The sequence below is a fragment of the Pholcus phalangioides genome, unplaced genomic scaffold (genome assembly GCF_987345545.1).
Source record: "Pholcus phalangioides strain wild (caught in Gottingen) unplaced genomic scaffold, Ppha-v1.0 ptg000004l_1, whole genome shotgun sequence".
In the NCBI taxonomy this organism is placed as follows: Eukaryota; Metazoa; Arthropoda; class Arachnida; order Araneae; family Pholcidae; genus Pholcus; species Pholcus phalangioides.
In genome coordinates, this window is record NW_028301597.1 from 23,992,307 (window position 1) to 24,136,485 (window position 144,179).

The 144,179-nt window shown below is 37.7% G+C and overlaps 4 protein-coding genes across 4 annotated transcripts; 1 reads left to right on the top strand and 3 right to left on the bottom strand.

Moving 5' to 3' along the window:
• Window positions 1-7,852: 7,852 nt before the first annotated feature.
• Window positions 7,853-13,287, bottom strand: Bx42 (Puff-specific protein Bx42). The gene is made up of 2 exons (XM_089231152.1): window positions 11,537-13,287; window positions 7,853-9,535 (listed from the first exon to the last, which is right to left on the bottom strand). The coding sequence occupies exon 1, from the start codon at window positions 13,172-13,174 to the stop codon at window positions 11,549-11,551; it is 1,626 nt and encodes a 541-aa protein (XP_089087278.1). The 5' UTR covers window positions 13,175-13,287; the 3' UTR covers window positions 7,853-9,535; window positions 11,537-11,548.
• Window positions 13,288-18,279: 4,992 nt separating this feature from the next.
• cold (coiled) lies at window positions 18,280-26,648 on the bottom strand. Its single transcript, XM_089231153.1, has 4 exons — window positions 26,345-26,648; window positions 24,183-24,305; window positions 21,863-22,041; window positions 18,280-18,798 (listed from the first exon to the last, which is right to left on the bottom strand). Exons 1-4 carry the CDS (start codon window positions 26,400-26,402, stop codon window positions 18,715-18,717), a joined length of 444 nt encoding a protein of 147 aa, XP_089087279.1. The 5' UTR covers window positions 26,403-26,648; the 3' UTR covers window positions 18,280-18,714.
• Window positions 26,649-27,124: 476 nt separating this feature from the next.
• On the top strand, window positions 27,125-44,166 carry LOC149086947 (putative acyl-CoA dehydrogenase 6). The gene is made up of 8 exons (XM_089231154.1): window positions 27,125-27,394; window positions 30,101-30,221; window positions 32,117-32,246; window positions 36,452-36,558; window positions 38,216-38,383; window positions 40,602-40,775; window positions 42,936-43,097; window positions 43,363-44,166. Exons 1-8 carry the CDS (start codon window positions 27,248-27,250, stop codon window positions 43,617-43,619), a joined length of 1,266 nt encoding a protein of 421 aa, XP_089087280.1. The 5' UTR covers window positions 27,125-27,247; the 3' UTR covers window positions 43,620-44,166.
• A 4,262-nt stretch (window positions 44,167-48,428) lies between these two features.
• On the bottom strand, window positions 48,429-119,118 carry LOC149086948 (uncharacterized). Its single transcript, XM_089231155.1, has 10 exons — window positions 118,884-119,118; window positions 78,377-78,645; window positions 75,635-75,864; window positions 69,993-72,501; window positions 62,654-62,845; window positions 62,446-62,539; window positions 59,728-59,996; window positions 56,470-56,712; window positions 51,365-51,523; window positions 48,429-50,050 (listed from the first exon to the last, which is right to left on the bottom strand). Exons 2-10 carry the CDS (start codon window positions 78,539-78,541, stop codon window positions 49,184-49,186), a joined length of 4,728 nt encoding a protein of 1,575 aa, XP_089087281.1. The 5' UTR covers window positions 78,542-78,645; window positions 118,884-119,118; the 3' UTR covers window positions 48,429-49,183.
• Window positions 119,119-144,179: the final 25,061 nt, after the last annotated feature.

Sequence of the window (144,179 nt, forward strand, 5' to 3'; positions counted from 1 at the left end):
ACATAAAAATGATGAGAACTATCCCGGGCTCCAGGGCTAGAGCCCTGTCAGCACCCCCCCCCCTTATGGGGGCCATGATTCCGGATCTAGAGCTCGCTGTTGAGAGGAGTGATTTTACAAATCACATAAAAATTAGTCTCATCATTGGGTGATCATATGTCCCGCATTTCCCGTGACAGTCTCATTTTCCATGGTTTTTTTTTTTCCATTTCGACTTTTTTTGCAAAATGTCCCGGTTTTACCCGTTTTTTCCTGTAGTGGAAGTTTTCTTGAATTTGTTGTTGCAATATTATCATGTAGAAGTTCTATATATTTCATGAATTATCGGATTTCACCCCCCCCCCCCCCCATCTGCAGATCAGCCCCTGAGAAAGCTTGACCGCGTGTGAAATAGCATCTGCCCTGCTTGGAGGCAAGTTGGGTTCTTGTATTCTGGAAATTTCGACGGCGATTGGTCAAAGTGTGTAAAAATGTGTGTGTGTGTGGGGGGGGGGGGAAACGAGATGCGTGTTCCAGGGTGAAAAAATAATAATTCCCCGGGAGAAAAAGAAAAATAATTCTGAAAACAAGAGAGCAACTTTTCTGCAACGTAGGCCCTACCATCCGTGATGGTAATCGTCAAGCAAACTTTCCCCCGAAAATTTTCCTTTTGACTAAATTTACCCCCCCCCCACAAATTACGAAATTTGTGCTGCCATCTATCGGTTGAAATATTTAGTCAATTACTTCAACTAGAAAAGCATTATTTTGTATTTATATATTTTTTTCAACAAAAATTCTTTTGTTTGCTGAACCTCTCAAAATTTCCCAAGAGAATTAATTTTGGGCAATTTTTCCCACGAGTTACCATCACTGCTTACCATGGCCCCCACAAGGGGTGGGCTGACAAGGCTCCAGCCCTGGGGCCCGTGAGGATTTTAATCATTTTTTTGTTTTTTCACGCTATAAATTCATCATAAAGGGGGCCGCGTGAAAGTCTGGTCGGGGGGGCCCGTAAAAGATCCCAGCCTAGGGGCCCTGCTTCAGGATGTGGGGGCCATGCTGCTTACCATGCATTAAGACCGCACTGCATGGTTCATGGAAAGTCTGGAAACTCCCACTCAGATATCGACTTGGTGCTGCCATCTATGTATGATTAATAGATGCAAACCAACCTTCATTTAAAAATTGAGTGGAATGTAGCACAACCAAGACCGTCTGAAAAGTATCATGGGCCAACGGGACAATTGATTTTTCTGAGGCCCTACCAAACAAATTCTCGAAAATTTTTACCGGATCTTATTTTGGTGAGGCCCCCGGTAGCAGGGCGGCAACTAGATGTTTGGTCACCCGGGGCAAGTGCGTATTTTGGCGCTCGTAATGTTGAAGGAGATTTGAGAATAAAATTTGCGCTCCCTCTGGTCCAGCATCCGGGGCACGAGACCCGCCTGCTCCCCCTAGTTGCGGTCCTGCCCGGGTGGGCGCATGCCGACGGCGCTGAGCACGACTTCTCATATTAAAGCTGCGACTTGCGCAGCTTAAACAAAATTTAATTTTATACAAATTTTTTTTTTTTAAGTTTATGAATGAAAAACGTTGGGAAACTATGGTTTGGAGCAGCGGTTCTGCACCGGTGCTCCGCGGAGCCCTTGGGGCTCTTTGTACACTTCCCAGGGGCTCCGAGGCCACTCGAGAATAATAAAATAAATAAATTTGATAAACAAAAAAAAGGACTAAAGGGTACCGCCATATAAATATACTAAAAAGGGCTCCTCCATAGAAATTATACACTGAAAAGGCGAGTCCGAAATGGGTGAGAACCGCTGATTTAGAGCAACGGTTATGGAACATTAACGTAAAAATTAATTCAATTTGACCTTTTCCATATGCTTATACGAATGAATCATGAAAAGACTGAAACAGCTGAGGTGAATAAAGTTAATGCGTTTGAGTTAATTTTCTCTGCTAGCAACTGAACGAATTTGACTAATTGCATGAAACCAATTAACTATAAACTATGTATGGAGACAAACAATTACTAAATTTGCTCACAAAATGATTAATTGTAGCACTTGCCTGCAATGCGCAGGCCAGTCCCAGCAAAGCATTACATCCAAGCAGAGCCGCCCTTAGGGCCCTCCGAACTCTACGGTAACAGAAGTGAAAAAATATACATATTGTATGAATATTATTGGGATATTTTCTCTCGGTACTTCTGAATTTTCATCAATTCTAGGATTTTTTCTCTGAATTTTTTCATCAATTTTTTCTTGGATTTCTCTCTTCTCTCATTGATTCTGAATTTCCACCAATTCTGGGATTTTTTTTCCTTTGATCAATTAGCAATTTTCATTGGTGAATAGATATTTCTCAGCATTTTTGTATATTCTGTTGTTCCTCTCCCCCAAAAAATATAGAAATATGGGCTAAGGAGTCCTGAAATTATTCTCATACCAGCCCCCCCCCCCGGTTTTTGATAAAGGCGGCCCTGCATCCAAGCTAATATTCAAGATAAGCATTTATAGAAAATTTTTACACTAACAAGCCTTTGGATAACACAAGAGGTCTTCAAACCTCTAGTCATAAGACAAGCACTCTATAATATGGGTTCTTGACCCAGGGGTCCCTGAAAAAGACTTTGGGTGTCCATGAGAAAACAATGGTGGTTTGCATGAGAAAACAATTAAGTCATTTTCACGCTATATTTCGAAAATTATTCTGTGAGAGGGTTGTCATTTGAATTACTCTGTAAAGGGCAGTTGATCATCTTTTCGGCACAAAGGACATATTGAAGGGAAAATTTGTTAAGAATCCCTGGCCTATGCTTACTATTACTACTACTTAACCGTATATGCATCCGTAAATATTCCTCTGTCAAATTTCTAACAAAGTGGTTATACGCAGAAATGTGTTGCGCGTGCATATCCATGGCCCTAATGAATAATGTTGCTGTAACGTGTATTATGTTGTCACAGTTGTGCTTGTTTCATGCTATGTTGGTGCTGCCACCTGGGTTTATGTCCACTACAGCAAAAGAGCCTTCATATGAAAAATCTTGGCATATGATAAAACTTGGATAACATAGACTACTACTAGACAAGAATACAACTTGAATGGTGTGTTTAAATTGGTTGTGGACCAGCCAGCTAATATAAATTCAAACATAAGTATCAAGCACTATTGGGTCCTAAAGAGAGCACTACTCATGAATAATGGATTGAATATGCCTGATTTAACCCCAGGAAAAATATTTTTTGAATTCACAGGCACACAATCGCATTGATTTTTTCTTACCTTGTCTAATTAACAATAAATTTAAAACGGCAGTGAAAACATAGCCATAATCCAATAACAGTTACTCACATACATACATATTAAAAACATTTGTGTTTCACATACGAGTCTATGAAGTACAGACGACTATCATCAAGTCCAGTGAAGAACAAGAGCTTACTAGGCTGTTTGGCATGGTGTTCTATCAGCTTTGGACATATCATCCCCCCCCCCCCCTTGTGATGGGATGACCTCCAGAAATTAATAGGCCACGGTCAACCGGCTTGACACATCCCAGATACTGTAGCAACTAAAAAAATTAATGTTGGTGGCTGAAATTTTCCATTTACCATGTCTAAATTGGAGTCTAAAAATAAGGCGAAAATTTCAGAATTTGTGGATTTCCACCAACATGGGAAAAGGTCACCAATGCCATAAAAGGCCCTGAAAAGAAATTATCTCGCATCTTTATTCATGGAAAGACTCGAAAACAATCCTCAGCTCCTGCGAAATCCGACAGGCACCTAATTTTCTTTCTGATTTGCCAAACAGCATGATAAGTTCTTGTTTTTCACTAGACACGAGCTTTGGATTATATGAAATTATATATTTATGATTATATCAAATTTATTTTCATGATACCAGTCAAAAAATATAGATATCTTGGTCGAAAAATCTTATACTTTCTCTTTTTTTGTTTACACGGATTAGAAATACAGTATATTAATCATAATTTTGAGCTTGAGAGAAATCAACATATAGATGATTACGCTGAGTAGCCATTTCATTATGGCCACCTGACAGTTTTAAGTAAATGAGCTATACGAAGGTTTTTAACAACTGGCTGTTGCGAAGATATATTTCGGAAAGAGAGAAAATTCAACTGCCCCTGCGGGGAATCGAACCAACGCCCTAGACCACTAGACTACAGAGGCACAGAATCTCTCAATCTTTCCTTGGAGCTCATGTACACTGAAAGGGACCGTACATGGATGGCCGGACCAGACTATGAAGGAGTCTTAGACCAGACTCAGGCCAAGCTCACAACTGCTGACGTTGCCACCAGATGCAACAGCCAGTTGTTGAAAACCTTCGTATGGTAGTGGAGAGTGACGTCATCCTTGTATAAGTCGCCATCTGGTGGCAACGTCAGCAGTTGTGAGCTTGGCCTGAGTCTGATCCAGCCGTCCATGTACAGTCCCTTTCAGTGTACACGAGCTCCCAGGAAAGATTGAGAGATTCTGTGCCTCTGTAGTCTAGTGCGTTCACCTGGAAAGTGAAAGGACGTGGGTTCGATTCCCAGCAGGGGCAGTTGAATTTTCTCTCTTTCCGAAATATATCTTCGCAACAGCCAGTTGTTAAAAACCTTCGTATGGTAGCGGAGAGTGACGTCATCCTTGTATAAATGAGCTATAGCATCATACTGTTCTGTAATTTTGAGCATAATACTCACCGCTGTAGCATGCCTTCTTGGGGCCCCTATGAAAAGGGTTATACTCAGAAAGAAGAGGTTTGCAGGCCCCCACCTTCATTTTGAAAGCGATTCTCTTGCAAATCATTTTAAAGAAGAAACTCAAAAATTTCAAGAAATCAACAAAATAAGTTTACTTTTTTTGTATGGGGTTCCCGGGACATCACCCTTAATTGTCCTAGCCTAGTTACGGCCCTGATAATACTTAAAACTCACACTTTGTACAGTGTAGATTCAGTAACGAATGTTCACGATTCAGTAACAAAATGTTCAGTATCACAAAAGTTCAAGCTTCTGTCATGTAGGGGGCCCCATACCCTTTTCACTTTTTATTGATGAACTTAGTCAGGGTATCGATAGGATTGTTAGCAAAAATTTGCAGAAGACTTGAAGCTGAGGGCATTCTGGAATCGAAGCGATAGAGAGATGCTCCAGACTAGTATGAATATGATTGAAGCATGGGATAATGAATGGACTGAAGTATGTTGGGAGGTTTTGGAGACATACCTAGAGGGACATGGACTTGGTTGAGGGGCTGCAGAGAAGAGCTACACATGCTCTTGCTGACACACAGGACTTGGGTTATGAAGAAAGACTTGATTTCTTGAGCCTGTTTACACTGGAGGAATGCAGATGTCAGGGGATATGATCAAAGTGTTTAAAATTTTCAATGGGGTGGATGGGATAGACCATGCATTATTAATACACCGCCAATCAGCTGCATCTTTAAGTAAGGGACGACTCCAAGTTGTAGTGTCATAAGGATTTTTTTTTATAATAGGGTTATCAGTATATGGAATAGAATTCGCAATCCCCAGAGGTAAACTAAGACAATTAACATGTTTAAAAACATATTGGGATGAATCGAAAAGCTATCCACAATTAGATAAGACTACCATAACCTTTTTCATGGGCAGTGTATTACATATTATTACTTTTCAGACATGCTTTTAGAATATAGGGTTATATTTTATAGTTATATCATCCATATTTTTTTTAGCCACCTCATTGGGCATTTTGCTTGTTGTGACCTTTGTATTTGCATTTGAATATTTTCAGGGGACCAACAAAAAAATTTAAAAAAAGAAAGGAAAAAAGTGTTTTTGATCAACCTTTGTATCATAAAAAGCAGAGAAATAATTTGTAACTTTCACCAGTTGAATGTCGCAAAAATTCAGAAAGATGTCAGTGATACAATGAGCTAGCTATGAGTTACTTGCTTAAAGTAACTTAAATTAGGAAATCCCTTATCATCTACTTGTAGCAAGTAACTTAAATTACAGACCACTATAGCGCCGCCATCTTTCTGAATTTTCATGACATTCAACTGGAGAATTTTTTTTTATATAAGTTGCCCCACATGTACATCTGGAAATCAAATTATGGAAAAATAAAATTTAAATTTCCTTCACATGAATAATAGAAAATAATTTACTCAACACTTAGACAACCGGCAAATTTCTATACCTTCCAGTACAGACGGGATCAAATGCACCCACACTAAATATTAATGCATTTTCCTCAATTTACTACAGCAGATATATGAAAATGATTTAAAAAGTATAATAAACTGAAGAGCAGTTGATGAGATTCATTTATTAATACAATGGGTTTTTTTAATTAATAAAATTTCAAAATGTTTCATACTCTTTATGACCCCCCACTTCATACAAAACCTCGGTTTTTCTGAAAAAAAAGGTTTATACAGTTTGAAACAAGTTTCAAACAATTTCAAGCAAGTTCCATTTGAATTACTTTTTTTTAGCAATATACAATGTAATATGCTCGGTACATATGTGAGATATTTCTTGCAACAAGTTCTTGTCTTGCGGCTCTTTTTGATGAACACATTCCACGTTTAAATTTTTTCTTAGGTGGCTCATCATCATGATGGCTGTCTAGATATAGATCTTCTTTGAAAACCTCCAATTGTTTTCCAAGTGAAATCAGAAAGCTTCTTTGTTTCTGACATTCAATTGTGCTACCTTCTTGAAATGACAGTCTAACAATGTATGCGTTGAGACCACTCTTATAGACTACGCTGTGAAATGTACCATTGGTCATATTTTTGTCTTTCTATAGCACAGAGTCATTTGATCCATGGTATCTACACCAGATTTTGTTTTATTGTATTGCAGGATTATATGTGGCTTTTCCTCAGGTGTTGAATTTTCCACCTCGGTTTCACAGTGCATTGTGCTGAGAAGAGTGACCGTTTTATTTTTCTCTGGACAGTTGACCGTCACATTGAACTAACCTACTAACTTTGAATTTTTTGGAACAGGAATCAAAAAAGATTGCTGTTTACTGTCCTGTGTGCATTGATCTACTTTTATAAAAACACAATTGGAAGTTCCAGATATTTTTTGATGATTATGACTTACGTGAGTTGCTGTTGCTTCAATTTACGAGCTAGAATAGGCCGTTATTGTTGAAATGTCAGATTTTTTCATTAGAAAGACCACCACATGTCTATCTGCAAAACTGAACAAAGTCTTGTTTCTATGTGCAGCTATTTTGAAAAACTTTGCTTTGAAGAAGCACCAAATGTAGCCTTGGCCATTGTATTATTTGACTTGCCTTGGTGGCACCACCTACATTTTTGCCATGCAATATTGGGGGAATAAGACTTTGAAGGACAGGGAGACGAAAAACCGTGCTATCTGTGTGGTGAAAAAACTACAAGTTTGAATACGTTCGGCTTAATTGAAAAAATTGGAAAGAGGAATAATGTGGTCATTTAAAAATGAAAATAATAAAAAAGTCAGCGAAGCTTGGCTCTCGGAAATGTAGTTTACTTACAAATTAAGTTTTAATGCAAGAGATGGGTCCAATGGACCCCATCGGTAGTCTAAGGGTTAAAATGGTCATATCTCATCCAAAACGATATTGTTACATTTTAAATTTCTTTACAGTGCATACAGTAACAAACTTTATGTACTTTTTGTCGAAATTGACAGAAGAAATGAATATATACGCTATCTTCACTGGAAAATGCATACAGGTATTATACAAAAGCAAGTAAAATATTCCGCAAAAATTACAAATCATTTGCATTTTTTTTTATGATACAAGGTTAATCAAAAACTTTTTCTTCTTTTCAATTTTTTTTGGTTCCCCCCTAAAAGCATTCTTGACCGAATCTGCACTGGAAAGTGTGAGTTCAACTATTATGTTTACATGAACAAAATTACAGAACATAGCTCATTTGCTTAAAACTGCCTGGTGGGCATAATAAAGCGGTCAGTTGTGACATATAATGCAAGTCATTTGCTACAAATTCTACAAGTACAACAATATGATTGCGATAACTGAACATTGGAATCGAAATAAATGCTTTATTATATAATAGGCATTTCTGTTAACATATTTAGTCTTACAAATGACAAAAACTTTTAATATATATTGGGGGGGGGGGGGGAGTTTACAAATTCCCTGGAAAATGAAATAATGTTTTTTTAGATGCATCTGCAATCAGTCAATCTTAGCTTGAGCGCAGCTTTACAGATGACTGACATGTATCATACACACACATAAACCACAATAAAACAAATGTGCAATGGTCAACAAAAACAAAAATTAAAGAAGCATATTTTTTTTTGCCTGCATGAAATATAATCAACAAAATCAAAACCTTCATGAAATATGTTCTCATGTAGAAACTACACATAGCCCATACCGTTATTTACCCGAAAAATATGATTTCACAAATAAGGCCCTATTTTTATGAGGCAAATTCTCTATAAAAACATTGTGAAGAACGAAGCTTGACAAATTGAGATGAAATTTAGGAGTCAATTTTCTTTGATACAAAGAGGTCTAAAATACTCTTTTTTTTATTCTGGATTCTGTGACTCTTTTCTATGTCAAAAAGTAGACATGCTTAGGTGAATCCCGAAAATTTGGTGCTATCCTTACACTCCAATTTAATCAAACTAGTTAAATCGAACAGAGAAATTTTGGGTTTTAGTTTCCATAGGCGCAAAAACCCCCAAAAGGCAAATGTATAAAAAAAACTGTGATGCACATCACAGAACCAATCGGTACCACCAGGGCTGCAACTAGAAACAAAAATTTACTATGTCGCCCCAGGGCCAGTACCAATTTTGGGTGATTCTGCTCTGGGGAAAAAGTGAACTTAAGTCTGGGGAAGCACCAGACCCCTTACACTTGCCCTCCTTTAGTTGTGGCCCTGGGTGCCACCACAGAATTTTAAGGAGGGAAAATACTCTTCCACATTTTCTAGATTATTATGGAAATTATAGAATATATATATATGCATGATACCAAAAGTGATTAAAATTTAAATAAGAGAGTGTATTAGGGATATTTCACCAAAGAAAATTTTTAGCCACCCGAGGACTTGTTGCAGAGAATTCTGCTCCAGGAGTGAAGACCATTATGGAGAGAATGATTAAAATAAAACCTGTGTTTATTCTCTGCAGTGAGCGATGGACATCACTTATCTGCTTCAAATATGGGTCACATTACAGAGCATAAGTATTTTTTGTTTAACATGTAAGATGACTTCATTTTGAAGAAAAACAAAACATGACAGACTAAAATTATTTACTTTTCCGTGAAACATTCACTTATTCTCATTCAGTAAATTGGTTACAAAATTGTGTTTCATATAATATATATATATGCAATTTGCATACACGGAGTCGTGCACTGTTCTTCGGGGAAAATATTGTTTTTCGTTTCTTCGAAAAGAAAGCCCAGTGCACCATATTACAATGTTCTATCATCTGTATCTTCCCAAACTGCTTAGATGAACATTCGCTTTAGCACTCATCGTGATCACTCTATCTAAAATGAAAAAATGCACACACATAAAGAGTGAAACTAAAAACAATAATGCTACATTCAAAAAGTTCTGGAATTTATTTTATAATGGAAGAAAGACATCAGACAGAACCTGCTTATTTGGTGTTTTCTTCAAAGTAACTGCCCTGTGCAATTATGTATTTTTACCACTATTCATACAAAGATGCAAACGTAAACTGCAAGCCTCTTTTTTGCCACATCCTCCAGTGCCTTTGTTGCTGCTCACAGTGCATCTTCGGAACCTGAGAATTGTTGCTGCCTCAAGTAAATTTTTTATCAGAGAAAAAAGGAAAAAGTCACATGGCGCAAGATCCGAGAAATAAGTTGGTTGTGGAAGTATCAGAATGTCAAAACATAACATTCCGATACATCCACAACCCGCTTATTCCCACTTGATCTCACGCCATGTGAATTTTTCCTCTGAAAAAAAAAGAATTTGCTTATGAGGGCAATGACTCTCAGGTTCTGAATAAATGCAGTGAAAATAATGAAGACAGGCTGAAGGAACGTGCCAGGGCTTTAGCCCTGTTAGTTCACCTATGATAAACCTGATTTCTTTAGTACAAAGCCACACACCATAGTTTATGAAACAAAATGTTTGTAAGTACATGTCCTGCTTTTAAAGTAACTGTCTTGCAATTAGGACAAGGATTATTTTATCGTTCTTAATAAAGCCAGATAACTTGATCCACATTATGTAATGAGCTGTACAGCTCTCATCGATGAGCCATCGTTACCAATCCCCCTACAATTTGCAGCAGGGCACTTAGGCTAAGACACTCTGTGAGCTCCCGCTGTAATGAATTTATAACATAAAAAAACAAAAAAATTATTTGAATCATCCCAGGCTAGAGCCCTGTCAATCTCGCCTGTGTACACTTATCCTGTAAACATGGGTGTCTAACGTATTTCGAACGTTTGGGTACTCCTCTATATTACTAAGCTTTATGTAGAAAATTTTGATTTCTCAACCAGTTGTTGGGGTACTCAGACCCGTGCCACAAATTCCTGTCACCCACAGCACCCCAGGCTTTAATGCCCCTGCCTGTAAAGAGGAAGTACAATGGAGCGACTTTTATCAAGAAATTGATTCAATTATTTTTCTGATGCTCCAGAGCCGCTCATGTAAGAAACAAATTTAGCCTTTGCCTTTATTTGACCGTTCCATGAAAATTACAGGGTGGGGGGTGGGGCAGGGTTTAAGCTACGGTTGCATTTTAAAATCTCGGAATGCAAAAGAATTGGTAGCCACTTTTGCAAAAATGCATACAGGCGGTACGGAACGAGTAGACATCCAACCATTAATCATTACATTAGTATTGTAGCATTTTGCTAAAGCTGTTCCCCTACCCCCATTTTCACTTTTTTGCAAAAGGAATTTTCTATCTATCTTAAACCCTAGGGTGGGGGAAGGGGCACACCAAAATGCACATTTGTCACACTTGTGAAAGGACCCCAAAGCACAGAATATGCCAAAACATGAGACGTACGTTGCAGAACAATCTAGAAGAATTTTAAGAAAAAGTGCACAAAAACACTATTACAGGTATGGGGATTTTCAGCCCCAGTCAGCCGAGTGCTCGTTACAGAACAATGCTGCTTTGGGGCGGAAGAGTAGGCTAAATTCTTGTTTCTGGTATTAGGGTCCCGCAGGTTCCGCTCAACATATTTGTTGCTAAAGTATGGTCCAAAAGCATGACATCATGTGGATTTTTAATGCTGGAATATTGACCAGAGACCCAACTTTTGAGGAACCCGCACTGGTCCAGCAGCTAGGGAGCCAACTTTAGCTTGGCTAGTTCACTTATCCTGTAGAAAGTAGATGGGAAGGGGGGGCCAACACCATTCTTTATTCAATCTGTGTTCGCTGGGTCCCAATCATGCAAGTTTCGACACGCATCCACTTGTATTAGACATTGTGAATACCTGCTTGACTGAAACTAATCAGAGGCATCACCAATTCCATTATTTCCAGATACATACTTAATTATCGATTCAATCTTTACGTCTCTTGCCCTTGTCCCTGTCGTCTTCCATGGGGCGTTTGCTAGCTCTCTTGGCTTCTGTCAAGAACTTATCCAAACCAAAAGGATCCTCTTCTTCCTCTGGCTTCTCAAATTGAACGGGACCATCCCTCCTAGCACTACGGTCGGTACCAGAAAACTCCTTATCTGGAACGAATCTTGATGTCTTCATCAATTTGTCTAGATCCTCTCCATAAATATCTTTGTCCTGGTTGCCACGCGGTCGATAAATGTTCTGAGAGAGGACCTGGTTCGATCTCCACGGCTTATCGTAAACGTTATAGTCCTCCTCTTCTCCGAAACCACTGTCCATGCCTTTGGTTGTATTGAAGAGACGTTGGTCGAACTGCAGTTCGTTCGAAGCTTTCGCGTTCGGTAAACCCAGAGCTATTTGCTCGCTGATGTCTCTCTCACGCTGTTTCTCGAGTTTCGACCTTTTATCGGGAGCTGCACGGGCGATATTCCTCTCTCTCTGACGATCTTTATGTCTTTCGTATCTCAAAGCCTCTCGTTCTTTCAACTCCTCATCAGTCTTCTCTGCAGTAGCTTGTGTGGTTCTTATACCAGCTCTTTCTTCGCGGGCCTTCTGAGCCAACATCCGCAGATGTTCTTCTTTCTTCTCTTTTTCTTTTTGTGCCAACTTCTTCTCCAGCTGCGATCTCATCTCGACGGCTTCCCTAGCTTTCCTATCAGCTACATACAAAGCTTCAGCCAGCTTCGCGAATTTCTCATTGATGTGCACTTGCTGTAAACCTCGTCCGTCAGCGGCCAGTCTCTTGTCCAACGGTATAGTATAACCTTTCGTATTCTTCCAATTTGAGATACAAGGAGGAATCCTCCACTCTTGTTGCTCCTTAACAGTGACTTTACGGGTCGGCGAATGCATGACAGGTGCCGGTGGTGAAGGGGGACCCCTGGGTATCTTCTTGTTGATCTTGAAATGAGGAGGCTCCATGGGATCTTTCTGAACTTCCACCATCCGAATAATTCGCTGCTTCGCCCCGGAATTGAAAGCGAATCCCTGCTGGGTCGGGGTGTACCTAATATACTGGGCAGGTCCAGTTTTCTCGGCTGCTCTCACAGGCATCGCCGCTGATATCTTAGTATGCGTGAGCTTCTCCAGAGCCAACCGAGTAGCTTCTGTGGTTTCTTTGACATCATCCTCGGTGGGCTTCTGCAGTTCAGGGTCATCCTCGTTGGTTATCTCCGACGGCAATAGGTCTTGGAACTTGTGGTAGACGACTTTATCCTTGCTGTGCCCCTGTCTAACGATGACGTCGTACTTGATCTTGCCCTGGGCATCCAGCTGCACGGGCAGGGCATTGCTGGTGCCCTTACCCGATTCCGACTTACTCCTGCCGAGGTCCAACGGGTACTGCGCGACGTGTATCTCGGGAAACGCCCCGCCGTCTCCGAAGTCTTCTGCCGTCCTCGGCGTCCAGTTCTTCCTCTGGCCGTATGGTGGTGCGGATCTCGACGCTGACACCAGCAGGGCTCCACTGCCGCCAGGAAATGGACGCCGTTTCATCCTGTCCAGGTCATCGCGATCCAGGACGACCTGCGTTGGCGCAGGCAGCACTGCCTTCAAGGAGGCCATTTTTTTTTTCAATTATAAGCAAACAAAATTTCGTTCAAAGTTAAATCGTCACACTAATTCATCACAAACCATTTCTGGTGCACATAGGACCAAAAAACATAACAACTTGAGATACTTTTACGCATTAGAGTTGTTTGCTTCTCAATTCTGGACATTCAATGACCATACGTCCCATACCAACTTTTTTTTAATTCCAAAAAATAATTATTTGATTCAAAAAATAAAGACATAATTCATATTAAAGTTACCAATAAAGATGAATTGCACAACTAATAAATTACATTACAGTAGTTATTGAGCAATTATGAATGTTCATCTCAAATCATCGGCCCATAGTTAAAACAGTTTCAATTTACTATAAGTTTGATATACCTCTTTAGCTTACGTGCATTGGTAATTTTTAAATAGTTTTAGTTCAGCAGTAGTAGGAAAATTAGATGATAATTAGTAACGTCCCGTATTTAATCTGACAAAATATGGTCAAATTTATCATTTCCCTGTGAAAATAAGAAACTAGTAAAAAATATAGTAGGTCTTGTGCTGTCATCTATTAAATTTAAATTCAACTAAAAGAAATGAATAATGGCTGGAGAACTTGTATTACTGTATTATTTTAAATTTTTTAAAAGCAAACTGATACAAACAAAATTTAAAATTCTAAATTTTTCAGAACACCACATATAAATCATTACTATGCCTATGTGGGACACTACTTGAGAACCAGTTTCAATTTTAAATGAATTTCATAAATTTTGAAATTTTTTCACAAGTTTTCATCAATTTTAAATGAATTTCATTTTCCATCGTTTTAATTACATCTCCTAGATGGCGGCACAAGTTATAGTGTTGAGGGGTTTTTTTTTCTATGGCCGAAATTATCGAATTTATGGTTACCATAGGGCCATCCCTACCAACCGTCCTCCTTTAAATGTCATTTCAAGTGTCCTCCAACATTTCGGAGAATTCGTTTTTTGTCCTCCCTATTCAAGTTTCTCGCATTATTTTTATAATTATTTCTTCTCCCATTTGAGACTTTCTTCATCGATATGAGTGTTTTGTGCTTTTTTCCCCCACACCAATTCACTAATTAGCCGTCGAAATTCCCAGAATCTTTCCGTTTCTCTTTTGTTAGTGGTTCTGTTTTAATTATAACGCTATATGAATCGTGATGATTGAAGTAGTAATTTGTATGCTTTGAACCCCAAAAAAATGAAATGTGAGTGAGATTACTTTTATATACATTAATAAGACTAATCACAGTCAAGCAGAGTGGCGCAGTGGAAGCGTGCTGGGCCCATAACCCAGAGGTCCGTGGATCGAAACCACGCTCTGCTAGAAATTTTTTTTTTTTTCCCTCCCACGCAATTTTTATACAAATACAACGCCACAACAGGTAACATGCCCAACGACGTGGATGAGAAAAGGATGCCCATAACAAATATGGATGTCATATATTTCAAAAATACAGCAACCCAATTACAAAAATTATAAACAATATATACACATGATGCAATGCCCATAAAGAATGTTGTCTTAGACTTTATCCGGCATTCAGGGGCCGTTCAAGTATTACATCAACAGATTTTTATCCATTTACGATCCCCCCACTCCTATCAACAAAATTTCGTCAGCTTTGCTCCCCCACCTAACACATATTGAGATCAGAGATGTACGCGGGGGCTGGGGGTGGAGTCAAGAACCCCTATTCCCCACCTTCCCCAGAGGAACACAAATTTATTTTTGTGATATCAAAAAATTTTTTTTTTTAATTTAAATTTCGGGGGAAAGAAAACCCTTTACATACTATATGTTGTTATAAACGATTTCTGTTAATTTTAATGCTATTTGAAGGCTAAAAACTCAAACTTCTCTTTCAAGAAATTCATTGCGACCCACCTTAAGCCATATATATGCTAAACCCACGATCCGCGGGCCAAATGTGGCCCTCTGGTTATGGGAAGTGGCCCACTACCTGAAACTTAATTTTGTTAAAATGAACTAAGTGGCACATTTTCGGATCATCAGATCCCACGGCACATTCGCAGATCACGTATTAAGTGACCAATAGCAAATTTACAGCCCACTTGGGTGACCTGCGGCACAGAGTTCCAGAACGTTTAAGAGGTCCGTGGCACATTTAGAGATCGCTTATTAACGCGCGGCACAGTTCCAGAGCATTTAAATGGCATACACCCATGGGCGGAGATACAGGGGGGGGGGGAGCCAGCGTCAAAGGTGGAGTCGACGGATCTAATGCATATATGAATTGACATCATCTCCACCTATGCCAGCAACACATTTCTGGAGCACTTGATCAGCCAGGACGCATTTCTGGAGCTATTGATCAAACTGGATACATTTCCAGATCACTTGAAGGATCCACGAAACATTGAGATAACCAAAGTGGCTCTGGGGGGGGGGGAAGAGGCTCGACGATAGATACAACGTTAGTTCAGGTGCCCACAAGCTAGGAAAAGGTTTCTCTCGTTCTCTTTTTTTTTTTGGCAAACCGACTAAGGTGCCATTAAGAATATTCCATATTTTTAATAAAGGTTGGCGTGTGACGTAAGCATAGGCAAACGCAGAATTTTGTCTGGAGGGGGGATTAAATTTTTACGTTTTTCCCGGCAAAATAACACTATAATTTCGGCTTGAGGGGGGGTCAGAACCCCAATCCCCACCCTTTGCGTACGCCAATAGGGGAGGGGGGGGGCACCCCAACGTCAAAGGTGGAGTCGACTAATGTAATGTGTATACAAATCGACATCATAGTCGTGCCTCCCCCCCCCCCAGACTTTCATGTTTATCTACGCCTATGCACGGACGTAAAAGACTGAACGGAAAATGGACCACAATGGACTATACGCAATATATGTAGTTATACTAGTGGTTTTCAATCTTTTTTCACCTTTTGTCACCAACAGTTCCCTTGCCCGATTTACGGTTTATCTGCAGCTCCAAATAATATTATTGCAGATAATTTCACTCATAAAAAAACATAAATGAGCCCACAAATCAATATCTCCACCTCGCCGCAATGCCCTAACCGCTTCCCCCACAAGCGATTGGCGAGAAATTTGGATCTCTGCTTGACAAATCGGTAAATACAATATAAGTTTTGATAACCTTGTTCTAACCTATAGCATGTTAGAAAACGGAAAGAAAAAAAAGTATGAAGTAAGAAAAAAAAGTGATGAATGAAAAAAAAACCCCAGTATATTACTATACTCTCTTCTTATCTATAATACTTAAATATACTTCATACCTACTATCTCTTATCTAATACTTATAGATAAGAGATAGAAGGTATGAAGTATGTTTATCTTCCCCTCTTTTGTTACATCTAAGCCCTGTTCACATGTGGAAAGACTAGCATTGGGAGTTTTAACACCCGCTTGACTTTTTTTTCCTTCATAAGGAAAGAAATGGAGAGCAGTCATTGGTGAAAATTCGTGAAGTGTGTTCTAAACTAGCTTTTTCTATTTCCTATGTGAGCAGGGTTTTTGCCTTCTGGAGCAAACATTATTTTGCCGCCTCCAAAACATTAAGTTTGTAATTCTATAACAATGTTCTTTTTTTCCACCTAAAACTACGCTCTCTAAATTTTGCTGCCCGGGTAGTTACCTTTCCCCTGGACCCCTCTAGTTTAGGCCCTGATTTAGCGAAACTGTGTTTTGGTTACTGCAGGATTTCCTTTCAGTGTAGAGATGGCCACCAGCAACAAGAAACACGTATTGAATTTGAACACAAAAATAGAGTTCGTAGAAGAGTAAAAAAGCAAGAATTAAGTGTTAGATGTGTAGAATCTTCCTTTCTTTCTTTAACAAATGTTATTGGTTGTTGATCTCGTCACTATTGTTTTATAAAAAGGTATTCAATTTCTCAATTTTTATTTTAAACACAGTGAAACCTCGCTACAACGATACTTGATATAAAGATATCCTTTACTACGATAAATCCCTCTATAATGATATTTTTAGATTTTTGAAACAACTATGAAACTACATATTTTGTTCAAAATCGTTTTGAATTTAATTTTAACTTTGTCACTTGTGTTCCTTCTTCTGAAGGCAGTGACATTGGAGCCAGGGGTGCTGTGGGTGCTCGAGCACCCACAGTAATTTGTGACATGGATCCAAGCACTCCCAGAATTGATACTGAAATTAAAATTTCCAATATAAAACTAAAGATGAGCACCCACAGTTTCAAAACACTTCCAATGCCCCTGTCTGAAGACATATGATAACATCAAGATTTTGCACTAAAAATCACTGAAAGCTAAAGTAAGTTATTGGTACTTTCTGTGTGAGATACGAAAGTGCAATGCGGTAAACTTCTTTACAGGGGGACAACATATCTCGGTGAATTTTTATAATAAATTAACCAAAATTAAAATTTTTTGCTGCGGATAAATACATAAAAGCGCATTTTCTGATGGTATTAACAATGTCGATGTAGAAAGATAACAACAGCATAAATTTGATCACACTTGAATTATCAAGGATAATTCTGCCTCTCGATATAACGATAATCCCTCTGACCACGAAAAAAATATCCAAGTAGAGTCTACAACAATATTTTTTCGTGGTTTGCACAATATTGTTAAGTATGGGGAGGGGGGAGAGGTGTTTCACTGTATTAAATAATTTTCGACAAAAGTAAGTGTTCATTCTATTGCTATTCAGGAGAACATTTTATATCTAAGTTTAACTATTAGTGCATTAAATATATTTCAAATGTATAGTTATTTGAAACAGCAAACATAAAAAAAAATTCAAAATAATAATATGCATGTCTGTATAACACTCGTTGGTTTATAGAAGTTAGGATGATGTTCTCAAAACAAGTTTTTTAAACGATTGAAATAAATTATTGCATATATTTTTATGTGCACCTCTATGAAACAGAAACCTGTTTGGAACGGAAAATAATTTCAGTCTCTTCACCTTCCGTTTTATACAGGTTTCACTGTATATTGGCCTTGGTGAAGGAAAGGATGAAATAGTTAAACATCATATTCAAGAAGAAACCCATTCACGCTGTTTCATTTTTTCAAACTCAATTTTGTAAAATGCTTTTATAAAACATTCAAACCACACACAGAATGAAAAAGTAAATATTGTTTTTTAATCACAACAAAGTTTGTACAAATTGTGAGACCCTTGATATTAAAATTCATTGCGTAAAATGCATAACTATGTGCTTACACTAAAAATGCATCGACACCGAATATTAAATGCATCAAACTACTTTACCCCACACAGACAGAACCCTTTCAAGTAAATGAGATTCTAATAAATGAATAAAAAAAAATTATGAACACATAAAATATATATATAATAGAAAAACAAAACTCATTACTATAATCAAGCAATTTCAGTCAATGGTTTTAAAACAAATTCTGAAATTACGAGAAGTCATCGTTCATTGTTTTCAAGAGATTGCTAGAAATTTCTGTTTCGGAAGTGAATCAAATATATACATATAAATGGACAATTTTTTTTGTTTGACTCAGAATAAATCTCTCCATCTGGCATATGTTAATGTATAATATACCTCCACAAAAGAAGTCCAAATCCAAGTGCATATGAAAAAAACTGAGGTTTCAGATCAGTTCCTGAAAGCTAGAATGAAGTAAAAACTAGTAAATAAATTTTGAAAAACCTTGAAATTATTGTAAAAACAAATTTGAAAATCAACAAGTTTTGTATAAAGTAAACTCAGTCAATTCAGCCACTCCCTACTACAGTTGACGCTCGTTATAACGACCTGACATTAATGCAGCCATTCCATTACAATGACCTGCAGGAAAAGTTCCAAATGTTTGCCATATAAGGACTGTGCTATACATTTCCCTTCCGATATAATGTCCTCCCAATATAACGTCCGTTCTTCGTGAAAAAATGGTGCGGGGGGGGGGGGGTCGTTATAAGAGCATCAAATGTATATAAAAGTCTATATTAGGATGGCTGGAGGTTCTAATTTACCCAGTTTAATCTATATAAACTTTATCCTACTGATAATAATCTACCAGCTTTTACTACAACTTTTTTTTTCAATCTTTCTTCTTTTTTTTTCTCCCCCTTTCAAACAATACACGACCTAAGCTATATTTGAAATCAATAGGCTTTCTGGATATTATTCTGAGGTGAACAGGAAAGAAAAAAGTGTTGTTTCTCTCCACTGTGAATCAAAACCAGGATCTTTTGCATACCGAGGAAAGTGCCCGGGCAAGAGGTCCTGGATTCCTGGTGAGGAGAAACAACATTTTTTTCCTGTTCACCTCGGCATAATATCCAGAAAGCCTATTGATTTTATGTATCTTAGTCGATCAGAAAAAAAAACTATTATCCATCTCTAAGCTATATTGTTTATTGAAAATTTTAGCCACTATCCTCTTTTAGGAGAACATGCCCTCTTTTTTTAAGTTATTTTAAGTGTCCTCCTACGTTTCAGAAAATTTGTCTTTTTGTCCTCCTTTTCCCCAGTTTTTGGAATTATTTTCCTTTTTTTAAAGAAAAATTTCTTTTCCACTCTGAAACATATCTCATCATTGATATATGTGGGTGTTTTTATGTTCTTCTTCACACACATTGACCAATAGACGTCAAAATTCCAAGAATTTATTCTGCTTTTGCTGTATTTTTATGGTTGTGCTTCAGTTGGGAAAAATTTTTGTTTATGGCTAGTATTATTGGTCAGTATACTGGCAACATTTCTTGCTAAAATTTGGAAGAACAATGCCATTAAGAGTGCATGCGTTATTAATAGTTAGAGTTTGACTTTTTTTAACTAGAAAGGACCTTTGGGTGAAACAAGCATTACAAGCTCCACTCCCCTTAACTACTGGGGTCAAAGATGGCATAATTAAGTAAATGTACGCTGTTTTAATTTTATTGGCTCTCATTTGACTGTGAATCCAGGCCCATTCTATATTACTTATACTTGAAGATTTTAATGCTTGTATGCTCAGAAAATACCCTTTATGATGCGTCCTCCTGTTTATTATTATTATTTATTTGTTGCCTCACTGTCATTTTCTGCAGACGAGGGCTAATTCGACCAGGACCTACTGCCAAATCCGAACAGCAGCATTTGACATTATTTTTTCATATATCTGGGAGATTGGTGCACTAACCTTTCAGGGAGGGGGGGACTTCTTGTGGTAGTGGCATGTTTTGCGGTCATATTAGTAGTAGGTGATATTATCACAGTTTCTGTTGCACCTATGTATCAGGATAGATTTTGGCAAGGGCAAATCAAGTGTCAAACACATGGCACCTCTATACATCCTTTGATACTGTAGGCAAGTATCTTATAAACAGGGGCAACAACCTTATACAATGCAGTAATCCTAACATCCTACATGCAATCCATGATTTCAATTATCCAACATATTCCCTGGTCCCCAGTGACTGTCAGATTAATTGGGAGTCTACTGCACACATGACCAGTGTAGATGCCCCGAATCCTATGAAAATCCTTGACTTTTATATGAAATATCTTAGACAAAGCACCATTTTGTGGTATAATGCACAATTTTCATGGGTGTGATTGCGCCAATTCCATTTATGCAATAACTGTAATTTCCTTACACTACTGTGAAATAACAGAGAATTATCTCATCCTGAAACTTAAATTCACTCACAGAAATATAACAGTTGAATAAATTCTAAATATAAGCAAACTTTCAATGTATGGTATAAAGTGAGTTAAAAATGCCAATGAGTGTGGTGATATATATATACTTTGTGCATAGCAAACAGGGGATATGGCATTTTACTGGAAAACTGTTGATTTTAGAGGTACACATCCAATTAGAAAAAGTTTCCAAATAATGTGTAGTACTCAGATATGTCAGTCATGTTTCAAGGGGGTTGTGACGTTATTAAAATTATGATAAAATAAAAATCCCTGTGTGCACCAAAACCCAATTAAGAAGTTGTTGCCCTACCTCTCTTGATGGCAATAAGAAAAATTGATGTTTCTAAATGCAATATTCATTTAAGATATTCAAATTTGAAAAACAGATGAAAGTCGGGGGAAAAATAGTTCTAACTACGGAAAACCCCATTTTATCTGCATCTAACGCTGTTTCCCCCCAATTTCCTCCGTTTTTTAAATTCAAATATATTAATGAATGCATTTAAAGAATGAAATTTTTTTAATTAGCATCAGGAAAGACAGGGCAACAAATTTCTAATTGGGAGCACACAGGGTCTGTATAAAAATTTGCTTTATTTTAATAACTATATGACCCCTTGAAACGTGAATGACATATCTGAGTACTACACGTTATTTGGAAACTTTCCCCAATTGGAAGTATACCTCTAAGATCAACGGCTCGCTAGTAAAATGTCATACCCCCTGTATGTATAGCAATAGCAATATGTAATTTGAAGGAATAATAGTAAAAGTTAAGTTACTAGAAATTTTTTCATAATTTTCATAAACACAAAAATAATCATATTCAACCACTAGAAAAGTGTTTCATAAAGACATGGTAACTTGGCAAAAATAACTTTTCAGAATCACACTATGAACAGAAATCACACTATAAATTTCCTTTTTATACTTCAAACAATGTAGGTATTATAAGGTAGAAAATTTTAATAATTAATGTATCATTTAAATCTGAGGGGGGGGGGGGGGAAGTAAAGGTTCTAAAGATAAAGATGCAGTTCTTACTGTAACAAAATAGTTGCAACGATCTCCATGACAACATTCAGCACATTCCCAATCATTATACCAAATACGGTCACACCGTCTGCTCACACCATCTATCGCTTTATTACACTGCTGTAGAGTAGCACAGGATTTTGATACGTAAAATTGCTTCTTTCCAGCTGAATCCCAGTATGGAGTGCCTGGAATTTACGCGAGAAGAAATTTTTCACATTTAAAATCAAATATAGAATTTTTTTTTCTTTCAAGGAACAAAACATAATGTTCAAAAGGATTTTGAATACTGAGAAATTAAAAATCAGAGTAAAGACTTCATTGAATTAGGAATGAAAAGCTAAATAAATTTTCCCATTTAATATAGGATTACACTATAAGAGAATGCGTGCGTTTTGTACAGAGATACAACTAAAGTAGGTCTGTATATGCATATAAAAAAAAATCATCAATCATATTGGGCCTCATTTGACTCGATGGACCAGGCCAACTATTAAAACATCACTGGAACAGTTGGTGTATCTCATAAAAAGTTTTTATTATATTTATGAATCACACTTTGGATCAGTGTTTCCCAAAGTGGGCGATAGAATGGTCCAAGGGGGCGATAGAACCTACTGATTTAACATAGGATCCTATGGGTTTACTCGAGTTGGGGGGTGATGAGAGGGAAAAATTTCTGATGAAGGGTGCGATAGAACAAAAAAGTTTGGGAGACTATGCTTTGGATTCCATTCACCTACCAAGAACTTCATGAAAAATAATTGTCCTGTACAGCAGGGGTGGCTTGTGAAGGCGTTTTTCAGGTCCAGAGTTTTGTAAAGGGTCTGCTTTTTTTTTATCCGGAATTTTGTGAAAGGTCTGGAAAATGAGCCCAAATTTTGGCTGGGTGGAGACCTGTGATATTGGAAGAGTAGGAATTTTCACACAATTTGCAAAAGCCATTGCCGATGGCAACTGCTAAACTTAAATGATGATATTCAATGTTGTCCAAGGCTTAAGCTCACTGAGCAAACTATTTATGTAAATGTTGCGTTGATAGAGCATTATTATTTTTGTACTGCATACACATAATGTGAAAAATAATTTGATAAACAAAAATAAAAGTTTTCATAACAGTACAATGTCTTACAAATTGTGAAGACTACATGTACTCAGGGCCAGACCTAGAGGGATCAGAGAGGGCAATTGCCCAGGCTTAAAAATGTAGGGGAGGGGGGGGGGGTGGTTTTTGGGGGAAACAAAGAACACATTTTATTAAATTAATAAATTTTAAATTGATGGCAGCGGCAAAAATCTTAGTTATGGCCCTGCATGTTCTTGACTACATATTATCGCTGATAGGTGGTGATATATTTTTGGAAATTTGCACCCCCCCCCAAAATATCAGACCATGCGTCGCCACTGTTGTACAGCTGGGAACTGCATATTAATGTTGTCCTAAATAGAAAGTTAGATCCACAGATGTCTAAAATCTCTGATTGTCTGAACAAAGCCACAGATTTCAGAGTAGAACAGGCCAAAGGCCAAAATAAAATAAAGAAGAAATACATAACCAGTCTTCTGTATAATGTCCACCTGGTGACCTTTAAGTTAGAAATTCCTTGGAATATGAACTGGGTCACCATTCGGTTAGGATGTATAATTTCACTCTGCTCATAACAGCAGTTTTCAAAGGGCACTGCCAACATAATCTGCAAAGTGAGTTTACTTGATATTAAGTCACTCCCATTTATAAAGTTTTTATTCAATTTTCAATGGTGATGCTACCAGACACGATTGGGATAGAGCCTGGGTCTTGCCTTTTGTCTGACGGGGGTGATGCTGTACGAAGGTCGGACTGTAGCCTATCTTGATACTATACTTCCCTCACCTCATAGGCACTGGAACATAAGAGCTGAGGCCATTTGAGCCCCCTCCCCCATAATAAATTTTGTAAAGAAACTGAGCCTTCAATAATTTCTGAAAAATACAATGCAATGCAACTTCCAGCTCCTGCGTACATGCTTGAGTCCCGTATATACGGGACGACCAGCAACTTTCAGCCCCCCTCCAATGTTTTCTTCACGTCTGCGCCTCTGACTTACTTTTACCTCAACCTTTCACTCCAATCTATCCATACCTTTTCCTCTCAAAATTTAACTTGTTTACATAGGTGCATTAAGAATTTGCGACAATATTATAAAAATATATATATATAGGTATTTTCATCCACATTCAGAAACATGTTAGATCTAAGTAAATATGGTGGAAATGATGCTGTATGATGAAATAATGGAATAGCTAACTTATAAATAATATATAATAGAATGAATGTTTTTATACATACTTCCCCACCGTATCTCAGACAGGCATCTGTCTTCTTCTATATCACAAGTCTTGATAGTATTTATACATTTATCGTTGTTATCTTCTTGTTGAGTACAAACGTAACACTCAAGAGCATCTGATACTAAATAGAGGGCAAAAAAGAAGAATTTTATGAACAATAAAAAAATTTTAAACAAAATTTAACATTTTGAATTGCAAATTTAATAATGCCAGGTGCTTAAAACCATGTAAAAAAATATTGAATGGAGTACGAGCTTGTCACAACAAAAACCTACAATAGTGGAAGAAATTGTAACCAGAGAATGATTAATCGTTTCGCCATCACAAGGCTATTGCCGCTCAACCAAACTTTTCGCCAAGAGTTATAGAATGCTTAGCCCCAAATTTTACATTATACATATACCTCTGATTATAAAAGACTTAAAAGCAATGCACATCTTCACTCTAGACCAGAGTTTTTCTCGATTTGAAAAGAAGAAAAGCATCTTCAACATTACCTTACTGATGATCATGATCGCCAGGGCTTGACGAATCGAGAAAAAAAAAATCTAGACCTCAACCAAATATTTTAAAAGCAAAGTGTATTTTTTTGCCTGAGTTATTAATGGCATATCAAGAAATTAAGAGAGTTATAATTTTTTTAGTCACATTGGTGACCAGGCGTCTGGGATTTGTCAAGCCCTCCTGCTGATCGTGTATTGCAAATCGCTCGTAACAGCGTTATTCTTGTGACACACTCATTATATTGATCTTTAACTGTATTTGTGCATCAACCCTTTAAGGGGCAATTAGAAATCACTAAAATCGCACTTCAAAATGTTATATATTTTTTAATTAGGTAGGTTGATTTTCAGCAGGTGAAGGGGTATAGGGAAAGGTTTTCTGTTAAGAAATTATTTCTACAAAATATCTGGGCTTGTCTAAAATAAGAAGCTTTTATAGAGAGGAGATATCTCGTTGTTGCTACTTGAACAGATAAAAAATTTCTAGGTTAAGATAGCGATTTTCCCATTTGAATTAAATTGTTCCTGGACAGAATAATCACCTAACGATTCATTCTGCCCAAGGCATGGTTATCTTTGCATTATCACTCAAGATATGACTTTGAACTACTACTACCAATTAACCAAACATGCACATTCCTCTGAGGAATTTTTAACGAACTGGTGCATGCCGAAGTTGTAGGCCTGTTGCTCTATATGGAAAGACTTTGTAACGAGGAGATCAGCTCGCATTTGTGCCTTGAAGTTGGGAACCACACAGGGCTGTAGCATGCCTTCTGGGGCCTCTAGGGCAGACCTCATACAGGCTTAGAGAGATGGCCTCTCTTGTAAGCGTTATTATTATGCAAAACTAGTGTACATTTTTGTGGGCCCCATTTTCGGCTCAGGGGCCCCAGTTGTCCTAACTTAGTTACGGGCCTGAAACCACCGAAAAATAACTTAAGCTGACCTACACTGTGGCGATGGTGGGGTTCGAACATTGGTCCTTGTGATGCAAGTCCATCATAATGACCACTCGACCAACACTGCGACCCATGACTTTGAACTGTAAGACCAGCATTACATTATAAAGGGTTTAGAAAATATTTTTTTACAAAACAAAAAATTCAACCAACAAGTGCATAGGTTACATTCAACCATCAGACTTATTGGTTGTTTTTTTTTTTCAAGTTTTATTCAAGATCTTTTACCAATCTTTTATAGTGTTATCTCAGCCTGAGTAAAAATCAAATTAACGTACTGGAATGAAAAAAAAAAAACCTCTGACATGACATAATCAGAGAAAAATCTCAAAGGGAAACAAAAACACTTATAGGTCAATCATTTTCAAGGACATGTAACATTCAATGATCAATCTAAATATGTTATAAATATTTCCTTTTTTATATATCATCTTTTTAAAGCTGATGTTATAATTATTTTGTGTCATTGAAGCTAATAAGCTATCACATAAAAACAAATATAACGGTTCTTTCGGAAATATGGGTGTGGCTACGTTAATTCAATACAAATTTTGTTTTTCATTAAATATAAAATTAGTAGCATACGTAAAATAACAAGGGTTATGGCTATTAATAAATTAATAACTTCATTAAATCTCAAAGAATGTACTTCGGGGGAAGAAAACAAATGTGTAAAAGAAATTATAATTTCTCACTGTATGGCAGGAAAAACAACACAAACAAAACGTTTTTCATCATATTGTCTTTCATCATAACAACAAGATGCTACGCATAATGATTACAAGTAAACAAACAAGCAAAAACCACGTGGCAAGCTAATTCGGTTCAGTTGACGTCAAAACTGAATCAATTGGTCGGAATGATGTTGGCAGTTGTTTTGAAATTTCAAAGTTCAAAAGACGTAAACAAATAAAATAAATAAACATTTATATCAACGAAGTGCTGTGCAATTATACTGGATATTGGATTTTTGGACTTTAGTTCTGTCATTTGATCAGCTCCATGGATATTTTTTAATATCAAAAAGTGAGTTTAAGGAAATATTTTGATTTTTGTAGCAAAAAAAAATTAATTTTTAGATTTTTTTTATCAACTTAAAAACTTTAAGGGGTCATTCAAGTATTACGTTAGCATCGAAGGGGGATTTCGGATTTGCTGACTTTTGATGACAGGAGAGAGAGGGGAGATTTGAAGGTTGCTTACGTCATCAACCCCCACTTTTTGAACGTATGAAATATTCTAAGCTGCTGACGAAATTATACTGACAGGGGGGAGCAGTGTTTGGCTGACTTTTGCTTACAAGGGGGGGAGGGGGGTCAATAATGGCTGAAAATCTGTTTAGGTAATACTTTAATGGCCCCTAATGACTCAACAGTTATATTTGTTATGTGACGTCATGTTCAGGTCATACGGACTTACTGACCAATCAGAAGCTATCAAATATTTGTGGTGATGGAAGTCCGTGGAATCGATTTGGATCAGCTGATTCCGAGGCGTTATTGTTTACGTCTGGTGACGGAAAACTTCTAAGGGGGGAAATCAATTAACAGCGAGGAAAGCAGAATTGAACGCGGTTTAAGCAGTTTTTAAACGCAAGTATGGCCCTCTCCGTATTGCGTTTGAGTAATTTGTTGAAGACAAATGGCGTTTCCGCTCGTTATATGCGGGCCGCAAGTCAACATATAGACATCAAGTGCAAATTCTTCACGCCGGAGCATGAAGAAATGAGGAAAACGGTGTCCAAGGTAAGTATTGTATGCTCATACTGAGTTGGCCTCTGACCTTGGCGCGCGAAGTAAAGGCTCATTTTCCAAGGAGGGGAACTCACTAAAATAGCGCAACAGACGCGAACGGTAAATACCAACCTGATCCTTTTCCCTGCGACCTTTTTACCGAAAGAAGATGAATGGAATCAACCCATCGTGACGTTGCATGAGGTAGCCAGAGGCCAACTCAGCGTGGGTATACAATATCATCATTATTTCGGGCTCCTTTTCCCCATGTGAGTTCTTAAAAAGCTGTTGGGCTATATTGGTCTTAAATTAACGCTATCAGCCAGGGTTTTGATCTGTCCTCCTAACCCCCAGGACAGACACCTTTCAGGCAGGCAATCCATCTTGAGAGTATTTACTTCCCCCCCCCCCCATCCACAATGCGCTTGGGCAGGGCCTTTCCTAGATACTGCACGTTATCAACCACACATTTTGCCCCTGCCCCCGTGTTTTATCGAAAGAACAATGAAAATTTGTGTCCCTCTAATCCAGTGCCCGGGGAACCAGACTCGCCTGCCACCTCTCCCCAGTTACGGCCCTGCACTTGAGCTCTCATAAGTTTGGCAGCATTAACCGTTAATATTAATTGCTATGCATGCCTCCCCTCCCTACAAGAAGGAGCTGACAGGGCTCTAGCCAACGGCGAAACGAAAGGGGGAATTAAGGGACTGGTACCCCCAGAAATATTTTAAAATAGTTGATATATAGGGGAATAGCCTGCTTAAAAATCCAGAATTTCCTAATCTGTGCTTCGTAAATACTGTGTAAGGCGGGGTCTGTGGGAATCATTTACTATTGCACGTGAATGGTATATTTTGTACTTTGAATGCGTAATTTACTCAACTTTTTATAATACTCAAATTTATAAAAAAATTAATGCATTTTGAATTTTATGCAAATCATGCATGTTCCCACAAGGGTGAAGCTGTTAGGGCTCCAATGAGGGGGGGGGGGCAGTTCTTATAATGCTTTTTCTCACACAATAAATTCCTGCCGAAGGGCCTGTGAAAAATCTGTCCAGGGGATCTACTACATGATGTAAGGATGCATGGCATGGCCTCCACAAGGGTAGTGGGGATGATTCTCATAGTTTTTTGTTTTTCACACCATGAATTCACTATAGAGGGGGCCCTCCACTAAAGACTCCATCCTAGAGGCTACTGCTCCAGGATGTGATTTTCTCCAACTCCCAGCTCGTCTGTAATCACCACAAAATATGTTAACCATGGCTGTACCCAATTGTCCTAGAAAAATATTTTGTAAAAATTTCAGATGGTTGTTTTTTTTTTTCTTTTTTGACTCAAAATAAAGTGTTCCGGACTCTGCCATGGAGCTCGGCTGGAATAGATCTTGGATAAGTCCGGTGGCAAAGTTCTGGCATTCATTCATTCATTGCTCCAGAAAGGGGGAAGTGGCTTGAAATTAATCTTCACTACAGGGAGTTTCACTGAACATTGATCTTCTCTACGGGGGGGGGGGGGGGGGGTGTCACAGTGCATTGCAGAGCCAACACTTGGGTCCACCAGGACCTCAAGAGAAGAGCAGCCTCACAAAAAAAAGAGATGTAGTTCAAATTTTTGAAGAGTATCCATGTATATTTGCCCCGTAGGTCCTCAGACAAATTACTTGGCCCATGGTGCTCTGTAGATGGCCCTGCGTTGCATGAACTGTGTATATTTCTACAGTGTAAATTTACTATTGTGTGGGGCCAGTGGAAAATCTAGTAAGGGCCCACAGAAGGTCATAGCCTAGGGCAGTGGTTCTCAACCTTTGGAAGCCTACGGAAGCCCAGGCCCAGCATTTTGGGGGGGGGGGGGCGTTGCCCCTCCTGGATTTTGAAAATACACTAAAAATGGTATATATATACACATACATTGAGTACATGTTCTTTGCCTTCCGGAAAAAGTTGAAATGACGGCCCTGCTACGGCCCAATTGATTTCTTTTTTAAGAGTGGATGGCCCAGTCCTACACAGTACTAATGGGAAATGAGTGGGTAAAAATAAAACAGCGAACCACTCATGGCCCAGTTTGACTGATGTCAGGGCCCGGTGGTAGAGAAACACTGGCCTAGGGTTCCTGTTGTAATATGGGAAGGGAGGCAGGTTGTTATGCATGAAGGCACTACAGACATGAATTTGTATAGTGCTGTATTTTCCCCTCCCAACACAGCCGACATGCCATAAAACTCAGGATACTGCAGCTTTTCGGGCATTCGAGTCGGGTACATTCTTGGCATGCCGGTAAAAGTGGAATTTACTTAGAATCACAGAGTACATTCTGATTGATGTCAATTTATATCAACTACTAAACCATACATGCAGCTTGTAAACTTCTAGGGAATTCAAAACAATTGGCTATATGCATCAATTTTTTTTTGTGCATGTATATGGGGGGGGGGACCCAAACATATTTATGTTATATCAGAGTGCATTTTTTTCTTGAGTCATACTGATGGTGCCATCCATAGGTGTATGCAGAATTTTCTCAGGGGTGGGGGTTATGTTTTTTTCCTGCAAAATAACATTATCATCTCTGCTTGGGAGGGGTTTAGAACCCAAAACTCCCCTTTTGCATACGCCAATGGTGCCATCCAATGGCACAGCATACAAAGATTTTATATATATTATCATGTGTTTCATTGTTTGTAGCTAATCTGCATTCACTTTGTTTGATTCAGGTGATTGAAAAAGATATAAATCCTTTTGTTGATGAATGGGAAGAGAAAGAGATTTATCCAGCGAAAACGGTTTTCAAAAAGCTTGCAGATGCTGGACTTTTGGGCATCACAAGACCCACGGGTAAATATATTAGTATATTTTTACAGTACTGTGTTGATATTCCATGAAGGAAAAACTTTGGCATTGGAATCGCCATACTTGTGTGTTTCACATTTTCCCTTATATAAATTCTGTGTTCTGGATATGTTATGTTTTTGTGCTGAATTTTAAAATTTCGATCTCTTACAGGAGTTTTTCATGCTATAAATGGGAGTAATGTTTCCATTTCGTTAATTAATTCAGAATTTTAAACTGTGATCAGTGGTGATTATATATCCTTTTAGATTTTAAATATGTTCTTTAGGTTAAAATTTTATGACGTTTCCAGATCTTTATACAGCCATCCTGATGTGATCACTTAATGTGATCACATCAGGACTCAGGGTTTCTGATAACAGTAACTGAATGATAACTATATCCAAAAAAATCCAGTTTGTGAGTACAGTGACCATACATCCTGTTTGGGTGAATGGGATGTGTGATAAACGGGTATTGGTAAAACAGAATAACCGTTTTTTTTCTGACATATTTGGGTGTAAAAATTCTCAAATCTTCCCATGTTTTTTAAAATTCTATTCTAAAACGGGACTTTCTTTTCCTTTGAGCTAAAGTCTTTCATGTTTGTTATTCAGTCATTAAAAGGTGTTAGATTGGAAATGAATGTATATCACGAATTAGGATATTTTCTTTAATGTACACAATGTGTTTCATATATCCCTTGAGAAAGTCTCTCAGGAAAAAGAAATTTGAATCTGGTCAAATGAAAGAAACTGATCAAGAACTGAAGAGAAAGGTTGGTCCAAAATCAGCTTCACACGTACACGGGATCACAGAGAATACTACAGACTGATAACATTAGCCAGTCACCTAGCCAATTAATTTTTCCTTTTTCTTTTAAAGTTTGAAGCTAGCAAAATATATTTTTCTGATTAAAGTTCTTTTATGAGCACGTTGAAATTGACTTCATTATACTCTTAACCATGTTTTTACATCATCAACAAGAAAATATAATAATTTAAATAATTATTAATTAATTTTCAAAATTGTGAAGATTTTCAGTCTAAGTATTTCAATGTCATAGGCCGTCGTAGCCAGTTGAATGGTTAAGTATGGAAATATTTGTGTCAACAAGGAGGGGGGGGGGAGGGAGGAGAACACCTTCTAGCCTCCTATATAGTCTTGCAACCTGATGATGATAACCTACAGGGAAAAAAAATTAAGTTAAACCTTAGCTTCTCTGCACAAAAAATACTTTAGATGGAAAAAAGATAAAACACACACACAAAACCGAAGTCCTGATGATTTTATTGTTTTATCGTCCGTTCACATGTTTTATTGGTCCGTTCTGTTCCTTGCAAAGTGATAGCAATACCCAAATGACAACCCTATCTGTGATTGTAATAAGCAGCATTGACTGCATATTTATATATTAGGGGGTTTTTTTTCAGTTACATGATTTATGTATAATTGAAAAAAATATTTTAATTGATTTAAAAAATTATTTCGATTGATTCATAAAATTGATTTAAAAAATGACTTAATATTCCTTATTTCAAACTGATTTATCAGAAATATTTTTGATTTTATCATGTAATGCAACCCTGTGACACATGATTCCCGTTTCATTCAATTTTCCTGTGAGTCAAAAAATTCTATGGGGAAATGAATTAACATACCCCAAATACAAAAGTTTACTGAACTTTAATTATATGATGATATTGGTGAACTTGTCTAATAAAATTTAATTGAAATGCTGGTGATAATAATGTAAACTTATGCTCTTCCCTATTTATCCTTTGACCTAGCTTATATGTATTATAGAAATGTATTCAGATTCATAATATACAAGATGTTTTTTGTATTTTTTCCCTTAGTTTTTTTCTTCAAGTTATCTATTTTTCCCCCCATAATTCTAGAGTATGGTGGACTTGGACTCGATTACTCTTACAGTGTAGCATTTTTTGAAGAACTAAGTAAGATAAATTGTGGAGGTATACCAATGAGTATTATTGTTCACACCGATTGCTCTACACCTGCACTTGTAATGTAAGATATTGATGTAACTTTTTCCAGTGTAATTACACACAAATTTTGTAACGGGACATTTCATATTTATGTTATTGTGAATTTTTAAAGTGTGAGTCCTCCACGAATTGCCCAGAATCTGGATATTGACCATGAGGAGGTTGAGAACATTAAAAGAATTGAGAATTGCATAGGAACCCATGACTGCAAACATACTTCACTATGGGGTAATATTCATTCAGCTCTGAAGAGGAAATATGTGGTTTTCCCTTTTTTTCCCAGCTTCCTGTTTGCATACCATTGCATGCTTCTCCTACAGCAAATATTGTTTAAATGAGGAAAGTTGCATACTACCCCCAGTACTGTCATGAACAGCGCTGCATAATGACATATGATGACATTTCCGGCCATGGGTTCCTATGTAATTCTGTCTTTTTGATGTTCTTTACCTCTTCTTAGAGTTTGTTCTTCTATTTATGAGACACCCAGTATAATGATAATCACCTATATTATGCTATTACTCTCTGGTCCTCATGTGCTTTTCAAAATGTTAATGCTGTGCTTTTCAAAATGTTAATGCTGTGCTTTTCAAAGTATTAATGCAGTAAAACCTAGTTAAGTCATCACTTGCGTTATCAAGAAATTATGGCGGCTTAAGTGGAGTGACAACTTAAGAGTAAAGCCACCAGTATCAATGTACAATATTGTGAAAATCATACACTTTTAAAGTAGTATAAAATTTATTAAGATATGAATTTTAAAATTATGCAATATTAACAAAATTTATTGATTACTAAAAGAAAAATTTTGTAAAAACTTTTTTTGAGCTTTTTGTATTTTACTTATTGTGGTAAAAACATTGGTACATTTATCAGTAATTTCTGATGCAAATATAAGGTAAATGCGGACACAGGCCTTAATTTTAAATTGTGGGCAGAAGGCCTGAACTTTGGAAAAAATGTCTTGTTTTTTCCAACAAAGATATTTTGTTCAAATTTGAAGCCCTGAATGAGTGAGGGGACATGCAGAAATTACATTCAGCTCAAACAGTCCCTAATTTTTTAAGAACTTTTGTGTTTAGTTGGCAAATCAATGTCCTCTGTGTAATTTTTGCAACTTTAGCTGTTCTATTTTGGTACATAAGGCTTTTATGGTCACTTTTAAACATATGTCAATGCTGTTGTCAAGCTATTTATGTGAAGGTTAGTCATAGTAATCATATGTTCCTCTGTCCCAAACTTTTCCATAGTGATGAGTTAACTGAAATTAGCAATGAGTAGCAGAGAGTTTTCACACATTGTTATCGCAACTTAACCAGACTGACAACTTAGCGAGGTTTTGCTTTTTATCCAATATCTGTAAATGATAACTCCTTTATAAAGATACATTTCTCTTTCAGATAGTCCCTTGAGTATCGTTATGTAGATTAGCATATCATTGTATTTCAGTAATGCTTATTGAATCAAGGATTTTCTGCATTAAAATCATTTTATATTACACAAAGATAAATAATGCCATATTTAGAAGTTATGTATAGGGTGCATAGGAAAGTCCCTTCATCCTGGAATAACTTGCAAATTGTTGACCCTAGAAGCATTCTTTCAATTGGAAAAAGTATCCAAATAACACATAGACCTCAGATACATCATTCATATTGTAAGGGGCTGTACAGTTATGAAAATTAAAAATTCAATTTATTTTTTGACCCCATCCTTAAAAAACCAAAATAGACACTTGTTGCCCCGTCTCTCCCAGGACTCCCCCCCCCCCCCCACACAAAAAATCCACGTTTCTAAGTGCAATGTTTGCTTAGATAGTTGAATTCAAAAGTCGCTGAGAGAAAATTGTTGAGGAAGTTACTTACGATATTTTATATATTGCATGGAAATCATGAACAGGTATTTGCGAAAAAATAATAATAACCTTTTCAATTAGAGAGTTACAATTTAATTTTATTCATTCATTGAAAATACTTCGCCACCGTGAATTACACTAAACTCGATACAATTACATTCAACATGGACACTCTCACTCCACCAAATTAATATACACAATAATTATATATAGTTTGAATCACTCACCGTCATCTCGGGCAAGGTTTCCTGCGTCCCCTACATTGAGGGATCTCAACCCGGGGTTAGGAGGAGAGAGAGAGAGAGAGAGTAAATAAATTAACGACTCTTCAAGCGCGACATGTTGGTCGTCCAACCTCCAGCAATACTCTCTATCTCTGGCAAAAAGCCTCGTGTGTTCCCAAACCAAGTTGGTAAAGACCACTGCTATTGGTCAAAGGCAATCGCCTGATTTCTGTAAGGGTTTTTCATTGGCCCAGAGGCACAATGTCTGCCTGTAGAGTTGTGATGGTGTTATGTAATACATACTTATTCGGTGCTCAAGTGCATCTTACAAATACCTGGTGAGGGAAAGGAGAGCACACGTGTTGCATCCCATGTATGTATGTATGATGTGTGGTTTCTCGATGGGAAGGCGAGAGGGGGAGAGAGAGTGTGTGTAAGGTGCACTCGTGTCTGTCTGTAGAGTTGTGATGGTGTTATGTAATACGTACTTATTCGGTGCTCAAGTGCGTCTTAGAAATATCTGGTGAGGGAAAGGAGAGCACACGTGTTGCATCCCATGTATGTATGTATGATGTGTGGTTTCTCGATGGGAAGGCGAGAGGGGGAGAGAGTGTGTGTAAGGTGCACTCGTGACAAAATGAAGGAAATAAAAAAAAATGGTTTTTATATGTAGCATAGAATAAGCTTTTTCATTAGTTTATGCAGTTATTTTCTTAATTTTTAGTGATTTTAAAATTCAAATATCTAAGAAAATATTGTAATTACTTAAAAACATGTGAATTTTTTTTTCTGTGGGCTCAGGAGAAATATAGCAACAACTTTCCAACTGGGCTTTTCAGGATGGGGGGCCTAACAAATTCGAAGTTGATTTTTTAATTTTAATAACCATAATACAGCCCTTCCGATATGAATGATGTATCTTAGGCCTATATGTTATTTGGATACTTTCTCTAACTAGAAGTATGCAGGACCACAGCTAGATGCTTGGTCATGTGGAACAAGGAAACATTTTGCCGTCCCCTTGTGATGTTAAAGGAGTGGTTTAAAGGACAAAATTTGCACCACCTTATGGTCTGGCACTCGGTACAGCAGACCCTCCTGCGCCCTCTTAGTTACGGCCCTGGAAGTATGCCTCTAGGATCAATGATTTGTAAGTTATTCCAGTATAAAGGGATTTTTTTATGCACCCTGTATATTGAATATCTGTATCAGGGCTTGGAAAATCTCAGGCCTCAGCGCACCGTGGCAGCTGACAAGTCGATACTGATGCCTAAAATGTTTTATCAGTGATTACTACATTGAAATCGGATGACAAAATTATCAGAAATTATGTCAGCATATACAGGTTGCATAGCAAACAAGAAGTATGGCATTTCACGGCAAAGCTGATCCTAGAAGCATTTTCTAGTTGAGAAAGTTTCCGAATAACATATGGTACTCAGATATGTCATTCATATTTCAAGGGGTTGTATAGTTATTAAAACAAAAATGCTAACTTTTTATACAGTCCCCATGTGCGCAAAACCCAATTACAAAGTTGTTGCCCTGTCTCTCCTGATACCAACAACACAAATCTATGCTTCTAAGTGCAATATTCACTGAGATATTTGAAGTAAAAAAACAGAGTCAAAGATGGGTAAAATGTTTTTCCAACTTTCCTCCTTTCTTGAATTTGAATATCTCAGTGAATATTGAACTTAGAAACATTGTTGGCATCAGGAAAAACAGGGTAACAACTTTCTAACTGGGTTTTGGGGCACATGGGGTCTGTATAAAAAGTTATTTTTTATTTTAATAACTGTACAATCCCTTGCAACATGAATGGCATATTTGAATACTACAATTTGTTCGGAAACTTTTTCTAATTGGAGGTACACCTCTAGGATAAACGGTTCACCAATGAAATGCCATACCCACTATCAAAACAGTAAAGGGTCATTAAATATAGGAGATGTTGAAAAAAAACACCATCGTAACCACACCAAATACCACAACAGACAAAATGTTCAACGAGGTGGCTGGAAAAAAATGGTAGCTTTCAAGAAGTTTGGCTGGCATTTGACATTTTTTTTGGATTTGCCCAGTCCTAATTGGTATCTTCTGGCATACATTTTGCATTGTTTTAATTTCATCTTTGTATTTTTCCAGGTTTGGAGATGAGAGTTTAAAGAAAGAATTCCTTGTTCCATCTATCGCTGGTGACCTGGTATCTTGCATAGGTGTTAGTGAACCAGGAAGTGGCTCCGATGTTGCAAGTGAGAATTTATGGAAAATATAAAATTGATAACCCATTTAAATAATTAAATTAGTATTCCCATAAATTATTAACCTTCACTAATACAATATCGATGATTTTTCCTTCTAACCAAAATATTTTTGTTTCTGATAAATTGTTTGAAAATGCAAGAAATGAGTTATTGTTTTGAAGATACAGACTCACATGTTTATGGTTCAAAATCAAATTTTTATTGCTATACAAAAAAATGTGGCAGTATTGAAAAAAAATACTGTTTTATACAGCGGATGAAGGATTTCATATTCATTGTCCTTTTCCCGTCCATGGGTGAACACTGTTCCTCCCATTTAACTAAGATTACTTCTGAAACTGAAGTCATATCCCCAAGAAAAATATCAAGATGAAGAAATGGGAGACACAAGTTCACATAGTGAATGGGCTTTGCACATTTAAATTGTCAATGGATTATTACATTGACAAAGAAATAACACATGGTAATAATGATTCTACATATGTAGAAAACTTAGTAGATGTGAAGCATTGCATCAATATACTCCAACATATTTAATTAAGTAGAGAAGAAATGACAATAAAACATTACTGAAAATCATCACAGAGAATCGCTCTCCTCCTCTCTGATTCTTTTTTATACCTCAGGCGCATCCTGCTCTTTTCATTATGTGTCTACAAAACAGAATTTTCTGGTTGTTGTTATTCATGGGGACTCTTTCAGAATATGTTCCTCCCATGAATATGAGGGCCAACTGTACTCGATTTTGTACAGCTTATGAATAAGATGCATGTTAGATCCAAGTTAATATTGTATATCTTTGTACATTGAAACCTATCTCAGACAGCATTCTATGAGAGTGAAACCTGTCTTGAATGAAATCGAAAGATAACCCTATCCATGGTTAATGCTTTGATGTGCACTTTTATAAAACAAAAACCTCAGTTTCACTCTGGTTTCACTGTATTTTCATCAAGCTTGAATGTTACCAGGGTTGAGTTTTTCGTGGCAAAAAACCATTTTTTGCCGGGGCAGTGGCAAAAAGTGGAAAAAACTAGGCAAAAATTAGTACAAATTATTTTTTTTATTCAACACATACTAAGCTTGGTTTTTCAATTACAAAATATTCTTTTCAATATAGAAACTTAAAAAACATGTGAAACATAAAATTACATGGTATAAAAATTAATATTCAGCAACGAATATATGAAAACATATCCAAATAAAATACGCATCACCAAGATGGGCTATAAAGAATTAAGTAAAAGACTATAGCATTGAAAACAGATAAAATCTATTTTTTTAACTGTGAATTTTTGCTGCTGGCAAAAATGTGGCAAAAACTATTTTTACCAAGACGGTTTTTTCCACTGCATCAAAAACTTTCCAACCCAGAATAATAGTTAGAAAAACTTTTGCATACACCTTCTAATATTTATTGTTGAAACCTTAATCTAAATATGTTATCATTAAATTAATATCTTGTATAGACCTGTTGGAAAGATTTTTTAAAATCCCTCGGTTACAAAGTGTATGTTTGTGTTTATTTTTCTTTTTTCACATGTCGTTCACTGTATTTTTTGACTTCTGTCTTTTTATGTGTGTAGGTCTGTGAAATAAAAAAATAAATTAATTAAACATAAATTAATCCCTCATGTTTTTCCAGGCATTCAGACTAAAGCTGTTAGAAAAGGTGATGATTTGATCATAAATGGAGGCAAAATGTGGACAACAAATGGATGCCAAGCTGATTGGATGTGCATGTTAGCCAATACAAGGGAAGGACCAGCACACAAGAACAAGTCTTTGATTTGTGTTCCTCTCAATTTACCTGGTAAGCTCAAAGTGGATTTATTTCTTTTTATCTCTTAGAACTGTCTAGAACAGCAGTTCCTAATCTGTGCTCCAAATGCGATCTGCGGCCACTCCAGGAAAATAAATTTTAAAAAAGAGGCAGAGACGGATCTGCCATAGAAATTTATAATAAAAAGGACTCTTAGAGTCAAAAACTGCTATCTGGAATTATACAGATATTATGTTTATTAAAAAATACAGGTTTGGGTGGCATTAATTGTTTTATTTTCGATGACAAAGGAAGATAATGATTATTGTTTATTGAGAAAAAAAATAGAAAAGAAAAATACAATATATGTACACACAATATTCTACTCAAGGGATACTTTGATCGGTCAAGAGAATACAAACATAAATTTTTCCAACAAAACATACAAATATACACAAATATTACAGAGGCCTTGGTGTGATGACACTGTATACTGGAGGCCAAGAAGTACCTTCTTATTGTAGTAAAAGATTATTATAATCAATAATTAGTTTATTGAAAGCCCTTGATTCATTTTCATATTTTATTTCATTTGGCAGGTTATTAAAATATAATGAAGCCAAATATATGAATTGCTTTTGGGTTAATGTTTTTTAGGTTTTATAATATTACATTGAAAACCTTGATGGAGACGTGTTAGGCATTGCCTGATTTCAAACCAAGTAGGATTTTTATAAATAAACATTCTACTTCAGTATATATATAGTTTTTAGATATTAAATCTGTAGTCTGATTTATAATTATAGGCAAACAGTGTAGGGTTATGAGAGGAAATAACATTTGTAGTTTTTTTTCAGACTACTTATTGAAACACATATTAAATATTTAGAGCTAGATTTCTATAATCAGGGTATATGCTGAATTGGTGAAGTTTTTTAATCACTAAAGTGCAATACTTGGCTATATATAGTAGGTGTATCAGAATAGCTCTATGTCATGTCATTGCAGATTGGGAGGAAACTCAAAAGAATTACAAATCGTGTTTGTAATTTTAAAATTAAATAAATTAATTACAATTAAATATTTAATTAATACTTTACCATTACTTGCAAGGTACACTGAGGTAGGGAGATTGTTCTCGAACCACGAATGTGGCAAGATGGGCAGTCTTTATTTCAAATGTCAACAAATATGGTGCCTGTTTGCAAAATTCATAGTCAGATTCAGTCACTGACATTGGCTTTGATTTGATTATATATCACTCCAATAAATTATTTTTAATCATACAGATCAATGAATATAATGATATCTAACAACCAAAATTTATTTCGGTATGTGCGGTCATGAAAAGCTATTAATTTAATCAATATCATTATTCTATGTCCTATTAGGGTTGTCATAGCTGTAATTCTTGATGAATTATGGGTAGTACGAAAAGCAGTCAAATTTTTTACAGAGAATTCGCAGACTTGGCATGTGCTTTGGTTATGGAAATCTTGCCAAATTGTTCAGGCAAAAAGTAATAAATGTCTAAACTCATATGAAATTATTGTTACAAAATTTTGGAATTGCCATTCTGTGAACACTTTGCAAGTATGTATGAAGTGATGATTGTATAATTCAGTTGTGAATTGTTAGAAGAACAAACTGATGTAAATTAGCTCAAACATATAAGAAAACAAAAGATTTGTTGTTGTTTTTTCTAGAAAAAAGAATTGGTTCAGAAACATAAAAATTAAAATTAAAATTACAAAAGCCAATTTTAGTACTTAAAACTGCATCCCATCATTTTGCCTCTTGAGAGAAAGGTTCCAAAATCTGATTGATCCCTGGTCGCACTACAAATTTTTAAGACTTTGAGAAATTTGAATATGCGTTGAGAAAGCAAGTTTTTCCTGAAAAACCATGAATAGTTTATGCCAGTAGTTGTCTGCGTGATATGCTTCCATGGAGGCACAAGAAACTGTTAATTTTTTAAATCACTTAGTTTGAACCCTTGAATTATGAAACACAGCATGGGGATGTGCAAGCAAATTTTGTTTTATAATGATATCTCTTTTAAAGTAATTACATGTGTCCTCTCTCTTTGAACAAAGGGTTGAAAGTCCTCCCCTCCCCCCTTTTCAATTGTTTTTGAAGTTTGCATCTTAATTTTTTTCTTTAATATAAAATGTATATGTACAAAAATGTTCCAAAAATATGTTGTTTGTTGCTCTTAGTTATATATTTATTGAATAGAAATTTAGACTTCTTTTTGGTTTACATACAGGTGTTCATGTGTCGAAAAAAATTAAGAAAATGGGAATGAAAAGTTCTGACACTGCACAGTTTTTCTTTGAAGATGTTCGAGTCCCTGCAAAGTATATCATTGGTGAAGAAGGACAAGGCTTCATCTACCAAATGATACAATTTCAAGATGAAAGACTGTGTTCACTAGCACTTGGTATGCCAGTATATATCTTTTTAATTTGTCTCTTTGTGATTGATGTGAAGTTATAGGTCAGATGCCCAGGACTGAAAATAATTCCAAATTTTTGGTGACTTTCAAATTAGACTGAGTACTTTGTCTTTCAGTTCTATTATGTTTTGATAAAACTAACTATTGTTGAAAAATAATCATTTGGCAATTATTTCACTTAAAACATCAATAATTTATATTGTTCAGGGTTGGGGCAGTTTTTATTGAACAAATTTACAATCCTTGAATTAAAAAATATATATATACTAGCGATAATACCCGGCGCTGCCCGGGTTTTCTTCAATGAGGCTGTTAGAAACACGTGATATCTACCTCTTTCTTTGAGGGACATGTAAACCGTGTCTAAGTTAACCAATATGGCGACTTCCTGTGTGACTCATGAACTAAACAAATCTAGATTTAAAGAAACATAGAAATGAATATATACTTTTTTTTCCTTTTTTAAGGGGGGGGGGGCGCAAGGTAGGTATTTCGATTCCCCCCCCCCCCCCCCTAAACTTAAAGTTATCCAATCTGCCTGTTTCAGCTTTCAGAAATGCTTAATTAAAGGTGTGGAATTTTTTCGATGTACTTTTACGATCCCATAATTAATTTTAAAATATCCTTACCAACATGAATTGATGCAGTTGAATATCAAAAGACAATACGGAGACATTAAATTTTATGTTTGAAAAGATATAAATAAAAAGTTGAAATCAAGTCAGGCTAATTACTTCATATTTAATATATCTCTTGGGCTTCGTATATCTCTAAGCAAACTCAATATTTCAGAAATCGAGAATTCAATACAATTTTTAAAATTATTGATGTGGTGGAAAATCCCACCAAATTTCAACATTTCTACAGTAAAATCGGCAATTTTAACAGTGGTTTCTATGAGTCTCGCCCTTTTCCTGACCCTCAAAGCGACGCTGATGATGATTATGACGTCTATTCAAAAAGCCTCATTACTGAGAGTATTAAATGTTAATTGTACTGAATAGTAGTATTGTGTAGTATTGAAAGTGTTGGCAAACCATTATAAAGACATAAACTATTATACATATACTAACAGGATTAAGGAAGTGACAAACCATTGTAAAGGCATATACATGTCTGAAACGCATTGCTAGGGAACCACGGTAACCAAAGTAAACGTTCGGAAAGTGATTGTTGAAGCCCAAAAACCATTGTTGCCCGACAGTTTCTTGCTCATTTGGGGCACTTGCCCTACTCTGACGAAATTTTAAAGTAGCCTATCGTTCAAGTCTGGTCCCATTTGGTATATATGCAAAATTTGGTGACGATCGATCGATCTAAAATTGTAGATTTGTATAGAGAACACACACAGACAGAAAATCAATTTTATATATATAGATATTCATACTTATGGTTTGTGCACATTTTCTAACTTTATCAGATTTGTTGTCAGACATCTGTAGTTTTATGTCTGCTGCATAAGCATACATATAATTTTCTCGAGGGGGGTTTACATATAACACTGTAATCTTGGCTCGGGTGGGGTTAGAACCCTAAAACCCCTCTTTGCGTATGCCAATGGTCTGCTGTGTGGGTGTCATGATGGGTTCACATCAATAAAACCTGTATTTGATGTCCACAGGCAACACAGAAAATTGAGTTCTGCAGTTTCCTATTTGCAAAAGATCCTATTTTTTAAAAAATCTTCCTCCAGAGTGTAGGCAGACCCAACACGGGCTGAGGTCAGTTGAGAGGTCCCAGACACAGAAGAAAATATTAGGCTTCTTGAATTAGAAAAAAGCACGAAGTTGGGGTTTTGCAGGGCCCTTCAGAAGTCAGGGCCCTGGGTGCGTGCCTGGCTCATCTGTTGTTAAATCTACCTCTGAGGAGACCCAAAAACACAAAAATTAATATAAACGGGTGAAATTAATATAAACATGCACTTGTCACTTTTACTTTCATTTTGGAAGATAGAAGGGAGAACTTCAAAATATGATGCTCATACTTCAGATATCGTAAATTATTTTATAAAAAACAAATTTAACCATAAGTTCTCATACATGTCAATTTTTAAAAAGTTCTTCAGAAGAATTTTCATGGTTTAGTTGCAGTAGTGATGTGAATTGTGAATTTTTCATATGATTTCTTATGAAAGAATACTTTCAGCATCTGCACAGATGTCACGAACAATCTCAGAAACTATCGAATATTGCGAGCAGAGAAAGACATTTGGTAAACCAATCATTGAGAATCAAGTGATTTATTTCACCCTCGCAGAACTGCAGTCTGAAGTGGAGGCTGTCAGGGCATTAACGTATAGAGCAGTTGGTGAGTTTACTATTTGCATTTCACATGATAAAAATTATGCAAGTATACACAGATTAAGGACTTGAAACATCACTGGAAATTTTTCAAATATGAGCTGTATAAGAACAATCCAGTTTTTGGTTTTCAGTCTGCTCTTTTTTTTCACCTATTTGAATAGTGTTAAACTCTTATATGAATTGGTTTATCACATTTAAATATTAAAAGTTGTCTTTTTATAAAACAGTGACAGAGTTAAGACTTAATTTTCTTGAATTTCTTATCATAGAATCAAAAATGGATGGCGAAGATGTGACATTATTAGCATCCATGGGTAAACTTCTCGTTGGACGCTTAGTTCGGAAAGTTGCAGATCGCTGCTTACAGTTCTATGGGGGCATGGGTTACACAGATGAACTCCATATCAGTCGTTCTTTCAGAGATGGAAGATTGTTGTCTATTGGTGGTGGTACAGATGAAGTCATGTTGTCCATCATTGCAAAATATATGGGTATATTGCCCAAGGATGTTATGAAGCCAAAATAATTTCATATATTTGTTTTAACGCTATAAAAGATGAGTATATTTGGTACAGGTTATATTTTTTGAGTTGAGGTTTTATACGATGATGCAGTTATAATCATGTTACAGTTTTTATAATTGTTATGTTTCCACCTTTGGAAGAAAATCCATGTATTTGAATTAGACATGAGAAGTTATATTCTGTTGATGAATTAAAAAATATATATATATTTAGTCATCATTTTAATTTAATACATTATTTAGTTGATTATGTATTATCTTTTATTCAGTATTTATGTGAAAAGTGTTCAAAGATGAAGTGAAAACCCTCCCATATTTGGAAAAACTTAAATGTGAGTGTGATTTCTCACCAGGGTTGGGTTTTTGATGTGACAAGTGCCAAAAACAGGTTTAAAATGTCAAACTGGTTTTAACCATCAAAACCCATAATCAATGTGTTAAAATTTTGTTGTTGTTGTTGAGTAGATGTCATAGCTGCCAAGTCTCCTGAATTTTAGCTTCATCGCTCGATCTCCCGAAAAGTTCTTAAATCTCCCAAATTTTTACGAAATTTTAATGTTTGGAAAATCCCTATTTTATTTGGAAAAATCCTATTGTATTTATTAGGGAGTGGTTTTAGCATAAAATACGGGTTTGTGCGAAAATCTCCCAAATTTTCATTTTCAAAAGTTGGCAGCTATGAGATGTGTTGAACAACCACACAAACATTTTTTATGCAGATTGCAGTTTGAAATATTAATTTATTTAACATAATTATTAATTACAAAATATTTTCGTACCCTAAATTTTTTGCTCTGCACAAAATTGTATTCCGCAGCAAAATTTAATTACTACTTCACATCACATAAGAGCAGTGCATAAGTAATTTTACTCATTTATTTACTCTCATAATATGTCTTAGTACGAATTCAAAGTTTGAAAAAACTCTTGATTGAAGATGAGACTGCAAGACTCGATATATAGCTAAAGCATTACCAGTTTTGCAAGTTGAGGTAGTATTAATTGCAAAAATTATTGCATTTACAAATTCCCATCTACTAAATTATAGTATTAGACATTTTTGCACTAAGAAGCGATAGGGAAAAGTAGTTTTATCAGCTTTGATAGCCAATCGACAGTTACAACGAACATTTACCAATTTTGCTATGCTGCACAACTCAGAGCCATATCATTTTGCATGTTGCTGTGGCCTTTAATTTATATTTGGTTGCGATGTTATTTCCAGTAAGGATATTGTTTTAAGTACCTGTAATTTTCAACATAATTTAATAACAAAAATCAACATAGTATATGAAGGGCATCCTGTAGGTGTTAGCAGTCTTTATCTCATCAACTGTCTATCCTAGAGCTATGATTCCAATTTAAAAAATGCTCAGCAGGCGTTCAAAAATTACCTTGTACCAGTTTTGAGTGTAAAAATATAGTGTGTAACAAAATAAAAAAAATTGAAATTTTTAAATGTTCCCCCATGCTCTAATTTCGAGTTAAAAAGCGGTTGCCCTTTCTCTCCTGATGCCAACAAAAGAAATACCATGTTTCTAAGTGCAATATTCACAGAGATATTCAAATTCGAAAAAAATGAAGGAAATTTGGGAAAGAACAGAGTTAAATGCGGTTGAAATGTTTTTTCAGCATTTAGCACTATTCTTTCCCAAATTTTCTCTGCTTTTGAATTTGAATATCTCTGTGAATATTGACCTTAGAAACATGGAATTTTTTTGGTTGGCATTAGGATAGAAAGGGCAACATTTTAACTGAAAGTTAGACCACAGGGGGGGGCCGTATAAAAATTTAGATTTTTTATTTTGCTACACATTGTAGTTTCACTCTCAAAATTGTTACAGGGTAATTTTTGAACGCCTGTTGATCATTTTTGAAATTCGGTTGATGAGATAAAGGCCATGCTAGCATACACCCCTATACACATCTCTTTGAAAAATAGAACTGTAGATTTTATAATGACAATAATATTACTTAAAATTATTCTGAAGAGAGTAGAAAATTATTTAATGATTATATTAAATATTTATTACTGGTATAATACTGCATTTCAAACATTACATGCAATCAGTGTGCGTTTATTTTCAATAGGAATTTATATAATGAAATTCACTCTTTGAGGTTTTTTGACAATGGTTTTGTGATGAGAGAGGTTTAAATCTGTCGTGTCAAAAACCTGCCAACCCTGTTTCTTGTATGTGCATATTCATAGGTACGTGGTGGCTGAAAGAGAGTATTTGAGAGATCAGTGACCAAAGAAATAGTGCAAATACATAATTTTGCTAAATGTATGTCAAGTTGTATAAATAATAGAAAAACAGCAAATTTCTACAACCTTTAGCCATGTATGAGCTTCAAAATCCCTTATTTTTTTTTAAATATAAGCTCTTGAGCTATTTACTCAAATTCAAACTTTTCTTATTTCAAATGTTAGTTCCCTTTACTTCTTATATGGGAGGTAATACTGCTTTTTGATTTTAGTCTTAATAGATCAATACAAATTCTTCTTTTTTGTTAAACTATGAAAATGTAAAGTGATGACAAGAAAATATTTCACGATAAATTTTTGTATGAATCCATTTGAAGAGAATTGTATTTATTTTTTTAGTGATTTTAATAAATTTTAATCCTGATTAAACTGGTGCTGAACAAATCACAAAAAAATCTAGTCACCAGAAAAAAATTTTTAAATGTCAAAAAAATTTTTACCCGTCCAAAATAATGTTTCTTTTTTGATTTTCTTAGGGCATAACGACCCTCTTTCATGTTAGCATATATGCTGCTATAAATTCCAAACATTTTGTGCTGCTCTCAGTCTGCAATTTAGTAACTACACAAAGAAAATTTTAGGCACCAATACCAACTTTTTAGTCGACCTGGAGCCTGGGATTTGTCCAGCCCTGGATTAAACTACTCAGGAACTTTTACCACGTCCAGACATTGAATAGGAGACAAAAATAAAAATTCTATTTCCCATTGGCATAAATTGTTTGCAAACACTGAAATCATCTTAAGATAACTTTGGTGTTGGATTACTTAAAAAATGTAATGCTATTATAATTATTATCAATTTTAATATTGAAATTATTTAAATAGCTGATTCAACATGGATTGGTAAATTGTTATTTTTGGTTTAAACTGTTTACTGTTAACGTTATTTTTGTACTTTTAGAGAAAAACATGAATTTTTCATATTGGAAATTTATCACAACCTTTGTTTTAAAAAGTGTTGTATTGTTTAAAGTAAGCTTTGTAAAGTTTATTTTCAAACATATTGGATAAGAGTATACACATGCTTTGTTGATTTTTATATTTTTCGGTAATTAAAGAATATTTTTTTAAAGAAATTTCAATGCCTTTAACAATATTCTTCTTTACTTAATCTGATTCATTTGAATTTCTAAATGTTCTTGGATTAATCATGTATGCAGCCAGATCTAGATGAGTCGAATGTGTGCAGCAGCAGACAAAAAACTTCGAGTTACCAGAAATTCCAATTTTAGAGTGGAAAATAATTATTTATTAAAATAGCAAGTGTTGTTTAATGAATATCTCATTAGTAAATCCGGTCAAATGACTGGATATGATAAAATTTGCAAAGGTAAATTATTTTAGGGCAATCATTTATATACATAATTATTGAATGAGAATATATTTATAAAAATACTCAGCCACAGTCACTTTTTGTTCAATGGAGGAGAAAAAAAAAAGAACCATCTTTTCATCCCCTGAATTATCATCTTGTGTAGGGAATTAACAATGCCCACATCAGTCATGTCATCGTAAATCAGTACCATACCATATGACCAGTGTTTAGAAACGTGTCTACATCTGCCTCTACATCGAGCCTATTGTATTCGTCCCCAGTGGAATCCTCCAATTTTCACAAATGATCTACTGTATACTTGGTATATTTTCATCACCAAAGAATCCACATACTTTAAAACAACTGGCAATCGTTTGCATTATGAACACCACACCAGTAGTTTCTCACTGGCAGGCTAAATGCTATTCTTTTTTAAATTTCTCTCATTCTTGAAAACTTCAGTTTAAAGGAAGAAAACACAGAGTTTAGAGACGGTTTTAACACTAAAATATGAAAAAAAATTCTGGGGACTTGGAGACTTCAACTTATAGGGAGTTCAATTTAGTGTGAATTGACCATAATTGGACTATATAAAGAGTGAATTCTCTCTCAACTGATGGGGCAAATTTCGAGGGGTGTGGTATAGCTTTCTCTTCCGTTGAATAGACTATATTGATTCAAATGATTATTTAAATACAATCCTACAATACCTACAATAGAAAGGCATTAATGCACTTTCTGATATGCTTTGCCAATTTTTTTTTAGTGGCGGATGCAGTAAATATATGTGCCATCAACACACACACATAATTATTGTAGATAAAATTTATCCTTTAATTTTTCTTTTTATCTTTTAATTCACATAAGATACAAATTTCAGTTCATAAATCTTATTTTTCAGTTTCTGTTTGATAACCATATGCACTTACAACTAATGTAATTTGCTTTTAAATAGCACATACATATGTTCAATTTTTTTCATTGGAATTTTTCTCTCTAGATAAGTGATTTTTGATGTAATACAGCATAAGACCTCGGTTGTATATCAATGTCACCCCACTTATAATGTAAATTTTCAAAGGTCATTGCTAGCATAATTAGCAAATTGAGCTTACTAATTATTAATTTGTCATACTCATAGCCATTTTTACTCTGTTCCCAGAGATGACATTCTGACAAAGGTTTGAAGGTACAGAGAGTTTTGCACAAAGAATCACAAAAATTTTCATGAAAAATAACCAATTTATTTCTTTTTTGTTTTAAACTTTGTTACATATATTTACATTATTTAACATAAGTTATATGACCCAATCAGATCACTTATATGGCGATTTACACAAAACTATAGTTGTACTTTCCTGTCCATAAAAAATATCTATTGCTGACATCAACTATATTTCCTTAAAATCATTTGTTAGTCTGAAGATGATTTCAAATTGTATTTACTACAGTTGCACAAAATTTCTCTTCTGTACATTATGAAAATGTCATGGTACCTTTGAATAGGTGAAACAGATTTCTATATGATAAAACCGGGACCAGTTACTACCAAATATCACCAATTTACGTTACATATTGCCTATTTAAGATCACATCATGTTCTCTCGGGACGGGCCCTTCAAACCTAGACTGTCTTGTTCAAACGGGAATCTGTTCAACATCTTTAACCCTTTCACTACAATGGTTGAACCTGTATGGGATATATACGCCATGTCTCGATGACAGTGAAAGGGTTAAAGATGTAAAAGTTTGACAGTCAATTATAAAAAAGTTTTTGTGTTGTGACAAAAAATGAACTTGTGGAAGGTACACCTATGTGGGGTCACAGCATCTGTGTGTTAGCATATAGATATGCAATTTTTTTTTAAAGTTTAATATACAAGTTTTCCCAAAAACGAAAATATGATCACATAATTGGATATAATGGTGAGCATAGATTGAGAGTTCATAATATTTGACTATACCATGATTATTTTTTTTTTTAGAGTTTAGATATAATGTCTTTGAGAGTTTTTACAGTCGCTTGCAAAAGAAATATCAGCTGGTATTCTTCGTAAACGTGGAAACCAGTATGGGAACTGATTTTCAAGTGTAAATTCGAGATTATAGACTTGACCATCTGCGCCCTCTGTAGATCGAGCCATCGTTGGAGGATCATGTCTATGTCTTCCTCGTTGCTGGTCATCTTGATGTCTACGGGACCCCAAAGCATGTATTCCAGTAAGCCTTTCGCTTGAGTCAGTGAGGATGCCTTCTCTTCCGAGAGTATTTTGGCAATGATACCGAACGTGTGGGCCACGGGAGCTGCCAGCTGCTCGCCGTTCACGACGCACGTGTTCAAGTCCGATACATCCCGAATCCTCAGAAGGTGGAACAACAGCTGGAGCGTCGTTTGGCATAGCGTCGTTTTCCTGGTAGCCACGTCCGCCTTATAGAAGTCTGCCATCGTCAAATAGACTTTGTCACCGGGTAGCAGAACGAGGATCGGGGGTTTGTCGACGTCTGTGTGAAGCAGCAATATGTGTCCCAAGTCGTAGTCGATCTCTTCTATCCCTTCGGCTTGTAGGCTCTTCAGCGTGTGAATCAGCTGCAGCAGAACGAAGCAAGCGTTCCGGAGGTGAACGTGCTGGTTGGCTTGGAACGAGGCGCTGTCCTGGGCGAATTGGCTGACCGTGGTAGCTTTGGCCCTCTGCAGCACGTAGATTATGGCTTTCGTCGTGTCCGCGTAGTTGTGGTTCTTCGCGTCTGTGTTCAGACACTGTCTTGGGAGATAGTCACTGAACGTGGCGAGTATCGGAGGTCTCGGAGGGTTCCTTCCGTGCTGAGCATGCTGTTTCTGCGTAGTTACCTGTGAAATAAAATTCATATTAAGATATAAATGATGACTTTTTTCATATTAGTGTAGACCATGGTTCTTAACCTTCCGTCGGGACTAATATATTGATCGCTGAGTTCGGGCGCAATGTGCTTGATGACACATTCAAAAAACACAATAAACACATAATTAAGTTCATTTATATACAACTGCCAAGTGATGACCATCATTATTAGGGATGTCAGAAGAAAAAACACGAAAGTTTCTGCAAAAAAAAACCCTTTTTTTTTTTGACAAAACTTGTCGAACAAAAATTTTAATGAAATTTATGAACCACCATCAAATGGCCGAGCTCGCGCTGTGCCTGTCAGATGAAATGTGCCCAAAAAAGGCGAACCTATGGGTCACGACCGAAACTGGATTCGCGGAGGCTACCTAGATCAGTTGTACCAATCCACTTAGTCGTGCTAAAAATGCATTTATTGTGTCACTGGTTTCACCAATTTCGAAAAAAAAAACCAGTCCCATGTGCAGTGCCGTCTAACGCATGGGCAAGGCCGCAACTAGGTGATTGGTCACCAGGGGCAAGCGCGCATTTTGACGCCCCCTTGTAATGTTGGAGAGGTTTCAGAATGAAATTTGCGCTGCCTCTGGTCCAGCGCCCGAGGCACAAGACCTGTCTGCTCCCCTTAGTTGCGGCCCTGCGCATGGGCCTGGGCGCTTGCGCTTCAAGAGAAGAGGGGACCCCACAAAAATGAAATCTGGTTGGCATTTTCTAGAATTAACCAGGAAGGGGCCTCAGAAAAATCACTTGACCCGAGGGCTCATACTATTATCGCCCCTCTGGTACGTTTCATTACCCCCCGGGAGCTATTCCCCACTTTGGGAGACACTGGTGAGGTCATGTTTTTTTTTTTCAAAACATAAATAAAAGTGCGTACAAGTTAGTAACGAGCGGATTTGATGATGCTCTAATAAGACGGCCCTGCCCATAGGTCGCGAAGCTGATCGTGCTGCTGATTTTGGTTCGCGACTGGAAAGAAGGTTAAGAACCCCCTTGGTGTAGAAAGTTCCCAAACTTTCTTGCTTATCGCCCCCGAGTGATCTTTCCTGGGCGATTCTATATTGTATCAGTTACTATTATCGCCCCTCTGGTACGTTTCATCACCCCTCCCCCCCGGGGAGCTACTGTCCACTTTGGGAGACACTTGAAGGACCGGACACACCCCGCTTCCCATCTCAAGAAGATATCGAAGCGTGGGAGACACTGGTGAGGTCGTTTTTTTTTTCTTTTCAAAACGTAAATAAAAGTGCGTACAAGTTAGTAACGAGCGGATTTGAGCTTACCATTAATGTAACTTTAGTCTTCGGTTCATTCTTGTGAGCAGCATTGTAGACGATCTTATCCTCCAGGATCTGGATTGGCTCTACTGGTTCTAGATTGAAATCTCCCCACTTCATGGAGGCTGCAGATTTTTGCAAATTTTCCAGCCCTTCGCTAATAGCCTGTGAAATATACAAAATCAAAACGAATCTTCACCTATAGAACTTATAGTACATTGTTTGACTAGACGAATGCCAGATACCCCCTGAAATGATTTCAGTATTTTATTGTAGGCATATTTTTTGTTATATGGTCACAAAATCTATACATAAAATTATTTTATAAATTTATAAGAAATTTTTTTTTTTCATTCAATGAAATTTTTTCCCCAATGAATACCCAGAGATCTCATTACAACGTTGACCTTGTATACCAGGGTCTTCAACGCATGGCTAGCCGAGCTCTTTGTTAGCGCAGTTAATATGCAGGATGGATGTCCCATAAATTCGTAAATAGTTAAAAATTCATGAAAACTTAAGTAAATCTGAATACTGTTGCGAAAAAGTTACTCTCACGTGGGGGAATTTTTTTTTTGGTATATATTTAAAAACTTTAGTTCAAATTTTTGTTAATGGAAGGCGTTGCACGTAAGTAAATCACTGGAAATATGCAAATTAGTCCTATAAAATGCTGGGTGTTCATTTGCTGGTGCTCATTTCTGAATTTTCCTGTATATAACTGGCGCTTACATAAGGTTCTCATTGTGATGTTGACATTAATGCATGAAGCACTATATTGGTGAAGTTCTTTTACTTCAGCCACGAAATCCCCAGCTGAAGTTTTATGAACTTTCGGACACAGAAGAGATTGAAGAAATGTTAAGGTCCGACCACTCCTGCCTAAGCGCTCTCTATCCACAAGAATTTGAATTATTTTTTTGATACAAAAAAACTCCCTTCGTGGAAGAATAACTATTTTCTCAAACCACATTCGAATCTAATTGCTTCAATTTTTATGAATTTTCAAACTATTTATGAATTTCTGGAACACCTTGTAGGTTTAGTGGCTTGGGGTCTCATTAAAACGTCAAATGGGGATCGCGTTCTGTCACCGGTTGAAGCCTACGGTAAATAGGCCAACACAAACGTATTTCTATGGAAATAAATTTATGTAGTTTTTGTATCGGAATAGCTTTCATGTAAATCGAAAAATATCGCATATTTAGAAATGCTAGGCTGAGAAAACGGGTGAAACTGTTTCAAAGAAAAACCCTTATCACCCATAATTTTACGACAAATATCGTATCAATCGTAATCGTAAGAAAACCTTAAGGTACGTCCACACTCAGCAACAAGTTGAGAAACAAACTTTATATATGAATGTGGACGTGTTCTGCAACTTTGAAAAGTTGAGCAACAAGTCGCAGAACACATCCACACTTACATGAAAATTCCCGCAGCATGTTGCTCAACAAGTTGCGCGATTTGTTGCTGAGTATGGACGTACCTTTATGAAAATAAAATCAACTAAAATGTGAACGGATGGAAAATAAAATAAAGTTTTCATATCACATTTATTTTTTCACTTTGCCGACACGAGGGTATTTTGCATTAAGGATGACAATGTGTGACCCTGGCCTCCATTCGACGCAAATGAAGACTCGAATACAGCGATTTCCATATAATCCGTAAAATCTATATTTTCCCTAAGCGGAATATTTCCACCCGAATGCCTCCGCAATGATCATAACATAAACGGCAGACAGACAAATACTCAGGTCAGACTGGGGATGCTGAATCCCCAAGACGCATGCGAACAGCCATCATCAACGGCGTAATCCAGGCAGAAAGAGCCTATATTGGATGTATTATGTATGTGTGTGTGTGTGTATGTGTGTATATATATATATATATATATATATATATTTTTTTTTTTTTTTTTTTTTTTTTTTCTTCTGCGTACTTTAAAACGCCAAGAGAAAATTCGAGAGGTCAGACTAAGAATATCGTAACGTCATTTTGTTAGAAAGTACGCGAACTTTTCCTGGTTGCTCCATTCTTATATTATGTGGAAATTACGAATAAGCTTTTATTCCGTGACATTTTATTATCTTAAACTCTGTCGCGGTGCTCGCAACAAGATGCGCGTTGTGGCCGTAATTTTCCCGAATCGTGTAGTTACCCCAGGTTCTACCACACAGCACCCCGAGTAAAACACTGAAGCAATCAACGACAGCGCAAATAAAAATACATTAAATGTTTAGTATTAGTATGCTGCATATGTTAGACAAGGCGATAACAATTTTTTTGAATGAACATGTACGATACTAAAACTTTACGAGAACATTAACTCCCTGTCCTCAAAAACCCAATTAGAAAGCTGTTGTTCTACCTCTCCCGAGAGACCAACAAAGAAAAAAAAAAACTCCACTTTCCCACGTGCAATATTCGCAGAGATATTAGAATTCAAAAATCGGAGGAAAGTTGGGAAAGAACAGCTTAAACAACATAGTGATAGGAACCGAGAGACACCTAGGCTCTGTCACACTCGGTGATATAAGCACCTGACCATTTATTGCGCTTGAGAAAGATATATTACATACATAGGCAGGTACCATTACGCACATCGCCAGTAAACAAGTATAAAATTTATGATCGAAAAATGGTGACTCATGTAAATAAATCACGGAATCCTCATAATAATCGTCATAATCGAGAATAGTTCTTCATAAAATTTGATCTGCTTCCCTTCATTGAAATAAACAAGAGAAAGAAGCGTTTTTTCCACGTTGGTTTTTGCTGCTCTTTCCTAACTTTCCTCCGATTTTTGAATCTCTGCGAATACTGCTCTTAAGCCGGGTTTTCCTAGGAGCAGGTTTCTACAGCGCGCGCAGCGTAAAAATGCTGATTGGTCAAGAAAACCTGAATTTCCGGTTTTTAACCAATGAGCGTTTTCACGCTGCACACAGCGCTCCTAGGAAAACCCGGCTTTAGAAACGTGGAAGTTTTTTTTTTTTGGTGGACTTCTCTCACGAGAAATAGGAAAAACAACTTTGTGATTGAGTGTTTGAACACCGGGTATCTATATAAAAAGATATAACCTCTTTCAACATGAATGACTTATCCAAGGTCCACACGTTATTTGGATGCTTTTTTCTAATTGCAAGTATGTCTCTAGGATCAACGGTTCACCAGTAAAATGCGGTAACGGGAATGGTGGGATCGCCGTGTACGAATGAATGAAGATACTGCGAGGATGGACAAACATCTTATGATGCGAAACTTGAAAGAATAGGTCATGAGGAACAAATAAAAAGACGCTGTTTCGGTGATGATTTATTGGACATGTCCACGGCACGACGTAAAACGGCCACGTCTATGGAAATTGAGAGTTCATTTATTGCTTTCTGAATATTTGAATTGCGGTAGAAGTGTAGGTTGCAAAAAAAAAAAAAAAAAAAAAAATCTCGAATCAAATATATCTGCAGTGGCACATTTACGAGGGGGGGGGGGGTAGTGGTCTATAGCCCAGGGTGCAAAGTTCAGTTCAAAAGGGCGGTAAATTTGAGGAATGATTGGCCAAGAAAATTGATAAAATGGAAGAAGGGCGGCAAAATTTGTATAATCCTCAATAAATCCGCCTCTGCCTGGACAGCTAGAGACTAGGTCAGTGAGTGACCAAAAAGTGGCCTAGAGAGTTTGCAAGCACGTGGGTGAGCAAAAGAGTTACCTAGAGTGCATGCAAGCATGTGAATAACCAAAAGAGTGACCTAGAGAGTGTACAAGCATGTCAATGACCAAAAAAGTGATCTAGAGCATGTGCAAGCTTGTGAATGACCACGAGAATGACCTAGAGAGTGTATAAACATGTAGATGATTAAAAGAGTGACCCAGCAAGAGACCATGTCAATGAGCAATCGAAAGAGTGACCCAGCAAGAGACCATGTCAATGAGCAATCGAAAGAGTGATCCAGCAAGAGACCATGTCAATGAGCAATCGAAAGAGTGACCCAGCAAGGAACCATGTCAGTGAGCATCAAAAGAGTGACCTAGAGCGTGTGCAAGCATGGGAGTGACAAAAACAGCGTGCAAGCATGTGAGAGGCCGAAACAGTTCGCAGGCATGTGAGTGACCAAAATAGTGTGCAAACATGTGAATGACTAAATGAGTGACTTAAAGAGTGTGTGAGTATGGGAGTGACCAAAAGAGTGACTTAGAAATATAGCTGTACTTTTAGGAGTGAAGGGAGGCCATCGATATTTTGGCGAATTCGAGGAAAGAGTAGTCAAGAAAATGAATGAAGACTGGAATGGGACAAGGGAGGCAAAATTCGTATACCCGCAGGCGGAAAAAGCATAAATGCGCCTCTGCATATGCACCACCACAAAAATTGAATCTCATACCTTTTAAACATTCACAAAAACAATGAACTAATAGAAATATCATTAAAAATATTATTATTTGATTATTTATTATCACTTATTACAAATATGGAAGACCAACATTAATATTTATCGATTAAAAAAAATCATCATCACATTATCCAAGTTTTTTAGTAAAGCTTACGAATTCATTCAAGTTGCGTTGAAGTATTTCTATATAAGGGACGGGACGTGTGGGGAAATTCAGGAATGTGCCCTCATGTATATGGGTCATGTTTATCCGACGTGTGAGTTTCATGTTCGGTACGGAATTCCCGAATCAGCCATTTGCTTTTCTTCTCGAATTCAGTCGGTATCCTTCGCACATGTGAAACCAGGAAACTAGTTAAATATTCAAATCACGGCGAATAACCCCGAACGCTATCCATTAAATCCATCTTATTGTCTTATTCAAATTGCTTCTTGAAGAGAGAGAGAAAAAAAAACCATGAAATGCCAATTCGGTCCAAACAAACAAACACTCTTGAAAGAGACTGTGTCACGTGTTACAGTATTATTATGTTTATTTCTTCTAGTAATTCCAAGGAGAACTCGCCCAGTCGCGTAGAAAATTGCAGCTGTTGTAACTAGCAAAATGGCGACGGACGCGTAAAAAAAAAAATAAGTGAACATGGCTGAAATAAATGGCCAAAAAAAAAGTAAGATAGGAAAGGAAAAAAAAAAAGGTTTTCCGACCGTTTTTCTTACCGTTGTTATTAGTTCCGCCAACGATTCGTAATTGGTAGCGGCAATGGCTGCGTAACTCGCCTGTAAGTCCATCCATGGTTTCTTCAGACCCATGTTGATGTTGGCTTTCTGCTGAACACTCATAACGATCTGTTCCGCAACTCCTCGACGAGTTTGTTTCTCGCCATTCGTTGTCACCTGTTTCCCTGATGAATTCCTCCTCGTAACAGCCGCTGATGATTTTAGGCTTATCCCGTTTTTACTCTGAAAGAAATAAAACAATGAATAATTTACTCATGGAGTTTTTTGGTTCAAAGATAACCGCATAGCGTCTTGGACACGGAAAAGAAGCCAATTAATTTCCTTAGTTAAACCGGTTCCTGTGGATCATGAAGTGTTGATTTTTAGGCTATAACAAATTTGAATCCATTTGGTATATCATTTAAATGATCAAATTGCTAATGTTAAAAAAAAAATGGAAGTGTAAATAATCCTTTGCCTGATATAATCGCAAAAAAGACCAACGAAAAGGCGAATGCACCTAAAAAATACAAAATTTCTAATGCATCTCAACACGCTATAGGAGAGGAGTCTGCAGAAGATTAATATCGGTGTAACCTCGATACAACGATAATCTGCTGATCATGAAAAAATATCGTTGTAGAGGGATTATCACTATATCGAGAGACAGCAGTTGAACATTTGATAGACAGATGGATAGATGGATAGATAGAACTGCTCATAACCCCGGACTGATGTAAAGCACCTTACTTCCGTTACCTCAGAAGAAGAAGAGTTGTGTCACAAAAAATTAGCAGAGAATTTATAGTGGTGGCTCCCCTTGCCCCGTGCTCGCAAGTATCGAATGCCAATCTCGTGCCATGAAGACAGCCATCAACTCGATGCAACGTACAAGCCGTTTACTAAAAGGGATAGCTGAACCCAATGACTAGGGAGAAAAATTGCATGTGCGTCCAGTGGCACATAAGGGCCGGAGACCGCAGCCTGGGATTTCGAAAGAAATGTGTAAAAGACTTGTGAGCAAGAAAGAAGAAGCAGCTGGCATGTTGAAGTGGGAGAGATTTGAGAATGTGTCTAAATACACAATGTATACAAAATATATATAAACAGCGCCTCCGCTGTGACGGGAAACGAAGAAACAAAGCCTCCGTCAACAGTGCTGGGCAGTTTTGTTTCCCTTTCCTTTTATGGAATATGCAGTATAAACACACAGAGCCTGCACTGCGATGGAAATAATCAAACAGAGCTTCCGTTGACAGTGCTGGGCACATTTGAATTACTATTAAGAAGTAATTATTATTAATTAGAAAGTAGACATTTTCGAACAAGACTTGAAAAAATATTGCTGTAAAGGGATTTATCGTTATATCGATTATCGTTGTGGCGAGGGTTCACTGTATAACCACTATCACGCTGACTGGGGATCCCACTTGGATTGTATATCCAATCTTAACTCAGCGGAAAGATATACGTTTATGCAAGTCAAACGCCGTGATCAGAATGAATCTGAGCTCCTTCCTGCATGTACATCTAATGCAGCGGCAAATACAATCCGAAGACGACACCCATAGTGTGTCAAACAAAGTGCATTACAGGAATTTTGCAGTGTTTCGGTGTATTTGCCTTTTCATTGGTCTTCTTTTGTGAAATAAAAAAACGTTAGAAAACCCTTTTCTTCTCCAATTCCTCAGTCAGAATGAGGGGGAATATCAATTAGCTTTTTTGAAAACACGTGAAAAGAAACCCTAAAAGACCTCCCTGGTGAAGTGACACACGGACCACAACTGCGATCGGTTAGGTAGTCAGCCCCGCTTATCTCCGGCACCAAAATTTCTCCCGTAAAGACAATGTTAAAGTTTCAAGTGATGATTTCAATGACTTTTTACTGCTTAAAAATCGAATTAGGCTTCACACGGCAGCTGTTAATACACATCCCATCACTATACACATAATGTTTTTATTGAATGAAAACATTTGGAATTAATGTTACTGCATTAAGATTTAAACAAAAAATGCTTTGAGAGTAGGCACTGGCCTCGAACACGCGTAAAGAATGTAAATTGTCTTCAGTTCGTACATTTAGTTATTTTATTTTTGTTCTCCGTTGAGCCAATAGACGGCGCTAACTTTTCTAATGAAAAGTAAAATCCTCAGGTATTGTGTGATCATTGTAATTAAATACATTTTTCATGCATGTGTGATGTAGCAGTAGTAGGTAGGGCCTCCAAAAAATGGCTCGGGGATCCATGATGTTCTTGGGTCAGCCACCTCGTTGGGCACTTTGCCTGTTGTGGCGTTGTATTTGTATTTGTATTGTATTTGTATATTTCATTTTTGATGTCGGATTTATTCGAGAAGCTTTATTAACGTTGATCCTTCATCAGTTTTCAAACTATACTGACGTTGTAAAATAGCAGGTGAATTGTTCTCCGCATAATCCGATACCCTCGCTTAATCGCATGTCGTGTGTGTGTGTGTGTGTGTGTGGGCATTGTATTATATATTATTAAATTTTTTGGTAATAAATATGCTTTTATGTTAGTTTCTTGGTTATGTTTGACATCCATACTTTTTGTGGGCAAATTTTTTCAGCCGCCTCGTTGGGCAATTTGCCTGTTGCGACTTTTGTATTTGTATGCTGGAATCGTTGATATCCGATTAAGAGGTGGCCGACTGTAAATGAATTCACAAAGTTTATGTCTGGCAACTAAGGGAAGTGACGTGGACAGTAACGTGTGTTTCACGTCAAAATGGCAGCATCTGCAGTGATCTTAGCCAAAAGGCTGAGAAGCGATATATAAGCGTAGAGGAATATGGACGAGGTGCATGTCTGGTTTAGTAGTAGTAACATCTACAGTGGAGAAGGCATTTTTCGAAATTTGGATGATGCCACAGTTGTAAGGAGACGGTGACAACTTTATTCTACATTTGGACTGAAAATGTCTCAGCACAATAGTTACAGATTCTGTTTGACTAAATTCAAGAATGGAAAGCGCCTTCTGCACTGTAGACGTTGCCATTTTGACTGACTCGTCAAGTGGCATGCGCACTTCGTCTACATTTCTTCTCTCAGTAGGAGACACACACTTTACGAATAAATCTACTTAACGGATCACAGTTGTGGTTCGCGTCTTCAACTGTGTACTTCTTTATGAATCACCCTTTATTATAAAAGGTTGTTTCGGATCACGAAACATTTATAAGTTGAGGGGGAATAAAAAGTCAAAAATAAAATTCATATTTGAAATAAGAATGAACCTGTATCTCATCGAGGTAGGTATAATGATCTTCTTCATCATGGGCTTCCAGCGACTCGTATGTATTGTCTTGCTGCTGCTGTTGCAGTTGGTGGGACGGCAGATCGATCCTGGTGTCATCATCATCATCCACCAGAACCTCGTTGTTTAACTCTTCCTCCGCCTCAAGATTCGTGACTTCTGCAGCGTCCATTTCAAGGGTATCTCTTGCGAAGGATACGGCAGATGGACGCTGAGGCTTCTTTGGGGTTATGTGGAGTCGGATATCACCTGGGAAAAGAAAACTTAACATCATACCCAAAGGGGAATCGAATAAATTCGGAAAAAACCACCATGGGAATTTTTACAGTGTGTACATAATTAATGCGATTTCGTTCTGAGCTGTCTACAACCTTAACTACCAATCAGAAAATTATTAAACTTTAAGAAAGTCTTAGTTAAAGAAGATAGGGAGAATTTTCGAAGTTACTGTAAAGACCAAAAACCTCTGCATAGCTTTTTGTGAGCACAAATCACCGTGTTCGAAAAATAGCTTTTTCAGTAAAGCACGTTTAGCAACCCCTAATTTACTCTTTAGTGTGCCCACAGAGGTCCATTGATCCCATAGAGGAAATAGACATTTTCTGGATATATTATGCCGAGAAGAATTCGGAAAGAAAAGTTATGTGTTAAAAGTTCGCAGGCCCTCTTGCAAACTGGGCATACGTACACACCATTGGAGATACGACCCTTCCCCGTGGTTTATAATGATAGTGCGTTTGCCCGGATTGCAAGAGGGTCCTGGGTTCGAGTCCGGGTGGAGACCAGATGAATTTTCTTTCCGAGTTCATCTTGGCATATCCAGAAAATGTCTACTTCCTCTATGTACTGGGCTGAGAAAAAGCCGTCTTATTCTCTCACTTTGATCCCATGTTTGCCAAAAATTAGCATGTGCAATAAAATTACATAGAAAACACTGGTGATTAATGTCGGAACTGGTTATTTTTTTCCCGCCTTTTTTAATTTTTTTTATTAATTAAGAGTTTACATAGTTTATGCAGTGTATAGGAATTAGGAGTTTCATAACTTTCTGATGAATAGTCACGGCTGTAGTAGTTGTCTCTAAATACAGTCCAATCCCGTTATAACGAACTCCAAGAGACCGGAGAAATCAGTTCGTTATAACAAAATTTTTTTATAAAGGAATCGCGGTTTTTTTGCATTGTTCCTATGTAAACTTATCTGGGGGATTAGAAACGTGTTCGTTAAAACGAGATTTTCGCTATATCGGTATTCGTTAAAACGGGATTCGACTGTTGTTGAACTTCAATTATGTTTTATATTTGATGGTTTATATTTGACATTCATATTTTTATTGGCAACTTTTTTTCAGTCACCTCGTTGTTCATTTTGCCCGTTGTGGCCTTTGTGGTTGTATGTACATCAGTGGTTCTCTCAAACTTAAGCCACTTACGATTCCCTGCATTAGTCATCGTTTATCCGCGACTCCCTAGACACCAAATCAAAGCACTGTATAGACACATTTCAATATTGACAGATCACCACGACGTACTTGTCTCCGGTCGGAGACGTCCACAAGAACAACGACACAAACTTTGAGAAACACTGATGTACAGTATACGGTTATGCGAGAGGCTTTGAGCTACATTCAGATTTCATGTTTGAGAAATATATGACCGTGTTTTGACAACAGAAAAAAGGAACTTAGGGTATCTTATATATGAATCATCCTACGCTACGTTCCTAGAACTCCATCCAGTATACACAGAAGTTGCTTGCTGCTCTATATCTTCCCACGGCTATAAAAAGAAGACGCAAAAAATGCATTGCCTGACATAATCTATTCCATTCCATGGTTCCGCGTCCGTATATATTGCTCTTTGACACGAACCCTTCATCTATCCAACGCTAATGCTGATGCACAGATTTACCATCAGATCATGTGGAAGATGTTTCATAAGTATTTAGAGCGTCACACTCTACGGGATACCAGTTCGTACATGTAAACTAGATAGTAGTACTACAACGAAATGGTTCATTTGCACATTTTTTTTTAACACCAGTTTCGTGCGACCGACACAGAAGTTTTACAGTGAGTTTGTGATGCTTTTGGTCACGCCATTCCCTTGTGAATGATGAGACAAGCAAACACATCGATTACTTTTATCTTGGTTCTATGAGGTCAAGTTGTGTTTACGGTGGTGAAAAAGTTTAAAATTATCTGTAAGATATGTTTGAAAGTAGGACCGTCTTGATGAATGCGTCCACCTATTACCGCCCGAAGAAACCAAGTGCACAAGAATGGCCTCACGTTAATTGGTCCGAAAGGTAGGAAAAAAAAACCGATTATGTATAATACAACACAATGTACAGGATTCCAAATTGGGGTGCTTGTATTTCAGGACTCGTAAAGAGAAGACATCGTCCAGAGCATCACTATGATCGAGGGCCCCTTACTTGAGCTCTAGATGGGTCGTTCAAATCCACTTACAGTCCTGTTATAAATGCACTGGTTTCTGTAATTTCGCAAAAATCAAACAGTTCCATGGGTCGCGAAACTGATATTGTTGTTTATTTTGGGTCACGGCTGAAAAAGGTTAAGAACCCTTGTATTAATGAACTATTCTGGGTAGCCGCATATCAACCATAAACTAGGCAAGGTAGTCGCGAGTGATAAATGTTGGAGAAATCACTGTTGTAGGTGATAACACACACATACCCAAATTTGCATAATCACTATCTGAGTTCCGGATGTTTCTAGTCTCTGTTGTACCCAATGTTTGACTCGATATGACGATTTTCGTCTCTGGATTCTGTAAGAGAAGAGGAGAAGAAAAAAAATTTAATCTTGCACAACTTTTTTAAAAATAATTTGCAAATTGGTTTTTTTTCCCTAGGCCCGAAAAGTATCGTAGCAGGTAACTTACGCTTGCCAGTCTGTTAATTAAATGGTGCGGTTTAGTTGGTGCTGGTACACTCGGAGGCTGAGGTGGTTGCAGAGATTTTCCTCTCGGCGGAGGCGGTGGCTTTGGTGGCCTCTGGTATTGTACGGCGCATCCACTGACTGTCGATGGTGTGGAGCTTCGGAGCTCCGAGAAAGACGGCGTCCTTCTTGGTGCCTGTGATTCAACAAATGCAAATATCACATGTATAATTAATAAAACCTCTGAATAATTTTCGCCTTTTAGCAAATATTTTGAATAAATTTCCGTCGTTCCGGATGAAAACAGCAACAATTACTACTATGGACAGACGGAATTAAAAGTACCGTATATACTCGTGTATAAGCCGAGTTTTTTTGTGGAAAATTTCGTTCCTCAAGTGGGGGGGTCGGCTTATACTCGGGTCAGTTTTGATAAGAAAATATCGACCCCCGCAATCAGTAGTCATTTTTGTAGCAGTGTTCGAGAAACCGGCATTATTGGTATGGGGTATCTTCAAACTCCACAGAACCGATGATGTCAAAGCCAAGGCAAACAAATCGAAAACATCATTGACGTCAAACGTCAATCGTACAGCCTTTAGATGTGAGCATCAACAAGCCTTTAAAACAACTGTTCTCAACCTTTTTTGACTCGCGGAGCCCTTATAAGTAAAAAAATTCTATGGCGGAGCCCCGTAGGCCAATTTTGTAATTATTCATCAAAGTTACTCTGATTTATTTTTACTGTTTAAAAATATTTATAATTGTTTTTTTTTAAATTTCACTGTTTTTTTATATTTTCCTCGAGCGGCCGCGGAGCCCCTGGAGAGCACACAAGAAGATCCAAGGGCTCCGCGGAGCACCGGTTGAGAACCACTGCTCTAAAAGACTGTTTGAGGAATTTGTGGATCGAATGAATAAGTTCCGATGATAAAGAAACTACAAAAAAAGTGGTGCCTTGAAGAAACCTGACATTGGGCTAGTGTGTCAATGGGTACATGAGGCGTGGAATTCGGTTTCCACCGAAATTATCATCAGATCCTTCAAAAAGTGTTGCATCAGCAATGCGATAGACGGAACTGAAGATGATATCCTCTTTGAAAGTGACAATGGCGATGACAGCCCAGATGAAGATAAAAACGTAGATGCCGCACCCAGTGCCGTTTTAAGGCATGGGCCCACCCGGGCACGGCCCGGAGGCCTCACAAAAATGGGATCTGGTTGAGATTTTCGAAAATTTGCCTGTTGGGGCCTCAGAAAAATCATTTGGCCCGTCGGCCCATGATGCTCTTAAGACGGCCCTGGACGCACCCCTATGATGATCTGATAGATTACGATGAGCTTGGAGACTCAGAAGAAACGGATTAAAAAGTGTAAATCATTTTCTATTGTAAATTTCCGTAAGCTATTCATATTGCATGAAAATATACGAATTTTTTTCCTCTGAAATGCACGGATTTTTTTTGGGTCGGCTTATACACGGGTTTTCAATTTATTGCGGTTTTGGTGGTCATGAAGTAGGGGGGTCGGCTTATATACGAGTCGGCGTATACACGAGTATATACGGTATATTATCCCGAAGTCATTCAAGTGAATCAGCATTTCAAGCTCATTTCTCTCACTGGTTTTTATCAGAAGAAAAATACTATTATTTCTCACGTTTCACTTCCTAATCCACAAGATCCCAAATAGTAAGCTTATGTGTACCTTCTACACCTCTACAGCAACCCCCATCCTGGTCAAACAGATAGGGGGATAGAGAAGGTACTGAGTGTGTTGCGTCCGGTCAACACCAACTTTAGTGGAACTAGAGTTGGTGTTCGTCCGGTACAGAGGATTCCAGCACCCACAAGAAGCTATGTCACCTGGATCGCATAAAAAAGGGGGTTCTTAACCTTTTCCAGCCACGACACAAAATCAACAAACAGATCAGCTTCGCTGAACATGGGACTGTTTGTTTTTCGAAATTAATGAAACCAGTGACGCAATAAGGAGCCGTTCAAGTATTACGTCATCATCGATGGTGGGGGGGGGGGGTCCGATTTGCTCACTTTTGATGACAAGGGGGGAGGGGAGGTTTGGATAATGCTTACGTCATCAACCACCCTTTATGAAAATATGAGTTAGGATTCAGAGGGGCAGAGCTGATGACGAACTTTTGCTAACTGGAGGGGGGGGGGGCGGGGGTCAGCGTTGCTGGTAAAAAATTTGCTTACGTAATACTTGAACGGCCCCTAAGTGCATTTATTACAAAACTGGCTTCACACGATTCATCTAAGAAGCCCCTGCGAATAAAAACTACTCGTGCATGTCCCATAGCTCAAGAATTCCTACCTGTAAGTGGATTTGAACAACATATCTCCGAAGCCCCTGATAATCATGTGTGGGTGCGACCCATAGGTTAAGAAATGGCATAAAGTATAGAAATATATAGGGATTTGCTACATGAAACTCCACAGGGAATAAATGAAATTAATTTTTACCCATATATTTCACCCCAACCATTTCAAATGCGATAATTTTTTTATGGTGTTCTTCGTTTCCACCGAAAATTTTCCGCCCCTAAATTTTGGCTCTCTGGGCAACAGCCCACCACTGGGTTCTGGCTCTGTCTTGAGTGATCCACGGTGTAGTTTCACGTCACTTAAGTGGCCTGCGGCACATTCCCATATCATTTAAGTGACCCGCGACATATTTACAGATCATTTGAGTAACCTGTGACACTGTTACAGAGCACTTGAGCGGCCCGTGGTGGAGTTCCACATCAGCCAATTTATCCGCGGCACAGCTCCAGAATACTCAAACCGTTCGCGACGCAAATTACAGATCACTTAAGCGACCCACGACACATTCATAGATCACTAATTTATCTGTGGTACAATCTCAGAGCATTTGAGCGGCCCTCGGTGCAGTTCCACCTCATTTATGTTACCCGCGGTGGGGTCCCATTCACTAAAGCGGCCACCGGCACATTTCTAGATCCCTTCAGTGGCCCACGATACATTTCCACATCACTTAGCTAACCTGTGGCACAGTCTCAGAGCATTTGAGCGGCCCTCGGTGCAGTTCCACCTCATTTATGTTATCTGCGACGCCGCTCCATTCACTCAAGCGACCCCTGGCGCATTCCCAGATCACTCAAGTAGCCTGCGAAACTTTTTCAATGCAATGAAGTGGCCCGTACTCTCCTAAAAGGGAGCATTCTTTGCACTACGGCAAGAATCAGACTTGGGCGGGTGTAAAGTCTAGGCAGCTTCAAAATATTAGGGCCGTAAAATGAGATTAAAATACTTTGACTACACATTTTATTTTGATTTTGAGTGCTTCAGCAGGGCCCCTACGTTTTCAGGGCCCCTACGTTTTCAGGGCCCCCATTTTCTATTAAATGTTTTATTGAAAAAAATTACAGAAATATTAAGGTGGATCCCCGCGCCTCCGGGATAGTCTTGTATGGGTGATGCTATATTAGAGAAAAAAGCTACAAAATCAGTGGCATCGGAACCGAGGGTATTGTGAGTGCTTGAGCTCTCATACGGCCGTATTCACCGACAGAGTTTAAACTAAAATCGCAGGTGGGAGGATTGGAGATCAACACGGATTGGTTAAAATACCTGAATTAACCAATCCGTGTCGATCTCCAATCCTTTTTCACCTGCAATTTTATAGTTTAAACTCTGTCGGTGAATATGGCCGTTACGGTAGTTTGTCTCACGCGGAACGAGCGCACATTACAATTGAGTCTGAAAATCAAAATCTTCCAGCATGCATACGGGTCTGAGGTGCTTCGAACGCCCCGCACAAAATTATTTTCCTCATCGGGCCACAATATACAGGGTGTCTTGTGGCCGAAATAGCTTTTCGTATGGGAGAGCAAAGGGGCGTAGGAAGTCATGCCATCTGGAGGTGACCAGAGGGCTTACATACGTAAACTCGCACTATTCCCAACACAGGGTGTCCATTAAGGGAGGAATTGGTGCATTTGAATGCTGTTAGCGAAAAAGCTTCTCTGCGGGGGACGGGGGGGGGGATATATATATATATATATATTTTTTTTTTTGTGAACAAAAAATTTTAGTTCAAATTGTTTTCAATAGAGGGCGCTACACGAAAACATATTACTGGAAATATACAAATCAGAGTCCTATATAAAATGCAAGGTGTGCGACTAAAAGCTCTTTTCAGAATTTTCCTGTTACTGGCGCTTACATAAGGCTTTTATTGCATGTTCACATTTTGTGAAAAAAAAAGCGCTATCGGTGAAGTTGCAATTTTACCCGCAATTTCAGTCGCAAATCGCCAACTGAAGTTTTACGAACGTTTCGGACACAGAAGAGATTGCTAAAGGTTCAGGTTCAATCACTCCTGCCGGACTGGCATGTAGCGCTCTCTATCGACGACAATTTGGAATATTTTTTTCCTGTGCCCCCCCCCCCCCCCGCCCAAAAAAAAATAATTAAAAATCGCTTTTCGTGGGAATAACTTTTCCGCAAACCGCATTTAAATGTATCAATTCCTTCAATTCTTATGAATTTTTAAACTGTTCAAGAATTTATGCGACGCCCTGTACATAAACACGGGTCTAGCCACAGAGAGAGAGAGAGCACCATTATAAACATCTCTCAACAGTCACGCAGTTATTGTCCACACATTTTTTTCCTCTCGGAATTGCCATTTCCAATTCAAAATAGCAATAATTATAAAAAGACAAATTCGTAATTTTACAAATAGCGAAAAACGTGTATAAAAAAGATCAGCTGACTTTGTCAATATAGAAAGTAAAACGAGCGCCTTGTCAAAAAAAAGTGACATATTTTCCCTCCCCATATAAAGACATTGTTTTCTTGAAACGTTTTACAAAGGCAACAACAACAACAACAAAGTTCAATGTCGTATAAACGCAGCAAAAAAAAAAAATTTTTTTCTTCTTCTTTTTTTGAAATGCTCTCACCCATATTTGTTGATAGCACGCATTGCGCAGATATAACTTGGCAACTGAGCAAACAATACTATCCGAGAGAGACGCAGAGGTAAATTTCCTAGAAATCTAGTATGGAATGTGACATGCGTGTTTTGATTTACTCAGCCGTGGCGCGTCCATGATTCGTCCGTCCGCAGACAAACCGAGTACGTACTCGGATATTCACGTGCACCATATATTCGCAAAAATGCGAATTCGGTATTCAGCTGTTGGAACTCAAAAATACCACGTGAGGAAAAAAAGTTTTTGTTTTAGAATAAAATTTCTCTGGTGTTTTTTCACTTTCGTTGTTTGTTGCATTACAGGGTTTCCTCAGCTTTGAGCTGTCTTCAGCAAGGGTGTTCAAACTTTTGGAGAGTGAGGGCCACTTCACTGGTGTGAAAACGTTCGGCGGGACCACTTGAGCGATCTGCAAATGTGTCGCAGTTCTCTCAAATGATCTGGAAATGTCCCGCGGGCAACTTAAGTGATCTGAAAATGTGTCACTAGTAAGCCAAGTGGTCTGTAAATGTGCAGCGGGCTATTTAAATTTATCTGAAAATGTGTTTCGGGCTACTTAAGCGAAGTAAGGATCCACCGCGAGCCCACTTAAGTGATCTAGAACAGCACCCCAGGTCACATAAGTGATGTGGGAATTTGCCTCTGGTCACTCGTTATCTGGTTATGTGCCGCTTAGTTCATTTTTACAAAATTAGGTTTAAAGTCACGGGAAACATCAGATAGCTTCGAGGGCCACACTTGGCTCACTGGCTATGGATTGAGCACGAGTGGCTTACAGTCTTTTAACTGCCCATCAGAAAATTATGACACTTTGGGAAAGTCTCAAGGAAGTGATGGGGAGAATTTTCGAAGCTCCCCTTGAACATCAAAAATGTCTGCATAGCTTTTGGTGTGAAATCCTCCCCCCTCCCCCCCCCCCCCGCCACCTGCTCGTAAAAGAGTTTCACCAGTGAGGGGTCATTCAAGTATTACGTCATCATCGGGGGGGGGGGTTCGGATTTGCTGACTTTTGATGACGAGGGGGGAGGGGGGGGGTTTGAAGGTTGCTTACGTCATCAACCAACCTTTTTGAAGATATGAAATATTCTAAGCTGCTGACGAAATTTTGCTGACAGGGGGGGATCAAAAATGGCCAAAAATCTGCTTACGTAATACTTGAATGGCCCCTAAAGCACGTTCGTGTTAAGACTCAACATTATATTCTTCGGTGACGAAATTATAATGGAAATGGTTCAGTGCAGAAGATGTTCAGATACACTGTCATGTACCTTAAGCTGCTTGGTCTCATGTTTGCAAAAGATTAGCATGTAAATGCAATTCACATAGAAAATGGCCTCTTGTGATGAATGTTGGAACTGAGTTTTTGCCCTGAATTACTTTTTACATTCCAACTTTTCATAATTTTTTGATGAATAGTTACGGCTGTAGACAGCTGTATAAGTTTGTTAAATTTAATTATGTACATCCAATACAGGGTTTATCAACTCTTATGGTCCTAGTAAATACTAAGGGGGCAACGGGGGAAAATCAGGTACATAAGGAGAACCACGAGTGATTGGATTCACTGAGAGCTGTGAAAAAAAAATTACTGATGGGAAGAAATATAAAGCTGTTAAGTGAAATATGGTGGGAAAAAATGGGACACACAACTTTTAAAATCTAGCAGAGCTGCCCATAGAACTGGAGACATCTTAACCATAAGCTCATGACTCCAGTCCTCATGCCCATAGGAGACTGCGTGATGAAATCGGGTTTTTCATTTTCGTTTGCAAAAATGAAATTCAGTAAAATGCATGGGGGGTCCTCAAAACATTGCTTTACCCCGGGGCTAATAATGGTGAGACGGCTCTGCGTAAAAACCCCCACAAGAAAAGAGCTCACTGAACTCTATGTCTCCCAGGGTATGCATGGATCGATGGTAATTTACGTCGGGAGTGGCGAAGGTTAGTTCAATAGTTCAATATTTCATTGGACAGTCAAATTTCCACAATGTAATTCGGTTTTTGGGAGGGATGATCGCCCCACATCATCCCCCTTTCCCCTTACTCTGGAGCTGCGCTTAACCGGTGCTGGTCGGATTATAGCAGGGTATATTGAGCTATGGGTCACGACCCAAAATTTATTCGCAGGGGCTTCCTAGATACCCATAGTACAAATCAAGGATATAAATATCCTTATTCCGTCACTGAGTCACGAATTTCGACAAATAAACTGATCGATGGGTCGTGAAGCTGATCTTGTTGATTTTGGGATCGTGGCTGAAAAGGTCAAGAACCCCTGGGTATAGAAAGGACCAGTATATCAGTGTATCAGTATATCAAAAGCAGTATATCAGTGATAAAAAGAAAATTATATGTGTTTTTACCTTATACTTTTTGCTCCTTTCGGCCACGGTTCCGGCTTTCCTGGTCATGTCCAAATGAGTTCTCTCCAGTGACGAAATACTATCTTCGTAATGATCGCTCTGACGCAATTCCCCGATGTCCGAAATGCAAGAAACCAACTGCGGCAGCGCCGACAGGCTCCGGGCGCGAGGAGTCGAACCCCGACCCTTGTGTTTACCGGATGGATTGATGCTGAACGCGTGAGATTTATCTTCCGTGGGAGTACTATCAGCACTCGGTGGAGAATCGCTGTTGAGGTCCATCGGATGGATAATCTCCAAGCTCAGCCTCGACCTGTCGAAGGTCTGGTTTTTCCAGGCTTTAGGGTTGTAGTCACTCGGGCTATTGATCACCAGCGTGTCGGAATCCTTTCCCCTCTTGAGAAGTTTCTTCAAGGAGAATCTGCTCTTCTTCACTTTAGTCGTGTTCTCTGGAGGAAGGAGATCCGGGAGAGACGTATTCTGTGATGCTGTCGTGGTGGAAGAGACCAAACTCTGGCCTCGTCTTATGGACGGGTACTTGCCGTCATCGTTCTGAGAGGCCGCATTCACGCCGCTGGTATTATCCGAACGCGTCTTTTTAGATTTTCCGACTGAGTCTTTAGACTTGCTATTGCTTTGAGCTGCGGCAGTTTTTGTGATTTCTTGCGTGTCCGGTGGAATGTGGGGAGGTTTGAACTCGCTGCTGGACAAGAGGTTTGAATCGCATCTTGCCTTTTCGAGTTCCAGAGCAAGTGCGGCGAGCTTCGACTTCCTGTTCTGGACCGAGTTCGGCGAATTTCTCGTCGAACTTGGTGCGGATTCGAGTGAATCCTGGTATAAGACATCATCGAAGCTTGTTTGATCTTCTTCGCCGATCTGGGAATGCGTTTCTTGTTGTACATACAGGTTATCACAGGGAATAGCATCGCAGTCTTTTGATACGGGTCTCGCGTTCTCGTGTGGACCACATTTCGAAGGATTATTCTCCACAGGAGCTACCAATTGAGCATTGTTTGCTGGCGTTTTCAGGTACGGGTCGGGTTCCGGCGTCACGTAGCCGCTCATCCTTCCAGTCAGTGAAGTCTTATTGGGAACGCTCTTGTTATTGCAATGTGAGTTCTTTGATGACTGGCTTTGATGTTTGTGATTTTCGTCTGGGTTATCCGGGTGACTCGATTGGTTGTTGGATCTCCTATTAGACTGATTCGAATCTTTGATCCCACTATCGCTGCTGATGTGTTCACGATTCTTTTCTAGTGGCATCGTGCCGCAGTCATCCGATTTCACTCCGTTACTCATGATGTTTTTTGTGGGAACAACATCGTTTACTTCGCTGGGTGATGGCAGTTTTTTATGGATGTACAGAGGCACCGATTTGTACGTCGAATTACTCTGTGACGATGAAGTCACAGACGTGTCATCCCTGTGGTTGTTCGGTTTGTTTTGATTCACCCTCGAATCTGGTTTCTTGGTGACGCGATCTGAAGCGAGTTCTTGACCATTGCGTCTCGATTCGTGGTACGCGTCCTCTTGACACCTATGAGAATCGGAATCATCTGAGAAAGTAGACATGTCTGATGAAGATGACATGGAGCTCGTTTCGAATGGCTTGCTTATGTTGTTTCTGGAGATATTCCTGGGATCCATCTGAGGGCGTTGATTATGATGCCCTTCGACCTTTCCGTGGAGGAATGATGAGCATGGTATCATAGGCATATCCTCGGCATCGTGGAACGATTCCGTATCCGTCGACGACTCCCCTATGTTTTGTTTCGACGTGGAGTAATCGGAATCGGATCCGGTCTCGCTGTTGTCAGCTTTGGGTACTAGCAAGAACCCATTGCTGTTGCTAACAGTCTGACACTCCCCATTGGTTCCTCTATCTGAGATACTCTTCCGTGACTTCTCAATATTTTTTTCGTTTAGGTTTGCAGTCCTGATACGATTTTCCAAGTTATTGTTCTGTATGTTATTAAGGATTCCCGGGATATCCTTGGCGATGATACTCATCTCCTTGCACTCGTCGGCGAAGTTTATGGCTTCAGTTAGTAAATTAGATTTGCAGTGGATCGAGTTATGACACGTCTTCAGCGACTCATTCGTCGTCGTCGACGAACTGAAATAGTAATAATCTATCTTATTGTCATCGCGTTTCCCATTCGTCTGGATTTTCTCTTCTTCGAAGCTGTTGAAGTTCGAAACCGTGGATTTGGACGAGCTGTATGTGGATTTACCATTCAGATTCGACGACGGTCTCGTTTCTTTGCCTTTCGTCAGCAGGGTGTCGCTTGGTGGTGGAGACGGGATCAGGTTTTCGTTGAGGGAATTGAACTCGGTGTTGTTTTTCGTCAGCTTCGTTATGGTTCTGTCCTCGTCGGTCACGTCCAGGAGTTCGAGGTTGATGGAACCGTCGTCGGAACCGAGTTCCCAAGGGGATTCATCTGAATCGTAATCATTGCCACCGTATCCGATCACGAGAGGTTCGTCTGAAGAGAATCCAACGCTGATTCTGCAAGGGGAAAGAAAAAAGAAATTAAAGGTATCCTTTATTTTGTTTTGATATTTCTTCACACACTTTTTACATATTGGGTTTCACTGGGCTAAAAGATGTGATGAGGTATAATAATCACTCATGGACTTCTACGCGCAAGGCGATGAGGAACCATCATCTTGAGCAGATTTCTCCGCTTTCGGCAATGAAGGGCGATCATCGCGTGAGGATTCTTTGTTACTAGGCAACTATACTCTGTTCGCTCTAACTAGGGTCCTGATGTAAATGAACCGCTGTACCAATTTTTGATATCACTCCGCATCCTTTATCTCTATTGGTTGTAATTTTTGTTTTTTTATAAATAAAAAAAAAGTTCAAATTTCACTCACAGGCGGCGCTGTAAAACGGAAAACTTGACATAACATAAAATGCAACACAAACAGAGACTATTTAGAGCACTCTTTCTCTTGCTTAGATGTAATCCAAGCTAAAGAGGGCGCTCATCAAAGCGTATTAAGAATTTAATACGTCTTTAATACGTGGCGCTCATGTTGAAATGTGAAGTTTTATGAACGGCAAATTGTCATAAACATCAATTAGGCACTGTTTGTATTGCATTTATGTGTTATGTCGTGTTTTTCGTTTTACAGCGCCACCTGTGAGTAAAATCCGAACTTTTTGGATTTATTGGGGGGGGGGAGGCGGGTGAATCTAGACCAAAATAATAAGTATTTTAGTGCAAACCGCATCTTTTTTTATGTGAATCGGTTGATTTGTTATTAATTTTTAAAATGTTTTCAGGACACATCGTCTGCCCCGTATATACTACCGAATCACTCTTGCACCTCGTCCATATTCTTCTGCGGGATTTCTAACGGATTGGTACATGTTGGAATATGCGTGGACGTGTTGTGAACATAACGTAAAGTTTGTTTTTGTGTAACGCTTGTTATAGTGCTGCCATCAATTTCTCTAACTATCAGTGAAGTGTAATGAATTAATGCTTGAATAATTGTACCGTTGATAGGCCTTTCGATTTCTGTGGTCAGTGCCGTCTTAAGTCATGGGGCCCACCCGGGCACGGCCCGGGGGGCCTCCAGCGAAGAGGGGCCTCACAAAAATGAGATCTGGTTGAAATTTTCGAGAATTTGTTAGGGCTTGAGAAAAATCAATTTGCTCCGGGGGACCAATGATACTCTTCAGACGGCCCTGTCTGTAGCAAGATTTGACGCATGCTCTGTATATACTTTCTTTCCTTCAAACCGAACGCAACTCAGGTCACGCCATGGGCAACTTACTGCCTAGTGAGCTGTGCCGCAAGTGTAAGTGCGTGTACCTAATAATCTGAGTGTGTATTGTTGTGTCTAGTGTTGTGTTGTATTTTAACCCTGTATATACGGTACTAACTAATTAACCGTGTGATGGGTCGGTCCATATCCTACGGCACTATATATACGGCATATATAAAGCCATCACCCCTATATTTATTTTCAATATGTTTAAAATGCAAAATGAAATAATATATATGCTCATCCCATACGCATTCCACTATTTTCAAACATAGTTATACATACAAGCACAGTAAAATAACAAGCAAAGTAAAATTGTACATATGTGTACCCCATTCACATTGCACAATTTCCAAACATTTCAGAGACAGAAATACAAACATATGAACTCTGACATCTACTCTATATACAAGTAAATACAAATTTTAAAGCAATAATTGTCCCACAAGGTGACTGAAGAAGATATGTGAAAACAGGAAAAGGAAACAATATATATAAATATTATACAGAGCGTATATCAAACGGGGTATGGCATTTTACTGGCGAGCCGTTGATCATAGAGATATACTTCCAATTAGAAAGAGTTTCCTAATAACGTGAAGTACTCAGCTATGTCATTCATGTTTCAATGGGTTGTATAGTTATCAAAAAAAAAAAATGTATGCATTCCCCGTGTGCACCAAAACCCAATTAAAAAGTTGTTGCTCTGTCTTTCCTGATGCAATAAAAAAAAAAAAAATTTCCCAACTCGAGAAGATTTTATTACAATTTTTTACCCAATGTCGTACCGCAAAAGTAAAAAAAAAGTACCACTAAATTTTATTTCTTTAAGTGATTTGAAATGCGCGATTTAATTATTTTCCCCTCGAAAATGTTATTGAAATATTTTTTTCTATTAGAGTTGGAGATGGAATGAAACACATTGAATTTTATGATATTTCGTAAAAGCCTGTGTGTGTGTGTGATTGTGAGGGAAGAGAGAGAATTCATTTTCTTCAAAAATTCTCAGTTTAAAGGACTTACACATTAATAGGACGTTTTGGCTCGGGCTCTTGAACGTCGTATAGACGAGGTTCTACTATTACTAGAGAGAGTTTCTACGGGGGGGAAGCTGGAAAAGACGTTCATACATATCGTCCAGAAGCTCGAGAGGCGATAAGTAGTTAACTGTATAATATTACACTGCAACTTTAATAATTGAACTCCGCCACTATTTTTTTTATGTGTTACTGAGTGAGATGAATGTACTGTAATATTTTCATAATTTTTTGAGGATGACACCTAGCGACCCTTTCCTTGTTAGAAACGTGAATTTTTTTTGTTGGCACCAGGAGTGACAGGGCAACGAGTTCGTTTTTTTCGAATTCGAATATCTCAGTGAATATTTAGAAACATGAAATATTTTTTTTTGCATCAAGAAAGACAGAGCAACAACTTTCTAATTGGGTTTTGGTGCCCACGGGAAATTTATAAAAAGTCACTTTTTTATTTTGATAACCATACAACCCCCTTCAAACATGAATAACATATCTGAATACTAAACGTTATTTGGAAACTTTTTCTATCTGGAAGGCAATCCTCTAGGATTAACGGTTTGTTAGTGAAATGCCATACCCAATACAATGTCTGCACCTTGTATATATAAACTTAACTTAGATGCAAAATCCATTCGACTCAGTTTTTCCTGTCTCAAGTTACGTATTAATAGCAATTAGAATATATTCCATTTATGGTTAACGCGTATCTTTAACATTTGATGAAAAACTCGTTTAAAAAAGTCTGATTGAGAACAGAAAGGGTTATGAATGGTATTTGAATCTTATTATCAGCATAAATTAAGGAATTGGATCAGTGGTTCATACCTGCGAGATAGCTTATTCGGTGTGGTATCCTTAAGAATCCCCCTAGAAGAGACGTCCGACTTTGTGCTCCTGAGCTGCGGATGACGCTTCTCGCTGGCGCTGTCGTCCAAGAGACTGCCCTGAGAACCACCGAAATCCCTTGACTGAGATAGCCTGCCTCCGACCTGCAATTTGCTGCTCGGATCGGCTAGAAGCGGTCGCCAGTGGATGTTCGTGGAGATTCCTCGACTCTGTCACGGAAGAATTAAATAAATCATATAGCACACACACACTCACATCAGCCCAAGATAGTGCATACCAGCATTGATGATGCATGAACAGGTTCACGCATCGACATAAATCCGATACGCCGACATTCGGAGATACGGAAATGTCATTTTTACACCCGTTACCTGCGCAGCGACAACCTGCATTGGTCAAAGATGTTATCGATGAGATTTCTCCTCTGAAGGCATCGGCATGGACAATTTATCTCGTACGAATCGCGTGATACAATGAGGAATGTATAACGGGCCGGACGTAAAAAAAAAGATGGTACTTCCATAGTCCCACGCTGATTATGTCTGAACGCAATGGAGCGTGGGAAAAAAAGTACCGTGGGATTTTCTGCGTGTCTTATTTTTATTTAAAACTAATAATTTACGTTTACTTCTCAAAAAACTTCCAAGCCTTAGAAATGAGATAATGATTTTATTTCATTTTATTTTATCATTAACGGGCCAGACCTAGGAAACTGAATCATGCCACAAAATATTAGGGGGGGGGGGGTGCATAAAACGGGATCAAAACTCATTATATTTCAATATTTCCTTTCTCTTGCTATATAAAACATTATCTCAAAACACACCTGTTTTCATAGATACTGTGTATGCAGTATTATTTTTAAATGACAATGTGAAAATGCGTATATCTCCAAATGTGATTTGTTCTGAACAAACACCACAGAATAGTGAGTCAAACAATAATTCAAAAAGCCACAGAAAGCCACAAGATGTTATTTAAAATTTGCTATCTTGCACTTTTGAAAAAAAAGTTACTTGCTCTCTTCCAGAGGTAAATGCAAGGGGGGGGGGGGGAGCACGGGCTACCTGTACCCTCTCCTCGCCCCAAAGGTGACCAAAAATTAAAATATCTAAAGAAATACCCTTTATATGTTTTATTGATCACTTTTATGTTAATTTAAATGCGTTTTCAAGGATAGTAACTTGGAATTTCTCGGGAAAATTTTTTTTGTGTTCCCTCCCCAAGCTTTTTGTATCCCCTGCAAAAGTGAGTCCTGCGTACGCCTCTGCCCTCTTTGCGCCAGAGGCACACATGTATGTAAGTTATTTTTAACAGTTTTAAATGGTTTTTGATGATTATTTTTTCAAGTTAAGACTTGAGGCACACTAATATATGTGCACTTAACTCAAACAACCCTAGCAAAGATATCGACCCAAATTAATTAACTAACTAACTAACTAATTTTTTAATGGGCATTTTATACATTTCATTTCATTCCGTGCACCGCCCAGGCTCTATCGACCATTGTCAATTTTAGCCATTGCCCGGATGAGTGGGCTGGGCGATGTCGGGTGCTTTATTATGCATATAAAAATATAAAATACATGAACATTGAATATAAAAACACATTATTAAAAAAAAAAAGTATATACAGATTTAAATATTTCTATTATACAATATACAATTTATTGGGCATTTTATACAATAAACACAAATAATTAAAAATAATAATAGTCAGTTTTGGCTCATATTTAAGGGTCTTTAACGCGTGGCCCACGGGTCTTATTTGGCCCTTGAAGCTTTCTATCGTGGCCGGAGGACAGGGCCGTCTTAAGAGAATTATGGGCACCCGGGCCAAGTGATTTTTCTGAGGCCCTACCAGGCAAATTCTCGAAGAATTCAACCACTTCTTATTTTTCTGAGGTCCCCCTTTTCTCTTGAGGCCTCCGGTCCGTGCCCGGGTGGGCCCCATGCGCTAAGACGTCACTAGAATTAATGAAAGGAATTAATTCTAGAACACTGAAATTAATTACACACACTTACACTTCCGGCACAACTCAATTGGTAGTAAATTGCCCATGGTGATAGACCGGATTGGTGCTGGGTTTGAAAGAAATAGAGAAAGAATTAATGAAAGAGGAATAGTTTTTTGGAATTGATGAAATAAATAATTCTAGAATAAACGGAAGAAATAGTTTTTGAACCTTTTTAAAACAAATAATTTCAAATTTTGTGAAAAAAATAACATGGATCAATGAGAGAAATAATTTCATAATTTCTGATAGAAATTACTTCACAGTCAATAAAAGAATAATTACATAACTATTGAAAGAAATGGTTTCAAGATATACTGAGACGGAAAATAATTTCAGAATTATCTAAATAATTAGTTAAAGAATCATTTAAAGTGATTTCAGAATTTATTTATTCAATCTGTAATTTACCAAAAATTTTTTCAGAGCTAATGAAAAAATTATTTCGGCACTAATCAAAGTTGATAATTAATAAAAAAGACATAATTTCAGAATGATGAAAAGCCTTCAATTATTTTTGTCCCTGTTTAACCCAGGGCTCCATTGGCCTCTTCTGTCATGATGTCACTAAGTAACATGAGTCGGTGGCTCACGGGCTCCATGTTTCGATTTGACCCGCTGTGTATCAATGGTTGAAGATCCCCCTGGATTACAACATTACCACCTGAGCACAGAATTACACAAAAAAACCAAGATGTGAATTTACCTGGTACAGCGTCGCAGCTTGCGGTATGTACCTTCCAGCGGTACTCAGCCGGTCGAGGCTGTTCCTGCAGCCCGTTACAGCATGGTCGGCTTCGGACTTGAAGCAGTTCGAGCAGAGATCTTTTCTCCACGCGTTCTGCACGAAGTTCTGGCAGATCACGGACATTTTCGGATTATCCTCGGGAACGCACCCACAGAGAAAGACGCTCTTTTCTTACCTCTTCTGTGTTTTTGTCCCGAATCCTCACGCCATCACGACGAGAACCTCACCTGAAACGATCGATCATTTCAACGTCAATCTTAAGATAGTGAATAACGGGGAACATATCTCACGGATAAGGAAAACAATTTATTAATAATAATAATAATAATAATAAACGGACGAATTATCTCTTATCTAGTTTTCTAACAAAAAAAAAAATCAATAAGAAGTACTGTATGTGCTCCTCCTTTTTTTTTTTTTTTTTTTACGGGACAATAATTATGCGTAAAATTGGGCTAACGGGAAAATAGCTGAACATGCAATGTTGGAGAGCGAAACAGTTTTTCTCTTATATTCACTGGTTCACTGATTAGACACAAGCGAGAGAGTTACATGTAAAATTGTAAATGAAACAATTATGGGGTTTTTTTTTTCTGTGAAAACGGTATGATATGCTCAATGAGCAACATATAGACACTTTTTCCCAATTTATTTTTCAATTTTCGTTCGACCTATATCAAGAACAATATGTCATTTCGTTTTCAATGGGATGCACCAGATGTTTAATGCATCGCTTCACTCAGACTATCGCCATGTACGTCTTCGATTCTCTCAAAGCAATTATGTGTGTGTGTGTCTCTGACTTTCTTTTGTATTAGTATTGTGAAATCCTTAAAAGACACAATTGAAAAGCATTTTGTATTGTTGTATTCCTCTGACATCACAAACTCGAAAGATCTTTAAAAAAATGATATGAAATGAAAATTACTATATTTTTTTGCTTAATGAGTTGAAAAATATCCATATTTCTAAGTGCGGATATTTTTATACAAAGTGATTACTTAATTAATTCATTCTGCTGGCGGACCATTGACCCTAGAGGCATACTTCCAATTAAGAAGTATCCAAACAACGTGTATAGAGATTAGATACGTCATTCGTGTTGCAAGGGGTTGTATAGTTATTAAAATAAAATAAATGACTTTTTATACGCACATTCTGTCCTCAAAAACCCAATTAGGAAGTTGTGGCCCTATCTCTCCTGAGGCAAAAAAAAAAAAATCCACGTTTCTGAACGTAATATTTGCAGTGATATTTTAATTTAAAAACGGAGGAAATTTGGAAAAGAACAGGAAAAACTAATGAACAATGCTTCTTTCCCCGATTTGTATGCTGTTCCTTCTCAAATTTCCTTTTTTAAAATCACATGTCTCTGCCAATATTGTACTTAAAAACGTGGAATTTTTTGTTGTTGACCGCTGGACAGACAGGACAAAAAACTTTCTAATTGGGTTTTTGAGAAATGGGTGACCGGATATGAAAAAATAATTTTTAAATTTTAATAACTACACAACCCCTTGCAACATTAATGACGTGTCTAAGGTCAGCAAGCTGTTTGGATTCTTTTTCTTAATTGGAAGTACGTCTCTAGGATCGACGGCACACCAATAAAATGCGGCGAGAAAGAATTTAGGAATCACCCTGTATACAACACTGCTTATTATCCGTAGCTTTTTTCCGATTGGGTAGAATAGAAATGAATATTGAAAAAATAATACGGGGGGGGGGGGGAGAAATTATTGTCAGGTGAAAAATGGCTATTAAAACAATAAGTAACCGTTAGAATTTTCCCAAATTTTTTTCATACATGATGACTGAGATGAAAATAAAGAAACTTATCGTTTAAGAGTTTAAGTTAAAACTTATTAAGTTTACGATGAAAAATCGAATTATCTTTTTCAATATATATATTTTATCTAGAGTTCAATGCAATTGGACAATCGGAAAAAACCCATGTAAGGCCACTCCTCTTTTTTCACGTCACTTACCTTATTTGCATGTCCTTTGGCTAGATATCATCATTTCTAGGAGCTTCTTGAGTAATTCGATGTGGTTATTTTCCAAGAAGCTCGATTTGTAAAGATGGGAAGAGGTGTGAAAGGCCATCTCTCATAGCAGAATGTACGATACTCGTTTTAAGAAATTGGATAGAATATTAACACGTTTAAGACAATGGTTAACAATTTCTTGAAGAACAGTGAATTTTATTATGAGTATAAAAGTGCGTTTTTAGACCGTCACCTTTAACTGATATTAGCGGAAAATAATTCCAGATTTAAATAACAAAAAAAAAAAAAAAATGTCTTCAGAGAAAATTACTGACAATTTGGAACTCTTTTGTACCAATAAAAATGTCCATAATAGAAGAATAGGAGGTCCGCGTACAGTGTGTTCGAAAAAAGAAGCTTCCCTGACCACCCTTTAGGAGTGCACACAGTGATAAGATTGAGGTTCCATAAAAAGCATTTAGTTCTAAAAGGGATGAACTGCATAGGGATGTGATGTCCTTGTGTAAGGATGAAAATGTCGTATTTTCTGAGTACAACTCATATAAAGACTACTTGAAATTTCACAAACGTTTATACCCTTTAAAATGAAATGTTTTTCAGGGAACCCCAATCTTATCACTGTGTGTGCTCATAAGGGGTTTGTTTCCAGGGAAGCCTTTTTTTTTCCGAACACATTGTACGAGGACCTCCTATTCCTCTACTGCGGACATTTCAATTGGTACAAGAGAGTTCCAAATTGTCCTCGTTTCTCATTTTTTTTTGTTTAAATCTCGAATTGATGCTATTTTCCTCTACGATCAGTTAAAGATGACGGCCTAACCACAATTTTATGCTCATAATAAAATTCGCTTGTTCTTCAAGAAATTGTTAACTAGTGTCATATAAACGTATTAATATTCTATCCAGTTTCCTTAAAACGAGTATCTTACATTCTGCTATGTGAGAGATGGCCTTTCACACCTTTTCCCATCTTTACGAATCGAGCTTCTTGGAAAACAACCACGTCGAATTATTCAAGAAGCTCCTAGAAATGATGTCTAACCATAAAGACATGCAAATAAGGTAAGTGACTGGAGAAAAAGGGAGTGGCCTTACATGGTTTTTTTCATTACACTCTAGACTAGATAAAAACAAAAAGTATTGTGAGTTTTTTGAATAAGTTCTCGAGGTATTATTTTAATCACACAGTCATCATCCCCGCAACATTTTTTTTTTTGAAAATTTTGACGGTTACTTTCTTTCCTAATCGCCATTTTTCATCTGGTAGTAAATTGACCGTCATGGCGATAAACGGAGATGTGTGGTACTCGAAAAAACCCCGTTTATACGAACTTAGTTACCGGACTAATAAGTGAATCCAATCGAAGATATTTAACCATTTAACGATGTTTTGATCATGCGCCGAAAATGTTCAAGGTTTCACATACTCTTTCGCCCAGAACATTTGGTTTTAAGGGGAGTCCGAATACCTATCTTCCGTAATGTTAACTATATTTAAGAGCTCTGTAAGACAAAGAGCCTCAATTTTTTTTAATCTTCTAAAGTGACATGACAGGGGGGGGGGGCTTGGTTTTTTTCGTAATTTGTTTTTTAATTTTTTTTTAAAATCTATTTTTGTTAAAAATATTGGTATAATTTTTCTTGTTTCAGGCTCAAAAATAAATATATCGCCAAATCAATATGTCAGTAGTATGATAAACACACAGTAAAAATTTCATGAGACTATAATGGGAGCTGAGAAAAATTACATTAAAGTTTAAAAAACACAAGTTTCGGGAAATTGAGATTGAAAAATTTACTAATTCATCAAAGTTAAAATGAAGCTTCAGTAATTCCCAGCACTATATGAAGGATTGTCAGGGTCCTCTTGCTGTTCAACGTGTCTTCTATTTTTCTTTTACCAAGAGTGCTTGTCTTCCTGATTCTATTTTTCAAGATAACTCGTGGCTTTCTCGGCTTTTTGGAGTCGCACTTTTTCAAGCGTTTGCATTGCAGCAACCAGATTCTTCCCAGACGACCGGCCTAGTTCCTTTATAATTTCAACTCTACTTATCAGGCCGTCATTGAATAAGGAAATTGTGAAATAAATGCCATATATGGGTCTGGAGTCTTACAAATGTTTTTTTAGGAATGACAGACTAGATTACGCTATTTAGCGATTCATTAAGATTTTGCGTTTTGCCTTTTGCACATTTCTGAAGAAAGAGAGGATCAGCCAAATCCCAAAAAGTTGACTTGATTCATAACTACTAAGTCATAACTACTTCAGGTAAATGGAAGTGTTGTCTTTATGATCATAAACAGTTTCATTCAAAACACTAAATGTATATAGGTGAACATTTCCAACGCAAACTCACACGGCGCCACCACCGATTCCAGAGGAAATGGTTAGTTAAGCTAGCAAAAAAAACAAAAGCACCACTATAAAGAGGAAATTAAGAAGAAAAATAATTAATGATTTTTTTGTGGTTTTTTTTTTTTCATTTGGGCCCCTCTTAACCGTGATTCGATATAACGCAAAAATCGTCGTAGATCCAGAAATCGACTACACAAAGGTTTGCATTAAATAGAGGTTCGGCTATATATGTTCAATTGAAAAAAAAAGATTACATTTTATATTCCCGTTAAGCTAGGTTATAAGATAATATATAAATAGTAAGATAACAATACCGAAATACATTTTAATACAACTGTATAGCATTGCACTTGTAATCCCCCTCATATAAACGAGTTTTATGCCATTTTGATCTTCAACAATAGCAGCAAATATGACCTATAGAACATATCGATATCTTTATGGCACTGGTTATCCATTTATGTTCTTTCTTCTCCCACAGAGGTCACTATTTGGTCATTCGGCAGAGACGAAACCAATGTATAGTAAAATTCTGTGGCCAGAAGTAGGAACTGATCGTCCTCGTGAAGAGTTTATCGCCACATTAGCCCCGGAACCTTGTTTACGTTGAGGTCAAATTCGAACGGCTGGAAGATGAGGGTCAACTAGAGCTAGTTTCTTACAGGAAAAAAAAAATCTGTTTCGCCCATAACTAGTTTTAGAGACAAACATTACTGTGAGGGGGGGAAAAAAATTGCTGATTTTTCTCCAACTATGTCATGTGAAAGGATTCTTTTTTTAAACGTACTTTGTACACATGGATCCTACTAACCCGTTTAAGAAATAGCTTCACCCGGCCCTTATGATGAACGATGGAAGAATATGTATGATTTTGTTTTTATGGACAGATGGGAGAAGAAAAAGGGTGGTATGCATTTGAGAATTGTAGAATATACTCCATAATAGTTGTCCTGACTAGCAAAGACACCAGAAATTAGAACAAAACGAAAATGACGACGAGACGTCATCGTCTCGGCGCGACGTGAGAAATTCGTTATAGGTCAAGGTCTATACACATTGGTTCATTTATTTAATTTGTTTTTTTCTGTCTAGTTTTGTGTTTTTCTCCCGTTGATTAGAGTAAAACTTTCCGAGTCCAAATTTTTATGAAACTCAGTATCCATTCGAAAATTGAATTTTAGACGGAGTGTCAGAATGCTGCTTATTCCACCATCTAGAACACAATTGAGTTTTATCTAATACACGGAAAAATTTCTAAAAACGTTGAATAAATAAATATCTAATTTGATCATTTTTGTCGCACCACTGTCATTTTCTGGGGACTAATTAGACCGGGACCTACAATTTCTTGCCGATTCCGAACGGTTACGTTCGAAATTCTTGTTTTTTTTAATACTCACCGAGAAGTAGGTGCGCTGACCCTCGGGACTCCCTGCGGCAGCAATCTTTTTCCTGTGGTTATGTCGCCGTTTCTGTCGTACCCCCGTGTAGGGGTAAATACAGTGGAATCTGTCTAAGACGGACACTGTATGAGACAGAAACCTGTCTTAAACGGAATCAAAATATAGTCCGTTCAATGATTACTGCTTTGATTTGCAATTTGCCAATTATAAAACGGAAATCTGTCTAAAACGGAATATTATTTCAGTCCCTTGGACGTTCCATCTAGTACAGGTTTCACTATATTTACATTGTGATGTGGGATTTCTTTTGTCGAAGACAAAAAAATTCTTGGCCCTTTTTTTTTAAAATTACTCTTGAACTTTTTTGAAATTATTTCGGTTTTTTAAAAAATTATTGTGAATCTTATAAAAATTGTTTGAATATTTTTAAATAACAAACATTTTAAAATCAATATGAATTTTTTTAAATATTTTCTTTCCACATTCTTTCTTAATTTTTTGAATTCTTAAAATTTTTTATAGAATTTCTTTTTGAATCATTCTTAATTTCCAAACTGAATTCTTAAAAATACTTCAGAATTTCTTTTCGATTCATTTAATTAATTAATTTAATTAAATTTAATTTATTTAATTTCTTTTCTTTATTTTTGAAAAATATATTCTAGAATTTCTTTTCAAATTATTTACAAAATATTATTAAAATTATTTTCAAATTTATTATTTAGAAATATTTTACATTTTTTTTGAGAAATAATTTAAATTTTTTTTAAAAATAATTTAAATTTTCCTTTAAAAATAATTTGAATTTCTCTTGGAGAAAATTTTAATTTTCCATAAAAAATACTTTCGAATTCTTTCAGAAATCGTTTCAATTTTTTAATTTTTTTTCATTTTTTTAAAAAGAAATTTTGAATTAATTTGAGAATTCTTTTTGAATTATTTCTGGAAAGCTTTTTAAATTTTTTTTTTAAATCTAGAATTTTCTTTGTGACTTTTTTTTCAAGAATTCTGCTGAGGAATTTTATGTTTTTCAGCATAAAAATCCTTACAGAAAAAACACCCTTCTTTTAAAATCTGTATCAAGATAAGGGATCCCTCTTGTACAACATTCCCTATACCGCACAGCAACAAAAATAAAAACTGCATCAAATTCAAATATGCATAAATATTATCTTCGAGATACAAATCCACGATGTAATATTCTGTTGCTTTCATATAAAAGTTTTTTTTTGAGCTTTTTCTTTAAATGCCTCTAATATAAAAATGCTTATTCCGCGCAGCAACAATAAAAAAATCTGAACTAAATACAAATAATTATGCGGATACCGTCTTTTAGGTACAAATAGTTGAAATATTAATAATAATGTTGCATTGATTATATACAAAAGAAATAATTCACTCGATCACACAATATACACATGCGTTATTTAACATAATAGTGAAGACATTTTCCTGTTTAGATAACATCAGACATGTCAACGAACAGGTCGCATTTTCTCCAAAATAATTCCAGAGACAGATTATGTCTTCTAATTGACTTTTACGATCATTTCAAAGGATAACCTATTTCGAATATCATAATAATAATTATTTTGTTATCATTTCTCACTCTTTTCTTTTTACCCCCCTTTCATATTCTGTCATTGAACCCCCTTGAGTCCAATTACGTCTTAATGGTCTAAATACGGACGGAGCTTGTACTTTCAAGATCGATCTAGTTACTAGATCTAGTATTTTACCACCACACCTTTCGCCTGTAGCAAAAATAAATTAATGGTGAGAGAGGTTTCCCCGTTTCCTTTGCCTACTTAGCGTTGACCCCGTAGACGTATGTCATATATATATTTTCTGGTCGTTCCACAAACGAATCGGTCTGTTATTTAGTTTTGTTTTCTACTTATTTGAAGGTCACTTCCGGATAACATTTTGATGAAAATAAATCTAGGATTTTTTTTGCTCTTTTATTTTACGCACGCTCCAACATGGCAAATATTTACATCATGTCTAACTTCACTAAAACGTTTCACATAACGACCTCTTTTTTTTTCCTCCTTTCAATCTTTACGCAAACTCATTACATGTTAAAATATAGGTTGCTGCCTCATTCCGCTTGTGTATGCGTTTCTATAACTGTCTGGTTGGGATTAAATATTTTTTTAGCTTTTAACCTGAAAGATATAGCATTTTAATAAATGATACGCGTGTCTATTAGAATATTTATGTCTAGATTTAGTATATGACCTATAATGTTTGCAATGGAAACAAATGTTTTTCCATTGAAGTTGATTTGATGGGTTGGATTTTTTTTGCTCTATATATCTCGAAGTTGTACCCACCACACTCTATTAAAAAAATATTTTATGTATTGGTTGTGAGTATTTTGAGAGTATTACCCCTAAAATATTTGTATTTGAAATCACACAAAAAGATTTCAAAAAAATTTACACGAGTGTTATACGTAGATGGCTACAAATCATTTTCTTTTTCAGAGCAAAACGATAACTTCGACTTTGAAAACCCGAACACAACCTCGACGTACCACTCAAAATGATAACTGTACAAATGTAAATTCTACCAATTTATTGACTTACGTTAATTTTGAAAAAAAAGTTTATTAAATTCTACTATGATTACATGTTGGCCTTCATAAAAGCATCGATATACCGGCATGTATACGACATATAAAAATTGATTCGCAAACGTTATGAAATCGTACATAGTCCTTGAGATCGGAACTTCATTGGAATAAAGTGATTTAAAAATTTTATTGCTTTAGAAATTCATCCGAAATTTTCATTACATTCGATATTTATTTTGAAAATTTGATTATTATAAATAGCATATGCCAATTAATATTGCCAATCAATTGAAAAAAAACTGGCTGCAGTGAAGATTGGCCAACTGATAGTACAGACCAGTGCTCTTCAACCTTTTTCTATTTGCGGATCTGGGTGAGATTAAGTGAAAAATTTCGCGGACGGTCATAAATAGGAAGAATAATTTGCGAATCAGCGGGGAAAAAAAAAATAATGGGAGAAAAATTCGTTAACCCTCTATGTTATCAAGTCTTTTTATGCGAGAAACATGGGTGGGTTGATACTCCGGCTGCCACCTGTCAAACAAAAACAAAACTATTTGTTACATTTCTTTAAAGTAAAATTGGCTGTTGTTTTTAAATCGCTGTGCAGCATGAAAATGAATGGAATGATAATATATAAATATTTGTTATTTTATTTTTATATGATGCGCATTGGCGTAAATTCTGCGCCAGAATATCGGTTACTATGCTTTCACGCAGACATTTTTACAAAAAGAGGGGAAAAAATGTCTTAAACCGATGAACAGAATGAAAATACATAGTTCATGGCATAGTACCAGATACATATATTTTTCATGGTGTATACCGTTGTAAATTAATTCTGGTTACTATGCTTTTTCACAGTTATTTTTGACACAGCGCGATAAAAGAATTGCGCTAGCAACCCTGTTGCCACCTATGAAATAAAAACAACCTAACTACTATAATGCTCCAAGTAAAACTGATTATTGGTCTTATTCCGGTGCGCAGCATTAAAATGAATACTACAGTGGTATGATACTATATATTTTTTAAATTTTCATGCTACACATTGGTTTTTATCTTATGTTCCACAATACCGATTAATATCTTCTTAAGTTTACCACAAAATGATTTTGCTGCTTACACATAAAAATATAGTAACCGGTATTATATATGGTGTATAGAATTTTACATTGGTATGCAGCATGAAAATAATCACAGTATATAGTATCAAACCGTGTGTACTATTTATTTTCATGCTGCACACCGGTATAAAACCAACAGTCAATATTTTATTCGGTGAATTTGTAACAAATAATTTTGTTTTTATTTGATAGGTGGCAGCAGAATCGATATTTTTATTCACATTTCTCAATAATTTGAATTCTTAATTTGACCATTTTTGTCGCACCAAGGTCATTTTCTGCACACAAGGGCTAATTAGACCGGGACCTACAATTTATTTCCGAACGGCAGGCTTGTTTTTTATACTCATCGAGAAGTTGGTGTGTTAACCCCTCGATGGGGGACTCCCTGCGGTAGCAATTTTTTGCTGCGGTCAAGTCGCCGTTTTTTTGTTGTACCCTAGTGTTAGGAACGTTTTCTGACAAGGACGAACCGGGTATCGAACTCGCGAAACCTCTAAACATCCTTTGGTACTTTAGGCGAGCATCTTATCGACCGGGCTACCGCGCCCTTGAATTCTTAATAATTAAGTATTTTTCTATACGAAAATATTGGAACGGGAAAGCGAACGAAATTCGAACTCATTCCTCAATGTTTTATACAACATGGTTTAACATTCTGACACGAGAATTTTATTCATATACAGTCAAATCCCGTTATAACAAACTCCAAGAGACCGGAGTAATCACTTCGTTATAACGAAATTTCGTTATCAAGGAATTCCATTTTTTTTTCATTGTCCTATATAAACTTATCTGGGGGATTATAAAACGAAATTTTCGCTATATCGGTATTCGTTAAAACGGGATTCGACTGCAGCATCAATATTTGCATTTTCACTATCCCATATGGTTTCAATTTAGTTCCTGAGGAGGTGCGCCTGGTAACCCCCGCGGTTGAAGGACATCATCCCGATTTTTTCCCATTCATGAAAAATCAGGGTCAGAAATGGTCAGTGTGCTATGGTAATTTTTTTTAAAAATAGTTTTCGTCTTGTTTGTTTACGACAATCGGACAAAGCGAATTACCATTCAAATACGGATACTTTCGTCTAAAAATGGTTGCGGGAAAGAAAACGATCCCACGCTGTGACATATACGCACTCACGTCACATTTTGTCTCTTTTTCATGCCTTAACGAGAGAGACATTAGAATGTCAGCATTGTTATTGCTATAATTTTTTAGAGAAGACACATTGAAAAGAACTATACAGTAATAATAATGATGATAAGAGAGAAACGATTACTCTGTGGGGGTCGTCGCCATTCTTGCGTGAAGACATGTACATGCGTACACATGCACATGGCCGGATTCGTCACACAGTAGCAATTTTCGAGGACTTTAATTCGCGGATGCTACTAAGTACATCCTGCGGAGCGAGAGAGATTGTTGTGTGAGCATTCAATATATTTTTATAATTCGACCTTTCTTCAAACAAAAAAGGGGTGAACTTTTCCGAATGAAAAGAACAAAAGAACATTTTTGGCCTGATAAAACTACTTTTACTTGCATACAATGTAAAAGTAGTCTCATGAGGCGCAGTTTGATCCATAAAGTTTACTTCAGCAGTATCTTGGAATGAAAAGTGAGAAAAATGACCAGCGTAAGTAGGAAATTGCCTGCTTAAGTAGGATTATGTATGGTTCAAATACGTTTGACACTCATGTACAGAATTTGCGCCCAACTGCGATTAGGCGCATGACAAGTATTTGGGTAATGAATTAAATTATTAATCCCCGGTGGCTACTCCTAGTTTTTTTTCTGAGAAGTGAGCATGTCGGAGCTCCGAAGACAACTTTTACTGATCTTTATGTATCGATGTCACTGTGGTGGTCGAGTGGTTATAGTGCCGGACTCGTGATGCGAGAATCCGGGTTCGAACCCCACAGTGGTGGTCGGCTGAAGTTGGTTTTCTGTGGTTCCCAACTTCAAGGCGCAAATGCGAGCCGATCTCCCCGTTAAAAAGTCTCGCCACAGAGAGCAACAGTCCTACAACGGTAAATCATTCAACCATAACACTTCACTCATAGTTAGTAAAAACTGGGGGCAGATGACAGCACTACACATAACAAGCATTGCACAGAAACAAACTTTACGTCAGGTTGCACTACACGTACACGCACATTCCCGCATGTACCGATTCGTTGGGGGGTTCCGCGGAAGGGGGGGGGGTTTCATGTGTGGTGTACTAGCAGTAGTAGGTAGGGGCTCGGAGATCCATGATGTTCTTAAGTCAGCCACCTCGTTGGGCAATTTGCCTGTTGTGGCGTTGTATTTGTATTTGTATTTGTATTTTTGGTAATCCTGCGAGATCTTTTAAATCCCATGAGCTAATGTAACAAGGCATGGGTCAATTTAGAGCCCTCAGAAAAACGTAACAATATTACAAATCCAAAGATAATATAGTCACCTTTGTTCCATCTACACTGCTGGCCACCCAAATTGCAACACCAAGAAAGACAAGAGATATCGCAACAATATTTATTTTGTAGATAGCATGTTGACCAAGCATCAAATGATTAAATTTATAGACTTCTGTGAAGTGTGGTTCCTGCCAAAATCAGTAGCCAGAGTAGTCGCCATTGTTGGAGATCACCGCTGCCACACGCCTCGGCATTGATTCAAAGAGACTTTGGATGTGTTCTTGGGGTACAGCAGACCAAGCAGCTTCCACGCGTTGCCAAAGTTGATCTGGTGTGGCAGCTGGGGATGTAATCTGGGTCAATCGTTGAGCAACCATGGACCACATGTTTTCTATCGGCGAAAGATCCGGAGAGCGAGCTGGCCAGGGAAGCAATTCAATCTGGCGATTGACGAAGAACCTTTGGACAATGCGTGCCACGTGTGGTCGCGCATTATCCTGCTGAAATATGGCTGTGGGCAAGCCCTGAAGGTAAGGAAGGACAACTGGCTCCAACACCTCGGAGATGTAGCGCTGGCTTTTTAAAGTACCGGCAATGCGTACTAGAGGAGTGCGAGAGTGATATCCAATACCGCCCCATACCATAATACCCGGTGCAGGACCAGTGTGGCGGTGCATAACGCAGCTGTTCAGCATCCTCTCTCCACGGTGTCTCCAGACTCGAATCCGACCATCGTGGTGTTGCAGACAGAAGCGTGACTCGTCAGTAAAAACAATTTTATTCCATTGTGCCGTCCACATCCTTCTTTCATCACACCATTGGCGGCTGACACGTCTGTGGTTCTGCGTCAAGGGTAGACGAAGCAATGGACGTCTTGCGGACAGACCACTCTGCTGTAAACGGCGTCGAATGGTACGCGCAGACACTGGATGATGCGGTACAGACTGAATGTGCTGTGCTATGGTTCGTGATGTGGCTGAGCGATCCGTCACTGCCATACGCACAATACGCCTGTCATCACGTGAAGTGGTGCACTGAGGTGGATGCGATCGAACACGTCGGTCCGTCGTACCCTCCTACATCCAACGATCACATATCCGCATTACAGTTGTTTGGTTTCGTCCAACACGACTACCGATTTCCCTGAAAGATAATCCACAATCTCGGTAGGCCACTATCCTTCCTCTGTCGAACTCGGATACTTGATCAAAAGATGATCGCTGTTTTCTACGAGGCATAATTGATCGTTTTTTCGAAAAAACCACAAGAAAAACACAATTGCCGTACTTCAAATCGTCGAAATCTCCAAGCCTTAAATAGCGCTTTGAAGTGGCGCCACAGGCGCGTGTGATGTGCGTCTGGGCTGAAATTCTAATCATTTACATATCTCACCTCCGCTAATGCATGTTGTAAATTTCATATTATTTGCATGCTTCCTTCAGGGTGTTGCATTTACGGTGGCCAGCAGTGTATCTTAAGACTTTTGTTAAGACCGATAAAAAATGAAAACGCTTTTCAAGGTGCCTTGAGTCTGATTAATTTCATTGTTACAAAGAGAATGCCTCATCTCATAGTGAGATGATTGATTGTCATCCAACGAGGTCTGCGCAAAGTACGGTAAATGACAAATTCAATAACAATCAAACTAGTCATATTGAATGATTTCAGGTAATTCGTTTTCACGTGAAGCATAGGCACTAGAACTTTGGTTAAAGCAGAGCCGCCCTTGGGGTTGTGCGATAGGTGAGGTTGCACCCTCCCCCCACCACTTAAGGTAAGTTATTGGAAGGTTACACCGATTCTTTTTAGTATTAATTCTGAATTTTCATGAATATATTCTGAAATTATTTCTTCCGTTTACTCTGAATTTTCACCCGTTCTGGAATTATCACATTATAAATTAATGCGTATTATTACATAAACTTATATTATCAAACTTACCATAATAGATGTAAAATCGGGACAAAGCGGGTAGGAAAATTTTTCTTGCCCCCAAAATTGGTTAGACGTACCTGGTCTTGCGTCAGGGCGGCTATGGGTTAAAGCAGTGTTTCTCAACCACCGGGGCCTAGTACTGAGGCTTGAAAACAGTTAAACCGCGCCATGAGTGTGAGATTATAACTGTTTCATTTCCCCCTCCCCCATTTATTTCTACTTATTTGTTTGCATGACAGCCTTCCAGTAGTCATCGAAATGGTCTCTCTCATCTGGATCAGGTCCGAACTCCATTCGCGGCCGAGGTGGTCGGCTGAATTTGGTTTTCTGCGGTTTTCGAACTTTGAGAAGCGAATGTAAGCTGGTTCATGGCCCCCCACATCCTGAAGCAGGGCCCCTAGGCTGGGATCTTTAACGGGGCCCCCCGACCAGACATTTACGGAGCCCCCTTTATGATGAATTTATAGCGTGAAAAAACAAAAAAAAAAAAAAGATTAAAATTCTCACGGGCCCCAGGGCTGGAGCCTTGTCAGCCCACATCTTGTGGGGGCCATGAGCTGGTCTCCTATTTGAAAAAAAAGTCTCTCCGCAGAGATAAGGCAGACCTACAGCACGATACTTAGATAGCATAAAAATCCACGCATTCACCATTTTCACTTCAAAATAGGGAAGCTGAAGGCAGCCTCAGCAGAACACGAAACAAGCACAACTCTGGCAACATAAATGCGCTAGGCGTCACACATACACTCAGAACTAGTGCTCGGATTTTTATGTCCCTAAAGATGAAACTTCGTTGCTGATCGGTAAATTCAGGTTTTTTTAACCTATCACAAACGACGTTTCATCTTTAGGGCATAAAAATCCCCGCCCTCCTCAGAACATACATTCCGCCATGTATCGATTCATTAGAAATTTCGCAGAGGAATGTGTTCAAGGTGCATGCAGGGTTAAATAATAGTCACAAAAAGAAAATAACCGGGCTTTCAAAGGGTGAGAACTACCGATATAGATCAGGGATTGAGTGAGTTCTCAGAAGTCGTGAGCTCTCTCCTCCAAGAAACTTTGTCATTGGGTTGGGACAGCCTCCAATAATTCATGAATAAGTAATATATAGTAATACCTTCGTTTAAGGGACTCTCCGAATAAAGGACGCCTCTATTTAAAGGACGGATGTCATGATCCTAGTCCCTTCGAATAAGCACTAATTTACCTCTGAACAAAGAAGACACCTCTTTTTAAGGGATGAAGTCTGATCTTATTCGTGTCCTTTATTGAAAGGTTTCACTGTAATGTCCATGTGGGTGGTATGCGAAATGTCAAAATAATTATATTCATTTAATACTGCATGTGAAAGTCCTTGCTCGCAAGGCTCTTACTCCACATAGAAAAAAAAGGGGGAAAAACTATATACAGTCGGCCTCGCTTAATAAGATAACGGATAAAATCCTCCGGCACAATAATTTCTCCCATAGTGACAATGTTAAAGTTTCCCGCTTAATATGATCATTTCAACGACTTTCCCCGCTTAGGACAGGATTACACTATAAAAGTTTTAGAAAAGTTCTTTTATTAAACTTGAAAAATGCAACCAATAAGCGTATCGGTTGCATTCGAGCGAATGTAACTAACGTAATAGGCTTATTGGTTGTTTTCTTTTTATCAAGTTTTGTTGTAGATCTTTTATCAAACTTTTATAGTATCCTTCCGGCCATAATAGAATATTACGCTTCACACGTCAACTGTTAATAAACATCAGTCACTATACACATAATGCTTTTATTGAAAGAAACATTTGGAATTAAAATTTAAAATAATGTTACGAAGTATAGACATTTGAAAAGGCATTCAAGGTTCGCGTGGCATGCGATTGTTAGAACAGGAGAACGAGATTCTCTAGGGACTCGGACAGTAGAGTTCGAGGTGAAAAGACATACGTTTGGAAGGCTGCTGTAGTTTTAGCAGTAATTCTAGTTAAAGGCGTTTATTTGTTCTTAAATAAAGTACCCTCGTTCCTGTGACTTTTTGCCCATCTTCAAGTCTCCGGAGAAGAACCCGGGAGAGATCAGCGCGACGGGACGAATCTGGTGACAGAGGTTCGATGGGACCCGGCGGCGTCCAGACTTGACAATATGTTACTAGATTAAGATAAATACATCTGAGAGTGGTACCGGCCTCCAAGTATTCAAGGTGTCTTCAATACGTACATTTAATTATTTTATTTTTGTTCTGTGTTGGGTAAATAGAGGGCGGTAACTTTCCTAATGAAAGCTAAAAAAAAGCTAAAGTTTCCTAAGAAAGCTAAACTAAATTTTCATTTCAGTTCTGATGTCTGATTTATTCGAAAGCTGCATTTATGTTGATCCTTCATCAATTTTCAATATACAAACTGCACTGACATTGTAAAATGGCAATTGAATTTCTCCCCGATATCCGATTAAGCGTTGCCGACAGTATTCACACTATATAATTTAAAATTTTTGAATAGGAAAATCATTTTTTAATTGATTCCAGAAGGTCTCGATTGATTTCTAAAGGATTCGAAATGTAATTGGCCCATATATATGCTAACTAATACTTCAATTGACGAATATCTCTAATAAGTGACTAGTGTCAGTAATTCCCCTCTCCCAATGTTTTTGTTAATCGGCGTCCCTGATGTGATGCAAATGACGTTGACAAAATCAAAAAAAAAAAAAAAAAAAATGCTCATTTCACTTCCATCATTTAAATCGAAAGCTTCATTTCCCCTTCATAAATATTCCCGATGTAGAATTGCTGGAATGCTTTCCGGCGAAATGCATACTAATGATACTTATAACATCATTCAAATATAACGGTAATTTGTTTTTAATATTTCCCTTTATTATCGATGTGTTTGACTTGTTAGGAGAGCACGAAAGTTCTTTTTCAATTTTATATTGATAACAAGACAAAGGAAATGAAAGCATTGGTATTTAAATCATCTCGGGGAAATTAGAATAACATTGTTTGTTTAAGTCAAGACCATTTTTTTTTAAAATACAAAAGATCGATAATACAAAGCCTTTTAAGTATAATGGATGCATTTTTGTAAAATTTATTCACTTCCTTCTCATGCATTTATAACTATTTTGTCTCATTCCAGTGAGTTTACATGCAATGACCATCAAGGAACCAGAATAGATGAAACTCTGTCAAACATGAATATTAAGCGATTGTCTTGTCATTCGGGTCGTTACCGGGTTATGACCATGAAACAAGCTCGGAATGTCTTGTCTTCGCCATTTAGAAAAATGAAATATTTTTCCTTGAGAGCCATCGGTGCATATACATTAGAATATACTTCATTATAAGATGGGAAAGAGAAACAGGTATCACAGATATCAACATTATTATGGGTATTGTAGAACCATTTTTATTCTTAATCAATACGTCTCATGAAGCCGTTATTTTAAGTGTGTCACTCATATTTTTTCCATAAAATGAACAAATGGCCATGCAAATATCACAAAGAAATTACCTTACGTAAAACCAGTATGGTAAGAAAAGACGTTTGCTGTCAATAGTGATTGAATAGGTAATATTGACTTACGTTATGACCTCTGCCGATTTTCGCTTAGAAAACCAAGGTATTTGTACAAATGTTATCATCGCTGACCAAGTAAAAATCCTTGACCATAGCCATCAACTATGACTCGGCCCCGTTAAAGTCAAAATTGGACCCTGATTATGATAGTGAGAATACATTTATAGAATAGGATAGAGAGAGCAAAGGGGAGGGGCATAGAACCTTCAGCTCACGAACCAAATGTTCCCCACCAAGCCTAGGTACCGAAAACTGGGAGCTGAGGCTATTGGAGTTCCCCGTGAATATATAATGCAATGCACCCTTCCTCCACCTGCTCATGGGTCCCGTATAAACAGGGCGACTTAAAACTTTCAGATTCCTCCTCTTTCCCCCACAATGTTTTTTATCATGTCGGCGCCTATGCAGGCAAGAGGTTTCATCTGGCCCGCGTAAGGTGGTCTGGAAGAAATCTATTAATGCACATCATACGATATACATATATACGTATATCTTACGATGTACGTATATACCCAGGATGACCATTTTCCTCTGAAAGAAATACGGGAAATCAGAATCCCTACTGGAAAATAAGATACATCGCCAATTATCACCATAAAAGTTGCTGTTTATCGCTCACTGTGATCAGTTTTAAAAATCGCCAAAGGTGCGAAACGAAGCGCTACGGCAAAGCAAACCACAGTGAATTAAAATGTGATTCACAAAAAAACTTTAGTTTTCAAAAATTATATATTGAGATAAATATTTATATGATATAATTCAATTAAACTATATTATGATAATTATGAATGTAATTATCATAATATACTTTACAAGTTATGAAAATAATTTGAATCCTCGATTTCACTGAAGAATCACGTAAACTTTTCTTTTCAAATATGAGACATTTCTAAAAATAGTCGAGACGGAATAAATTATGCATCTTGAAAATACGGGAATTCAATGCTCCTTAAATTAAGGATCATATGGTCACTATCCAGTGCCGTAACTAAGCAGGTGCAATAGGTGCACCCGCACAGGGCCCACTTGGAAGGAGGGCCCAAGAATGGGCCTAAATTCAAATTCTTGCACAGAGCTCGGGAATGGCTAATTACGGCACTGACTCTATCTACCAATTTCTGGCTCACGGGCTGAAACGGCTGTGCACCCATTGAATAGAGTATCACTATTATTCTTTTTCGGAGATTATGCTTTCCTAATGGGAACAATATATTCGTACATTTTATATTGAAAATTTTAAACACTAATCACGTATTTCCTTTAAACGCGTACCAGGAAACAATTCCCTTATATCCAGCCTCTGATACATTAGTTTCAAATTCAAAAAATACTTTGTGCTAGTAACCCATTCAAATGGCGATCTATTTAGTGAGAAAAGAGGTTATATACGGAATTAAATGCAATTACCACGAGAAAAAAGCACAATCTCCACGTCTGTTTGTTCCTACATAAGAAACTTCACGACGATAAACATTTCAGCGGAACTCGTGCCTTCACGTTTAGGTCGTGCGTTCGACGTCCTCACGGAACACGAGTAATATCTATATGCAAAACAGAACCAATCTAGGTTCAGAGGTCGAAGAAGATGAATTCGAGTTGATTGCACTTTTGATGTGTTATTTGATACGTATATCTCTATAGGTTTTTTTTTTTTATATTCAGCAAAGGGTGTCTCAAATCATTCGAGGGGTTGTTTAAAGCCATTATTTAACAACCTCACAGGAAAAACTCGTAGGTCTTTTTGTTTTGCTCAGACATGACAGGTGTTCGATATCTATTACTCTCGAGTGGTTCTACAAATATCAACTCTCAAATCATGGTGAGATGTAGAGACTGATCACATGATGTGAAATCGCATTTCTGGTACATCGGCTGGTGAGAGAAACGCAAACAACCAGTTTTCCATATGACTTGAAGCAGAGAAATCGCGTTGGAGAAATTAGGGATATGAATGCCGGGATGGAAAGAAAAGTCAACTGCTTTCGCTGGAAATCGAACCAAGGCCCTCTTGAAATCTGGGCAAGTGCACTATACAATATCCCACAGAGACACGAACTTTCTCTTTCCTTATTACCAAAAGCGTGACGTGCTGACCAGAAACATAGCTGGCTCCTCTCAGCGATATTTCCTACCCCACCGTCTTCAGGGAACGACAATCTAGGTACGCATTCAAACTGCTATGTACACACAACCACACACTTCCGGCTGCACAACTCATTCGGTAGTAAATTGCCTACAGCGTTATTTTGGAGGTTTGAAAGAAAGAAAGTGTGTGACAGTAGAGACAGGTGATTTCTTTCTCACCTCATAATACATCGGAGGAAGGACATCAATGCCAAGATGAGCTCGGGAAGAAAAGCTGACTGTCGCTGTCCGGAATCGAATAACGGTCCCCTTGCAATCTGGATAAGTGCATAATATAATACAGTAGAACCTCGATTATCCGAACACATCGGGTACGAAGGGTGTTCGGAAAAGTGAAAAGTTCGAAAAATCGATTTCGAAACTAATTTGATGACGCAAAGGAATAAGTTGAATTTAAGACGAATTCGTCAAACGAAAGAAAAAAAGGTGACAGTTAAATCTGCTCCCATTCACATGTTTGTTTGCTTGTCAATCGATTATAACTACATAAACTGTACCCGGATCCGCCCCTACTTACATCTATAGCTCACAGGTACGATATGTATGATTGTTTGGAAGTGAATTATTGTAGAATAGAGCGAAGCTATCGAGTTGGGAGAAAAGAGCAAATCTTTAGCATCACTCACTATAAAAAACTGAAAATGAGTTAGGTTGAAAAGGTGTTCGGTTGGCCGAGTTGTTCGGAAAATTGATGTTCGGATAAACGAGGTTCTACTGCAATACCATAGAGATAAGAACTCCTGTTTCCCTCAATAAACAGAGTAGATTGATGTGCTGATTAGAGAGATACAGTTGCCTCCTTTAATTTAGCGATAGCTCCCGGGGTTGGGGGGGGGGGCAATAGAGAGATATTATGGTTTTCTTCTCAGCTCACAATACATAGAATAAAGGAGAGATTTTCTGGATATTAATGTCGAGATGAACTCGGGAAGAAGTCGACTGTCGAAATGTTTATACAAATACAACGCCACAACAGGCAAAATGCCCAACGAGGTGGCTGAGAAAAAGATGCCCATAAAAATATGGATGTCATATATTTAAACATACAGCAACCCAATTAAAAATGCAATTAACAAATTTAACACCATTTTGTTGATTGTGAAGACAACCACAATAATTTCGCGAAAAAAAAACTGATGCTCAATTGCCATATCTACATGCCATATCATGGCTATAAAAGAAATCACGAAACCACTCCAATCATTTCAATAAATTCTGTGAATATGGGGGTTACATGACTCCAATATGACAAAGACATCGAACTCATCATCGCCAAATCGTGAAATGTCACCAAGTTTCCCCCAAATACTACCTAAGGCTAGCAAACAAATTACACAACAGCATATTTCGCTTATGACGTTCCCTATTACAAAATTTTCCCGCTTATTACGACGTATTTTTGGGATCCAAACTTTTACTAAACCCATCAATATTTCCCATTTACAGCATTTTTCCCGCTTACTACGTTTTTTCCCATTATGTTTTTTTTTGGAAAATGTTATAAGCGGTATCCACTGTATATTATGTGTTTCCGGGGCAATTCAAAAATAAGTTATGACCTCAAGTCCTTCAAATCAGCACTGTCTCGGTCGAACAGTCAAGTTATCCTATGTACATAAAGACTCTGTCATTACCGATAAGCTTACTTTTTGTGCATTTCTACATTCAGATACGGTTCCTCTCACCAGCTATTGAGGGGAAATCCGATAAGAAGTCGTACATATGCAAAGAATATTTATTTCACAATAAAAAGCAAAAACTTGCCAAATATGAAGTATTTATTACAAGTTCTGTGCCATCGAGCCCCGTTGTAACGCCAACCCTGCTTAGCGCCAGAAATTCTCATTGCACAAATCTTCCATGTGCAGAGATTATACAGGCTCAACCGTGGTTGAATTAACTCATTATAGAGCCAGAATTCTGCGAGATATATGGAATAAAATGATCTTAACTGTCACTATAACGAGTTCGGTGTTATATCATATCACGGTTTTGAACCAGTGTAATTTCTAGTGAAAATTTCTGGTGCTCAGCGAGGTTGGCGGGGTATCGGAGGTGCTATAACGGGGCTCAACTGTTTATATATATAATTAATAGACTCCGGAGAAGTTCAGGCAAACTGCCATTAATGCATTTCTTTGCCTATTTTCAAACTTTTTTTTGTAAAAATGCCTTCTTTTGAGGTTTTCCTGCCGTAAATGCTCATTTCGACATTGCTTTATATTTATCCTTGAATATTGAAACCTGCATAAACGGGGTAATACTCAGACATTTTACGCTAAGAGAACCTCAAAGGAATTGCTCTTTATAAAAATTTAAATTATTAGAATTAATGTCTTATCAGAAAGCCCCCCCTTCCCCCAGCCCTATTAAACGCAAATAGGTGTTAATGCCTGAGAGATAAGCATCTGACAAAACTTGGTATTGCCAGGCATAGACTTTTCATCTCTGCTATACATAATTTTCAAATAGCAATCAACATATCATCAAATTCACATCGAGATTGCAAGTGCAGATATTAATTAAAACATAATTATTCACTAATTATTGTTCTTTTATGTAAGCTTACATTATTTCGCATGTTAGCTAATCACGTGTCTAGGTGAATAAAATCACCTCCGACGTAAAAACTTAAGCTTGAAGGCTCACAATCACTTCTTTTCGGGATATGATAGCAAGGCCGCGCAACTAGATACTTATTCAGCCGGGGCAAGAACGTATTTTGGCGCCCACACGCAATGCAGAAGAAGCAGTTAAAGGGTGCATTCAGCGCCCCCTTACGTCCAGCGAAAGGGGCACAAGACCCGCCTGACTCCCCCTAGTTGCGGCCCTGTATGATAGTATCAACTTGTGACTTGGCTAATAATGCAGTTATTATAAACTAATATGTCGAAACAGAGACGCATAGGCGGAAATAGACTTGGAAGTCTGGGGGGGCACGGTCATTATTGCTGGGGGGGGGGCGGCGCAAGATGATGATGTCGATTCATCTATACATAAATGCATTAGATCTGTCGACTTCACCTTTGATGCTGGGGGCGGGGGCAATGTCCCCCACGCCCCCCCCCCTCCCGCATCTCCGCCCATGCACAGACGGAGTAAATTTTTTAACCATTTTTTTCATACTTATTGCATTACTTATTTTTCTTTTTTACATTAATTATAAATGCTTTTTTTAGTGCCTATTTCCAGTATTTTTAGTGCCTTTTTGCCTGCCTATTTTTACAATTTTTAGTTCCTAAACTTCCGGTCTCTAATAATTAGGAATTTTAGTGAATAACGAAATACTACCGAGTACGTGACTAGCACTAACATAGCACAATACATATAAAATATATTTGGTACTTCAATTTCTATTTTCATTAATAACTTTTTTCTTATGAATGAAAAATAATTTTTCACCCATATTTTTTTTTAAATTCCACATCCACCTGTTAGCACTGTTTTTTGGTTGCCAACCGGATGACCAGCAGAAGGCTGGTAATAACTTATACAATGAATGGTCGGTCCTCCGACCTGAAATGAAAAAAGATTGCTATTGAAATATGCCATTGGTTGGCCGGCCCCGTCCTCCTTGTTCCTCTGAGTACCTTTTGTCCTCGGCATTTCCTCTTCCGTTTCATTTAATATATATATATAGTTATTTTCCCCCCTTTTTTCCTTTTATTCCTTATAATGTGTAAAAGCTTAAAATATGGCTTCAATGTACTATATTCACCTTTTTTCATTGGTGTTTCAGGTCATTTCGTGAGGGTCGAGGAACTCTGCAATTCTTTTCTAGTGTTACAATGTAATTTATCGAAATACAATTCAGTTATTGTAATCCACAGACTCTAATTCGATTATTAAAAATATGAATGGCAAATTCAAGAATTATTTTTGCGTTACATGAAACATTTCATTCAGTATCGAAGGTATTACACAGGTAATGCAAACTACATTACTACTCAAATTGGAAACGCGACGCTACGCGTGTGCGCACAGAAGCGAGGTACTGTTACTATGGTGAAATTTCTCGTTCCTCCCTTACCCGCGACACCTGTCGTAATGGATAGGTACTGTGTTTTTAAGCATTTTGCAAAAATAAACATAGTCGAGAGTTTTTAGTTTATAGTCTTATTATAAATATAATTTAAAATTAAAATTAAAATTATATTAATATTAATAAGGTATCTCTCTATAAAATTTTTCATTAATTCTGAACTTCCATTAATTACGGGATTAGTTTTCATTGGTTCGGAAATTTTTCATTAATTTCGAGATTTCATTAATTGCGGGATTAGTTAAATCTGAATTTTAATCGGTTTTGGTAATTATTATTCATAAATTTCGAATTTTCATCTATTCTGTGGCTTTTTCATCTATTCAATGTGTTTATATTTTGGTACACAGTAGGTATTTTTCAGTATTGCTGTACATTCTTTTCTAACTTTGCGCCGTTTCGATGCAGACCGTCCCCAGGCTCGAGAGGATCATCAAAAATGCCTAGACCGTGGACCAGGGTCGTAACTAGGAATTTTTCCACCGGGGGCAAAATCCCCACAAATTTAAAATTCGATAATTTTGTAATGGTGTTTTTTATTCCCACCTGAAACTGCCACCCTCTAAATAAATTTCAAGCCGCCAAAAATGTTTCTTCGAACTTGGATTCAAGTTCGTAAATCGGGGAGTGCCTGTTGTCATGGTGTTTGAAAATCAATCCAAAAATAAATGAGCAAAATCAGTGTTTTTTAATACAATTCCGACCGCAGGAGCTATTTCCCATAACCTTGATCTCTCAACTGTAAGATTAGAAGACCCACAAGTGCTTCAAGAATATCGGATACGGGCATCGGTTTGTTTTTTCTCCATAATTTGCAAATGAATCAAGAAGCCATCCTGGTCGAGAAACACCTACGCCAGTCCGTGGGGAAACTAGTTCGTGACCCCTACTAACTAACGCCTTCTTTTAATACACATGTATACCGATCAGTATCTATTTATGTAGGTAGACCCTTTTTTTTTTTGGGGTCATAAATGTTCACCACCAACTACCTAGAGTTCGCGTGTTACAAAGCCACACATGTATCAGTTTCTTTGTTTTACATCCAGGATCAGTTTTTAGAATCTAGAGCGAACTGACAATTATGGCGATCGTTTTCTCTGAGGAAAAATACACAAAAGAATATCTGGTTTCACTTCGTAGTTTTGGAATTCATAGATATTTCAAATAGATTTCACCAATTTTTTTTCCACATACGGCTGGATTGTCGCATATTCAAAATCCTATGTATACAATCGGCCCCGTCCAATCGGGTAACGGATATTCTGATAACCCCGCTTATAAAATACTGATAAAATCCTCTGGAACCAAAATTTCTCGTGTAGAAACAATGTTGAATTTCCCCGCTTACAATGGAATCATTTCTATAAAACGTCCCCCCCCCCCCAAGCTTAATCGAATACTGGAATTCACACTGCAACTGTAAATGGCTTATTCCATAATAACTCAACCAATGGTTTTTGTTTTTTTTAAATTGAGCACAACGCAGGTCTATCAACATTTATGGGCAATTTAGTACCTAGTGAGTTGTGCCAAAAGTGTAAGTATATGTCACTAACAAATTCCCTGGACGGATCATGCTGATCCCTTGGGAATACGTGAGGATCACGTTATTATTATTTATTATGTACCTAACAGTCTGAGAGATTGAGAGATATATATAGATAGATTGCGCTTCTCTCTCTCTCTGTAATTTTTGAAATTTCTGAAGTCCGCCATTATTTTGAACAAAAAAGGATTGAAAAACTAGAGTTTTCAATTTTACCTGTTGCAACATTAGTATTTGTTTAAACTTTCTGTTCGATGAATTTTTCCCTTTTTTGAAAATATTTTAGCTTAAAAGTCGTTTTTTGGGCAGAAAATTGAATTTCGGCCATTTTTCCCTCACAGAAGGCAAGCGGATACAGCTTTTCTTATCAATGGATAGAAAAAACAGTCAATGCTAGTCATTGAAAAAGAGTTCACTTTTGGGAAATGAATATGTAAATAGATATTTATAATCAAAATATTCTGACTGTTAAGCTAAAATATTTCCAAAAACAGGAAGAAATTCATCGAACAGAAAGTTTCACCAAATACAAGTGTTGCAACAGGAAAAATTGAAAATGAGGAAATCGGCAATAATTTTGAATGGAACTTTGAAAGGAAAGGAAATTTTCTCCGATTTTTTGAATTAGAATATCTCAATGAATATAGCAGTTAAGAACATGGGATTTTTTTTGTTGGCCTCAGAAGAGGCAGGGCAGCTATGTTGTGTGCAAACTGCCGTGCTGTGACGTACACATTTGACGCTGCAGTTCACCTGCATATAAACTACAATCAACTTGGAAGCGAGGCTGCTCTTTACCTCACTCTGCCTCTAGTCGCCACATCCGCGCTGGTCGTGCTGATGATCTAAATTCTCTATTTTAAGCAATTAATTATGACCTAATATTTAATCGTTGAATGTTTAATTGTTAATAAATAAAGTTGTTAACCCTTCAAGTTCGTACTTTAAATATGGAGTCATACACTACACCACTAGACTCTGTGCAGCACCTCTTAGAGATATATATATTTTTTTTCAAACCGAGCACAACTCAGGTCTCAGGTCTATTGCCATAGGCAATTTACTACCTAGTGAATTGTGCCGGAAGTGTAAGTGCGTGTACCTAACAGTCTGAGTGCGTATCTAGTGTTGTGTATGATTTTTCAGTGCTGCCATCTATAACTCAGAAGTGAAGTGAGTGATGTGTAGTGACTGAATATTTATACTGTTTGTAGGACTGTTGCTCTCTGTGGCGAGACTTTTTAACGGGGAGATCGGCTCGCATTTGCGCCTCGAAGTTGGGAACCACAGAAAACCAACTTCAGCTGACCACCACTGTGGTGACGGTGGGGCTCAAACCCGGCCCCGCGATGCGAGTCCATCACTATGACCACTCGACCACCACAGCGGCACCTCCTAGAGATAGAAGGCCTCTGCAATGTTTGCCATAAACGTCATTCAGACTACCTAGCAAGTTTGCCACATTTTGAAACACAGCATCCTATTTCGTTTCTTCTTATTTTGGCGTAGAATCTTCCCCTGATTGGCTCACAAATACCGCGTAGTGATTGGATATTGGGGATAGAAATCGCCAATTCAGAGCCGATCATTTCTTTTCCTCAAAACGATGATACTACTACTTTACCGCACACCATCTCCGGTCATATATCGCCATACGGCAATTTCCAACCAGTGGAGTTGGTTGGGAAATGAAGGCTCCATCCATCGGTGGTTGCCCTAGGCTCGGTAAGTAAAGATTCATTTCATCTTGCTTCTGATGTTCTATGCCTGGATTCGAACCCATGGATCTTGATGGCAACCTTCACAGTGGAAGACGAGCATCTTTACCACTGCGCCACTCGGGCACTAACAACGGTGATCCTGACGCGAGCAGGGAATATTTTTCCCCCTGAATATTCTGAGGGAAAATGGACTGCCTACTGACGTCACAAGCAGACTGCAGAGGCCTTATATCTCTAGGAGGTGATGCTCTGTGTACAACAGTGTAGAGGACGAGGGTACGATAAGAATTGAGATGTTTTTTTTAATTCGGGACACACTGTATTCTCACTCTCAAAACTGGTACAGGGTAATCTCTGAACGCCTTTCGAGCATTTTTTAAATTGGAATCATACCTCTACGACGGACGGTTGATGAAATAGAGGCCGCATGAGCACTTACAGGACACCCTGTATATTAAAATTGATTTGTTGCTGGAAAGCCGTTAAATAAAAATTGCCACCTTATTCGAATCGCATACAAAAATAAATAACGTTTTAGCAAGTTAATAAAAATTATACGACGACATATAATACACAGATTATTATTAGATAAGAAGCGTTTTCAGTTCTCAAAGGAAAGGATTTCAGGCATTGATAGCCAAATAAACAAAAGGACACAAAGGGGAAAACAGCCATTAAGAGAAATAAATCGTTTTCTTTTTGTTATACGTCCTGATGTGCATGGCAGGTCATTTCATAGCAGTTGATATGGCGGTTCACTTTCTATTCTCGCTCCATTAACGGTGCGAATTTACCAACTGAAGCTCTCTTTTAGCACATCATAAAGTAAGAACACAAGATGGAGAACAGAAAAAAAACAGTATGTATAAAACGAGGGATATATAAGAAAAACTACTGTGTGTGATGGTGGAACGGTCACAGCTGAGGGCTCGGATAGCGAGTGGGGAGGACTCTGGTAAAAGTTTGAGTTCACGAATTCTTCTACGCATCCATCTTTCTCTTGTGTGTGCTCTGCTTCCTTATTCCGCAAACTAAATTCCCAAGAGCCATTACGTAAGACTTCTCTACATCTCGGATGAATTACGTTTTATATCATTCACAGAGATTTGAATTATACCAAGAGTGCTCAACCTTTAGGAGAGTGCGGGTCACTTGAGTGATGTGGAACTGCACCGTATGTCACTTGAGTGATGTGGAACTGCACTGTAGGTCCCTTGGAGTGATGTGGAACTGCACTGTAGGTGACTTGAGTGATGTGGAACTGCACTGTAGGTTACTTAAGTGACCTGCAGTACAGTTCCACATCACTTAAGTTGTCTGCAAATATGTGCTCCTTAGTTCATTTTTACAAAATTAAGTTTGAAGTCGCGGGCTACATCAGGTAATTCGAAGGGCCACATTTGACCCTCGGGCCATGTGTTGGGTATACATGAATTATACTGTCGACACGAAGCTCCAATCTCCAACAAGTACTGTACATGGCGTCTACAAATAATTGCAGCTGTTTCTAGAATTTTATCTAGATTTACGTGACATTTGACCAGAGTCGGAACCAGAGGGTGGGGGAGGAAGCAACAGTCCGGATCAGAACCTTCGTTCTTTGAATAGAGCTGTCCTTCATTTAAAGTGTCCTTTAAACGGAGGTTTGGCTGTAAACGAAGTTCTCAAAACACGTGATGTAGCATGCCCTCATCAAATTTGATAAAAATCATGACGACGGTTGACGGGGAGAAGTTGTATGGACGAGACTCAAATATCGTCTTTCACATAACCCTACAAGAATATTTGCTGGGCGTCGGAACACGGGGGAGGGGGGAATAGATCGGAAGAGCGTGGTGGCTATCCATTATCGATCCATCGCTTTCGCATTCTGCCGTTCAAGAATTCACGAACAGCGTGATGGAAACGGGTTTGCGGACATCATCTTGTTACTAGATGAAGTCTCACACACTTCCGAATGAGCCAGTTTAACAACATGTCCGTATAGGAATGTCCTGAAGTAAAACAGCAAACATTCTTTCGCTGTTTGATACCACCTTGCCTAACATGAGACAACCACTGAATTCTTACCGCTTCAATCGGAAATCAAACAAATCCATTAGAGAAACATTTGTCTCGATCACGTACCTCCAACACTGCACAACAAAAAATCATTAAACCTCTTCAATCATTGTAGACACTACTAAACCACACATGCACTTCGTCCATGTTCCCCCGTTGAACTTCCAGTGTTGGATTGTGCGTATACGTGTTTTGTGAACCTAACTTGTTTCTTAACTAGTTTTTTTTTTCTACGTAATGCTTGCTGTAGTGCTGCTGCCCCCTTACCATCTGTTTTTCGAACTGTGAGTGAAGTGTGATGGTTGAATATTTGTACAGTTTTAGGTCTGTTGAACCCTAGGCATCGCGATGCGCGTCCATCCACTATGATCACTCGACCACCACCAAGGCATTTGTATACACTGTAAAAAGTGTGGTAAAATCATGACAGACTACGTATATGAATAATTCAGGGGGATTCTTAACCTATATCATTCCATGGACCTCTCGCAGGAGCGTACGTAGGATCGACTTTTGGAGTGGGGCACGAAAGGTAAAAGGTTTGCTGTGGTAGGCTTGAGAGAGGGGGGGGGGCAGAGGCCCCTTATTCCCCCTTGTACCAGGAAACAACTCGCACTAGTTGGGCGAAGCCCCCTGTATTTCATGTTCTGGAACATAATTTCCCAACCTTTTTTGTCCCATCACCCCCCCCCCCCCCCGCCCAACGCAATCTAACCCATAGAATCCTATATTATACCCGTAGCTTCTGCCGCCCCTGGAACATTCCATCGTCCCCTCGGGGGCGTTAACGCCCACGTTGGGAATCACTGTTCTAGAAGAATATTTATAATTATTATATCTGTTTTTTCGCATACTAACTCATGAATCCCCCTAAAGTTTTTTTAAAAGGCCACAAGAGGTAAGTGAACCCTTTGGTTAAGAGATCTTGGTCTAGATGACAGATTGTTAAAATCAAAGGCTTCGGAAGTGTTTCAGACCTGCGGGTGCTCGACTTGAGCATTATGTACCGAATTTTGATTTCTAAACTAATTCTGGGGGTGCTCGGACCCATGCTACAAAATACTGTCACCCCCCCCCCCCCATCCCCCGGCTCCGATGCCACTCTGTATTTTAACGCAGGGTGTCTATAATTAAAGCTAGCGGGGCTCTCTGAGCTGTCTACAGCGCTAACTACCGTAAAAGAGTTCGGAAAGCAAGAGTTTCACCAGAAAAGCACATTCTCTCGTATACTCTCAAATGTCATATTCTTCAGTGAAGATGTAAGAATAGAAATGGTTCTGCTCGAGGTGTTTGGATACCTCACCGTTTGGTTTACATGTTTGCAAAAAAATTAGCATGAGCACTAGCATTTGCATAGGAAACACCCTCCAAATGTCGGAAACGATTTTGTTTTGTATGTGTGTGTGATCTCTCTCTCTCTCACACACACACACAGTTTTCTTCCTCATCACTCTTTTAAGGCATTCATAATTTTCTAACGAATAGTTACGGCTGTAGAGAGCTCTGAATAAATGAACTTTAATTATTTATGAGCTGTATTAAATACTGTCAATAAAACAACTCGTAATCCACATTCAGCTGTAACGTAAGCGTGACTTACGGTGCACCGATTGATTTGATTGATCCATGAGAATAGGTGAGCGTAACCAAAAATTAAATAACCGTAAATTATGCGGAAATTCTCCACAGAATCCCCCTTTCACTTGATGCTTTCCTTTGTTTAATTAACATCCAGGACAAAAGCAAGGCGAAGTATCAACGACCGAGTTGATGCCAGTAAAAGTTTGATGTTTTCCTCGATATTTCGACACATCTAAGTTCAATGCCTAATAAGCGGAAGGAGGGAAGATAGGATGGAAGGCTCGAAACAAAACAATAATAAGTGCACGGGACAGAGAGAAATCCGACCTCTATCCCTTGGCGTGACCAGATCGCGTCCATCTTGCCTCTGTTGTCGAGCCCATTGTTTCGGCCCGTGCAATGGCGGTTGAGGTTTAGCGCCTGTCATGCGAGGATCTCTTGAATAAAAGGGAAGAACCTGACAGAACGTTATATGTACGCATTATTATTATTGCTACACACACACACAGAGGATATAAGACACATTTCCTCTGTTGGAAACTCAGGATCAGCGAGGCGGATAGAGGGGCGATTAATAGCCAGCAAAAGGAATAATACAGTGAAACCTCATATATACGACGTTCAAGAGGCCGAATGACGGCCCTCCACCAGACTTTCAAGTCTATCTCCGCCTATGCATAGTAATCACGCAAAGCACCACAACAAAAGAAAATTCCACCGAAATGATCGAAAGAACTGATGCTGTGTGTGTGTGTCCGTACCATATGCAGGGCCAGAGCTGGGGGCTGCCCCGAGTGACAAAATTTAGGGGGCGACAGTTTAAGGTGGTAGCAAAGAACACCGTTATAGAATTATCGAATTTCAAAGTTGTGGGGGCGGGCATCAAAATAGTGTTTTCCCTGGGCGCAAAAATCCTAGTTACGACCTTGAGACCATATATGTCTCTTATTGGCAGACCTGTACCCTTCAAATGCTTACAGTGGACTTTTCCACCCTCTGGGGATAACGCTGAGAACATTGTGAAAAAAAAAAATTATCGAAGGAAATATGGCCGTCTGATAGAGATAATTCATGCACGTATTGTATCATTTTATCGGGATGCGATCGTAAAATCTGATATCACTATATCGGGGTGGAACCCATATTCACCACAACACGCTATAGACTCATTTAGAATTTTTTTTCGTATTTATCAAATTCACCGATTACACTAAGGTATTATGCATAATCACAGATAAAGGTGATAAATTTCGAGTAGGACTTCGACGTATTCCTATATACCAAATTTGCCATCGACACTTGGGTAATATGCATAATCTCCGGTGAAAGTGATAATTTTTTTTAGTATTTATCACACTTGCCAACGACATTAGGTATTATGCATATTCGCGAGGAAAAAAAAAAAGATAAAATTTATCAAACTTACCAAGACGATTGGTAAGTATGCATAATAACATATATATTTACCGAGTATATATAGTTCGAGTCGAAGCATAAACGTCGAATAATCGAAGATTTGAGTCGAATAAATTAATTATTCTAGCGTAAAAACGTATAAAGACTAATTGCGACCGAAGATAAACGTCGTATAAATATGAAGGTCGTATAACTGAGAGACGTATAAACGAGGTCCCACTATAAAAGTCACAGAAATTTGGAGAAAGGCTCCTTCCTACGTCAGTTAACGATATATGCGTGTTGTTATAGGATCAGACTTTGGACTTTTTGTTGTTGATGGCATGAAAGAGTTCTTTCTTCTAGAAAAACTTGCTGTTTTGGAGGGAGAGGAGGAAGAGTGAGACACACTCTCTGATAAGATCGTCGCCCCCAACACGACCGCAAAACAGGCACTTCCCACGCTGTGAGGTGAACTTGTGCCGCCGTTTTTGATATTCCAGCGGAAATGATTGGGTTCAAGACAGGAAAAAAAAAAAAAAATCAAAACTTTATGCATAATATAATACGTGTGCCTGTGCGTGGAGCACGATTTCCAGTTTCTGTGATTATAAACTACCCTCGTCACAGAAAAAGAAGACGTTATTTTTCTTATCGCGTTTTCCCATGAAATTGACATATTGCTTTACATACATTGAACACCTGATATTGGTGGGTAGCCTTGATTAAGTGACTGGGCGGAAATACGCTCAAATAGCTGAAAAATAAAAAAATGGAAACATTGCCTACGTATGCATGATAAATAGATGACCGATGTACGTATATCCTCGCACGTATGTCGATGGCCATTCGCTGCGATGGTTGCTTTTCTTTTTTGTTTGATATAGAAATTTTCAAGTTAGCGATATTTTGGCATTCATTAGGGGCCGTTCAAGTATTACGTAATCACCGATGGGGGGGGGGGTTTCCGATTTGCTGACTTTTGATTACAAGGGGGGGGGGTTTAGATAATGCTTACGTCATCAACCACCCTTTATGAAATATGAGTTAGGATTCAGAGGGGCAGAGCTGATGACGAAATTTTGCTGGGAGGGAGGGGGGTCAGCATTTTGCTGACTTTTGCTGACAAGAGAGGGGGAGGGGGGTCAAAAATGGCTAAAAATTTGCTTACGTAATACTTGAACGGCCCCTAATAACGATCTTCTTTTCGGAGAAGGTTAAATTAATTCATAATATTGAGAGAATTCAAAATTCTCTTCATTCGAAGAAGATTTATGAAGAGATAGAGCAATGTTAAATTTATTGGAAGATAAGAGCACTTTTTTATAAAGATTGTTTAACCTGTTATCTACTGACTACTACTTAAACCAGACATGCACCTCGTCCATATTCCTCTGCGGAACTTCTGACGCATTGGTACATGTTGGAATGTGTGTGTGTGTGTGTGTATGTATAGCGAATCTTCCGTGAAGTTTGTTTCTGTGTGATGGTTGTTATGTGTACTGCTGCCATCTGCAATAAATTCTTTAAACTATGAGTTTTTTCCTCAACTCATAGTGAGTGAAGTGTAATGAATGAATAATTGTAATGTTGTAGGCCTATTGCTCTCTGAGGCGAGACTTTTTAACGGGGAAGATCGGCTCACATATGTACCTCGAAAAGTTGGGAACCATAGAATTGGTCCACGGACCATAGGTTGAGAAACGCTGCTGGCTTAACGCACTAATGTTTTCAAATCAGCTTGTCATCAGCTGAGCCTACACTCAGCGAAGACTCCTCGTTCCACCAATAAAAGGTTTCAAAGGTTGTTTGAAAAACTTTTATCGCCCCCCCCCATTTTCTTTTGTCTTTCATTAGAAGTAAAATGATTTACCAAATAATTTGTGTTAGTTTTTAAGGGTCCGTAATAATAATTTATTATCATTATATTTATATTTTCAACTATTAAAATTTTCTTCTCATTTCACTTTTCATAGTGTAGGGGATAAGGGTAAACAAAGTGTTTCTTAATTTTTTTTCAACCATATACCCCCACCAGACCAACAGTGACTCCCGCTCTGTCCTCGTAAGCTTACTTCACCCCACACCAACTCCGGCTATATATCGCCATACAGCAATTTCCAAGTGGAGTTGGGTGGGAAATGAAGGCTTCATCCACATCGGTGGTCGCCCCTTGTTCGGTAGGTAAAGAACTTGCTTCTGACGTTCTCTGCCCGGATTCGAACCATTGGATCCTTGATAGTAACCTTCGTTTAGAGGAAGACGAGCACCTTACCACTTCGCCACTCAGGCGCAAGGGGATATAAGCTGGTCCGTCTCAGGAGACGTGGGCCACGGTGGAAAAATCCAACTGCAAGACCAGCAAACCGCCCACACAAGGTCACACAGCCACCAAGGACCCCTCCCGCAACTTCACCCCATATGCCCCCAACATCCAGAAGCCGATATCTTTATGCAAGGCCATCTTAAAAGCATCATGGTCCCCGGGATAAGCGATTTTTCTGAGGCCCTACCTAGTAAATTCTAGAAAATTTAAACCAGATCTCATTTTGGTTGGCGTCCTCTCTTTTCTTGAGGCCCCCATGCGTTAAGACGGCACTGCCTTCATGGCTTTATACCTTTATTACCAGAGTGGTTGGAGGTCGGCTGAAGTTGGTTTTTTGTTTTCCCCAATTTCGAGGAGCGAACGCGAGAGCCGATCTCTCCGTTGAAAAGTCTCAGAAAGCAACAGGTCTCTCTACACAATCATACCATTATTCAATCATTACACTTCACTCATAGTTAGAAAAATTTGACGGGAAATGGCAGCACTACACATAACACACATTAGACCGAAACTGACTTCACTCACGTTAGGGACACAACACATACATGCACAGCTTTCAGCATGGCCCAGGTCATCTTCAACCACCTTTTAAAATGTCTTCATTGAGGCAGAGTGGCGGTCCATGATCTGGTTAGGAGGAGGAGGAAGAGGCTTGCAACCTGTATTGCAAACTGAAGCGCTGGAACAAAAGAATACACTTCGATTTCTCTATAAGCTATTGTACAAAGTTCTTAGAAGGTGGGCTCTTGAGGACCTACTATCCGCAAGAAACTGTAAGGCAGGGGGATCTTAATTTTTTTAAATCACGACGAAGATCATCAAGATCAATTCCGTGATCCATAGGTCTATTTAGAATTTAAAAATGCTTGCTAAATATTCCTTTTTTGAGCATTTTTGTTTTTCGAAGTAAGTGATGCCAGTTGCGCAGCAAATGCATTAGTAATAAGATCGTAAGTGGATTTGTATGCCCTTTTGCACTAGCCCCTGCTACCCATAGGCTCTGTTTTGTTAGGGTTCCGTGGGATGTATATCACATATCTTTCCCACGATATGTGATCATATCCCACGATATCAGAGCAAAAAAATCAGAATGAACATATAGAAAGTGGATTATGACACACACACATAGTTGGAGGGTGTCTGATGAAGTGTTATTCGGGTAGTTTGCTGATTGAAAAAACACTATTCTAGTCCCATTTTGGGAGGTATTTGTCACCCTAAGAAAACGGATAAATAATGGAACAGTCAAATAATGACTTCTCTATGATTAAAAAAAACGATAACGTGAAGTTTTAATAATGCCATTATTTCTAGATTAACTTATGGATTATTAAAGTTGATTCATACACACAGTGACGTAAACATAAAATCAGATCATTCACGTTGAGATCATCATCAGCGTTGTCTGTACGAGTTCAAAGGCCGTAGACCCAATGTTTTTTTTTGGTTCACCTTATAGCGAGATTTACATACGCATTAAAAATTTCGTACACATTAACACAAAACAAAGACGTATCTGGGAATCCTGTTTGAACCGCGGCCATATTGGCCGACCCATTGAGACGCCACTGCCCATCATGGTATAGCAATATCTCCTCGTTTAATGAGAATAAAATTCCGTTTCGTGGTACAACGAACAAGGAACAGAGATAGGTATCTATATATAATGTACAACGAGAGGAGGGTCCTTGTCACCGTCGCTTGTCATGGCACCACCAAAACGACGAGATCCCTATCGTTTAATTAACGGTAATTTGCATCAGTCACGAACAACTAAAAACAAGCGATGATATTCCGATTGGGGGGAAAAATAATCATTTGTTTACTTCGTATAATATCCTACATCCATCCCAGAGAGACGCAATTACTGTATTCACATACAGTGTTATGTATGTGTGTATGTCTCATTATTTGCCACATCATTCGGAAAACGGAAGGGGTTTGTGACTCGTCACTTCTTATTGTGTCGAGATGTTGATAAACACTGTTGAAAAAAAAAAGAAGATATACATATATATATATATATATATATATATATTGGTTTTACTTTAGCAGACAAATGCAAGATGGAGTCTACTCCTTTTTTGTCAAGAAATACGAATTTACCAGAGACTGCTGTTGTTTTTTGTTGTGTTGATGAAACTTTTTTTTTGAAATACGATCTGTCCACACCACTTGAATAACAGATAACAGCCGATAGATAATAAAATCGGCGCCGAAGAAACAAGAAAAATACACTAAGAAAGATGAACTTGGATAATTTTGTCTTCTTAATAAACATTGAGAAAAAGAAAAGGTGGCTGTCAGCACTTTGATACGTCATGATAAATATTTCCTTATGTTTTATTTCACCCCTTCAACAATCTTTAATGTATCAAGAACGTTTTGAAAGTCAAGGATGAAATAAATATACATTTTTTGAAATTCCAAAAACAAATACAGTCAAACCTCGTTAGTGCGTCACCCGGTTAACACGTCACTCCGCTTACCAAGTCATATTTTTGCTCTCCCAAGAGTCATTAACGAGGTTTGACTGTATTCATGAAAAACTAATTTTTTTCTGTAAATATTTTTAAGGAAATAGAGTCATAACCTTCATTTTTGGGACACCGGAGGGACAAAAAAAATTCGTCCGTAAAAGAAGAGTGACCGTAAGAACAGTGGGTTCTTATAAAAGAGTTCACATAAAAACGAGATTATATTATTTAGCCAAAGAGGGTTCATAGGTTTCACACTATACAGTCGTCCCTCCGAATTCGCGGGGTTGCGTTCTGCGGTGACGGCGAATACGGAACACCCGCGAATAACTAAAACCCTAAATTTTTGTTTCTTTTAGGCATCCCATTTTTACAGTACCGTATTTCCCTCCGTACAATCCGCGCGGATTATCTGTTAAAAAAAAGTGGTTAGACATTAAAAAAATGAGAATTAATTATAAACGTCCTCTACCGCTGCGGACAATCTGCAGAAAATGATGTTATCAGCCTGATGGGTATTCTGATGAGTGTCTGAATTTGAAGGCTTTTGATTGAACTGATTATGTTTCATGTATAAATAATGCTATTGTTTCGTAAATAAATTTCATTAATTAGCGTATCAATGGATTGATTATTGAAACACAAGGTAAGTTATTATTATTATTATTTTAATCCTGTCAATAATACGCCACTGCGGATTATACGAGTTTTTTTGGTTTATTCAAATTTCGCATGCGGATTATACGGTATCTGCTTTGTGTGGAAGAAGTAGAAGCGGGGAGGGTCCAGTGAATAAAGGCAATGCTTTGTGAAAGATTATAATAATGTCTGTTAGTGTCGTTTCTTCTGAATTACAGTTAATTTGCTGGAGTATAGTAACAAGGCTTCGCTTACTAATTTCTCTACATGTGAAAAACGTACCACAGATGGGTGTATCCCATGGAAACAATGCAAAGCCGATTCAAACTTACGAAGCCCGTTGCTCATAATCAACTTGGCTTCTAATTCTCAATCTTGATCATCTTCATAGGCTTCGGTTTTTAGAAACAGTCAGCTAGATTAATCCTTCCTCTGTGGATTTCTGAATTGCTATTAATTAATTCTATAATTTATTTTATCTTTACATCAACGAACCCTTAGGCCGACATTACACTATAAAAGTTTGATAAAAGTTCGTTTATAAAACTTGTATTAAACTACTTCCTCTCTGTGTCATCATGAAATTATTAAGAATGATATAATATTTCTCTGTAATAAGCCACTTATTACGAATGGTCAGAGCACTACTTTGACATAAGTGGCTTCTTGGCAAAGCAAAAATTAAGGCATCCCCTGTGACTAGGGTTAAAGATGTTTAGCTCTGCAGTGAATATATGAGTCATTGTGTGCAAGAGTTCTGTAAGTTTTTCGTGAAATCCTGACACCACATGTGGGTAGTCTAACCTTCAATCGTACATCCCAATCGTCACCCAGTTAGACCAACAGTAGCGCTCAAAAGTCTTTTTGACAACAATAAACTTGTCTAAAAATTTCGTTTTTAAATTTTTTAATTGAATTTGTCCTACGAAACACAAACACTGGACCTCTTTACAAGCTATTATGACCAAAAAACTGAGATTATCTACACTTTGTAAAATCGGAAAAACATTAATGACTTTTATGATGAGCCAAAAATCTTCTGACACGAACAAACGAGAAAGCAAACAACTAATAAATTACCAAATTCGGTCATGCTATGTGGGTATTATATAATAAAGTACAATAAGTCAACTCTTCATTGGAAAATCTTTTGATTGTAAAACTACTTGGCATGTCTTTGGCATGGACCCAATGTTCATGTCCTACGGTCTATGGATAGTTTTTCCCATTCTTTTTTCACACAATTGGAAAAACCATCGAATTCAGATAATGTCTAACTCTGACTCATCTATTGAACTCAATCCATGAATGCTTGGTGGAATCGAAGTTATAAAATTGACTTCACCACCCATAAAACTCTCATTTTGTTGCCTTTGAAATAATGTCTAACACATTTTGAGCAATATTTACGGTTATTGTTATGCTGGAATATGAGAAATAGCGGCATGTTTCATGTCGTTAAGGATGACATGTGATTACGAAACACAGTTTTGTAACGGAACATGCCCCAAGTGGGTTTTTTTCCACCAAAAGGTTGATTAGAATTGATGCGTTTAGTCGAAAAGCATACCGTCGTGTTTAACACCAAGGACCTAGAATACCTTAATAACTAATTTCCTTACAATGTACCGTATAACTACATATAAGAACCTTTAATACCCGTAATATGTATATTACGTATCACGTATTTTATCTTGGATTGTTTCTCTTGTCAATAGGAAGAGATTGGCATATAATTCTCCCTCTCCCTTACCCTTCTGTAACTAAGCAATAACTTTTCTTTTTCATTTGGAAGACAAGCAAACAAGCCCGTGATGTTCAGCCAACGTTTTACAAATGATACATTCGCATTCAGTCCGTGTTTCGAATTAATTTCATCCGGTTTTCCGCCTAGTGGACATTTCGAGGATCTCTCCTAAATGGCATTTGACTGTTCTATCTATACTATATGTTGTCTTCTTTGGTCGTATCGAAAGAAAATTACTTTTTACAGGTTCCCGAGATTATTAAACATTTTTCTAAAAATTATGAAGTCTTGAAATACCGAAATTACCCGCCCCTTACTCAAAGCCTTAATTACACTTTCCCTGAAAAAAAATCCACCGAATAATTTTTAAGTTTTAGAGTTTTCATTACGCATAATGAAAACTGCAGTTCTGAAGTTCTGCATATAATCCTACTATAAATTCATATTAAATAAGAATTAATTACTTCCATATTGGATTAAACTATATTTGTCACAACACTGTCGATTCCCCCAAAAACAAAAATTAGACAATAAAAGCTCACTAACCTGAAACAAACAAATTTCAAGTAAAAGTGTCGACGAATATCTTCCTTCTACTTTATATATGTCAGGGCACCGCATGCAAATGAGTTGGCACTACAAACCATAGGCGCCGGAACGTAGGGGCTTAGGCCATTTGAGCCCCTCCAATAAATTTTGTAATTATTTCTACCCAATAATTTCTGAAAAAACAATGCAACGCATCTTCCCCCTCCTGCCCCGTATATACGGGACGACCAGCAACTTTCAGCCCCTCCAATGTTTTCTTCATGTTGGCGCCTCAGCTACAAACATTATTGTATTTGTCTAAAGACTTTTGAGCGCCACTATATTCAGTACAGAGTTAACTTTGAAGGAAAAAATTGTACTTTCTTCAATAACTCAAAACTACAGAAACTTCCCCACACAGAACTACTTATCTCGAAAATTAATTTTTGATTTGCACACAACGGCTCATATGTTCTTCATATTTTGGGACCTCCCAAAAAAGAAATCATAAGGCCTTGGGAAAATTTCCCCACTTTTCCTTGTGCTAACGGGGCTGCGTGGGTGGTAAAGTATGTTCTAGCCAGTTCCCGGTGATCTGATTATCAAAACTAAAACTATTTACAACTATTATTAAAATTACTCTGTAATCATTATTAATACTTCCATGAATGATGAAAAAGTAGAAATAGTAAAAAAGAAAAATTTATAAACAAATTTGTATGAACTAATTTTTCACACATTATTTTGAAATTGAAAATATAAATTTCTGCCTTCAATAAATAATATATTAATAATAATTATCGAAGTTTCCTCAAAAACTTGAAATGATTCTTTTTCAAAAAGATTTGATAATCGGTTTAACGTGAAATTTTTCTTACCTTCATCCGAACCAAATTTATATTCCAGATCCAATTTCCACAATCGTCGTCACCACCACCATCTGATCATCCATCGGTAATTATTAATCCAAAAATATTTTTTTTGTACTCACAAAGGACAATAACAACAAACAGCGTGGACAGGAGAAAAAAAAAAAGGGGGGGAAGAGAGAGAGACGGACACACAGAACTCGCGGCGTTCGTGTACGTGCGTAATCCTCGTTAACGAGCGTCTGAAAGTTTTCCGTACGGTCGTCCTACCAGTTGCGATAACTCTCACGGTGAGAGGGCGCCACAATCGAACCCGACACCTGTCTTCCTCGTTATTTTACTCGCAGAGAGTAGTAAGAGAAGAAAAATGAAAAAAAGGGAAGGGTGTGAGATAGATGAAAAACCAAACTATTTATTATATGGGACGGATGTCGGGCTTAAATATTTTCGCAACTTTTTTAACATTTATTTTATTGTTTTTAATTTTACATTCCATTAAATGTTTCATTCATTCATAATTTCCAAAGCAAACTTTACTCTACGACGTGACATTTCATTTTCTTTTTTAATAACCTATCAATCTATGAAAGTTCATCAACCGGTCAGCCATTGATGATGAAAAAAAAAAACCATAATAATCGAGAATTCTTTTATTTTTTTCTTATTTAAACTGTAACGTTGAAAAAGTCTTTTTTTTGTCATGGAATTCTCCTTGAATCGTTTCTTATTAAATTTGTGAGTTGATGGAAAATTCAGCACAATACACATTTGTTTAACCCTTTGAGTGGTGTTTGAAATTTCCTTGATCCGCAATATAACCACCAACGTAGAAATCGCTAAACTCTCTGCTAAAGTGTCGCACCTTTTTTTTTTCAAGAATATTTTCTACCACGATTTTGTACAGCTCATAAGGGGTTTTCTCCCCCCCCCCCCAACACCAACAATAATAATAAAGTTAGAAACACAAGCCTGGCTGTCGAGCGGTTAGGGAACTAGCTTCTCACTGTGCAGGTCTGGGTTCGAATCCCGGTTCGGGCATGGATGTCTATACTAACCCAACACTAACAAATTTCCTGAACGGATCATGCTGATCCCTTGGGAATACGTGAAGATCGTGTTATTTAAAAAAAAAGGAAGAGAAATACTCCATATTTTTGTATTATTTACACTGTTCGCATATTCCTGTACTACACCGTAGGGATAGAAAAAAAGTAACCAACTCTCTTTCTCTCCCTCATTCTGTTACCAAACTTTGAATAAAAGCTGACTCCGCCCACCGGCAGTTGATTTGATAGGTTGAGGATATGGAATACATGTTTGACTACAAAAAACACACCGTAGTATCTGGGTTCTAACCCATTATGTTGCCGTTGCTAGTTGATGCGAAGTACCGAGCACTGAGCTCTCGTGTCCTTCGTCTTGGTTTCTCTACTTAGGTAGAGATATTGATCAGTCAATGGCAAAAGGGTTGCTTAAAAACAACCACATTTTTTTTAAAATTATATATAACCCTTTATATATAAAATATTCTCACTAATACAAAACAATATCAATATACTGTTAACAGCTTTCACGGGTTAAAACATCCTCTACATCCATCAGATTACATTTACTTTCAAAAATAAATCTCGTCGATTGCAAATATTCTCAATATCTACAGTATATTATACAGATCAGTTTTACAAAGTGACCCATTTTGCCACAAATTGCAAAAATTACCAATATTTTACAACATAAGTTTACAGCATATTTTGCAATATATTTCCATTTAGACAAAAAATGATATGTGTATATACATGAAAACTCCAACAACGTCACCAAAACCATTCAATGTGATTTCTAAACATTTGATAAACATATTTAAAAAATAAATAATTATAAAATATAAAAATAGAGTAGAAGGTTACAAATGGTCATTAGAATTTACAGAACATTAATACACTCCTCATAGTCCCATCAGAATCATATTATGTAACTTTTGAACATCTGACAATTATATTAGATTAAAAAATCTATGCTGATTAGGTCACATAACAAATGGTTATATAATTCACAAAGCGTTCATATCATATACCTTTCAATTAATATTTCATTTTATGAATGACTGTATTTACATAAACTATTCTCACTCTACCAATGCTAAAAATGGAATTGATCGGTAGTGATAATATTTCCCTCATTTCCAGCATTTTACAAAAATTTGATGAAATCTATTTATAGTAATATTTATCTATACTATGCTGTGGTATATTATTAATAAAAATACAAGGTCTTTTCAATCATAACTTCAGTATGATTAAAAACCCATTATATGATAGTGGAACTTTTAGTTTTAAGTGTTGTACCTAAATTTTAAACTGACTGCTATAAAAGTTATAAACTATATAAAAATATTTAAAAAAATTTAATAAATAACAAAACATTAATTAATGCTTAATGCTTACTATTTTTAATTCAATAAAACTTTTTATTCCCAAACCCTTTCTAATTTCATTCGTGTTATCACAAAATGATTTTTTTTTTGGGAGGTAGAGTTTTGGCATGTAACGGGTTAAGGAGGTGAGTTATCTCGTGGTTGCTAAAATAAAAGGCTCAAAGTTAAGTGATATCTGTCAATGTCACTGCAAGGGTTAAAATAAATTAAGTTAATAAAGTAATTAAAAAACAAATTAAATCACACACAAAAATAAATGTTTAAGTTGTCTTCAATATCCAGTGACTTCAGGTGAAGTTGGTCGAGGGGAGCAGCTAAGTTCAGCGAGATGTTCACGTTATGTATGTGGTTCGGGTTTTCTTTACGATCAACAGACGGAAAATTCAGACCATTTGCTTAGGAACAAATTAGAAAAAAAAAACCCTTCAATTACAGACTGGACATTTAAAGAAAACGCATTCCTAACTTTCAATTTCATTAAATTTTTCATTCATAATTTATTGGAAATTCATATGAGTATTTCTTTTTGAAGGAATTAATGAATTTATTTCTATAAAGAATCCACATTATTGGGAAAACAAAACTATGTTACAACTGTACAGAAAAATTTTGAAAAGACTAGATTTCTCATTAGCAACTAACGCTATTTTTAACCCTGCAAATAGACTAGATTTGGTTGTACCGCAGCCAAGAAATGAGACACGTAAATTATGAGCACTTTGTCTGAGATGATAGTTTCTATTACTTGATCAAGAAGGAATCGCGTGAAGACTTTTGGAATAGTGTAGACGTTTGAAAAAATAGACAGTAGAATATAAAGTTTATACAATTTGACAGCAGTCGCGAGTAAAAGCACACCGTATGTGTGGTTTCGCCGAAAATAAGAAACAATGTAAGTCGTGGATCAGTAGAAGAAAGGAAACAAAGAGGAATTTCGACTCTATGATTCATCAAAAAAGAAATTGAAAACACTTTTGAAACAAGTTCTTACATAATCTCAAAATTTTTTTGCAGCCAGGGAGCAAGCAGCATTCAGTTGAAGTTCAGTTGTGTGTTGTGTGCAGATTCTGATCGGTGAAATCTTGGTATGGGGTCATTCAAGTATTACGTCAGCATCGGGGGGGGGGGGGGGTTCGGATTTGATGACAGGGGGGGGAGGGGGGTTTGAAGGTTGCTTACGTCATAAACCGCTCTTTTTTGAAGATATGAAATATTCTAAGCTGCTGACGAAATTTTGCTGACAGGGGAGGGGGGAGGGGTCAGGGTTTCGCTGACTTTTGCTGACAAGGGGGGGGGGAAGGGGAGGGGGTCAAAAATGGCTAAAAATCTGCTTACGTAATACTTGAATGGCCCCTATGGTGCTGGTCAAGGGAGTATCTGAATAATGTGCAAAGCCTGCCTGCTGATGTTTGATCGCGGAGTACACAAGTATTATCTCGTTCAAAAGCACTCCCTGGCTCAACAGGAGCTGAACCCAATCATTGAGATTTTCGCTTTCATTTTGAATGTCCAAAAATGTTTCTTCTCTTTCAATATTTCCCTTTTGTTTTCATATTAGTATTACCGTTACATGTATACAAGCGTCTGAAAGAAGCCCCCCCCCCCCCGAACTCGTCCAGACGGACTTATTTGAAGCCGTTATTTAAACCATTGGCGATCGAGTATACCAAGATGCTGTTCGCATCCTAAGCACATTACCATGGTGAAGTATGAAATTGAACGAACATTAAAGCCAGGATAAGATCAATTTTCATGTTGTCTACATCAGCGGGCTCTCATATGACCCCCCCCCCCCCATGCGGTCCCAGCATATTTGAAGGGGGGGGGGGGGGCAGCGGATGAAAATTAGGTGGAAGTTGAGTCTTAACATGTGACTAGGAGGGGGGCGCAGAGAGCTGTGAAGAAAAAAACGTATGTGAAGAAATAAAGCATTTTAGTGAAATCTGATACGGAAAAATGTAAACACTTTCGGAATCTACAGATCTGTCCATAGAACCAGCAGTATCCGCATGGGATGCCCCATAGAGCCCCGTGTCCAATAGGCAGAAGGGCTACAGGAATCTTCAACCTGTTTCTCGCAAGCAACGCTCTCTGAATTGCACAATGCTCGTGTCCGATTTCGTGCTCGCAAGTCCTTGATCAACGTCTCAATTAAACACCTTGTACAAATTTCATTCAAGGATTAAAATCATACTGATTTCAGGCGTACCTTCATAAGTGTGCTCTTTTTTTTATATTTGCTACAGGCAGTACTCGCGGCTAGAAAAAAGGTTGAAGACCTCTGGGCAGGGTCGTAACTAGAAGGGGAAACTGCCCCGGGCGGAAAAATTTAGGGGCTGCAGTTTTAGGTGCGAACAAAGAACAAAATTACAAAATTATTGAATTTTAAAGTTTGGGGGCGGCGGCAAAATAATGTTTATCCCGGTCGGCTGAATCATGTTCGCCTCGGGCGGCAAAAATCCTAGTTATGGCCATGCCTATGGGCTACATGATGATATCTGGTACTATGCATCCCAAAGAGTACTTAAGTATGTATAAATTCGTAAGCTGTTACTTTCAGTTGAGTACGCCTCTTCCCCTTAAACATCACTTTTTGCACGATGGCCCTTGCTGAACTCAGCTCAGCAAAGAGCCTCCTCATCAGGGTAGCTCACTTAACTGCAGCCCCGAGGTCCAGCGAATAACAGTTTTTATAATTTTTTTTACCGTATATATTTCATATTTTCCTTCATCTCCATATAACTCCATATCTCCATATCCTTCCTCTCACTCAAAAAAACAATTCGAAAAATAGATAGGACTTTCCTCCTGGATAAGTGAGGGGGGAATCTTGGATATGACAGTGGGGGTCACCGTTCATGCCAATCAAGTTGCACTAGTTCATGAGATTCAAATATTTTAAGGTGTCGAGTCACTCCGCATTTCATGCTTTTTATTACGGCCTGAAACATTTAGGACGCTAAGGATGAACTGGAAACTAAATGCTAAATTTAACTCACTCAATGCGTATGCGCGTGATTCGATAGGCGTATTCAGTTAAAAAATACATTTCTTATTCTTATGTGTAAAAGAAGACTTTCTTCTTGTGAATTTCATGTTGAGAAGTAAATTTTTGAGGAGGAAGTGGCGAAAACTGGTTCACCTTCTCTCCGAGGGCGTTTTTCATTAACTTCCTCTCACTCTAGTTAGTCTAACTCTTGCAATTACGTGAGGCTTCATCTGGATGTTATACCAAAAAAGAATGACCTCAAAAATTGTCGCCGCCCATTTTTATCCGGCCGTTTTCTTACCCCTTCTCTTCACCATGCATATATGTTATAAATATTTCTCTTTTTTAAACACGCCTCGGCCTTATCTACTATACGATTACTCGGAGTAATATTTACGAAATTGAAAAATCGTTATCTGATAATAGCAGAATAAACAATTATCATTCAGTTGTTGTTACATACCAAACTTATGAATGAAAACTACCGTTTTAGTTTTTATTTTAGAAACATAAAAACGGAATATTTTGTCTTATTGATTCGCAACGAATCATTCAATTTAGATCGAAAACAATCGCGACGATAATACACTGCCTGAAAAAAAAACACACACACACAAAACTGTCAGTGATGAATCGCCCTGAACAGAAATTAAAATCGTATTTTTCGTGACATCAGTTTTATGAGGTCACGCAATATATCTTAACATTCATTTTATCCAGATTTCCATCATTCCCCCGATCCTTGGAGACTCAAGGAAAAGATTCGAATGACTCCTCTATAATTAGTTCTACAGTTCTAGCTCAATAAACACAATGAAAATAGCAAACAAAAAGCACTTTTTTCGCTTTTATCAACCGGTCCCGCTTAATCAGATATCGGATGAACGAGTACTCAGCTCAATCAGATAATGGATGAACGGATACTCAGCTTAATCAGATAATGGATGAACGGATACTCGGCTTAATTAGATAATGGATGAACGGGTACTAAGTTTAATCAGATAATGGATGAGTGGATGCTCAGCTCAATCGGATAATGGATGAACGGATACTCAGCTCAATCGGATAATGGATGAACGGATACTCAGCTTGATCAGATAATGGATGAACGAATACTCAGCTCAATCAGATAACGGATGAACGGATACTCAGCATAATCAGATACTGGATGATAGGATACTTTGCGCAAGTGGATGAAATCCTCTTGCACCAAAATTTCTCCCATAGAGACAATGTTAAAGCTCCCCGCTTAATATGAATATTCCAATGACCTTTCCCCACTTCATCGAATATAACGCTTCATACATCAACCACTGTACATATAATGTTTTCATTGAATGAAAACATTTGGAATTATTGGGAAAAATAGGTTACTTGGTTAAGATAAATATATAGCCTACATATTTTTTGAGACTAGGTACTGGCCTACAAGTATTCAAGTTGTCTGCAACACGTACATCTAATTATTTTAGTTTTGTTCTCTGTTGAACCAATAGAGGGCGCTAACTTTCCTAATTAGAAGTAAAAATCTTGGGTAATTAAATATAATTTTCATTTCATTTTCCGATGTTTGATTTATTCGAGAAGCTTAATTAATATTAATCCTTCATCCGTTTTCAAATATACAAACGAAACAACCGTTGCGAAATGATAATTGAATTTTTCCCTCCGCATAATCGAATACCCCGCTTTGTCGGATATTATGTGCTGGAACCACTGAAACCCGATTATTAATCAATTAATTATTTTAACACACACACACACACACACACACACACACACACACACACACACACACACACACACACACACACACACACACACAAACAAACAAACAAACAAAATTCCTAACATGTTTCGACATACTATTGGTGCCGTCTTCACAGGGCAAATATAACAATTGTGTGACGCTGACCGTGGATCTCACTTGGGCTGGCTAACAAATCTATGATTTGTTAGCCAGCCCAAGTTGGCCAACCAATCTCGGTTGCTCAGCGGAAAAAAATACGTCCGTTCGAGTCAGACGTTGTGATCAAAATAAACCCGAGTGCCTGCATGTAAGCCTAAAAGCATAGTTTCCCAAACTTTTATTCCAAGGTACTTTTATTCCTCGTCGACCACAACTAAAGCCAATCTATTTAACCCTATATTGTAAGCACCAGGCCACCTGGTCCTAGGTAGGGGTTAACCTATCACTCCTTAGACCACTTCACCGCCCCCAGGGGGAGATATTGCCCACTTTGAGGAAACACTGGTCTTAAATAACGTTCTGATTGGTTACTTGCGAACTGTAGCAGTTCGAATTTTCTTTGAAATTCCTGTTGGTGATGATGAACTTAAGCCATAACCTAATGAAAAAAAATAATGATAATAATTTTAGAATTCATTAAAATTCATATTTAAATGACTGCCTCCCAGGGCCGTCATTTCAACCTTTTCCGGGGGGGGAGGGCAAAGAACATGTACTCAATGTATGTACCTATGTATGTATATGTATATATATATATATATATATATACACACACACACGCCATTTTTAGTGTATTTTCAAAAGCTAGGGGAGAGGGGCAACGGATCCCCCAAATGACGGGCCTGCCCCCTCCTCGCTACTTATAGGACCCAAAAACATTGGTTTCGAATTCAAAATTAATTTTCCCAAGAAGCAAAATTTATAGCAGATACAGTAAATTTTGTAGGCTAATGTAATATCGGTTGACGAACCCTTCAGACTTTCCATTTTCAGTTCAGGTTAACATGTCACATACTTATATATATTACGTACATTAAAAATAGAAGAAAAACACTGTTACACTAAAAAAAAGAAAAAAAAAACTTCCCAAAAACCAAAAATAGGATATTTTGTTCTCTCTACAATGAAAATTATCCAGATATGAGTAAAACAAATTCCTATATTCTGCGTATTCGTGCCGAACAATGGCGTCGACAAAAAAAAAAAAAAAATAAATAAATTACAAAAAATATATAGAGTAAAGTTTAGGTCATTCTACAGCCATTTATTTTTCTTTCTGTCCTTTCTGGGTCCTGCGTGACCGAACTGATTCGTATCAATCTGTCCACTTCCCTCCTTTGTCCTGACATCATGCAATAAGGCACGTAAACTCGAGTTGGTTAGCTGGACGGGGTTGAAAGTTGGGTTCGAGAACCGGACTGACTGACCGATGTGTACACCATCACACAATCAAAAACCTCATAATGGATATCCGAAACAAAAAGGGTGTGTTCGTGCGTATTTAAGAATATATCACGAACTCTACCAGGTCTCAGTCTGATTATTGAGAACAGACACCCTTCTCTCTTTGGTGCCTGGAATCATGATTAAGGGGGTGCCCGAAAGATAGAGAGAGATGAATGATTGGTAACACAACACGAGACTCATACAGATGACCACTAATTGTATTCTCGTGAGGATGGAGAAGGAATAGGAGGGTTGGGGTGATCGTCACCATGTATAGAGATATTTTGAAAGAAAGTTCACAGCAAGGGAATTTTCAAAAAAAAATCTTTTATTAAAGATCATCGATGCTTGAAATCATTGAATCTTTTTCTCATCATGTAAAGGCAACAACAGAAAAGAAGCATGGGTTTTCGTTTTCTCAAATATTATACACTAGATGTTGTTACCTGTTTGTGTTTGTTTGTTTTTTTGTTTCTCAGTAATTGCTATTTCGTAGGATTATACAATAGCTTCTTCGGAACAATATGTAGTTAATGGGGCGCTTCATCAAGAAATATTTTGTAAGATTCAAAGAGATCTCTCGTCTCGGTGTTATTTCTCTCTTCTTTTTTGTTTTTTCTTGTATCACTTTCACTATTGCGTAAGAAATCGAAAATAATGACGCGATAGAAAACAATATAAAATGGAATTTACTTTCATTGGAATTCCTGTATCGAAAGATTTAAGCGTGATAACTATTGTTATTTCGCGTAACGATACCATTGTTATGATGTTTCGTAATGGATTCAACAATGGTGGAAAATAACGAGGAGACGAAATGAAGAATTTCTCGGATTCTCGGTCACTGTTTCTATGTTGCAGCAGCGTGCGTTTTGTGTATGTTTCCTTAATGATTAAGGCTTAATGAATTTTTACTGAGAATGTTATTTATGGGAGATCATGGGTCATGAATGTCTGAACTCACTCGAGAATTCAGTTCCTTTTTTGAACTTGTTATCAGTGAGTTTTGTTTAATGGTATTTAAGTAAGTGCTTATACAGGCTGTCCCAAATTATTTGCACAGTAGATACCTCTGCAACGTTGACTTCAAAAATATGCAGTAGAGTTTAAATAATCAGTAGAGTTTCAACAATGTAAATGGGACCGACACCACCTCGGATTTCTGAAAATACGAATTATCCGAAAAACAATGGAGAACGATTTTCAGAGCTGGTGTGGGGAGGAAGTCTCCTTATATTGGTTTCATGGTAAATACAAGTAGTAAACCATTTAGAAAACACAAGGTTTGTCACAGGCTTGAAGCCCCGTCAACTTTTCAATTGTATTGTGCTTCTGCTTACATAACCATTCCAATAGACCATAGTCTCACAAACTTTTTGTTCCATCGCCCCCTTCATCACAAATTTTTTCCTCTCATCGCCCCCCAACTCAAGTAAACCCATAGGATCGAATGTTAAACCAGTAGGTTCTATCGCTCCCTTGGACCATTCCATCGCCCGCCAGGGGGGTGATATCGCCCACTTTGGGAAACACTGCAATAGACCATGGTTATTTTAATAATGGATGCTAGAGTTAAAATATACTTATCCTTATTTGATGAAGTATAATTGTTCTAAATTTTTTCGTCTGGACCTACCTGTTCGTGCTTAATTTTCCTCTTGTTCTTGATACGATAGCATCTCTGCAGCAGTTTATTTGATAACTCTTTAACTGCTCACGTTGAACTTTATTAACCTGCAAATAAATTTGAGAAGAGTTGCCCTCTTCATAATGCAACTTAAATTCATCAGTAATCGTGTTTGGTGTTCACTTACATATAAGCAGTTACTCTTGAATACTACGATTGAAGCAGACGCAACAAACAGCTGTGCTTCTAGAGACAAATTTCAGAAGTTACCCATTAAAAATCGGAAACGAAGGGAGATAGATCTATCGACGGCCCAGTTCAAAAGGCTACTCAAAAATTCTACGTTTTGGAGATATCGTCATATTAAAGATTCACTTTGTACTGAACTGAATCAACTTAGATTCAATTACAGTAGAGTACGTATAAGCTGAGTTAGAAGTTGTTGCTGTTTTGCAATATGTAAAGGCATTTGCCACCGTTCTCACGTCGTGCTTAACTGTAAAATCCAATTTTTTTTCTGAGTTGTTGCCAAGCCCGTCATTTCAACTTTTTCCGGGAGGGGGGGGGGAGACAAAGCACTAATGCCCAACGTTTATATATATATATATATATATATATATATATATATATATATATATATATATATATATATATATATATATAAATGTATATACCATTTCTAGTGTATTTTTTAAAGCCAGTCCCCATGGATTCCCCCCCCCCCCCAAATGACGCCTGGTTGCTGCCTTTTTGAACTGGGCTGTCGGTATAAAAAGTTTGAGAGCATTATTTAATAAGTACAACTTGACGTACAGTGTATCCAAATATTATAAATACCCACCAGCAAAATATATAAGACTGATGGTTCTTGTGAGTGTCGCCAAAAATGTGTCCTAGATGTTATAACCAATGTTATTTTTTTTATCACTGTTTCTTCAATGATCACGTGCGCACTTGGGACAGAAGAGTCGAGAACGTATATTTCTGGTCAAAGTTCATATAGCACTTTGCCACGATTTTTCGAAATAATCTGTGTTGAAAATGCGGGGGGGGGGGCAAGAGAAGGGTTTCAGCTGCAGCTGACTTTGCATTAATTACCTTAACTTTTTCGAATAAGAATTTGCTTTCATGATGAATTAGAGATTATTTGAACTAAGGTGTTTTTAGATTTCAGCGACACTTTAAGTGTGACATAAAAAAATAATTAAAACTGAGGATTTTTTCATTGTCAAAGTTTTCCATTCCAGGCTTTATACAAAAGACGCGGAATGTTCCCATCAGCACAGTGCGTTCTCGGAATCACCCTTTGTTTTGTTGTTCACAAGCCTTGAAAATCATGGTCGGATGAAACGCGCATAAAATTAAGAATCAGATTGACGTTACCTAGAATCTCATCGTACAACATAGTCTAAGCTTTTGAAAAAAAGTATAAAAAATAGAATATAACGTCTTTAAAAGAAAAAAAGAAGTCTCAAAGATGTTATCACATTGCTCATCATCAGACATATTGCTTGCTGGTAGTTCAAGCGAAACGATGACCCTCAAAGAAAGCGAAAGTTCTCTAGTCCTCCGCGATCGGCAATGAAGATAGCGGCTTGAGAGAGCTTTCTATCTACTAGAATAAACCCTGAATATTACGAACTTATAGTAAAACACATCCATTGTTCACAAAATGGCATTAATCCTCTGGAAGCAAAGACAAGAAACGATTTCGCCTACTCACGGGCACAAGTCCTCTTTAATTATTGTTTCTTTGTGATGTCACCTGGGTGATGTACCCGAGGATCTGTATCCTCAAGGGGGTCATTGCTGTGACTTTTATCTTCTTTTTATGATTCCTTGGATTCAATGGATCTCAAAATTTGAGTTTATAATGACACTAATTCGAAAATTGCTTTTCATGTGCCAAAATATACAAAATCGTTTGGAGCAGTGGTTCTCAAACTGGAGACAAATGGCTCCCCTTCGGTCTTGGGATATTCTAAGGGTGGGGGCACGGATGAATTTCATGCCGAAGAGCAGACATGGCAAATAGTTAAAGGCGTCACAGAAATCTGTGAAAAAAATTTCTAATGAAAAGGAATAAAAATGTTCAATGTGACTATTTCCCCATAGAACTAGGACCAACTTACCACACGGGGTGGTGGTGGTTAATCCTGGCGTAGACTAGGAGGAGAGGGCCTACATGACAAAATCTGGTGATAGGATTTTCGAAAATGATCACCTTACCTAAATATGTGTTGTTATTCCCAGTTGAGTATTGGGCCCAGAGCACACCACATTGTTGGGGGTCCCCATGATATTGAGATATGGCCCTGCATAGAACTTCCACTAGAGGGAAGCTTATTTGATTTCTATTCCAGAGATAAATAGACAGACTATCATTTATAAATTTTTGTTCATTATAAATTCACTCAAAAAATCAATTCAGAAAGTAGGAAAAAGGTCTCACATGAGGGGGCACGAGAAAAAAATATGATGCTTCTAGAGGCCATGGAGGTAGTGTAATAATGTGCTAAATAAATTAAGCACACATATTGTCAGTTGGTGGTCCATCAAGTTGTTTCGGAAGTGTGTGTATGTGTGCAGGTTTTTGTCTGTTGTTGCCACAGGTGTTTCAGGGGTCAGAAGGTGCTACACTACCTAAGGTAAAAAAAAAGCCAATCTATCTCCACGTTAAAAAGTCTCCCCACAGAAAGCAACAGACAAGGTCTTCATAAGATCATCATGGACCCCCGGGCCAAGTGATTTTTTTGAGGCCCTACGTGGAAAAATTCTAGGAAATTTTCTATCAATTCCCATTTTTGTGAGACCCCTCTTCTCTTGAGGCCCCCGGGCCGTGACCGGGTGGGCCCATGTGTTAAGACGGCACTGGCAACAGGCCTACAACTATACAATTATTCAATCGTTACACTTCACTCATAGTTAAAAAAAAAATTGATGCCAGATTGAAGCACCACTACACACAACAAGCATTACATAGAAACAAACTTCATGCCAGGTTCGCTACACATACACACACATTCCAACATGTACCAATTCGTTAGAAATTCTGCAGAGGAATATGGACGAGGTGCATGTGTGGGTTCAGTAGTCTATCTGCAAGCAGTGGCGTATTTTTAATGAATGAGTGGCCAAATTTGGCGCAAATTTTATGAATGAGTCGCCAAAAAAATTAGTGGAATTGGAAAAGGACGGAAAAATTTGTATGAATATCGATAAATCCGTCTCTGCCCAGACAGCAAGGGACTAGGTTAGTGAGTGACCAGAAGAGTGACTTAACTGTGAACAAGCATTGAAACGACCAAAATAGAGTGACTTAAAGAGACAAGGACTAGATCAGTGAGCGACCTAGTATGTACAAGCAGCGTGTAAAAGCATGTGATTAACCAAAATAGTGACCTACAGGGTGTACAAGCATGTGAATGCCAAAAAACTGTCACAAAGCACGTGTAAAAGTGTAAATGATTGAAAGAGTGACCTATAGAGCATGGAACCATGTCAGTGAGAACAAAAAGCGTGACCTAGAGCACGCGCAAGCACGTGGATAACTAAAAGAGTGACTTAGAGAGCGTGTGGCCATGAGTGACCAAAAGAGTGACTTAGGTGTATTTGCAGGAAGGGGGATGGAAGGCCAAGTGATCATAGCAAAGTGTGGCGAATTTAAGAAAAGAGTAGTCACAAAAATGAGACTATAATGAAAGAAGGGCGGAAAAGTTCATGTAGGTAGCATACAGGCGGCAAAACCATAAATGCGCCTCTGCCTCCAAGTGGTGGTCTCCCCCGGTACAATTGACCAGGCTAAGTACAAGAGTGAAATGCGAGGATTGATCCGATAAATACAGGTTATAGCGTCGACTAGAGCTCACAGGTTTTCCCTGATGTTTAAAAGCTGTCCCTAAACAGGAGACATTTTTGGAAAATAAAATATCGGCACCATAATCTTGAATAGGTTTTCTGAGGAATATCGACTCGTCTCGTAAGATCTGTACAGTCAGGACTGCGACCTGTGGTAACTCGTGCCACGTCTCCTTAAGGCTGGGTCGAGAGTTCAACCAATGCATGATTTGTATTTCTATTTTGAGCAGCGGAACCTACAAACTTGGACACTTGTATATCTCGGACACCTACCCTCGCTGGAATGTTTGGAATGGCACCGGCCATATTGCTGTGACGCAGAATGTCCACCACAACACTGTACCTCTGCATTTGGGACGGATTTCAACTGTACGTGTCCAACTTACGCACATGTTTTACTGTTGAGGCCAGCTTGTATAATTGAGACTTTAGAAGAATTTGACCTCCACTGGTGGTAATACTGACGGAATTTCATGCCTGCTGCGAGAGTGTCGGGAGTGCCCACAGGCAGAGTGATCACTTCAAAATAAGGAAGCAAAATGCCAACACAAGCAAGAACACGAAACAAGCACAACTCTGACAACATGAATACGTTATGGGCCAATCATACACTCAGAACACAGACATTATGACATCCACCGATTCATTAGAAATTCCGCTGAGGAATGTGTACGAGGTGCATGTACGGTTAAGTACAGTGGAATCTCGATAACTCAACATCTATTATTACCTTGGTTGGCACAATACTAATTTCAATGTAGGGAAAACTCTAACTCAACGCATGTTTGGCTAAACTCCGCTTAAGTTGAGCTAGATCAAGGAATTATCCTAAGTATGAAAACTTTTTACAGAAAATTACAGACCAAAAAAAATCTGTGAATTTGTGGATGTTAGAATGTGGATTTTAGATGCTGTTGAAATGATTGAGTTCTGCATGGAAGTCAGTCACGGGTGCCACGATTCGGAACTGCTTCCGCCATGTTTGTTTTTGTTCTGAGTCTTTGGAAAACGAAATTTCTCTGAAGATTTCTCTCAGATTACGTGTGGAGAAAGCATAAATAACGCTAAAACGCTACAGGTGATTGTATCGAGGATGAATTTGTGAACATTGACTCTGATCTTGTAACTTCAGGACTTTTAGAAGACAACGATATTCTAGAATCAATCAACCGAAGAGCATGTTCTTCATGTTCCGAAGAAATAGAATTATATAAAAAGTTCAGATGAAGAAGTACAGTCGAATCCCGTTATAACGAATTCCAAGAGACCGGAGAAATCGCTTCGTTATAACGAAATTTCATTATAAAGGAATCCCAGGTTTTTGCATTATTCCTATGTAAACTTATCTGGGGGATTAGAAAAGTGTTCGTTAGAACGAGATTTTCGCTGTAACGGCATTCGCTAGAACAGGATTTGACTGTATCTGCACCATCTCGCCAAGAATTCATGAGAATTCATATTTGATGAAAAAAATAATATATGAATTCATGAGAATTCATATTTGACGAAAAAATAATATAAGAATTAATGAGAATTCATATTTGATGAAAAAAATAATATAAGAATTCATATTTGATGAAAAAAAATAATATAAGAATTCATGAGAATTCATATTTGATGAAAAATAATATAAGAATTCATGAGAATTCATATTTGATGAGAAAAATAATATAAAAATTCATGAGAATTCATATTTGATGAAAAAAATAATATAAGAATTCATGAGAATTCATATTTGACGAAAAAATAATATAAGAATTCATGAGAATTCATATTTGATGAAAAAAATAATATAAGAATTCATGAGAATTCATATTTGATGAAAAAAATAATATAAGAATTCATGAGGATTCATATTTGATGAAAAAAATAATATAAGAATTCATGAGAATTCATATTTGATGAAAAAAATAATATAAGAATTCATGAGAATTCATATTTGATGAAAAAATAATATAAGAATTCATGAGAATTCATATTTGATGAAAAAATAATATAAGAATTCATGAGAATTCATATTTGACGAAAAATAATTTCAGAATTCATGAAAATTCATATTTGACGAAAAAATAATATAAGAATTCATGAGAATTCATATTTGACGAAAAATAATTTCAGAATTCATGAAAATTTATATTTAACGAAAAAATGGTTTCAGAATCGATGAAAATTCATATTCAATGCAAAAATGTCACAGAAACATTATTTTATAGTTGTTGCAGTTGGAATCAATTAAGTGAGGAACTATTCGATGAATCTTGTTTTCCATATTTAATTACAAAAAAATAAATAAATAAAGCCAAAATCAAATATTAGCCACAGCCGAAAATGACATTAAATAATAGGTAAAATAATTTATGGAAATTAATTAATGGATAATTAATCACAGAAAAGAAACTGAATTTTCCAACCGATAAAAAACGCATTATTCAAAGAGGTACGGAAAGGCGGCGTGGAAAGAGTTACATTGCACTGGGGAGTGCGGGAAGGAAAATCCTTATAAGAACCACTGCACTAGGGTATTATGCATAGTCACAGATAAAGGGGCGATAAATTTCACGTATTTATCAAATTTTTCCAACGACACTTAGTTATTACGCGTAATCGCCGGTAAAAGTGATAATGCTTTCAGTATTTATCAAATTTACCAACGAAGCTTGGTTATTATGCATAATCTCCATTAAACGTGATAAATTTATCAATCTTACCAAGGCGATTTGTAAGTATGCATATTTACCGGTTATTACGTATAATAACCGATTTATCACATTTACCCTAATATATATATATACGCCAATCTGCGGACATGGTACACACCCCTCTGTCATGAAGACCATTGAAATAGTTTGAAGAATATTTACAGTATGTATATCATTTTTCCGACCAATCCTTAGAAGCCCTTGCATTGCGCATGACTGAAAGCACACGTTTGTAAATGGATGATAATACTGCCAATTAATGGGTATTCGCCGAATCGTGGTTTTTGCCTTGTCACTGATGAATGCTTCCGACATCCATCGACATCTACTGGATCTATCAGAGGCGTTAGTGATCTCATGTATTACTTCTCGACCCTTGCGGAAGTTCAACACATCTCATCGTCGTCGTCGCCGGTCAAGTCAAGTTGAGGGTAGGCGAAACATGCTCCATCAGTGGATTACACGTGATGAGTAGCTTTAAGGTCACGATAAAAAGTTTCAAAATCTGAAAATCAGTGAGCCGTTTTTTAGGTGAAGGGACACCACCTTCACGTGCTCAAAGCGATAAATGCTGCTCGAACAACAACTTCCTACATGGCCGGAGAGTCGCCTCTCGGCAACACGACGTTTTTGACAGATAGAATCTCAGTTATGTTGTGAGTGACCTATAGCGTCTCGAGCCGATATCGTATTATCAACCCTCCCTCCACATCATCAGCGATGATGGTCATTAATGGTCTTCAGAAGATCATACAAGACAATAGACGGAAAATAAAGATCGACACAACACTGGTCCTACGAAATGTGTTCGTTGTTTCAGTCCAGCGACCACAGTGCACCCACCAGCAGCGCATTCAGTCATCACGTGATTCGTTCTCCAGGGGTTGGCGTGCATGCGTGCGCGGATGTCATCGTCTCAAGACGTTGGCGAAGACCAACCACGATGTGCGTAGACAATATGTGAAGGGAGTCATTGTAGGTATAGTCACACGGCGTGGGAGTGACCTTGGCAAAAAAAAAAAAAATGATGGAGATGGAGACTAGAGAAAACACGGTCAGGCTGAAAGGTAACCGATTTCCCCTCGGAAGAAACCAAGTACCACATCATTGACTAATGATATTCAGTTAATCCTTATTTAAAAATATTTCCATCCCTACTGTTAAAGGATTATTCATGGTCCTTGCGGTAGATAGTAGATAAGTGAAGAAAGTTCCCACTTTTCTTAGAGGAGGGAGGAGAGAACAGTTCACGAAAGGAAAAGTCTTCAAGTTTCTCTGAATCTCGTAACCAAATGAACCCGAATCAAGCGTTCGATCATTTTCGTGTACAGGCAGAGTTAATTAGAACCGCGTTTATTTTAATTTGGATAGGAAGACCCACCTCAAACACTTAATTCAGGGTGGTCTTCATCGCATGGCCCGTGGGCCACATTCTCGGAGCTTTCCGTCGTGGCCCAACGATCATTTTCAGAAAATTGCTGAAAGCATTGGAAGACGATTAGTTCTAAAACTAATAAAAGAAACATTTTAGGAATTAGATGAAAGAAATAATTCTCCGGAATTGATGAAAGAAATAATTCTCCGGAATTGATGAAAGAAATAATTCTCCAGAATTGATGAAACATATAATTCCGGAATTAATGGGGAAAAAATAATAATTCAGAACTAGTGAAAGAAATAATTCTAGAATTGATGAAAGAAATAATTCCAGAATAAATTGATAGGAATTCAGAATTTTTGAAAGAAAAATAATTTTTGAAAAAAATAATTTCATAAATAGTGAAAAGAATAACTTATGAAACATTGAGGGAAATAATTTTTCGTAATTTGTGATAGAAGTTATTTCACAATTAATAAATGAATTATTGCATAATTATTGAAAGAAATGAAATGGTGAATAGGAAAATAATTTCATAATTACCGATAGAAATATTAACAAAATCATTCAAGGTCATATAATATTAAAATTAATCAGAATTAATTAAATTAATTAGTAATTAACCAGGAAGTTTTTCTGAATTTGTGAACTTATCAAAATTTATATATTATTGAAATAATTGAATAAATAATAATTATTAAATAAAAAATAAAAATAAATTAAATATAATTAATAATAAATATTATTAATAATGAAATAAATAAATAATAATTATAAGAGAAATAATTTCAAATTTCTCCAATTATTTCTGCCCTATTCAACGCCGGACCGCGTTGGCCCTTCTATTAAGATATCACTGTATGATTACACGAGAAGCCCTTGTAAATCTGGATTCTTCTCTCAATTGAGTTGGTGGCCCGCCGGCCTATTGGGCAATTTCCATTTGGCCCCACGTTGTCTGAAAGGTTGAAGACTCTTGACTCAATTGATGAAGACCATGTGAGAACGAGACAAAATTGTCCAGGAAATCGAAGACATGAAATCCAAATTTCATTCTATTCAGGAATTTTTCTAAAAGGCATTCCAAAAGTCCATGATATAATAATCATTCGGGATAATTGTTTTATTGGGGGTGTTGATCAATGGTGCTCAACCTTCTGGAAGTGCAGGCTGCTTGGGATAGAGCCATGTGGGACAGAGCCGCAGGTCACTTCAGTGATCTGTGAATATGCCACGGGCCGCTTGAGTGATCTGGAACTGTGCCGTGGGGTGATTCATTCAAACGGAGCACAACTCCGGTCTATGCCATAGACAATTTACTGTCGATTGAGTGGCGTGGGTCTCTGAAGTGATCCGTAAATATGTCGCATGTCACTTAAATGATCAGGGAATGTGCCGTGGGAAACTTCAACACTATGGAACAGCGCCGCAGGTCATAGGTTCCAATATGTTTCGAACCCCCTGTTTAACAGTCGCCGTCAGATACAGTCACGGACATAATTTTCATCATTCGTTATAATATTTAAATAGTCTTTTTGCCGGGATATTTTTATTTCGCTGTAAAACAGGGATGACCGCATCTGATGGATGGCCGTTAAGAGGGGTTTTACTGTAATAGCTTTTACCCGCGGCTTCACTCGCATAGGTATGGTAATTTGGAAATTCCCCCCACCCCCAAGACCCCTTTGGGGGATTCAATTTTGAAAAATCCCTTCTTGGCGAGTCTTTACATTATAAAAGAAAACTACTGACCAAATTTCATATTTATAGCTTCCGCGGTTTCGACTCGGCTGTGATGAATCAGTCTCAAGACATGTTATTATATATGTATAGATGAGCCTTTTTTGACAGCATCTCGGATTCGAGTCTGTTAAGTTTCCCAATATGCACATAACACCAAAGAATTCCAACCGGAACAAAAAGTTTTCATTGATATTAACCCGTTTCTTCAATGGACACAGAAGATTCTGATCATATATATCCTCCGGAGTCCAAATGTTGGACATTTTCATGATTTAAATGCTTCAAGCATGAAATACATGCTGCTACGCATGCATTTCACTCCATTCCATTCCACAAATTGATTCGATCAAGGTCAAGTGCTGGTCAACAAGAAACAACGATAAAAATAAATAAATACACGTTGTAAATGTAAGTAATAAGAAAACACATGTTCCGAGCCAAAAAGAGAAACGGGAAATAAAAAATAGGTTTGTGTTACATTTTCTCCCTTGAAGGGGGTTTAAGAACCAATTTCTTCCACATGATTAACCCTGTTTTGTGTTTTTCTGCCTCATATGCAAGGAAACACCATAACACAGGCTATTCCAGTGATAATATCTGTATATAAAAAAAGAATTAATATCGATTTCAAGCTCGTGTATGATGATCGACGCTCCATTTAAGGAGTATTATTGCTATAGGAAAATTATTATATATTTAGTCGGATGTCATTAATGTCATTAATCCTCTCGCTCGTGAGATGGATCACTTCCCGTTTCTAGAAAACAAAAAGATCAATTTCTTTTGCTCTTCCGTCCGTATGATTATTCATAATTGTTTCAAGGTTATTTAGTGTATATTGGGATTATGATTAAAGAAAAGTTATAGGAGTTTCGTTACGAAATACTCTGATCTCAGAGGAGCTGACACTGGGGGGTGGGACTAAAAATCTCCATCCGTCCCGATTATGTAAAAAAGGGAAACCTTATACTATGTAAATAATATATGTGAGTAATTCAAATGTGAATGTCAAGACTGTGAACGGAGGCTCTGTTTGATTATTCCCGTCGCAGTTGGAGACACTGTGTTTTCATCTCTGTGTGTGTATATTGCATATTCTTTAAAAAGAAAGGGAAGCAAAACTGCTCAGCACTTTCGACGGAGGCTTTGTTTCCTATCTGTTCACAGACAGCAAGCAGACTTTCAATTAGATAATTCTATACCATCGAAATTCAAACATTTACCGTCTTTACTTCAACATATGGAAGAGAGAGATGACAGCACCGACAAGAATACGGAACAAGCACAACTCCGACAACATAAATACGTTTGGACCAACACACATTAACGCACGACACGTTCCAACATGTACCAGTTCGTTAGAAATTCCGCAGAAGAGTGTGATAGGAACCGAGAGAGACCCAGGCTCTGTCACACTCAGTGATATAAGCACATTGTCCCAGGGGACTCGAGTGCCTCCGGGGAACCTAACCATTTATTGAGCTCGAGAAAAATGTATTACATACATGGGTAGGTGCTATTACGCACCTCGCCAGTAAACAAGTATAAAATGGTGATTCATGTAAATAAATCACAAAATCACAATTATAAATCACGGAATCATCATAATAATCGTCATAATCGAGAATAGTTCTTGATAAAATTTGTGATTTGATTCTCTTCAGGGATTTTCATTGAATCAGTAACTATCACATCAATGAAAGCTGTCAATCTGCTGCTGGGTTGATCTAATAGCTGCAACGTGTGGTTTGATTTGGTCCAAAGACATTCGTCAACAATTGCTGCTTGTATCTAGATGAAGCGCTCGTACCTCGTACTGTTAAGTAGTTGTATATTCGCAATCACTAGCGAGAAGCCTTGCGAACCCCCGGCGACCAAACCGAAATCTTAAAAAAAAAATTGGAGCCACGTATGTATTCCATATATCAAACGAATAAATAGCACACACACACACACACTATTAACCCTAAAATACAAACTCTACGTCTCAGAAACGTAGAGGTTTCGGAAGTTAACATGCAATTTTTATCAGCTTTTTTAGTTGGTATTCTAGGGTTAAATAAAGAAAATGAACGAACCCTTGTAAATTAAATGATCGAAATTAGAAATGAATGAGTTTAAAAATGAAATCAGTATAAAACAAGTACAATCAGTACAATAATAGTTCTCGAATATCATATTCTTAATTATATTATTTTGCAAAGAAAACGAAATCTACAGGATTCTGTAAAAAAAATTGTCATTCAAAACACGATCAAATTATTCAACACTCGTTCTCGAGGAGATAATCCAATGAAATCCTATTGCGAAAAAACGTGTTGAGAACGTTTTTTTGTGTGTGCGCGTTCTCCCACCTGCGCTCAGATTATGCTTTTTTCCAAGTAAAAACATACGGGAAAAAATAAATATCACATAAGAATGAGTTTATTTTGCGGAATTCCTGACACGTGCGAAAAGAGACAACACAAACATGTCACCGAATTTTTACGAAGGCTTTTACACAAAAACAAACGAACAAATCTTAGTCACATATTTGAGCCTAGAAGCGCTATTCGTAGGGATAATGATGGAATTTCAAGATCTTGAAAGTGTAAAGAAGGGGTTTTTTTTATTGTCCGTTCAAAAGCCTATCTGAAAGTGTTCTTTTCTTGAAAAGATATGTTGGAAGTACTTTACAAAGATGAAAGTAAAGCGTGTGATAAAAAGAAATGTAATGATAAAACCCTTTATCTCTCTTTTCATGGTGTAAATTCATCGACTGAAAGCGCTTAGTTCGGGAGGAGTTCAAAGACTATACGATGTTATCGGAAGACCGAAAACGTTTCCAATTTATCGTTAAGAAAGTGTTTATCCACCATGTATAGCATCAGCACTATCAGTGACGTCACCCTCTCGAGAAATTCAATGGAAGTAATAATTGCTTATAACAAGTATATATATCTATCCCGCGTCTTATCTGTGATCCCTGAATTTAATGACAGGAACTAATCGATATCTCTAAGAATCTTATGGTTAATGAGAGATGAAAAAAATCAATTACCGCAAGGCCAGAAATCATCCGAGTGTTGAGGTATTTAGACGCCATTGTTATCAGTGATTTTTAAAAAAAATCAATTTAGCATAATTGAACTGAAGGTAAAGCGGATAGTTGTCTTTCTCTTCCACTATTGAAGTTCTTTAGCCAACCATTTTCTTTTCATTATGGTTCAGAAGCACTGGAGAGAAAGCCTAAAAATTGCCAATTGATTGAACATAGGGATAAACCCTTAACTCAAGTTACTTGAGGCGCATTTTCAGTTCACTCAAGTAGCCCGAGCATTCAGAAATCACTTCAGTGATCTGCCGCACAGTTTCAGAGCGCTTAAACTGCCCTCGGTGCAGTTCTACATTACTTATGTTACCCATGACCCTGTTTCAGATTACTCAAGCAGCCCCTTGGCATTTTCAGATCACTGAAGGGGCCCGCGGTGACCAATGAAGTTGTCCGTTCTCCTCTAACGGCAGTATTCACCAACACAATTTAAACTACAATTGCAGGTTAAACGATCAGCGATTGACACGGATTGGTTAAAATCCTCAATTTAACCAATCCGTTTCGATCTTCGATTCTTTCACCTGCGATTGCAGTTTAAACTGTGTTGGTGAATACGGCCGTAAAGGTTGAGCACCCTTGCTTTACAGGAACCAGTTGGGACCACCATTTATTGACGTTATAGCCGAGATTTCGTTATAAACAAGTTTGACTGTATTTATAATAAATTTTCTGAACTGTATAACAAAATTTGTCAAAATATAATAACTGACGTCTCTCCAATTTCCAAAAATTTTTACTGTAACTTCGGTAAATTAACCGCACTAAGAAAAAACTGAGAAAAACAAAACAGAATAAAAAAATTTTTTGTAGAGACCTTTGCGGCATTTTATGTACCGCAACTTGATATTATCTAAGGAAATAATTTTGAAGAGAAATTTCACTTCTCTCCAAAATTTTAACATAATTTTGTTTTAAAAGGACGGGTTTTTTTAAATATAAAAAACCAAAAATTTGAAGAGGGTATTTCACTCCTCAACGAAATTCAGAGGAGAGAAATTGAATTATGATGCGTGAAGTGAATCATGCATCTGGAGCAGCCGCATGGTATGCTAGCCCGACAGAGAAAATGAGAAGACAAGCTTGATACCATCCAAAGAGGGTTTCTGTTCTTTATGACAAGGGCGTATCACAAAATATCGACAGCGGCAATTCAGAGCATAGCAGGAATACCCCCTCCCTTGGGTTTGTATACTGACTTCGTATGCAAATCAGCGAGAATATCCAGACCCAACAGAAGGGTGACAGTTGGAGAAAGGCTGATAGTACCAGAGGAGGTGGAGGGAAGAGCAATAGGATGGGGTGACCGGCTAACGAAATCCAGGAGCAACAGGTTGTAACGACGGAGCGAGAAGAAGCCATCTCATACGAGAGAAGGACTATATTTACGGATGGTCCAAGACGGATAATGGAACAGGAGCAGCGTACGTGGAGTATCAAGGGATTGAAAGAGTCAAATCCTGAAGAGAGAAACTAAGAGAGGAATGCACGGTATTTCAAGCAGAGCTGTAGCGATCCAAAAAGCATTGGAGCAACGGGAGGATAATCTAGAGAAGATTACCATACATCCAGACAGTAAATCAAGCTTGGAAGCCATCAAGGACCCTTTAACAAGACACGAAGACGCTAGAGCCATAAGAAGAATACTGAAGGAGAGGGGGGGGGGGGGAACGCAACACTGATGTGGGTGAGAGACCACGAGGGCGAACGTGGAAACGAGAAGGCGAAGGAAGCGACGAAACTGGAGACAACGTCCCAGGAGAAGAAGATCCTGGCGGCAACGTTCAAAAGAATAATTAAATAGCAGACAATAGTGGAATGGCAGAAACAATGGAATGATCCAAAAACAAACGGACTGCTTATTCATAAAGTCATCCCAAAAGTCCAGTGGAAAGAACGTTACTAGAGTAGGGAAAAGACAATCTTCTCGAGCCATGGCCCGTTTCCCACCAACTTCAAGCGTTTCAAAATTTCCGACAACGAACAGTGTATATGCGGAGGAGTGGGAAGTCCACTCCCCACTTTGCCACGGAATGTGTCCGCACCAGTCGCTTCCACTTAGTAAAACCACGGCCGCCGGAATTGGAGAACGAGTGGCTTAAAAGAATGGCCAAGGATGAGAAAGCACTCAGAAACATCAAGAAACTGATCGGCTTTTTTGGAAGAGAACATGGAGTGGCTCCGTAATAAGCAGACGGGAGTGGCAGATCAAGCGACGAGACCACCTGCACCCAGGAGAAGGAGTGAGAGGAGAGTCGGAGTCCAAGCCTGTGTCGGACTCCAGCTTCCA

Excerpts from the sequence above, each read along its gene's own strand:
- LOC149086948 (XM_089231155.1), bottom strand. The coding sequence starts at position 78,541 with ATGTCCGTGATCTGCCAGAACTTCGTGCAGAACGCGTGGAGAAAAGAT. Across the intron at positions 72,502-75,634 it reads CCGAATAAGCTATCTCGCAG|AATCAGCGTTGGATTCTCTT; the intron begins GTATGAACCACT and ends TTCCCCTTGCAG. Across the intron at positions 62,540-62,653 it reads TAATTAACAGACTGGCAAGC|AATCCAGAGACGAAAATCGT; the intron begins GTAAGTTACCTG and ends CTTCTCTTACAG.
- LOC149086947 (XM_089231154.1), top strand. The coding sequence starts at position 27,248 with ATGGCCCTCTCCGTATTGCGTTTGAGTAATTTGTTGAAGACAAATGGC. Across the intron at positions 36,559-38,215 it reads AAGTGGCTCCGATGTTGCAA|GCATTCAGACTAAAGCTGTT; the intron begins GTGAGAATTTAT and ends ATGTTTTTCCAG. Across the intron at positions 43,098-43,362 it reads ATTAACGTATAGAGCAGTTG|AATCAAAAATGGATGGCGAA; the intron begins GTGAGTTTACTA and ends TTCTTATCATAG.
- Bx42 (XM_089231152.1), bottom strand. The coding sequence starts at position 13,174 with ATGGCCTCCTTGAAGGCAGTGCTGCCTGCGCCAACGCAGGTCGTCCTG.
- cold (XM_089231153.1), bottom strand. The coding sequence starts at position 26,402 with ATGATGAAAGACAATATGATGAAAAACGTTTTGTTTGTGTTGTTTTTC. Across the intron at positions 24,306-26,344 it reads GTTGTTTTTCCTGCCATACA|TATCAGATGCTCTTGAGTGT; the intron begins GTGAGAAATTAT and ends CCCTCTATTTAG. Across the intron at positions 22,042-24,182 it reads GTCTGAGATACGGTGGGGAA|GCACTCCATACTGGGATTCA; the intron begins GTATGTATAAAA and ends CGTAAATTCCAG.